The following is a 137738-nucleotide window of genomic DNA, read 5'->3' on the forward strand; positions in this document are numbered from 1 at the left end:
TCACACAAACATAACCCTTGTACCAGCACCCCCACTCCAGGGTGCCCACAGCACTCCCAACCCAGGGTGCCCACATCAACCCACCCCAGGGTGCCCACAGCACCCCACCCCAGAGTGTTCATGTCACTCTCTCCCCCCAGATCTGTGGAGGGTAGGGGGACAACCTTGAGCTTCCTGGCATGACCCTTTACCATCTGAGCCGTCCTCTCACCAGCCTTCCTTCCTTCCCCTTCACTTTTTCCTTCTCCCTCCTTCCCTCCCTCCCCCTTTCCTTTCTCCATATTCCTCCCCTTTATTCGTTCCTTTCTTTCACTAAAACCAGAGTCTCACCAGGGCTGAGAGTTTGCTCAGCAGTTATGAGCACTGGCTGCTCTAGCAGAGGACCCAGGTTCAATCCCCAGCACCCACATGGCAGCTCACAACCTTCTGTGATTCCAGTTCTGGGGGATCCTACACCTTCTCCCGACCTCCGAAGGCACTGCATGAATGTGGTGTACAGACATCCAGGCAATGTGTGTACAGGCAAAACACCCGTGTGCATAAGTAAATCTAAAATAAAATAAACAGAATCTCACGTAGCTGGTCTCTAACTGGTTGTGCAGCCGAAGTAACTTCTGCCTCCTATTCCCAAATGCTAGCACTGCAGGCTCAGGCCTCCATGCCCAGCCCAGAAATCAGAGTGGTGGCCTCTTAACTCACACACACGATTCCAAAAAGGGGTCAGGAAATGTCTTGCCCAGGTGAGGTCCTAATAGGGCTATGCCAACAGAGGGAGGCAAATCCATGGTTTGCTGCCAGCTCAGGAGGTGTCACTGGGTGGCTGCAGTCTTCTGGATGATCCTTGATGCCCCTCTGATCTCCTCTAGGTGGAGCTGTTCCTGCTCCCCAACCCCCCTGCCCATTTGAGAAACCCCCAGCCCTGCCTGAGCTTTGTGCCTGGCCGAGGCACGGCTGGGACATCCTGTGTGACTTCAGGGACTCCTGAGGAGTAGGATGGGTTTGCTGGAGACAAAACCAGTTTAACAGAGCGTTGAGCCTGCCTCTGGCCAGGGTCCCAGTCCGCCTCTTCCCTGGGGAAGGGAGACAGCTGGGGCCTAGCAAGGCAGAGACCTGGGCAGAGTCCTCCCCTCCTGTCAAGTCCAACCCCGAGTGACAGATGCCAAGTCACTGTTTGCCCGCTGTCAGGGGTAAACATTCTTCAGGAGACAATAAAATCCTGGGGGCAAAAGGCAGGCTGCAGGATGCCTTTAACCCTTGGTGGTCCAGCCTGGCGTGGTGGCACACACCTTTAATTCCAGCACTCAGAGGGCAGAGGCAGGAAGATCTTGAGTTCGAGGCCAGCTTGGTCTATGGAGTAAGTTCCAGGACAAACAAGGCTACACAGAAAAAACCCGTCTCTGTGTAACAAAAACCAAAACAAAACAAAAAACCCCAAACCCCTGGTGTTCCGGGTAGTGTTGGCACCCTGTCCCTTCTCCTAGAAGACTGGCCTCAGAAGCTACGGTCTGTGGGGCTAGGTGCTGACCCCTTTGACAAGGGAGGCATGGAGTGAGCCAGCTTCTGGCCCTGGCATCCACAGCTGTGTTACTGTGAGCTAATTGCTCAGTCATGCTGGACCTCTGGTCCACTGTGTACAGAGCGAGAAATGACCCTGGCTTCACGGTGGTTTTGTTGAGGACGCCAATGACAAAAGGCAGTAGGAGTGGCTGGCGCACAGTAGGGATGCTTGATTTGGACAAATAAACCAGGGAAGTGTGGTACCCTGGGCTGCTGAGGAGAATGAGCAGACTGGCTGGGGTCTCCACACGCAGGCAGATGCATGACCAGCTTCCCATACTAGGGTGGCTCTCACACCTACAAAAGGGACTCACAACCCAACGGATGCATCTTGGGGAGTCTTTGGGGGACAGAGACTGCAAACCCTCCATCCTTACAAAGCTACTGTCCCATAAACATACTGAATCGCCCACCGTCTCCCATAGTCCACCATGTGGTTCAGCTTCCTTAGGTGGTTGAGAAACTATAATAGCTCTGGGCCTCTTGCAGGAGAGCCAGACCCCTGGCACACCTGGGCACACCTGGAGGCAAAGCCCTGCTCTTTGACAGAGTAAGTGCAGAGGCTGCCTTCCTCACCTGGGGCCTGTGTGTGGAGACAGGGTGAGGAGGGCACAGTGGCTGGCTAGATTAGCTGCTTTGGCCTGGAGAATGTTCTGCCTCTTCTATGATGTCTACCAAACAGCTACCATTTTTCTCTTAGGCTCAGCTCCATGACACCTCCCTGGGCAAGCTTTCCTTGTAGTCTCCACCCTAAACACCTGTGACCACAGTCACCCTTGCCCGCTGCTGGCCTCTCGGCTGGGTTGTCCATAGCCAGACACTGGAGACCTGGCAGTTATCTTGTATCTTTATTAACCATTCCTAGGGCACTCCTGGCTCCCCAACATAGGATGCAGACATCTCTTGGTACCACGCCAGTCATGGTACAGGATGGGTCGCAGGAGCAGGAAACAGTGATATCGCCATCCTGTGAATTGCCTTGGTTGAATCCTACAGTCCAAGCCTGGGGGTGGGGGTTCTCCACTTGGGAGCAGTCCTAGCTCCCTTGACCCTCCAGGGGCCCTTGTCCTTGAGCAGGGACTCAGAGAGCTCACGTGCATCCTTAGGACTGTCTCTCTGGGGCCTTGGATTCTGGGATGCCAGCAGCCCCTGGATTCAGATTGGGCTGAGCCCAGGCCAGGAAGAGAGTGAGTGTCTGGGACAGGCCTCTGGTCTCTGCGGCTCTCAGACGGGATGTACGAACTGGTAGACCAGGCGCTGAGAGATGTCGGGTTTGCGGATGATCCCCTTCTTGTAATACTGGCGGATGGAGCGACTTAGCTTATCGTAGTTCATGGCCGGCCGGTTCTTGCGCACACCCCACAGCCGGGCCACCTGGGCAGAGTCCTCAATTTTGAAGATCCCTGGGGGAAAGGGGAGTGGGAGGAGAGGAGGATGGGCATGTGGAGGCCGTGAGAAGAAGAGAGATGAGATCAATGAGTCACTTTTGGGGAAAGGACAAGAGCCAGATGCTGGGGCCCTCTTCAGCCCTGGCCCCAAGGACAGGTCGTGGGACTTAGCAAATATCCTCTTTCCTTCCTTCCTTCCTTCTTTCCTTCCTTCCTTCCTTCCTTCCTTCTTTCCTTTCCTTCTTTTTGAGATAGGGTCTCTCTACATGCCTTGGCTGTCCTTGTGTACTGGGATTAAAGGCAAATGCCATCATGCCTGGCATTAGCAAACTATATTTCAATAATTTTTACCTTTTTACTGGCTGAAATTCTAACTTACGCATAATATTAGATCAAATGCAGGTTGCATATCCCTAATCTGAAATTGGGGTCAGAATGACATCAGAGTTTGGAGTTTTAGGGTTTGGGAGTATTTGACAGGCTTTTCTGGCCGGACATCCATGACGGTGTTCTGAAGAGTTTGCATTTGGGGAACATTTAGGAATTTTGTATTAAAGTTCAGACAGAACAGAGCATTAAAGTAAAATTCACTTGATTTTAAACATTTCTATTCTGGACCTAGAACATTTAATATTATATATAGGGCTCACATTGTGTTTCTGATAGACAACATGGGTCTCTAGGTTGAAGCTATGATTTTTCTTGCTATTAATTTTTCACATTCATTTCTTTATTGTTCATATTGTATGAACGTGTGTCATGTGCCCCGGCGTGCCTGTGTGTGATCAGAAGACAATCGGCAGGAATCGCTCCCCTTTCCATCCTGTAGGGACTGAACTCAGGTCTTCAGGCGTGGTGCCTGCCCGCACTGAGCTGTCTCACCGGCCCCCAAACATGATGCTTTATAAAGACTTATTTATTTTTTTATTTTTTAAAGTTCTTTTTTAAGTTTTTATTTATTAATTATGTATACAGCGTTCTGTCTGCACACCAGAAGAGGGCACCAGATCTCATTACAGATGGCTGTGAGCCACCATGTGGTTGCTGGGAATTGAACTCAGGACCTCTAGAAGAACAGTCAGTGCTCTTAACCTCTGAGCCATCTCTCCAGCCCCAAAGATTTATTTTATTACTGCATGTGGTAAGTGTTTTGGTTGTGTGTCTGTAAGCTCATGCCTGGTGCCTGCAGAGGTTGGGGGCGGGACCTTAAAGAGGTGAAGGAATCTTAGTGCCAGTGCCAGTCTGGTGGAGAGGCTGATGAGGATACAAGCAACACCCTAAACCTTGAAATCCTTGGAGCTGCAGGGGTACAGATCTCTGAGTGGCGCTTTTAGCACAGGGTGAAGGCGGAGTCAGACTAGGTCACACCTCTCTCAGCTGGAGCCACGCCCCAACCCCACCTCAATCGCAGCTGCGCCCATGCTCTCCATCCCTGCCAGAGCCCTGTGCCCATCTCTGCCTAGAAGAAGCCCTGCCCCAGCCCTGCCCATGTTTCCAGGAGGAGTTCCACTCCATAGGAACCCCGCCTTTCCTCCCCTCCTAAAGAAGCCATATCCCTGACCCAGCCCCTCCCCCTCTCAGTACTCTGAGCCCCGCCCCCACAGACACGCAGCTCCGCCCTACATAGGCCCCGCCCCTCCCTCCCTTTCTGACCCCTCCCACTATAGACCTTGTAGACCTGTCCCTCTGCCATAAGTCACGCCCCCTTCTAAGCCCTCCCTGCCCTGGTGAGTGTGTGTGTGTGTGTGTGTGTGTGTGTGTGTGTGTGTGTGTGTGTGTGTTTCTGGGAGGGGGTATTGTACCTTTCTCCTTGTTGAGCCAGCGGATGAAGCGGCCGTAGCTGTGGGGCTTGAGCAGCAGCTCTTTGAGGAACTGCCACAGGTGGATGGGTTGCCCGGAGCACGACGAATCCACCTCGCCGTCTGTCCATCCCTCCTCGCTGGTGGAGGCTGGAAGCCAGGGCGGTAGGGTGAGTGGCATGGCCACCATCCGCTTCCCCGGGCAGCCTCCCTCAGCCCCACCAGGCCTTCTTGCGCCTGCCCGGCTCACCGCAGTAGTGAAGGGCCCCGGGCGAGGTCCTCTCCTTCATCCAGGCCGCTGTGGGACAAGTAGGGGAGGTTGGATACCCAGCTGAGGTCCCCCGTGGCTGGGGTCCTACAGCTCCCTGCCTCCCGCCTATCTAGGGTAACTAACACGGGAGTGGGAATGTCGGAGCTGCGACTGCATGGCCTCTGTGTTCAGGGGCTTACCTTTCCTCACTGTGAAACCGGACAGGGACATTCTTTGGAGCTGTGGCCAGGCGGCAGTGCTGAGGGCTGGCCCTCAGCGTTTGCACCAGGCCTTTCTCTCTAGCTACCCACTCGACCACCCCCTCTACCCACTGCTAGGCCATCAGCCAGGGAATCCGCTGGTCAGGCGCCCGGGCTGGGGCAGGCACTGACCATTCACAGAGTCACCTGAGTGGGTCCTGTCCCCCAGTCTCCCAGCCCTCTAAGGGAAGGGGCCTTGACCCAATGAGCAAACGCAGAATCCTCCAAAGTGCCAGAGAGAAAAAAAGAGCAGGCAACAACGCTGTGTGTGTAAACACAGGTGTGCCATCGCTCGTGTGAACGTCAGAGGACAATTTGGGGGAGTCCGTTCTCTCCTAACATGCAGGTGCCAGGGCTCGAGCTCAAGCTGACTGAGCCTGAGTTCAGTCACTACCTCTTTAATAAAAAGAAAGCTAACCTTAAAAAGCTGGGCATGGGATGTGTGCCTGTAATCTCAGCACTAGGGAGGCAAAAAGATCGACCAAGTTCCAGGCCAGCCTGGAGCCAGGAGGGACCTGGCCCGTGCAGCTTCATGTCTTACCTGACTTCCAGATGTCCAGGTGGGCATGCAGCACGTCCCCACCCAAGGGCGCACGTTGGCGGAACTGCTCCTCCGACATGGCACACAGCTCCTTGCCGCCCAGCTCCTGGAAGGCCTTGCCTGCTGGAGGCAGCCGGTACTGGTGCTCCGTCCACAGCAGCCACTTTTGCACGTTACCAGGGCTCCAGTCCCCAGGGTCTGGGCAAGAGACAGCATCTTAGCTGGGGACTGCTGGTGGGCGCCACCCCAAAGGCGGCCGACCATGACATCTGGAGCCTCAAGGAGCTCCATGGCGGCAGACACTCCACCAAATAGGAAGTGAGAAGGAAGAGCCACAGTCCTAACACAAACTTGCTGCCTCTGCAACCCCATCACAAACAGGTGTCTGTCTAGCCCCTCATGGGGCCTCTGGGGAGACACTAGCTCTGAAGGGGACAGTGGCATTCAACCACAGACAGCCAGATACCTCTTGCCTTTTCACAATCTTCTCAAGGGCTGGAGAGATGGCTCAGCCGTTAAAGGCTAGGCTCACAACCAAAAATATAAGAGTTCGGTTCCCAGCACCCACGGCTGTCTCTCCAGCCACCTTATTTTTGGCCGGGCGATGGTGGCGCACGCCTTTAATCCCAGCACTCGGGAGGCAGAGGCAGGCGGATCTCTGTGAGTTCTAGACCAGCCTGGTCTACAGAGCTAGTTTCAGGACAGGCTCCAAAAAGCCACAGAGAAACCCTGTCTCGAAAAAACAAAAACAAAAACAAAACCCCAAAAAACCCACAATCTTCTCAAGGAGAAAACCCACCCAGGAACCCTTTATCCTGGAATTCTAGAGACAAGGAAACAGGGGTGCGTGAGGGGAGGGGTGCGTCCCTTGTCCAACACTTTGCAAACGCGTTTGGGTTCATAGCAGCTGCCCCAACTGGCTATAGATCAGCTAAAGGTGGGGGAACTGATTCACCAGCTATGTGTGTACCCTGGAAAACGGCTCTGGGGGCACATAGCTGGAACCAGACTGGGTCACAGTGGCAGTGAGACCTTCAGGAGAACAGCGCTTCAAGCCAGTGTCCCAGCTGAGTGACCCGCAAGCTAGGCTGCTCCCACTTCATAAGGCCGTTTCTTCCTTGAGGTCAATGCAATTTGTTTCTGTCTCCATTGTTCTGAGAGTACAGCCCTCCCAAGCAGGGATAGGGAAGTGGTACCGTGGGAGAGCCTTCTGGGGCAGGGCTCTCTGGAGTGTGGGAAAATGGAGACAAGGAGATGTGAGTAGGAGCTACCTGGAATGAGGACACCACTTGGGAGCATCAAGCAGATTGGGGTGGTGGAGCAGGAGCTGAGGGGCAAGAGAAGCCCCTACTTCCCATGGGAAAACTAAAGGGTGGAGATCAGGACTTCCTGTCCCTCAGTCATCCAACCTGAAGCACTAGCCATGACACACCCCAGACCAGGCACACACAGAGACACACACGCACAGTCTGTTCCTTGGTACCCCCTCCTCCTCACAGCCCCCCATCAGTTGGCTGGGACCACATTCGGCTATTCAGTTATGCTCCATCAGGCCAGCTCCACACACAGAGGGACCTCTACACCCTGTCAACTGCTCAGAACCCCGGTTCCCATAGGGTGAGTGGCAAGTCAGTCAGTGGGAGACAATCTCAACAGAGGATCAGCAGCCTCATGGGGTTGCTGCCAGTTAAGCCTGCAGTCGGCCAGGGAGGTGCTCAGGATGTTAATCCGTGAGAAAAGCATTCTAGGTTGAAGGACCAGCAGGTGCAAAGGTCCTGGGGTGAGCGTTGTGGAAAAGAAGGGAGACCAAGTGGGTGGAACAGAAAAGGCGGGGCGCTAGACGAAACAGCGCGTGAATGCTCTTTATCCTCTAAGAGGGGGCAGTGTGGGTGGGCATGGCCCTGGCTCCAGCTGCCCAGGGTGATCAGAGTCCCCGGTGGAGGTGGCAGGGAGGGTCTCACCTGCTGTGATGTTGAGTAGCTTGCACGCGGTCTCGATGTCCTTCAGGACTTCGCCCACCACCATGGACTGCACCTGCTCTAGTGAGTGCTCATCCAGGCTGCTCCCAGAGGCCTGGCTGTCAATGACCGGACACTGCTCAGGCTCCTCCAGCGGTTCCTCCCTGGCACTGGCCGCGGGGACCTTGGTTACCCAGCTGCCATCCTCGGGGTACATGTTGAAATAGGAGAGGTAGAAGGCAGACAGGCCCTGCTCAGGCGTGGCCGGTGGGCTGGGGCTCCATTCCCGCTTCTCAGGACCCACTGTTTCCACGGCCGGCTTCTCCACACCTGTCCGCAGTGCCACATCTGGGGACAGCAGCAGGCAACCAGGGGACACGACGCTCAGGCCTGGACTGGCGCTGCCCATGCTGCCACTGAGTCTTGTGGCTGCGTCTGTAGAAGTCAGAGAAGGGAGGTGGGTCTCACGGCTGCCCTGGCTCTGTGGGAGTCACTAAGCTGGTTACAGGACTCAAGGCTCAGCAGGCAGTGGGCTGGGCCTGGAAGAGGCCTGGGGGCTTCTGGGTCACTGGGCAGTGAGTACAGGGCTGGCTGGAAGATGGGACACGGGCAGGTGGAGGGCAGTTTTTCTTAAGGTCTGGCGTAACACAGGCTGGCCTGGACCATCTGGTCCTCCTGCCTCCTGGAACTCCTAAGTGCTAGAATTGCAGCTGTGCTGGGGAGAACCAGGGCACCTGGCTCCATCTCTGGTCACTCTGTAGGGCCCACCATGCAGCTGGCTTTTGCCACTGCAGGGGCAAAGGAAAAGGCCCAGACTGGAAAAACCCTTGGGTTTCTTCAGGACCACAGCTGACCTGTCTGAAAATGCCCCACAACTCAAGAAACAGGTTTCTGTGAGCTGAGATGGATTTCAGCTTCCTCTCCCCAACCGCCTTGCTCATGCCCACCCTCTCCTTGCTCATGCCCACCCTCTCCTTGTTCAGTGCCCACCCCTTGCTCATGCCCAGCCTTTCCCACTCTCCAACACAGCCCTGAAGGCTCCTGCAGAGAGAGAAATCCAACAAAGGAGGAGAGGGTGTTGTTACCTCTGGTTCCAACTCTTCCTTTCAAAGAATCCTTTAAGTGACAAGGAAGAAAAGGTTTGGGTGGGTGGGGTGGGCAGGGGCGGGGGGGTCTGGAGTTTCGGGGGACAGAGGGCAGGCCTGGATTAATTTCAAGTCCTTCTGTGCAAACATGTGTGTGTGCCATGGGCCCTTGGTGTTTACCAAGGCAGTGTCCCCACCCTGGCCTGTGCCCACACCCTATATCCCAGGTGGTAGCCCCACCCCAAGAGAGCCTTCTCCAGTCTCCATCCCTCCTCCTTCACCCCTCAGTGGCCTCCTGCCCAATCCACAGCCCCAGCAGCCCCACGTCTGCCACGTTAGGATAGTCCCTGCCAGCTCCCTGGGCCCTGTGCCCAGTGTAAGCTTTTCCAAGAGACAGAACTCGATGCTCCGTGGCCCTGTTTGCCTGGCCTCAGCCACAGGTGTGGGGGGGGGCGGACAGGTGCTGGGGTCCAGGCACTGTGGCAAGCGGGGCCAGTGCTGACCCAGGTGCTATGTACTGCCACGTTCTTACTTCGTCTGTTGAGTGGGCTTCATAGCCCTGGCACCCACACGCTCCCCTGGGGAGGCAGTCTAAACTTTCTTCTTAGCCTGTGTTACGGGTGGGAGAGTCCTTCTGGACCCTTCCCCAGCAGAGACTCCAGCCTCCTCTCTCTCTCTCGGCATCCCAATCCAGGGCTCCCCTGACCGAACAGTGAACTATGTATGCCACCTAGGAAAGGGTCCCTGAGGCCTGGGGCCTGGTGGCTTGGCTCAATGGCTGGCTGCACCTTTGACTCCTCATGCCTGCAGCTGGGCTGAGGCCTGAGCAAAGGGTGTCACAGAGAATGCTGTCACGCGAGGGTGCCCACACACCCTGTGCTGGATAGTTTTGTCAACTTGACACAAGCTAAAATCATCTCAGAGGAGGGAGCCTCAATTGAGAAAATGCCTTTGTAAGATCAGGCTATAGGCAAGCTTGTAGGTCATTTTCTTAATTAGTATTGATGGGTTAAGGCCCAGCCCACAGCCAGTGGTAACATCCCTGGGCTGGCGGTCCTGGGTTCTATAAGAAAGAAGGCTGAGCTGGGCGGTGGTGGCACACGCCTTTAATGCCAGCACTTATGAGGCAGAGGCAGGCGAATCTCTGGGAGTTCGAAGCCAGCCTGGTCTACAAGAGCTAGTTCTGGGACAGGCACCAAAGCTACAGAGAAACCTTATCTCAAAAAAGAAAGGAAAGAAAGAAAGGAAGGAAGGAAGGAAGGAAGGAAGAAAGAAAGAAAGAAAGAAAGAAAGAAAGAAAGAAAGAAAGAAAGAAAGAAAGAAAGCCGGGCGGTGGTGGCACATGCCTTTAATCCCAGCACTTGGGAGGCAGAGGCAGGCGGATCTCTGTGAGTTCGAGACCAGCCTGGTCTACAAGAGCTAGTTCCAGGACAGGCTCCAAAACCACAGAGAAACCCTGTCTCGAAAAACCAAAAAAAAAAAAAAAGAAAAAAAAAAAGAAAGAAAGAAAGAAGAAAGAAAGGCTGAGTGAGCCATAGGAGAAATCCAGTAAGCAGCTCCTCCATGGCCTCTGCCCTCAGGTTCCTGCCCTGTTTGAGTTCCTGCCCTGATCTCCTTCAGGGGTGAACTATGATGTGGAAGTGTCATTCAGATAAAACCTTTCCTCCCCAGGTCACTTTGGTCATGGTGTCTCATTGCAGCAATAGAAACCCTAGTTAGGATAGCCACCCACAGCCTGGGGACATGGACTGGAATCTCCCCCATAGATGATGGCCAGGCTTAGGAGAGTGTAACCCGCCCATGTGTGGGCTCTGCTCCTTGGACCACAGTTTCTTGAGAGCATCGGCTCTGGCCCTCTCCCTCTTCTGGGATCTCTTGGCCACCTCCTGCTTGGGTCCCTGCATTCTCCAAGGTTCTCCTTCTGCTCCTGGCTGCTCATCCCACGCCACTGCCAGGTTCATTTCCTTCTAATGCCCTTTTATCAGACTTTGCTCAAGCACCTGGCAGGCACAGCTCTGACTGCCGGCCTGGCTCCACAGGTTGGGATGTGGCTGAGCTGGTAGAGTGCTTGTTAGCATGCGTGAAGTCCTGGGTTCTATCTCAGCACCGCACAGATGAAACTCAGAATGCGGAAAGGCGCTGTGTGGCAGCCAGAACCCAGTAAGCATGCTCTCCTCACATCCAGGCTCTGATGAAGCTGGCATTTCTCACCTCGTTCCTTGCAGGGGACATAGTCATGCTATTTCCCCCATGTTGCTGTCCTCTTTCCCAAGATGCCATTTCTTTCTCATCCTGGCTCCCTAGACCCCCACCCCCATGGAGCCCTTCTGGTATTTCCATTTCTAATGTCCCCCCACCCCGTGACTGGCAACTTAGTCCATGACTATATCCTCAAAAACCCATCTGCCTATGGGAATGTGAGGACTTGGGGAAGGCTGAAGCTCAGGTAGTGGCAGGGAGGGACTCAGACCCACGCAGAGGAATCAGGACCTAACCAGAGACCTGCTCTGTAGACCTGAGATCCTAAAACAAGCCTGCGGTCTACCAGCGTGTTGAACACGGGCTACTCTCTGTCCCTCTCAATTGCCCAGGGTTACAGTCTCCCGAGTGATCCCTCCCATCTCCAAACCTCAAGCTGATCTCAGGGGGTAGAGTCTGGATTAAGGCTCAGTGGGTCTGGCTTGCTCTTGCCCCAGAAGCCCTGGCTGCCTCTCCAGACAAAAGAAAGCTTGGTGACAGCTGGTGCAGGCCGAGTCAAGAGGCAGGGTCACACTGGAGGGTTAGCGGGTAGACCTTCATAGCTTGGAGTCCATCCCTAAGTAACTCCTGTCCCCCAGGAAGATAAGTAGGGCACAGAGAAACCAATGGTGGAGACTGAGCACCCCATTCCCTTCGGGGCCACCTTTGCCCCTCGTGTCTTCTGCTCATATTCAATACTCCATCCTCAGGGAATGAAGTTTGTCCAGGAGACCCTCATGAAATGCCTGGTGGCCGTGTGTCAGGAGCCCCTGTCCTCTATGGCCTGTGGGGTTTCTTCTTCTAGACCCAGCCTCCTAGGGATGGTGATGGAGCATGAAAATGCCTTAGGCCACCCCCTGTCCTGAGACCCAGTTTCAGGACCTGGGAAAGTGGCCCTGAGGGACGTGTCAGCCCCTGTCACCCCCTGCTCAGCCTCCGGTGGCCTGACTTTGTGAGGTCTGGCCCCAGTTGCTGGCCACTCCCCAAGTCCTCCCAACCTCTGAACCCCTTAAACAGGCTAGAGACAGGGTATGGAGCGAGACTAGGACCTGACGAAGAGCCCCACAGAGTGGGAGGTCCCCCACGCCTGCACCCCAATACCCACAGGCTTGTCAGCACCATGGAGAGAGCCGGGTCAGTCCAAGCCTTAGGGATCTCAGGCTCGCCACTTTCCTGACCTCCCCCCTGCACGCTCCAGTCTCCCCCTGGCCTGCCACTCCCCTGCCCATCTCTGCCTTTCAAGGCTCTGGCACCCAGCAGCCTTGCCCTTCCTTACATCCCTTGAGGTGGGGGGAATCCTGCGGTGTCCGGAGTGCTGGCTTGGCCTCCCTCCACCAAACAGACCAGCTACTACCCCAGTGTAGTCTGAGGTTGGTTTGGGCTACATAGGACCTTGTCCTTATAAAATGAGAAGTGGGAGGAAGAGAAAGACATAGCTGAGTGTCCCTAATTGTCCCTAGAATTTGTGTTCACAGGTTCTGAGAGGCTCCCATGTGACAGCAGTCACTGTGAGCCTGTTCCTCCTCCTGCTGCCAGCAAGGCCCCAGCTCCCCTGTTCCCACTCCTGCTGCCAGCAAGGCACCAGCCCCCGGAGGGCCTGGGGGAGGCTGGGGCTTGAAGAGTCCACTGACTACCCTGCTGCGCTTTTTGCCTCCTTTACTCAGGGAGCCCTTGGGGCCCTTGGGGCTGCCTTCCTTCTATAGCAGCACAGGCTTCCCACGTCTGAGCCCAGGGACCCTCCTCAGAGGGCAAAATACAGCGGCTCCTCTCTTTCCCACTCCTCCCACAACCAATCAAGACCCAGAATGAACGATCCACGGAGGCTGGGACAGATGAGGAGGTGCGACAGGAAGTGCCCCTAGACTTATGTCCCCTTCTGGTTGGGAGCCCCCTGCTGCCTGAACCCAGCCACTCAGGGTTCCCATCTCAGCCCTGGGGGTAGGGGTGCCTCCCTGGAAGAACCCTGAGAGGCCTCATTGTCTTTTTCTTCTGTGCTGGGAGGCCCCTGTCCCATGGCCCCCGCAGGATACTAGTGAGGTCTCTGGGTGGCCAGGAATGATCAGCAGGAAGGGTGGGAAAGAAGTGGCAGGTTCAGGCTTCACAGTGGCAGCTGGAGCCCAGAGCGTTAAATGTCAGCAAGGGCCCAGGGCAACGGTGCCAAGGTTTGCTTTGAGAAGAGCGGTTCTACCTGCTGAGCTGCCTGCGGGGGCTCGGGGACAGGACGAGGGGAGAGTCCCAGGCCAGAGCTAGGTCCTGCCTCCCGTCCTCCAGCTCTGGCTGTGGAAGCATTTCTTCTGAGACAGCTGTGCTGTGTGTTAAGGCTGTGGGTTGCCTGCTGTGAAGGGGTTGGAGCACTGGCGGAAGGCTTTCCTGGGGATTACCACGGTGGAGCGTGCCTGAATGCTCACCTGGGAACAGGTGAGGGGAGAGACTGGAGAGAGGGAGGAGAGGAAGGATGGATGAGAACAAGGGAAGACTGGCACCCCACTAAGTGAAATGGCAGAGACTTGAGGGTGGAGGAGAGGGAGGTCTGGGCTCCTTGCCCTTCCCCCACTCTGCCCAGGTATGGATAGCTGCTGGCCTCATCTATACCACCTTACTTTCTGGTGGGAGCCACAGCCAGGAATCCCTGCCCATTGTATGCCCCCGCAAGCCTAGGATATAAGCTGGCAAGTCCAGCCAATGTCTAGCCAGCTCCTAAGCAGCTCTCAGACTCCCATTCCAGCATCTCCTTCAGGACATCTCCCTTCGTGGGGAGACTATGGTGTATAACCTTCCTATTCAACAGACAAGGGCTACAAACACTCCGAGGAAGAGAGATGCCCCGTGATCCTTAACCCATCCTTTCTTACTCCACATGCGGGGCCTTGGGCTCCCAGCCAGCTAGAGCTGACCCTTTCTGGGTTCCGCACGGGCCACAGCTAGCCAGCCAGCTTAGCCTCCTGTTCTGGTTCCCTGCAGGCCCTGCTCTTAGCAGCCACTGGACATCCAATGGGTGTAGCCCTTTTGTCTTGGGTCTGGATGGCAGGGGAGTCACGCCTGAGTCACAGGGTCCTGAGCATCTTTGACAGGTAAAACTTGCAGAACACAATATTCAGCAATGGGCACCCACCACACCTGGCATGGGAGAGATGCTGGACCACTTACAGCCAGGCTCCTAGACCCAGTGAGACCATCCTTGCCCTTCCTCGGCCTCCCAGTGCCCGTGTGCTGGGATGGGGTACTCTTCAAGGCAACATCAGACGCTCAGCTTGCTGGAACCATCCGCACGTGCGGTGGGCAGCACCTGCTCGCTTAGCCCTCTTCCTGGGCTGGGGGAAGCTGCAGGGCTGTTTACTTTGTTACTTCAGGGAGCAGCTGGTATGGGGCCCTGCAGCTTTATTGGGGTTGTCTTGAAGCTGTTTGCTTGGGGAGGTGGGGGCAGGAAATGAGCTGAGTCTCCGTCTTGGCCAGGAGGATGGGGTCAGCCATGGAGGCCTGTGACTGGACTGGGGCTGTTGGACACTGCTGGGAGTGGAAGCAAGAGGTCTGGGGCCCATATAGGGGACCCATGCATGCACATGCTCTTACACACACACCCATACCCCCTACACACATAGGCACACCTTGGCCAGTCTCAGGGGTCTCTCTCTCTCTCTCTCTCTCTCTCTCTCTCTCTCTCTCTCTCTCTCTCTCTCACACACACACACACACACACACACACCCCTCGGCCAGCCTCAGGGGTCTCTCTCTCTCTCTCTCTCTCTCTCTCTCACACACACACACACACACACACCCCTCGGCCAGCCTCAGGGGTCTCTCTCTCTCTCTCTCTCTCTCTCTCACACACACACACACACACACACACACCCCTCGGCCAGCCTCAGGGGTCTCTCTCTCTCTCTCTCTCTCTCTCTCTCACACACACACACACACACACACTCCTCGGCCAGCCTCAGGGGTCTCTCTCTCTCTCTCTCTCTCTCACACACACACACACACACACACTCCTCGGCCAGCCTCAGGGGTCTCTCTCTCTCTCTCTCTCTCTCTCACACACACACACACACACACACCCCTTGGCCAGCCTCAGGGGTCTCTCTCTCTCTCTCTCTCTCTCTCTCTCTCTCTCACACACACACACACACACACACACACACCCCTCGGCCAGCCTCTCTCTCTCTCTCTCTCTCTCTCTCTCACACACACACACACACACACACACACCTCGGCCAGCCTCAGGGGTCTCTCTCTCTCTCTCTCTCTCTCTCTCTCTCTCTCTCTCTCTCTCTCTCACATACACACACACACAAGCACACACACACACACACACACACCCCTCGGCCAGCCTCAGGGGCTCAGGCCCTCAACCTTGTCATTCCTACTATGCTCGCCCTCCTCTCCTCACTATAGGAGTCTGACAGTTTAGAAATGAGTGCCTTGGAGCTGGCAAGACGGCTCAGCAAGTAAAGACAGTTGTGACCGAGCCTGGCACAAATGATAAAAGCAAGAACGGACTCCAAGCTGGGCATGGTGGTCCTCAGGAGTCAAGGCAGGTGTAGCTCTACAGGGCTCCAGGAGGCAGGCTTCCCTCTGACCCCACATCAACACCCTACCCCGGTACACACGCACTCTCAAAATAAATGCAATTTATAAACACCTAAACCAGAAGAAATGAGTGCCTTCAGGGTAAGGTTTAACGTGAACTCAAGACCAGCCTGTACTACTCCGGGGCTACAGAAAGCAGCTCAAACCGCAGCCAGTATGGTGGCACATGCCTTCAATCCCAGCACTCCAAGGCAGAGGCAGGTGGATCTGTGAGCTGGAGGTCAGCCTGACCCACATGGTGAGTAAGGCCAGTCTTGGAATAAACACCTCCAAAAAAACTAAAGAGTGAGCACCTCAGAACACCCACCCCCACACTGTTCTTTTCCTTGTATGATCCCTCTGCTTTCTGGGTGCCTAGGTGGTGACCCCCAGACTGCCAGCCTGTGTTACCATGCTCACTCAGTTTGCTGGGCTCTAGTTCATGCCTTGAGCCCCTGTCTGTCCCGTGGCCAGGAAAATACCACTCCTTCTCTCTGGCAGAGCAACGAGGGTGCGGTGACCGGACAGCTGCCTAAGTCGGGGCACAGTTGGTCAGACCCAGGGGTGCCATATACCCGCATCGCCACGTTCCCCTCAAATTGCATAGAATGGGCTCTGTGCTGGGTCCACAGATATGGAAACCCCGGAAAAGGGGGTGCCCCCTAAGCTCTGGTCTGACCCAGCAAGGCAAATGGCAGCATATGGAAGGGACAGGATTGTATTGTAAAGTGTTCCCAATGGAACATGTCTGGAATATGTCTCCAAGCTTGCAAAGTATTCTTCCAGTTCGTGGCAGCCACCAGCCTCCCCCCAGGTGGCAGGAAGCCCTGTGGAAGGGCACACTGCCTCCTACCACACTCACCCGTTAGCCGCCGGCTGTCCACCGAGTTGTCCTCTGCAGCGCAAACCTCGGGAACCAGGAGGAGGCAGTGGGCAGTTCCAACCGCTGCTGCGACTCAGCCAGACATCCGTGGGGCCAGCGGGGCTGTGGCAGAGGTGGCCCTCCGGTAGGCCACCAGGGCCTATCCACCCTTAAGGGGTAGTCTGAGGTCTCAGGCCTGAGGGTCTACAGGCAGGCCCCTGTTGGAGGCTCAGGGCCACCTGTTGGCACCATGGCGAGGCCTAAGCTGGGGTGCCCACGGCGGGGGGGGCAGCAGCGGCCGGGGGTGGGGTGGGAGGTGGAGTGGACAGCAGTCGGAGTGCAGGAATGCACTGGAAGGAAGTCAGAAGTAAGACACGGAGTTGGCCCGCCAGGTTTCCCATTATAAGTAATCCTTCCTTATTTACCTGAACAAATACGCTCCCTGCCTACCTCAGACCGCAGGAAGGCTCCTGGTTAACCCTTGAGGGCCTGGCCTCCTGAGGGAGAGAGGACTCAGGCCCTCACCCACTCCTTTAAATGACCGTTACCAGCAAGCTCGCTTTACAAATACAAGGCACAAAGGGTGCACCCAGTGGGACCAGGATCAGGGCTTGGTGGTCATCCAAGGACCAGGGACAAATTAGCAAGAGGGGTGGCAGTTCAGAACCACTCACTCTTGTGGAGACCACCATAACTGGCCAGGGCCGTCAGGAGAGCTCCCTGGAGGTGGTGCTGCCTGCCTCCCCAGCCCTGGGAGGGTTTACGAGCCCACAGCTGGCAGGAACTATGATACTCCCTGTGCCCCATCGGCCACCCAGTGATGTGAAGGACCGGGAGCAGTCAGCCAGCAGCAGAGTGTTCCCTCTACAGCCCTTGAAGCCGTGCAGAGTGGGAGGTTACAGTCCAGGTCCCCGCTGGCCCGGGTTCCTTCACCTGCTCAAGAAGCCTTACTGGACACTCAGCTTCTTCTTCATGCCACAGGGGGCAGAGCTGAATCATCTTAGAAGGCATCTGTTCTCGTGTCAGCAGAAGGACAGGGTCTTGCTCTGTAGACCAGGCTGGCCTCGAACTCGCCTCTAAGTGCTGGGATTAAAGACAGGTGCCACCATACCTACATTTTTAAATTAAATATTTTAGTTTAGTGTATGTGTGTGCATATATGTATATGCGTGTGCAAATGTGTATGTGTGTACGTGTATATATGTGCATGTACATACATATGTGTGTATGTGCTGTGCCTGCCTGAGTGTCTGTATGTGCACCGTGTGTATGCAATGCCAGTGGGGGTCAGAAGAGGGCACTGGGATTCCTGGAACCGAAGTTACAGGCAGTTGTAAGCTGCCTTGTGGATGTTGGGAACTGAGCCCTGTCCTCGGGCAAGGGCAGCCAGCATCTTAACCACTGAACCACCCCTCCAGGCCCAGTAGTGTCCACTGCTGCTCTGTGACTCATCGTGTGACCCCCCTCAGCATGGCTTCCTTCAGGGGCAGCCTCTCACTTTGACATCCACCGATGTCATCCAGCAGAGGCCTGGCTTCCTGCACAGCCTTGAGTGCAGCTGCTTCCCTTCACTGCCCTTCCCTGAAGAGGACCAGTTAGTCCCTGAGAGGGCAGAGCGGGTGAGGTGGTAATTCACGGCTCGGAAATGGCTGCGACCAAACACTCTTGGCCCAGGGGTCTGTCCCCTATTCCTCACTTGGTCAGGTAGCCCCTTGTCCCTGCTCTCACAGACAATGGTGCTCCCAGCACAGTGCTCTGCCTTAGTGCTCCACTGTGGCACAAACGTGCCTGAGTGGACGGGGGCTAGGGAAAGCTAGTGACCCCCATGGCTGCTCTCCTCCTAGGAGAAACAGACCTAGGTTGTTTTTGATGCTCCAGTTTGAGGGGCAAGGGATAAGAGCCAAGGCTTACTGCGTGTTCCCTCTATCCCTGTCACTGGCTGGTCATTTCTAGCTGGGTGCAGCCACCTGGAGTGACACAGTCTGGTCTCCCTTGCAACTAGCTGTGACCGTGATGCCGGATGGAAGGGGAGGCCAGCTGGGTCCCATCCTTAACTCTAGGGCTGCCTGGGGACTCTTTATCTTGATCCAGCAGTCTGGTGTCAGGGAACCTACTTTGGCTTTGAACCAAGAAACACATGCTGGAGGGTAGGGATGTGGGGAGCAGGGATGTGGGGGGCAGGGATGTGGCTCAGCTGTTCCTTCCTCAGTGTGAATGGGTACTCAGGAGGCAGAGGAGGAGTTCTAGGTCAACCTTGGGTACATAGCCAGTTGGAGGCCAGCCTGGACTACATGAAACCCCTGTAGCTCCGGTCACCAGGAAACAGAATTTGATGATCACCAACACGCCCCAGAATGCTCAGGGCTTCTGTGAGGGGAGCTCACCTGGAGTGCCTCCTCCAGGAAGGCAGTGGTAGGCCCACCTCGCAGGAACACCTAAAATTTCATGTGTAGGGTCACAGCCCCAGTCTCCTGACCAACCCCCCTCAGGACCAGTCTCAGGTCCCTTGCACGCACCCTTGAGCACACCAGGCCTCCCGCCTCCTGCTCTGCTCCTCAAGGCTGGCCACTCTTCAACCTCCTTGGCCACGGCAGCCGATGAACCCAGACCTCGGGAGGCTGAGGAGAGTCATGCCTTCCCTGTTCTACCCCTCGCTGTTCCCGTGTGCGCCTGACTTGGGACTGCTCTTCGTCACCACACCTCGCTCCTTCCTTGACTTTACTGCTGGGAAGACTCCTCATCACCCTTTCCGAGCCTGTGCCCTCAGCCCTCCCGGGCCACAGTCTTTAGTCTTTAATTATCTCTTGGCTTTTCTTTCTTCTTACGCTTCTGTATGTGTTTTCATGAGACATAGGTTCATGTTGTAGCCCAGGCTGGCCTTGATCTTGGCAATCCCCCTACCTGTATTCGCAGCATGCCCACCTCCTGTCTACTCCCTTAGGGCACCATCAAGCCCAGGATGACAAGGTCTGGGGCAGCTGGCTGGTGCACCCTCCCCACCTTGACCCTCTAATCACCTGTCAGTCCAGCAGGGAGCGTTTGAGCTGGGACTTGAGGTCCAGGGTAGGGTACCAGTGACATTGTGCTAAATGGTGGGATGGGGGTGAGTCCCAGAAGGCGAGACTCACCCTGCCTGAACTTAAAGGCTGTGTACACATCTTGGGAAGGACTGTCTGTCTGTCCGTCTGTCAGCGGACAGCTGTCTTCCTGGAATGCTCTCTGTCTTATCTCCTAGAACTCCCGTCCTCTCTGTTTGGTTTTCTGAGGAACTTCAGTCTGTGATAACACCCGAGAAGTCTGGGCCCATTCCAACACCAGAGGGATGGGATTGCCACGTCCTGCAGTCCCAGGCTCTGGCTTCAAGAAGACAGAACTGCTGGAGGCATGGGGCCTCTTCCTTTGAGGTGAGGAGCCTGGTTGTCTCACCTTGATGGGACCACGAGGGAAAGACAGGACGATCAGGAAGCCTCCTTCATGAGACTCAGGAGTTATCCAGTGGATGTGGTGGAAACAGATATCCTGAGCCCAGAGAGGGTGAGGAATAGGCCTCAGAACACACAGTAAGCTTGAAGTCTGAACCCAGAACCCAAACCTTGTGCTCCCACAAGTGCTGACTCAGGTAACTGATACCAACAAGTCTGCACCCTGGGGGTCACCTCCCATGTGGCTCATTCACAGGTGCCAGGCAGAGGTGTACTGGCTTGCCCAGGGTCAGGGCTGAGATGTGGCAGGGACCAGGAATGGTCCAGGAAGTGACCGTTTTCACACCCAGGACATGTCACCTGTGTCCCAGGCATACCTGGCTCCTTGCTTATTCCAGATTAGCATGGGTTCCTCTGTGCCTGACCTAGCAGCCAAAGTCCCTCTGCGTCTGCCTCAGAGGGCACAGACAGTCCCCAGCATTCGGTCTCAGGGCAGCCACCTTTGGACCTCTTCGTTCTGTGAACAGTTAGAAAACGTGACAGTTCCAGTCCTTGTCCTGTCTGGGATCTACTCCCCAGGCCCAGGGTCTTCCCAGCTGTCCTCCCCTGCCTGGAGACCTGGAGACACTCCACGAGGAAGACCATTGTTCCCTGCATCCAGACCCGGCTGCCCACCCCATGTTCACCCTGCAGCTTCTCCCACTTCATCCAATGCCCCTGCCTGCTCACACCCAAGATAGTGCCTAAAGAGGTGCCCCTCAGGGGTCCAGGCAAGTCTGCAGTCAGAGATGAGCTCTAAGGCAAGGGAAGCTTTGGGCTTGGGAGGGGGGACAGACACACAGACAGCATCCACAGCTGCCCCTGGCCTGGTCTTGGTTCTCATGAATCTCTTTATGCCACAGGGCACTGAGCTCCCTCAGGCCAGGCATTGCCCCCAGCCAGGTCTGGATACCCACAGAAAAGAGGATAATGGCTAAGAAGGGATGTTTGTGTCTGCAGTGTGGTAGCCAAGTCAGGGAAGGGATGCGTGGTGGGTAGCCGGTGAGGAGGTGGGAACTGCTGAGTCCCCTTGAGGGTGGTCATCTGAAGGAATGGTTAGCTTCTGCAGGGGTCTTTGAGCATTCGAGTGGAGAAGGGCTGCGGGGCCACACTGTGCAACCTTGAGGCACAGACCACTGCTGTCCCTGGTTGTCCTGGCCAAGCCTGCCACTGACCACATTGGCTGTGAGCCAGCTGCTGCACCGTGGCTCCCAAGCCTGGAGACAAGCACCCTCAATGGTTCCCTTGAAGGACACTGCTGTCACAGGCTTCCTATTCATCTCAGTGGGGAAACTGAGGCACAGACTTTGTGTTGAGAGGTGGGGAGCCAGGCATGGAACAGGGCCAACTCCCAGCCACCACCAGGGCCTCCCTGCTTGGGGCGTGGCATCTGTTTGCTCCTCTTTCCCTGCCCCAGCACCAGGTGGACCCCAGGCCTCCACAGGGGGTGCAGGTGGTAGCCTGCGTCACGCTCTCACCCGGGGAGCTGGCTGCTGCCTTTCCCCTACTGACGCAGAGCCAGCCAGCCTGCTGGGCCTTTCGAAACCACAGGTCCGATAAGAATACAATCAAGCCTGTTTTGCTTCGTTGGAGGGGCTGGGTCACAAGGCCACCGCAGCGGAGGGACTGCGGGTAGCTAAGGTGCTGCTATCAGCAGCCCGGCCCCCCTCACAGCAGCCCCTTTGAAATTTACCCACCTTATCAAAGCCCTAGGCTTCCCCTAAACTCCAGGACAGCTGCCTTTTGTGTGTGTTCTGACTTCTACCTGGGCCCAGGGACTACCGTGTGTGTGTGTGTGTGTGTGTGTGTGTGTGTGTGTGTGTGTGTGAGGGGTGGGGGTGGGGGCGGTTCCTGGGAAAGAGCACCTGGCTGCACACCCCGAGAGGCCCCCAGTCTCATATGCCAACCTGGTCTACCACTACCAGATGTGGTCCCTCTTTCTGATCATCTTCCTTCTCCTCCAATCTCCAGCATCCTGCCCACCCCTCCTCTGGGCAGAATTCCTCCACAGGTGCCAGGTGGGCAGGACAGCTTCCTTCCTCCTCAGGCACTTCCTCAGCCACGGAGACCTGCTTCACGCCCGGTCCCCCAGCCGCGCCTTCTGCAAATGTTTATTGAACATCTACTACGCGCCAAGTCCCGGGGGCCGTGGCAGTGATGAAGGACCCTAGCCTCACTCTCCCCTCCCTCGGAGCTGGCATTCTTGCTGTGGAAACAGGTGACAAACACAGGTATCAGGAGGCACGAGGTGCTGCGGGGGGTGGGGACGGGGACGGAAATAGGACAGGGAAGGAAGACAGGAAGCTCGGAGGACATATTTACACGTGTGGAGTTAGCAGAGGGAGCCTTTGCAGGTGGCGCTGGGATGGAGATCTCTTCCTCCACACACTCAGAACCACAAACACAGGAAGGAACCCAAACTGGGTGTGGGGAACATGCTTGTGTGCCCAGCATTTGGGAGGCACAGGTAGGCAGATTGCCAGTTCAAGGCCAGCCTGAGCTACATAGGGAGTTCCTGCTTTTATCACAAAGTTAAAGGGTTCCAGGATGGAAAATTAGAAACAGGCCTGGATTTAATCCTTAGGATTGTCCAAACAGAACCAGGCAGTGGTCCCTCAGCATACCGAGTTCTTATCTTGATAAGGCCACACGGCACAATGGCAGCAGAGCAAGGGTTGGACCCCAGGAGCCCTGCGGCACACCCAGGACTCTGGCTCCATTCCGCTACCCCACGGCCAGGGCCCTGGGCAGGACAGTCTGGCTGGAGATGGAGGGCTGGGCACGGGGACCGAGCTCAGATGCACTGTGGATGCAGATGCTCACTGCCTGTCCCTGGTGGCCAGGCTTAGGTGGAGCTGACACTGGGGAAAGCTATGGGTGGCACTCTGGCTCTAGAGAGCTCTCAGCAGCACAGGCCCCTGCCCAGTGTCACTGTCCTCCGGGTGGCACAAGACTGCCATCCCAGCACTCAGGAGGTGGAGGCAGAAGGTTCACAAGCTCAAAGTTGCCCTCAGCTACATAGTGAATTTGAGGCCAGCCTGGAGTACATGAGACTCTATCTCTGAAAACAAAAACAAGGCAACACCACACAACGGGGTCTGTGGCAGCAGGAAGAGCCTGGACACGACAGCCTGACATCCTGGGCCAAGCACATTAGAGGCTTCTCCCAGGTCCTCGGGTGTATGCCAGACTACCCCACCCATACTCTTAAGACACACACTCGGGGGGGGGGGTCAGAGACCAAGCTCTTTTGGCGGGGGGGTTTACTATGTGACTAGGGCTTGCATGGAACACAGGATTCTCCTGCCTCAGACTCCGAGTGCTGGGATGATAGGCCTGTGTTACCATGCCAGGCCCTTCTTTAGTGCTCAGTAGCATAAACACGACCGACCCAGTACCAAGGTCACCTTGTGCAACACTCTGTTAACACCCCTGGTGTCCATGCGACTTATGCAGGCGGGCTATAAACCGAGTCGCTGGCTCTGATGATGTGTCTAGAATGCTTGAGGCCACATAAGTGATCTCCTGGACCCCAGAAACGAAGGTGAAAAGTGAGGCCATTTTTGCTGGACTCGTTACACACCTGTAATCAAAGACATCACCTTCTTCCGTGTTCTCTTGAGTCTGTCTGAAGAGCCCAGGCGCTGACACTGTCTCCAAACAGCCCTTCTGGATCATGCCACCCTTTAGACCCTGCTCACCCCGCTCGCTCTATACAGTCTACTTTGGGCCAGGAGCCCATGGAAACAGGCTGTGTCATATTTGCTTGGTGTTTTTGGACTCAAAGAATCACCTATAAAAGGATGGGAAGAATGGATGGGTGGACAGATTGGGTAGCTAGATGGATGTGTAGACTAATGAACAGGTGGATACGTGGATGTGCAGGCTGATGAACGGGTGGATACGTGGATGTGCAGGCTGATGAACAGGTAGGTGGATACGTGGATGTGCAGGCTGATGAACGGGTGGATACGTGGATGTGCAGGCTGATGAACGGGTGGATACGTGGATGTGCAGGCTGATGAACGGGTAGATACGTGGATGTGCAGGCTGATGAACAAGTGGATACGTGGATGTGCAGGCTGATGAACGGGTAGGTGGATACGTGGATGTGCAGACTGATGAACGGGTGGATACGTGGATGTGCAGGCTGATGAACGGGTGGATATGTGGATGTGCAGACTGATGAACGGGTAGGTGGGTACGTGGATGTGCAGACTGATGAACGGGTGGATACGTAGATGTGCAGGCTGATGAACAAGTGGATACGTGGATGTGCAGGCTGATGATCGGGTAGATACGTAGATGTGCAGGCTGATGAACGGGTGGATACGTGGATGTGCAGGCTGATGAACGGGTGGATACGTGGATGTGCAGGCTGATGAATGGGTGGACAGATGGTGCACAGACAGACGGGTGGACGGATGAGTATGTCCATGGGTAGATGGGTACATAGGTGAATCTGTGGATGGATAGGTAGGCTGTAGATGGATTGATGGACAGACAGGCAGACGGAAGAGTCACTGAGTGGGTGGCTGGATGGGGTGAGGATGGTGGATGGGAGGAGAGGTGAGCGGGTGAATGGGCAGACAGATGGACAGATTACTGGATGGGGTGGATGGACAGGTTTTGTCAGTGGGAAAGCGGGAAGCAAGCACTAAAGGCAGGTGTGGGCTTTCCTCTGGACAGGGCTGTGGGACAAGGTTCTCCCTGCAGTTGTGGTGAGACCTGCCCGTGTGGCCAGGGCCACAGGTGTACAGGAAAAGGAGGGTCAGGGCAGGGTGCTTCCGGGTATGGGGTTCTCACCTCTTACCGCACCCTGGGACTCCCCTTACGTGACTCAAGTCCTTTCAGGTGTAGGGTACAGGACACACAGAAGACTGAGTCAGGTCCCTGGGAAGGAAACTTCATCACTAGCTCAAGAGGGGCTGTCGAATGTCTGGTCCTGTGCTCAGGCTCCGAGACAGGCTCAGGAAAGGTTGGCTGGAAGTCACGCATGCTGTCGGGGCCTCATTCATGATTCTGCTGTCCTCTTTCTTAGGGCACCTCCTCTACCTGGCCGAAAGGGGTTGAGGCTTCTCTGGGGATCCGTATTGTGTGTGTGTGTGTGTGTGGGGGTGGACAGGACAGGCCTGCCTCTGAAGGCACTGGCCTAACTGTCCAGTCGAGGGTCTTAGTGGGCGGGGCACTCAGTGAGAAGCTGGTTGGAGGAATACATGTCCCTCCCCTCCCCACAGTTCTGGCCTGCTCCTCCAGGTGGTATGCCGATCCCCAGCTCAAGGAGGGAAAAAAAGGGGAGAGAGAGGTTAGGCGAGAGCCCCAGGTGTGTGGGACCATCAAAAGGGGGGCACTTGTAGTAACTCCCCAGAACTACAGACCACAGAGCTAGAAGGAGCCACCGACGGTCATGCAGGTCGGGAGTGGTGGGGCTGAAATGAGAGTCCAGGCAGCCTGGCTCCAGAACCCTAGGCAAAACCTGATGCTTTGCCGCAGCCGGACCGGGACCCTCCTGTTTGTGCAGCTCAGCACAGAGAACCTCCTGGTTTCTGAGCCTTGGTGACCACACACTGAATAACGATGTCACCAGTTAAATGTGCGGACTCCTGGTCACTGTGGACTGATCCTGTCCTGTACAACCTCACTTTGACACTTGATTCTGTGGGATAGATGAGAAATTGAAGGCCAGAGATGCTTAGCAACCGACCCAGAGACAAGCAGCCAGAAAGTACAGGCAGCCACTCCAAGGTCTGCCTGTCCCTGGGGCTGACCAAGGGGCCACAGGGCCAGAGGGGGCCAGGGAGTTCTGCCCCATCTCTCCTCAGCCTCTGACCGAGCAGCCAGGTTGCTACCCCAGTCCACCAGTGACCCTTGTTCTATTCTGCCCCTGTCAAGGCTCCTGTGTCATGTCAGAGAAGCCTTGTCCTGTCTATTGCACACTTGGCAGCTGCTTCAGGAAGCAGGACCCACCCAGCATCTCAGGTGTCACTGCCCAGCGGGCAAGGAGACCCACACCCGCCAGCTTCCCTATTGCCCGCTCCCTGGCTTACCCATTCAGACCTTCAGAGCTCATGGGAGCCCAAACCAGCACCTGGAACTGTGGGTCACTGGGTAGAGCCCATGAGGATACCGGGATTGTAGGGGTGGTGAGAGCTGAAGGGGGGCAGGAGCCTTGTGGTGTGGGGAGGGGCTCTGACCAGGATAGAGAAGAGGCCACTTACCTGGCCTTGGGTGTAGAGGTAACAGTGCCCACCTTATAAAGGGGGGAGGAACAACATCTTTTGGAGTAGGCACGACTCAGTGCATAGTCCTGGCCAGCCTAGAACCGGATATTGCCCGGTGGTGGTGGCGCACGACTTTAATCCCAGCACTTGGGAGGCAGAGGCAGGTGGATCTCTGTGAGTTCGAGGCCAGCCTGGTCTACAAGAGCTAGTTCCAGGACAGGAACCAAAAGCTACGGAGAAACCCTGTCTCGAAAATCCAAAAAAAAAAAAAATTCATAGAACTGAATATTTACACCAGGCTGGCCTCAGATTCAGAGATCCACTTACCTGTGCCTCCCGAGTGCTGGGATTAAACGTGTTACCACTAATACATAAGCGATAGCGAATGCATAGTGTGACCGTGAGGCTTGGGTTACCTTCCAGGCCATTTTCGAGACATGCAAACTGAGGAGGCAGGAAGGGGAGGCAACATCACAGACAGCAACAGTGCCGATGTGGGTGTAGGCCTGCTTGGCCACATGGTCCCAGGCATGGAAGAAGTCAGCAGCCCATAAGATGCCAGCCAGGGCCAGATGAAGATTCTCTCTGGGCCACCTTCACTGGGGATGGGCTCAGAACCTGGACCAGTGGGTTCAAGACCCGGCTCTTCCTCTGACTTGCTGTGCAATACACTCTAAGTTCCTTGCTCTCAGTGGGCCTCAGCCTGATCTTCTAAAAAAGCCAGGATGGTTCAGACATGGTTGTAGTACCTGAACCTGGGAGGCTGAGGCAGGAGGATCTCGAGAAAGTGTGAGTTCAAGGTTAGCCTGAGCAATAACGTGACCCCACCCCCAAAATAAAAATAAACCAACACACTAATGAGGCACGGGAGTGTAAGGTTGAATTAGACAGTCACCTGCCCTTGCTTGGCTCTCCTGGACATGTCCACAGACCCTTGGCTGCCTCAGCGGACCACCCCAGCAACATCTTGCTTACATCAGCCCTTCACATGTGTATTGGTTTCCACTCTTCCCTGAAAGGAAGATCTGTCACAGACAGGAAGGCTGAGACCCAGAGAGGAAGATCTCTGTCACAGACAGGAAGGCTGAGAGAGACCCAGAGAGGAAGATCTCTGTCACAGACAGGAAGGCTGAGAGAGACCCAGAGAGGAAGATCTCTGTCACAGACAGGAAGGCTGAGGCCCAGAGAGGAAGATCTCTGTCACAGACAGGAAGGCTGAGACCCAGAGAGGAAGATCTCTGTCACAGACAGGAAGGCTGAGACCTAGAGAGGAAGATCTCTGTCACAGACAGGAAGGCTGAGGCCCAGAGAGGAAGATCTCTCTGTCAGAGTCAGGAAAGCTGAGAGAGACCCAGAGAGCAAACAATGGCCATGGCCCCACCCGGGGTAGATGACCATCAAGTCCAACCCACCATGCCTCCAGAGGCGCTCTCTTCAGCCCCTGCTGCCTCTCACCCTGCCTGGGGAAGCCTGACAGATGGGCCCACAGCTGGCTGGAATCCTGAGGCTCCCTGGTACCATTTCCCACAAAGGTTGGCAGTGGTGCCCTGCGTGCCAGCAGCCTTTTCCTCGGCAAGGCTCATCCTAGGTGGACCCTGATCTCACTTCGACCCCATGGGCAGGAGGTGTAGGGTAAGGCCTCTGGCTGCCCTGTGGATGTTCCCCCTTCTGCAGCCATGACAGGGAGAGGACTGAACCGAGGCTTTGGCCTAGGGTATCTGTGAGAAGATGGAGGCCTAGTCTGTAACTGACCGCAGGTTGGCAGGGGTGGGGTGGGGCTGAAGACAGGGCCCTGGTCCAGATGTCCCGTGAGCTGGCACTTTTCACTGCTGCCTCCCCGCCTCTCTGTCCAGGTTAGAAAACTGGGGCTCAGGCTCTCAGGCAAGGCCTTCAAAGGGATACTTGGCTCAGGGAGACCCTGAGCTTGCCAGTGTCCCTGGCTGGCACATGCTCCTCACACACTGTAGAAGGAGTGGGGACCGGCCAGCAGGGTCTGCACTGGGCCTTCTCAAGCAGGCTTTGAGAAAGCTTAGAGGTGAACTGGCCCAAGGCCTGAGGGCTGATGGGAGGTGGGCTAGTGGCTGTCTTCAGAAGAGGAGGCACTCCAGCGTCCCCCGCCCCACCCAGGCCTGACGCATGTCCTGCACCCTCACCTCACACCAGGAGAGCTACCGATGTGGTCTCTACTGGGTGAGGCCTCCTAGGAGGGGCTGTTTGCTCTCAGGGCCCAGGTTCTGAGACGGCTTTATGGTGCCATCTGGGAGATGTAGCCTGGGCGGGCCTGACTGGCGCAAGGCCATTCAGAGGGGGACCTGTGACAGTGAGGACCTGCCCCCCAGCTGTTGCCTGGCCCCAGAAGAGGGAGGGGCTGGGTGAGTGGGGGTCCAGCCCAGAACTCCAGATGACCAGTGACTTGCGCCAGGTCACATTTGCCCAGGTACGGGTGACGTTGGAGCCAGGGGCCCATGGCAAGGGTGGAACAGAAGACTTGGTCCAGCTACTCAAACCTGGGGCAAGGCCTTGACCTCCCTGGGTCTCAGTTTCCTGTACTGTAAAGTGGGAAGAATTGATACCTTCTCTCTGTGTGGGCTCTCACGGAGCCAGAGGCCAAGGGTATTCCTCAGGCCAGCGAGCCTTGGGTTCCACCTGCTTCTATCTCCTCAGTATGGATCAGAGGTCAATGTTGGGTGGTGTCTTCCTTTGTTGTTCTTCAGCCTACTTTTTGAGACAGGGTTACCTTTAACCTGGACCTTAACAGTTCAGTTGAACTGGTTCACCGGTCTCTGCACCCCAGAGGGTCCTCTGCTTCAACAACAAGCGGTCACCTACTGAGCCAGCTCTCCAGCGGATTTTTTTTTTTTGACAGGACCTTATGGAGCTCAGGTTGACCTCACACTCACTACACAATTAAGAATGGCCATGAGCTCCTGACCCTCCCATCTCTATCCTTCCAGTCTGGAATTACCGGCAGGTGCCACCATGCCCAGTTCACATGGTTCTAGGTGAGCACACTACTAACCAAGTCACATGACCACCGAGTCACATGACTAGCTCCCCTCAACTCCCAGAGGTGTTGAATGTGCTTCCTGTCCTCTGAACCCCAGCCTTCGTGGGCTAATTCTGTCTGAGGCACAGCGGGTGAGGCTGAGGGAACTGAGGGGAAGCTGTCACCAGTCCTCCTGTTACTTCCTCACAATGGTGACATCAATGCTCCCACACAATGCAGCCAGACACCCCTTACCTTCAACCCCCCCCCCCCCCCCCAGTCTCAGAGACACCAGGGCAAAGGCAGCAGAGCCCTTAGGAGCACTAAGACAATGAGTCTCAGTCCTGGCAGTGAAAGGGTTACTCGTACCACCTGGCACTGTGGTGCAAGGCTGAGCACCTTCCAGGAGAGCTGGCTGACCCTGAGACTTCCTTCTGCTGCACCTTGGAGTCCGAGGACCCAGAACCCAGGGTCCAACCCTAGAAGGAAAAAGAGTGGGGGAGGGGCACCACCCAGGACCCAGTAGCTGGCCGGAGTCTTCTCAGGACTGGAGCGTCCTTCTCTACTGTCCACAGACCTTCCTCCAGTCTGAGCTAGCCTCCAGGGCTACCTCAGCAGCGCCTGAACCCTACCTTGAAGCTTTCTCCCACAGTTGTCCTTCTGGGTCTGGGCCCTGGGATGGTGGCCTCTCTCAAGAACTCAGCAACCCCCATGGCTCCAGGCCAGATGTCGGATCTCTCCTGCTCATTTCCTTTCGAGCTGTGCCCAGCACATGAGGACATCCTCTCTTGGCGTGGGCCTGTGCGAAGATGTCTCTGTCCACACTTGAACACTGGGGCAAGGCCAGGTGCAGGGCCAGGCGGCTCCCTGCAGGGTCTCAGGATTTGGGGACGGTTGCCCCTCACATCAGAACCCTGGAGTGTCCAGCCAAGCCTGCCCTTCCTCCTACTGGACACCGAGGGCAGGCTTGGCTGGACTCTCACTCACCCTACCTGAGCAACACTGAAGTCGAGAAGGCTCAGGATTTTGCTAGGGGACCTACACCTAGCTGGAGTGTGGGAGAAGGAGGGGATCCTGCAGAGGAAGCAGTGCCCAGACAGGAGGGCAGCGGTGTGGAGTGGTAGGAGGAGCTTCCCTAAATTATTCTGCTCTCACCTTCTTTCTTTCAAGGTGCATTTATTTATTTATTTATTTTCTCAGTGTGTGTGTGTGTGTGTGTGTGTGTGTAAATGGGAGCATGCAGATTTCAGAGGTATTAGATTTCCCTGGAGTCATGGGTCGTTGAGGGCACTGGGAATCAAACTCAGGTCCTTTGCAAGAGCCTCCAGCTCCTCCCCATCTTTCTCATAGGAAGACTTCAGATTCCTCCGAGCCTTCCTGTGTAGTCCTTGGGCAACCAAGACCAGGCCAAGGGGGCAGTACAGGTGTTGTTGGGTGAGGGCTCAGGCAGTCCTCCTAAAAGAAGTTTGAGGTAAGCCTTGAGGTCATCTGTTCCCACGTGACTGACAGTGGTTGACAATGGCTCCACACAGTCTGTGGTACTTTCTCGGTAAGAACCAGGCTGCCCTCTGACCCTTAGTGAGCATGGTTCATTCTCGGGGTGAGGGCAGCTGCAGGACCATCCAGGATATACCGTGTGATGTGGCAGTCTGCAGTCAGAGAGCTTCTAGGTTAAGCCTTGACTGGAGAGATGGCTCAGGGGTTAAGAGCCCTGGCTGCTCTTCCACAGGACCCCGGGTTCAATTCCCAGCACCCACATGGCAGCTCAGAACTGTCTGTAACTCTATTTCCAGGAAATCCAGCACTCACACAGTCATACATGTAGACAAAACACCAAAGCATTAAAAATTAATTTAAAAGAGGTAAAAAATTAAAGTCTCCCCCGATATTACATGAGACATTTACCTTTTCTGAACAGAGACTCCTCTTGTGGGCTCCCCTGGGAAAGCACATTTGGGAGCTGTTGGGGTGCTGGGCCATGTCCACATCTTTCCTTGGGCGATGCTCTCCCGTGTGCACAGGAGAGAGCACAGCAAGCTGGAACAGCAGCTCTGTGTTCTTGATATGTGATGTTAGCGACAAATTTAGCCATCAGAGGTTGTTCTACAAAGCAGAATTCAGAAACGCCTGGATTACAGGGAAACTAAGTGAAACGGTCGGCAATGAAGCCTGTGTGTGATAGGACTGTGGGCGTTTATCCTTCGTATTACTACTGTGATCATGACTATGATTGTTTTGGAGATAGGGTCTCCTGTGGCTCACGTGTAAACTTTTTTTAAAGCTTCTCCAGACAGGGTTTCTCTGTAATAGTCCTAGCTGTCCTAGAACTAGCTCTTGTTAGACTGAGCTGGCCTCGAATTTACAGAGATCCGCCTGTCTCTGCCCCCGAGTGCTGGGATCACAGGTGCACGCCACCACTGCCCGGCTACCGTGGATGGCTTTTAACACCCGATTCTACTGCTTCCACCTCCCAAGAGCTGCGATTACAGGCATGTGCCACCATGCCTGTGCTTACACCTGCTGCCTTAGCTGAACAATGTTGGCTTTTCTCTTCTGCAGTGCTAGGGTCTGAATCTGGGCATCACAGATACTAGGCAAGTGCCTTACCATTACAGTGTGAACTTTGGTGTGGACACGTGTTGACACGAGTGTAAAACTACACTGGTTCCCTTCCGTGCTCTACTCGCTAAGAGCTACAGAGACAGGCAGACAGATGGGGGCCACGGGAACATTCCTGAAGCCAGAGCTCTCTGTGTGTGTATGTTTTTAAATTTTCAGCCTAGTTCCTGTAGTGAGTAGAGCGTGGAACCCTAACCCTGGAGACCTGGTGTCCTTCACTGAAGGACACAGGTGTTGGCTGGAAGCAGGTAGCCACTGCTCCCCTGCCCCTACCCAGGGGTCTCATCCAGCAGCTGCAACTTCTCAAACATGCAAATCCCGCCTGCTCCATGCAAACTAGTCCCAAGAACCTGAGAAGCCAGGCTGCCTCCCCTCAGGGCCCAACTGCCACTGTGATCACTGAGGTCCCCCTCCTCCACAGCAACCGTGGAGCTTGGCTGCAAGATCTGAGTCAGTTGGAGACAGCTTCCTTCCCAAGCAACTGCTGATTCTTCTTCCCTGGGGGCCTTGGCATTCCCCGCTGGCTCTGTTGTCAGGAAGGGAGTCTGGGGGGCAGAGGCTGGCACTGACTGTGACTTTGGGGAACCCTGAATATATAGGAATGTTCATTGCTCCCTGCCATGGTGCTGGAGGCAGGTAAGTTCCGCAGGAACTCTTTCCTGGTCCACTCTTTAGTCTAAGTCCCTACAGGTGCTGACCCCACCCCCACAAAGGTATTTCTAGTCCTCCAGGACCCACGGAGAGAGGAGGGACTGGACAGGAGCTCATCACAGAATTCCTGCTAAATTAGTTGTGGCTCCAAAGCCACCATCTCCTCAGAACTGCTGCAGCCCCAAGCCTTCATCCTGGATACAGGGCCCTGGTAGACAGCGCTCAGCCTTCAGTGGTGGGAGAAAGCAGGCAAGCGTGGGTGGGGATGGCTGCTGCATGGTGCCCTTCTGGCCGTGGCATCCAGGCAGAGCTCGGGATCTGGTACTGCTCCTGTAGACACCTGATACAGATGTGTCAGCCCCTGTATCCCACCCCGGGAAGGGGTGAAGCACAGTGGTCCAACCAGTTCCCACGCAGAGGTGTCCAGTCTGTCATTCCCCATTTTACAGATTAGACACAAGGCTTTGGTGTCAGCACCTGACCCCCAACCCGTCACTCAGCAGCGCTCAGAGTCCTGCTGCCTGCGAGTTGAGAACAGAGGCCCTGGAGGAGTGGGAGCATGGGCTCATGCTTGCAAGGGAGGCCTGGTCAGAGCGGAAGCCAAGGCACATGCCTGGCATGGCACGCCCTGTACTAGGAGGGTGGCCTAATGCTGGACAGCTCACTCTGCTTCCCACCCCTCCACCTGCTGGTAAAGATCTCATTGTTCAGCTCCTGTCCTCTCCTGGGGACTGTGACTGTCTAGTGCCTCAGGGATCTTAGGTGCGTTGATCATTGGGGCAGGTAAGCATGGCCCCATGGGCCCCTCTCACACCGTTTCCAGCCATGGATGGCAGTTCCTAAGAGGGGAGCATCCCTGGACTGTTATGACCTCAGCTGGTCCCACGGTTCAGAGCTGACTTCCCCTTCATAGATGGATATAAATATGCAGGTTCATAGCCATCTATGGCAGTGTTTCTCAACCTGTGGGATACAACCATTTCAGCGGTCACATATCAGATATTGACAGTACTATTTTTGTTGTTATTGTTTTGTTTTGTTTTTCAGGACAGGGTTTCTCTCTGTAGCTCTGGCTGTCCTAGAACTTGCTCTGTAGACCAGGCTGGCCTCAAACTCAGATTCAACTACCTCTGCCTCCTGAGTGCTGGAATTAAAGAAAGGTGTGTATCACTACCACCTGGCTGTTTGTTTTTAAGATAGGGTTTCTCTGTGTAGCCTTGGCTATCCTGGAATTCGCTCTTCAGACCAAGCTGGCCTCAAATTGAGAGATTCACTGGCCTCTGACTCCTGAATGCTAGGACTAAAGGTGTGCACCAGCACCGCCCAGCTGTGTTGCTACTTCATAACTTTGTTGCTACTGTTAAGAATTGTAATGTAGGGGGCTGGAGAGATGGCTCAGTGGTTATGAGCACTTACTGCTCTTCCAGGGGACTTGAGTTCAATTCCTGTTTCTTGAACAGTCTTGTCTGCCCGCTTCCCACTTAGGGACCTAGGGCTGTCATGAGAGCCTTTAGTGCTTGCTCGTTTACTCGCCCAGCTGGTCAAGGCTGGACTCCAGGTGATCTCTGGGAAACGGTTGGGTCACAGAGGCCAGGTGAGGGATGGGCCTTCTCAGGAACAGAGCGGGAGCCCAAGAACAACAGGAACTGGGCAGGGAGGTGGCACAATTGCTTGTTTTGTCAGGAGGGCTGGGTCCCCGACCATTGTAGCTGCCCCCCATCTCCCAGACTCAGCTGAGAGCCCCCTCCCTGTCACCTAGCCCGCGTGGGAATGTCTCAGGCCAGGAGCTACCACTGAACTTAACTCCTCTCTCCCAGGGCCCAGTGACTTCTTGACAGGTTACAGCCCCAAAGATAAACAGATTCTGCCAAGCAAATAACTGTTCAGGAGCAGGGGTGCTGGGGATGATGACCCAGGTGACAGGGTGGGGTCCCTCCCCTGCAGAGGGCAAATAGCTGTCGGCACCTGGGAGGAAGCAGCGTCCTCACCTGTCACGGGTGAAGACACTTGTGGGGGTCCTGGGACAATATCTGAGGTGCTTCCTGGGAACTCTTGCATCAGCTCTTGGCACAGGGGACCAGCTTTTTGTGAGGCCTATCTCCCCCCAAATCTGTGTTTAGAGGTTCCCTGGACACAGCCAGGCAGTTCTCTCCCCCATCCAGAGCTGTGAGACACAGGAGGCCCTTTTCCCTGAGTGTGCTCTCTACAATCAACCCAGGTAGCGATGTTAAGAACTTTTCTTGAGACAGGGTCTCGTGAAGAATGATCTAGAACGTTTGATCCTCCTGCCTCCACTCCCCACGTACTAGGATTATTCCCAGCCAGATTCCAGCTCTGAACTCTGAAGTTAAGACTTGGCAGCATTACATCAGCTCTTGACTGGCCACTGAAACCTTTCTGATTGCCTTGAGTCCCAAGGTCACGAAGCTGGCTCCTTGTTCATTTGCCAACTACCTGCGGGGTGTTCCTAGCTCTCAGGTTTCCAGACCAGCCTGGAAACCTGTGCAGTAGTGAGCAGTGAGGAACACCCAGGAAAGATACCCAGCCACCATGGGAACCAAGTAAGAGGCATGCATCTTCCAATTCCAGGAAGCCAGGAGCTCAGGTGGAATCAGGAAGCGCTCTTGTCCCTGGCTTTTCTTTTTTCCCAAGTGGATGAAGGCCAAGGTGCTGTCTCTAGCATGGCCCTCCGGCTGTGCTCGGCTGTGCCTGCTGGCTGACCAACCCAAGGGTGCTCTGATGGCACACAGAGCATTTGGAATCTACCGTTTTAAGGCTGACTTCTTGTTAATCACTCCTACCTAGTGATTGTCCCTGGGCTGTGGCACTATTTTTGGGAGGTTGTGGAACCCTTAGGAACTGGGGCCAAGCTAGCTGAAACATCTCATTAGGCACGTGCCTTTGAAAGGAACAGGTCTGGCCGTCTGTTTCTGGGTCGGCCAGCACCTGCCATCCTACCACCCACCAGAGACTGAGTGTCCTTGCTCAGGCCTCAAGCCCCCAAAGCCATCACAGTAAGTCCTTCCCGCGTTAGGCACGGGCACGGCTATCCTGCAGTAACTAATACGGATCAGGGTTTGCTTCCCTCTGCAAGTGTGCACTAGAGCTACTGTGGGAAGCACAGGACAACAGGAGCTGAGGGCGCAATAAAACTCACATGCACACACGAGAAAGGTTTTTTTTTTTGTGTTAATTTAATCATACAAATATTCATTTACATGGAAAGGAAAACCTCATCTTCATCTCCTACTAGGCACCACAAGGCCCCACCAGAACCCACCACTGTCCAGGTGGGAGAGGCAGCAGGCTGCTCCCACATTCACCCAAAGAAACAAGGGGTAACAGGGAAAGGGTGGGGACAGCACATTAGTCTGCATTTGTGAGCCCTGGCAACCCTCTCATCCTGTTGGGAGCTCAGGCTAAATTTGGGGGTCTTTACACTCATGTCTACTTCCCACCTTGGCCACCACCTGTGTTGGTGAAAAGTGTCTGGGTTACGGTTACAGCCAGTCTGTACAGGAGGAGAGGAAGCTGTTTTAGTAGAAAAATGCCCCAAATTCAATTGCCCCCATGGCAGAAAGAAAACAGGCATGCACACGTGCACACACCTACACATACACACCTCACTCCACACAGAGATTCTTCCCAAGCCTGCGCTCCACCCCTCATTTCCCCACTGGGCTCAGGCCCTTTACCACCTGAAACCTGGTGTCTGCCTCACCTTGTGGGTGCCAGACCAGGGATCCTGCCAAAAGGCGGCCTAGTGCACATGAAGGCTCTAAGGGGCTGCAGAAAGAGTGAAACCCGGGAAGCCATGGATCAAGGATTGCACCTGCTCTGGCCTTCTGAATGAGCTACCTCTCGTGGATACAGACAGGACTTGGTTGTGGGAAGGAAGCCAGGGTACCTGAGCCATTACATTTTCCAGGTGAGGTTGCTACAAGCGGAAAGGGGCACAAGAAGGGAAGGACACTCTGTGGCAGTGGCCCATAATGTCCTTGCTGGAACACTGAGAAAGGAAGGTACCTAGTAGGGGACAGACGGGGAAGCCAGTGAGGCAGGGTTGAAGCCTCTCATGATTCCAAGAGGGCAGCTGGGGATGCGCTGCTCCAAGGCCAGGAAGCAGAAAGAATGGCTGGGCATGCGTGTGCTTTAGGGTGGCAGTGTCCTTAGGAGACTGTGCCTAAGAAGGCCCTCAGACAAAAGCCCCCTGAGATTTGTGGCTTGGGCACCTGTTAGGGGCTGCCTTTGGCTCAAGGGTCCAAGTGTGCAGAGGAAATAGGGTCCCCGAGAAGCCCCAATTTACTGGAGACCCAGCTGCATTGCCCTTCTCCATGGCCTTCTTCACCTGCCCAGGGACTTCTTCAATGAAACAAAGCTTACTGTTGGCTGCTTTTTTGGGACATGAAAAAGTGAGGGGGGATTTTTGTACAAGCTTTTTTCTTTCACAATCAAGTGTTTAAAATCAAGAGTCTCTGAAGAGAATGAGGAGCAACAAACACCACACACTTGGAACTCAAACATCCAGACAGAGACAGACAGGCAGACCTGCACCCACACCCAGGCTAAAGAACCTCACATCCTGGTCTCCCTGCTCCGCTCACAACCCTGGAGCACGTGGGGGCTGGAGGCAGGCAGGGGACCTGCAGCCACACCAAATCCACATCCCCGGCTCTCTGGCATCACTAACTTAGGGAAGGAGGGGTTAAGAAGAGGGACTTTGCATATTCTTGTATCTTTGGCAGTCAGCTGTTCTAGCCTGGTTTAAGATTCCCATGGAGACATCCATATTTCAACCTGTTTGGAGTTCATGGGACATTAGTGGGCACCGCACCTGCCCAGGGAGCAAATGCCTATACTCTGGCTGGGCTGCAACTTGCCACCCCAAACTAAGCAACCTCTGCCGGAGGAGGTCTTTTTATTTCCGCCTGACTGTGGCCTCTCAGGCAGTGGTCGGCAGCGGGGCTCCCAGCTGGGGCAGTATCATCATTCTGTCGTAGCTCGGACTCCACTAATAGGTCGTGAGAACGTCACAAGGACATGTGGGGGGACACCGGGAGGGGAGCTGTGTGATAAGAGAAGCAGGGCACAGTTCACACTTGATGAGTTACAACCCTGTGTGCATGAAGCACAAGCACACACCCAGAGAGAGCGAGGGAAAGATGGGCCACGGCATTAAGGGCCACACTCCCTCTGCCAAGAGAAACAAGGGAGGAAGCAGTCCCAGCTGTCACAAGTGTGCGAGTGTGCCAGACTGTCCTCCAGGCTTCTGCTGGCCACACAGGAAGTCTGGATTCAGAGAGTGCTGCTGCTAAGAAGCCCCAAGGTCGACAGATACAAATGTCCAGGGTGTAAATCAAGAGGAGACTGAAGAGAGAGGGAAGGTGATATCTCATCGGCAGATGCCGCTAAGAACAATCGAGGTCAGACTGTGCAGCCAGGTGGGGGCGGGCACAGCACGAGCCCAGCAACGCTGACTGGCAGAGTCCCCAGACATGCCACGCCAGCCTCACCACACTGTGAATGGCTTCCAGAGCAAGCACTGCTCTGTAGAGCATGCCGTCCTCCACTTAAAAGAAACACCGGGAAGCGGGGAAGACTAACATGTGCTCAGAACTACAACCTCTCTGTAGGCAAAATAATTTTTGTTTAAAAAGATGGCTTATTTTCCCCCATTTTAAATCTCTTCCCCTTCCCAAATGACCTAACAACTCATTAGACTGACGTCATCACCCAAACCCAAGGTGGCTGCGAGGATTTCTTCTTGGTTGCCAACACCATTCCTGCAGTTCAGCACTCACACATGCATACTGAGCTCACTCAAAACTAGTCTTTCTTCCTCTTCTTCCGTGACTGGGGGGGTGGGTGGGGGTCTGAGCCAGGGGTCCGTGCGATGTGCTTGCTCTGCAATCCAGAGGAACCCCTCACCCTCTCCCCCCAAAGTCAGGCCTTCTGTCTTTTGTTAACTTTTCTTCTTGCTGAGACCCGTTTAAGACTGGCCGAAGGGGTAAGGCCCGTGGAGCCCCTGGAAGAGAGTGAAGACAGTCAGTGATGAAGACACCAGTACCGCCTCATCAGCAAACCCAGCCCCACTCACAGAGCTGTGAGGGTCGCTGCCCTGGCCACACAGCGCCTCAGCAGACCAAGGATCAGGATGAGCCCAGCTGCGAAGTTTCCCACTGAATCCCAGCAGCCTCAGAGAGGAGAGGTGGGAGAGACCTGCTCCTGTGACAGGAAGTTCAGCTGATGCCCACTTTCTTCCAGCCAGGCTGCAAAACTTCCATATGTCCTTACAATGGGTTCTGAAACCTCTCCACTGCAAGATGATGCAGTGGATGAAGACGATGTGGCCACGCCCGAGGACCTGAGTTCAATGCCTGGACTCCCCACGGTCCCACAAGCTGTCATCTGACTCTGACACGTGCACACGCTGTGGCATACACAAAACGAATACAATAAAAACAAGTTCAGCAACTGCTGTTTCCCAGCACCTGCCCCACGCTGACCACCCTTAGGGCTGCTCTCTTCCCATAGCAGCTGCTAAGAGGTGGAGCTCAGAACTGAGCACCAGTGAGCTGTCCCTCCTACCACACTGCAAATGCACAAGCTGCTTACTTTCCTTGTCCTTTGTTTTGCTTAAGACAGGGTCTACTACGTAGCCCAGTATGGACTTGTTCTCCAGACTGATTTATAAGGGTATGTACCTCCATGAGCTTATGCACACCACATGCAAGCAGGAGCCGTTGGAGGCCAGAAGCAGGCGCTGGGTCCCTTGGAACTCAAGTTACAGGTGAGTGCTCGCAAGCAAAGTGTTCTCCTTGCTGAGCCACCTGGCCAGCCCTTGGACTGGAATCCCGATCCCTTCCCTCAGCCTCCCAAATGCTGGAATTTTAGGCCCCATCCCCAAGGCACTTTCTGTGATCTTTGGATAAGTGGTAAAGATTTCCATCTCACCTTCCCTATGTTAAGAACAAAACTCTACTGGGCAGTGGTGGCACACAGCTTTAATCCCAGCATTTAGGAGGCAGAGGCAAGCTAATCTCTGATCTCAAGACCAGTCCGGTTTACAGAGAGTTCCAGAACAGCCAGTGCTACAGAGAAACCTTGTCTTGAAGAAAAAGCAACCGTCCCCACAAAAGAAAGAGGAGGAAGAGCAAACTCCACAGTAAGTCAGCACCAGAACCATGTCTCCCCTTTCCTTGGGTGGACTTGCTCAAAGCAAAGGTCCGCAAGGACAGCTACACCACCGCGGGCTAGCAGCAACAGATCTCCATGGAGACCACTCGAGAACAGGCCATCCCATGAGTGGTCAGAGGGAGCTAACCGGTGCTTGGTATCCACCCAAAGCACCCTAATCTAAACATGACCCACAGTGGGAAGAAATATGGGCGAAGAGCTTTCAAAGGTCAGCGTGCTTTAAACAATTAGGGCCATTCTTTAACAGAACTGTGGCTACAGCGGAGCCAGGATGGCGATTTTATGTCCCAGGGTGGTGCCTGGCCTTAAGGGGTGGTGAACTGGTAACTGAACAAGGACAGGTACTGCTCAGGACACCTGGAATCTCAGATTCCCATAAATCAGACCCTTCTAAAGCTGGTTCTGTTGATCAGTTTGAGGGGACACAAGTGCGGGACCACCCATCAGTCTGTCAATGTTGTGGAGGCTGGGGGTGGGGGGGCTAGTGGAAGACACACAACCCTCCAGTCACCAGTGGTGCTAGATGTGAAGCCCTGGGAGAGAGGGCTGGGTCTGTTCCCCACTCTGCATGCGCATGTGACCCCAGAGGGCACCCCCCCCCACCTGACTCTTCCATTTTCCAGATTCTGGAAGCTGACACAGTGTCGGGCTAAGAAGCTGAAAACCAGTATCCCAAGAAAAATACCATCTGAGGCCAGAGCTACTAAGAATGGAAACATGAAGTAATGATTTTTCTCCCATTGGAAAGTACTGAATAACAGAAGTATGGTATGTCTTTACCTGCTTGACAATATCAGTCTGTGTGTGTGTGCATGCACACACGCATAACCAACAGAGAAGATGGGGAAGAAGGGAAGGCAGACATTGGGCATCAACTATTCACAGGTGCTGCAGTAGCACCAGACAGACACATGAATCTCTAGTACATGAAGAAGAGTTGTTTGGTGTTTAAAAAGACTGTGGGCCCTTGCACCAGTCACGTCTCCATTAGGCAAATGAAGGCTGCAACTATTTGGCAGCCACTGCGGCAGCCCCTGGTGGCTCTGGCTCTGCCAAACACGAGCTCTCAGACTCCATCTCATGGGCTTTGATGGGAGGCTCCCCTGCACTAGCAAGAACACAGAGCTGAAGGCAAGCCGCTTTGACTCAGCACTCCGGGCAGCAGCTACTAGCCCAGAACGACCCACGACCCAGGGAGGTAGCTAGACTGGGAACCAACACAAACACTCACAGGGGAAGGAAGAGCAGGCAGTGCTTGTTTCTGATGAGGAACCTCCCCAGCCCTCTCCACAGTGTGTGCAGCCTTCCCAGGCCCGTGGCTTGTCTAGGAATATGTAATAAGGGAGTATGACTTTCAGACAGCTGTGCGCCCCCCCCCCCCATTTAATAGAAAAGGTGAGATTTATGCACTGGGCAGGGACAGGGATAAAGAAGTGCATTCTCGGAACTGCACCTGTTGTGGGACCCTCAAGACCACCCAGCGTGACTCTAACTGGCTTAATTTATGGTTATCCTTGGCTCTCTAACAACTGAGGTTCTATGTCTTCTGGAAAGAAAAAGCCATGAAATTCTCCTTCCAACAAATAGTAGTGTACCAAAGAGCTGCTATTAACTGGTGCAGAGAGGGGCTTGAGGAACAAGGTCTTTTCCCTCCCAAGTGGTTTTGTTTTTTTTTTCCCAGACAGGGTTTCTCTGTAGCTTTGGAGCCTGTCCTGGAACTAGCTCTTGTAGAACAGGCTGGCCTCGAACTCAGAGATTTGCCTGTCTCTGCCTCCCAAGTGTGGTGGAATTAAAGGCATGAGCTACCACTGCCTGGCTCTTCCTGAGTTTTAACTACCATCACGTGGGATGGATGGATGGATGGATGGAGGGAGGGAGGGAGGGAGGGAGGGAGGGAGGGAGGGAGGGGAGGGAGGAACCAGCTGTTTCAAAACCATGTTGTGACAGAGACTCCCTGCATGCAGGGTTGTATGTGTCATGAGCAGACCACAGACCAAAGGCAACACTACACCAGTGGCAGAGGAAAGTCTGCCAAAGGTTCCAAGAACAGTGTGTTAAACGGCCTGTGGCAGGAGGCCAAACAGGAAGTGCTTCTCCTACCCGAGGCAAGGCTCATCACATAACAGGTTCTGGGGGCCACCGCCAAGCCCAGCCCAGTAGAGGTCTGCAGCACGGCGTCTGGTGACACACCTGCATCTCACCAATCTATCTGGACTGGGATGGATCATGGTGTCTCCACCTCTCCAGCACCAGGGCTCGGCACACCACTGCACCCAGTTTTTATGTGGGTGCTTGGGACATCGGGTTAGTTTCACAAGTCACTGAAGTGTGCATTTTACCCACGGAGCTGCCTCCTGAGCTCCAGCTTTGGCTTGTAGGAAGAGGAGAAGCCAGACTCTTCCTGACCTGTAGAAGTGACAGATCAAGGGATGATGCAACAGAAGATGGTACTGGTGAGTTCAGAACTCAACTCTGACCCAAACAAAAATGAATCCAGTGAGGTATGGAAAGCCACCTTCTCAACCAAGGCTGCCAGGACACCAACCCAGTAAGGAACTTTCTCACTGAATTAGATCTATGCCTGCCACGAAGGAACACTTAGGCCTGCAGTAGCTGAGTGGACTCTTCCCAACCTCAGTCTTCCAAGGCTTTGGAAAGAGCAGCTGCCAAGGTTGTGGGCATCCCAAGCACACATTAGCCAGAGAGCAGGGGGTGAGGTGCTCTAGTCGGCCTGCACGGAACAGAACCAGTCACGCGGAGGGAAGGGATGATTCTGCACCACTCCAGGTGAATGAACAAAGTGACTGCGTCAGGTCCTGGCTGGTCTGTCCATAATGCAACGTTAACTACTGTAAACCACGAACAGTATTCCTAAAATACTTTATTGTGCATAAACAAGTTCACTCTAACTCATCTTTCCTTTCCAAGAACAATGTGAGATCTAGCACGTGGCTGCCGAGGCGCAGCATGGTGGTAGCATGACCTCAGCGGCTGTCCAGGGTCAAGCCCTAGGAATATTTGAGGAAAAGATCTAGTATTTCCGAGCAAGTCGGCAAAGCAAACCCAACATCAACTGTCTCTGACATAGTCTTCACGATGCTGGCCCTGTGGAGCAGAAAGAGTTACTGCTTGCCTGTGAGTGTCTTCTGTGAGGGGCACCTGAAAACACAGGGATCCTGAAACATGGTGGAAAAAAAAAACCCCAAAAAGACAAAAACAAAAATCACTCTTGGCCAAAAGGGGTGTATACTCAGTATCCAAATGTGAAATGCTTCTCCTGAGAAATGTTATGGACTCCCGCAACCAGACTTTGGAATATGTCTACGTACATGATGAACTGGCTGAGAGATGGAACCCAGACTGACCACCATTTATTTATATCTCGTGTGTGGCTTACTCTTGAAGGTAATTTTATGCAGTGTTTGACAATTTTTATACGAAACGATTCCTGATATAGAACTTCCCACGTGAGGAATCCTGTTGGTATTCAGAACTCTCTGGTTTTGCATTTCTGTACTAATAGTCACTAGTAGTCACCAGGAAAGCCACACTAATCGTGCAGCAAATACACTAGAAAGCGCTTTGCTTCTTTTTGTCTCTCCTCTCAGTCCCTTTTCACAGCAACCATTACCGCACTCTGCCCACGGAGCCCATCCCACCTACATCTTGCACTAAAAATGAATAAGGGGACAGCTGTGCTGGGGACTCAGCTCTTGTCTTTTATCTGAGGGAATGGTCAAGAGGAGGCCAAAATTCCTTTCAAGAAGGACATGGACATGTCACCAAGACCTTTTGGGCTCAGTCCTTCCCCCCATATAAAAACTTGCTTAGGGGCTGGAGAGATGGCTCAGCGGTTAAGAGCACTGCCTGCTCTTCCAAAGGTCCTGAGTTCAATTCCCAGCAACCACATGGTGGCTCACAACCATCTGTAATGAGGTCTGGTGCCCTCTTCTGGCCTTCAGGCATACACACAGAAAGAATATTGTATACAGAATAAATAAATAAGTTAAAAAAAAAACTTGCTTAGACAAACCACCACAACACAGAGACTTTCATACACCTGTCTTTATTTTGCTTTATTGTGATTTGGCATAGATAGATAGATAGATAGATAGATAGATAGATAGATAGATAGATAGATTAGATAGATTAGATAGATAGATAGATAGATAGATAGATAGATAGATAGATAGATAGATAGATAGATAGATAGATAGATAGATAGAGATAGGTCGGTCCTGACAGGCTGGGCAATGGTGGCTTGCACCTTTAATCCCAGCACCGCTCAGGAGACAGAGGCAGGTGGCCTGGTCTACAAAGTGAGTTCCAGGACAGCCAGAGCAGCACAGAGAAACCCTGCATGCGGGGATGGGGGAAACCCACACAGGATCATTAGCTGCACGCAAGAAAACCCCCACCCCCATGCACCAATGGCAGCACATAACACTACAAGCCCTCCTCTTTGATTTGCCTTCCCAGTGCTCCTTGTGTGTGGCTTCCAGGTACTGAATACAAACACAGAAGAGTACAAGTTTCACAGGAAGTTCTGCCCTGATCCCAAACTGCACAAAGTGTGAAGGAAGGGCTGGCCATCCAGGACCAGAGAATGTTCGGCATGATGGAATCCAAGACTCTCATGAATGAGAAATGGAATTACATGTTGGGGTATGAGGACAACCAGCGGGGTCAAAATACTCGAGTCCTGCTCACGAGGCTTGCTGATGGCATGGCAGGGCTACTTCAAGCAGGTGGGAACTTCTAAAGGTGCCCCCAAGTTCAAAGATGTCTACATGCTAGCCAAGGGTTAAGTGCAGGAAGCCTGCTTTACGCATGAAGACTATGGTAGCCTTGGGTCATGTCCTCCTGATCCCGTCAAACTGCTTAAAAGGTTAACTCAGTTATGAGAGTGTTCTCTGTCTTTTAAAGGCCTTGTAAACTACTTTTTATTCTTATCTCTATACCAATTTTCCCAATTGGTCTTAACTAACTTTTGTTGCTGCTAAGGAACCTGTCTGTCCACCTAACAACCCAACCTTTCCACATCCGCGCCAGCCTATCCGACCTGTCACCATATAGTTTTGCTCTCTCCTCCACCCCTGCACCCTTCCCCTGCTCATCCACAAACATCCCTCCTCTCTCCTCTGCCCATCCCAGTTCCCACAACAGCTGCTGCCTTCAACCTTCCCCTGATCTAGTTAACTAAGTTGCCACAAGGAGTCAAACTCAAATACTGCAGCTTCAGCACCATTTGAGGGCCAGGGTTAGTTAGGCTCAGCAGGTAGACGGCTTGTGTAGCCTATATAGAGCAGCCTTAAGCGAGAAACCCTGCCCTCATCAACAAACCAAACCACTAAGGGAAGTTCTATAAGCAGGTGGAGGGTTTCTGGCCGAGTTTTACTCCCCCTCAGTAAAGACTCTAGAATGCTTTTGGGATTTATGGTCATGACCTCGGCTAACTGTAAGTATGCTAAAATCCAGGTGAGATGCCAGGGAACCGAGCTCTCTCTGGCATCTCCTAGAGTAAGAGAGAAGGAAACCAATCAGGAGAGGCGCTCACCCAAGGGTCTGACCATGTAGACACCATAAGCTGAAGCTCTAACACCACCTAGACTCTGCCTGCTCCCTCTAGGACTCCACTCAGGTTCCTCTGTCTGTCAACTACTGCCCCTCAAGCCATCATAACTGAGAGAAGTTGATTCTCTTCTTGTCCCAGTCAGCTGTGCTGGTTAAATCTTGCTGTTCCCAAGCAGCACTGTGGGAGCCACTTCACTGTGCTGTGTCTCCTTTTACAGACCTCAAGATCTCCTTTGGAAATTCCCCTCACCCTTTTAAAGCACAACTCACTCAACAGAGCTGGGTGGTTTGGCCAGAGTCCTGAGCTTTCTTGTATGTAGTTTTCCTTGAATTCATTTCAAATTCACTACTTATCAAGACACCACTTTCTTTCTTTTTGGTTTTTTGAGACAGGGTTTCTTTGTGTAGCCCTGACTGTCCTCGAAGTCACAGAGCTCCGCCTGCCTCAGTCTCCCAAGGGCTGGGATTAAAGGTGTGCGCCACCACCCATCAAGACATCAATCACTTTCTTCACTACTGTGAACCGGAGGGTTTTCTCTTCTCCAATGCTCAATGGGCAAAGGCCTTACCTGATCGAGCTGGATGACCAATTCAATTTGCAAGTTGCCCTTTTACATGAGTCATGCATGCACACCCACATTCGTACACAAATAAACAAATGTTCAACAGAAAAAAAACTTGAAAGGTAGAGAAGTTGGAGAGATGGCTTAGCAGTTAAGAACGTTTGCTGTTCTTCCAGGACCAGTGTTCAGGTCCCAGCATCCTCATCAGGTAGCTCACAACTGCCTATAACTCAAGTTTCAGAGAATCTAATACCCTCTTCTGTGTGGGCACCTGCACATGCATGCCATACACATACAGATACACACATACACATCAAAAATAAATAAATTCTGAAAAAATTATTGTAACACATTAAAATAAAATTTTTTGAAAGAAAAGAGAAAAGCTAACAAACACAAAACCAATCTCCCCAAACCCCATTTTCTCTTCTCTGGCTCACATCCCTTCCCATGGCAAGACACACCTGTGCCCAACCAACATCTTTGGAGACAGGGATTAGCAGCGGCTGAGCACGGAGGAGATTCATGACCAAGCAACATCACTATGATTTGTGTAAAGCAGACAGCGAATGTAACTGGTCCTTATGTAACACATCACAAGCAGAAAGCCCGAGTTCCTTGGGCCCCTGAAAGGAGCCACTGCTTCCACCTGGGCACCAGAATTCGTTCTCACACTTTGTACAGCCGGTGGAGTCCAGGCAGAGCAGACTGTGCTACAGAGGACCAGAGCTGAGAACTCAGCTCCTCACCCGTGAGTCACACTTTTGTTCTCTGACTCTTAGAGACCCACCAGAAATTAAAATGCTGAATGCAGAGAAGAGAGTTGTAACAACCAACATGAAATGACTGACGTTTCTGCTACAGGTCTGCCTAGCCTCGGCAGTCTGAAACAATGTGTAGAGCCCAAACACACACACAAAGGAGCTGGGCACCGGTGACACTGGAGGGACAAAGGAGTGTTCCTGGACATACTTCTCAGCCTCAGTCAATCAGCAATGCTACATAACAAAAGGCCTATGCTGTTTGCTTAAATTATTTTAACACGCACACACAGCCCGTGCCAATGCAAACACTGGCAGAGCTGAGGCCTTTACTAGCTCTTCTGAGTTTTCAGGAGACAGAGTCATTGTAACAGCATCAGACCCAGAATCTCCTGTCCAATGCTTTCTGGTACAGAACGTGCTGGGCTGACAGGACATGGGTGGGTACCTTGCTGCCCCATCTTGTTTCCTCCTTGGCCATGGGTTCTGCAGCTCCCACAGGTGGGTGAGGAAGTCTCCACACCTGACTGCCTAAGGAGGACAGCCAATTCTCCTCACCAGCAGTCTAGAAAGTTAGACTCATTTGGGTTCTGACCATGGCCTACTATTACCTGCTGTGGGAGTGTGGCAGGCACTGGTACTACTGTATTATCTCCTGTAACTATTATGGGGTCCTACAGCAGTGTGTATTAGCAAAGAGCACTAAGGGGCCAGAGAGTTGCTTCCGCTGTTAAAAGTACTTGTTGCTCTTGAGAATTGGGAAGCAAGCCTGATTCCTAGCACACACATGTTGGCTCACAACCATCCTTAACACTGGTGCCAGGGGATCCAGTGCTCTTTCTGACCTCTTCAGGTACCAGGTAGACATATGGACTAAACTAAGGCAAAACACTCATACATATAAAATAATAAAGAAGTCTAAAAGAAATGGTAGGAAAAAAGAAAAATCCTCAGAACAGAAGGGAGGGGGCAGGCACCATGGCTGCAGACCTTTAATCCCAGCTGAGGTGTCTGGAGCTGGGTAAGGTGAGGTGGTGGACAGCCTGGAATATACAGCAAGTTCCAGGACAGACAGGCTGCACAGTGACACTTCGTCTCCAACAATAAAAGGCCAAGTATGGTGGGGCACATTTAAAGTCTTGGTGGCCTGGAAGGCTGTGGCAGGACAACTGCTTGAGTCCAGGAGTTCAGGTGTTCACAACCCTTCAAATACAAGTGATAAATCACCACCAAACCAAACCAAGCCAAGAATAAATGTGACAGTTGGGAGGAAGATCATGCAGATTCAAGGCCCTGGACCACAAAGAAAGCCAGAAGAACTTTAGCAACAATGCTCTGGACACTTCTGAGAACAGGGACCTTCTCTCTGTATGATGGGGGATTTTGTCCCCAGAGACATTGGTGCTGTTCTTACATACCAACAGCTGTGAGTTAGCTCGTCGGCTAGAAGATGGCAATCCCTATTAAAAGATTAGACATCATTCATGTGGCACAACACCCAGAGGCAGGGCCCCACCCCATATTCCTCTCAAACTCTATCTAACACGAGGCTGCCTGCCCCTCTATTTGGATGTTTAGAGATCTCCACGCACTCAACTCCTGACTCCATCCCAGCTCTACCACAGCCCTTCATCTCCGCCATGTCCACTCCACCCTTCTAAAATGCTAGGTCATCCTTTACTCCTCTCACACCCCACTTCTACGTCCTCTGTGCCATCGGCTGCCATGGCATACCTGCCTCTATTGTGTCCTGTGTTCTACACAGGGCAAGGTAAGCATATCCCTCAGATCAAAAGCTTCACAGGGGTCCCTAAAGTCCCCAGGATCTGATTCCTGCCTCTGACTTCGCTTCTGCTCACCCCTCACTCCCCTGCAGCACCTACCTTGATCTCATTCCTTGAACCCATAGGGAACATTCCTACCTCAGACCTTGGACTGGTTGTGTCTGTGCCTAAAGTTCTAGGCAGCCTCTGTAGAATGGAGCCTTCCCAAAGCTGCAACCAGCTGCCCTCCTCACTCCGATACTACCTCAGAGGAGAGGGAGACCACAGAGACTTTCGAAGGACTAGCAAGGAATGTAGGACAATTTCTTCTGTGACTTCAACAACTACACCTGTAGTAGAATAGAAACTATAGAGGCTGGAGAGATGGCTCTGGGGTTAAGAGCATTGACTGCTCTTCCAGAAGACCTGGATTCAATTCCACACCCACATGGCAACTTACAACTGTCTGTAACTCCAGTTCTAGGGATGTGATACCCTCACACAGACATGCAGGCAAAACACCAGTGCACTTAAATAAAATTATTTAAAAAAAATAGAAACTTTAATACCAACAAAATCTGAACCCAGGAGACCAAGGAGTTCTTCATGAGAATGTTCAACAGGGCAGTGGCAGCAGCTGCCTGACCCCTCATCTAAAACGCAGCTGGGGAGCTAGGATGTTCTCATAAGCTTGTAGAACTGCTTGGCTACTAAAACTAGACAGAAGTTAGAGGTGCCCTGTAGAATCTCATGAAAGCATCAGTCCAGCTAGTGACAACAACCATCTTTGGTCAAACTGTTAAATGTTGGCTCTAATTGAACTGAGATCTGGACCCCCCAGAGTCACTCCTTATTACCATGTTAAATTTTATTTCTTTTTGAGATCGGGTCTCTCTACAAAGCCCTGAACTTGGCTATGTAGACATGTTGGTCTCAAATGCAGAGATCTTCTTGCCTCTGCCTGCAGAAGGCTTGGGATTAGAGGTATGCATCAATGCTCCAGGCTTACTACGTAAAATCTGTGGCCACTTCAAAGCAGTAAGAAGATCCAGAAGCCATTGCAGCTTTAGCCCAGAGTAAAATGGAGAGTACCGCTCAGCAGAAGAGGTCTGGCCTACTCTGCACACAACCCTGGAAGAGGAAAATTCGTCCAAGATTCAGGAAGGGGGAAAGCCCAAGTCCAGCTTGGGTTACAGAGAGAGCTTGCTTCAAAAATAAAAACAAAAACAAAAAGTTTATTTTACCCCAATCCTTCCAGTATCCTGGGTCTGAGAGAAATTAACTTCTTTATACCTTAATCAACAATATAGCCACAGGGCAGGTAAGCTCATCAGGTAAGGGTGCTTCCTGCCAGGCCTGACAACTTCAGTCTGATTCATGGGTCCCAAACGATTGAAGACAGGACCAACTCTGAAAGGTACACCTCTGACCTCCAGACAAGCACCCTGGGAAATTGTGCACAAGCGCACATGTGCACACACGTGCACACACACACACACACACACACACACACACACACACACGAATGTGGGCAGAAAGGGCAGATGGCACTTGGCATCAGCTGCTGCAGCAAAGTGAAGACACGGGCTGAACTCCACAAATATAATCCATATGTTCTCCTGATTCAGGACTTGGAAGTAATGACAGTGGCTCAGGCTGTGATCCAGTTTGAGGTAGAAGCACACAACAAACACTGGCCTGCTTCTTCCCAGGGACAGTACAAAATACCACAGTCCAAGTACCAAAATCAGTCCCCTGGGCTCAGCCTGCCTGGTGCAAAGGTTCTTGCTGCAGAATGAAGAAGCACCTGCTGTCCACAGCCCACATTTATTCCCACCTGTCCTGAGTCACTACTGTGCCTTATGTTCTGGAAGGCCTCGCAAAACACCTGCAAATCCTGGTAATAAGACGGCCTCTTTGCCTTCCCTTTCTCTACTCTCTTCCCTCTTTCCACACTTTAACAAACTGTTCAAACAGAAGCTCCTTGGCCCTAGATCTGAATCAATGAGTGAGAATGCACTGTCCACAGTATATCCCTGTCTCCCGTGGCTCCCTGGGACACAGGCTCTGTTACTTTCACAGTGAAATAGCTCTCATCCTCACCAGTACACGGGACAAATCAGCCACACCTGAGCTGACAATGAGGCCAGTCACCTCCCGACAAAAGCAAAGACCCAGCTTTAAGAATCTTTGGAGCGGGTCGGCCTACACTCCCCACCTGATTCCCTCTGCAGCTCTCCCAGGAAGGAGTCAGACTTTGTGGGTTGTGGGATACAGCAGGGACACATGTTCTCACTCAAAGCTTCCCTTGGGATTTGGGCACCAAGAGCGTAAGCTTGTTCACAGCAGCCAGGGAAGGACTCCAGGGTGTCCAGTTTCCAAGACCGACAGATGTGCAATTCTGTCGAAATAATAACCTAGTGCTCATGGAGCAGGGGGCCTCCAGAGCTCTTGGCACTTCATCCTCCCAACTTTAAGAAGTTACTCTGCTACAGAGGCAGCAGGAAAAATATCTACAGAGACCGTGCTTCCAAGAGCCTCCAAGAGCATCGTGTTCTTCCCTAGCCTCCATGGCTGGCGGGAATTTCCCTGGGTAATTCCACTCTCTTGCTAAACTCAGTGATCCCAACAGCAGTCCATCAGGCACACTGAAGGTGGTGGGCACCAGGTGAACTGCGGACACTTCCCTACTCTGGAGCCTCAGGATTTTATCCTCCCTTTCTGCTCATCTATTATACACAGTAGGGCTTGTTTCACGCTGCGCTACATTAGAACGTCTTGTCACAAGCCAACGTTGCCTCTTTCCTGCTGACACTCAACACAGTCATTCAGAACAGGGGAAGGAAGCAGAGACCTCGCAGTCACGTGGCACCTAGACTGGGGTTGTAGCTCTGTGATCTGATGGCTATGTGACACTGGCAAGGCATGCAGCCCCTCAGAACTTTTGTTTCTTCACCTACAGGCAAAGTAACTGAGAGTGTCTGGGCTCTTAGGAACAACTCAAAAGTAGCCTTCTCACTTGGCCGAGGACACACTTCACAACTTCAAGCACATCTATATAAATATACTTTATTCTTATGCCTACGCTTTATTAGCGCGTGTGTGCGTGCACATGGGTGCATGTATGTGTACCTGAGTATAATGTCTGTGTGCATGTGTACTAGTGTCCTCTGAGGACAGAAGAGGATGTTGGATCCCTTGGAACTGGAGGTACAGGTGAGTGTGAACTGCCCAATATGGGGCCCTCTGCAAGAGCAGCAAGTGCTCTTAACTTCTGAGCCATCTTCTGCAGTCCTCTTACCTATGCTTTTTATGCCTTTAATCCCAGCTCTTGGGATGGGGAGGCAGGCCAGCCTGATCTACAGAGAGAGTTCTAGGATAGTCAGGGCTAAATAGAGAAACCCTGTCTTAAAAAAATAAAATAAAAAAATTTTTAGAAGAGTAAAATAAAAAAATTACATAGTGTATATGTTGAGGCCGGAGAACAATGTGGAAGTTGGTTCTATCCTATTATGTGGTACCTGGGATGGAACTCACTTGTCAGGCTTGGCAGCAAAGACCTTTAACCACTGAGTGTCTCACTGCCATTCACAGGCTTTAAGTCTCATCACTAAATAGATGTTCACACGTATCCATTTTAGTTTCTCATATATACACATATTTGTGTGTGTGTGTGTATATATACATCTTAATTTATTTTTATATGTATAAGTGTTTTGTCCTGCATGCAGTGCCTACAGAGGCCACAAGAGGGAGTGAGAGCTCCAGGGATTGAAGTTAAGGTAGAAGTAAGCTGCTCGTGGGTGCTGAGAATTGAATCTGGTCTTCTGGAGGAGCAGTCACTGTTCTCAAACCCTGAGCCATCTCTTCACTCCCTTAGTACCGATATTTTCAAAGCTGTCTGTGATTGTTTCTTCCACTCTGCTTCTAAGGAACACACATTGGGAGCACTGGACCTGAGAACTTCAAGCTCTGCACGCTGGTGTCTGTGAGTCCCTCTCCTTCATCCCAGCTCACCAACTCCTGCTGCAAACACTTGCTTCTCCACTGTAAAGTTACATAGCAGACCGCTCTGTGGACTGACGCAAACCTGACCCTGTTGTTCTCCCTACACACGGCAAACAGTGCAGGCACAGACTCCCACTGTATTTCCTAGGCTCTGACTGTGCGCAAGGCAGATGTGTCATTACTCACTGACCACACTGCCTGTGTCCTTCCAAAGGAAGTGGAGTCAACAGACCTAGCTGGACACAGAAAACTTAGCCAGATGCTTCATACTGTTTTCTGAGTAAATTTTTGCTTGTATTAAAAACAACAACAATGGCCCTAATTTCTCTTAAGATTCAAGTTTCACATTATTTATCCATTCTATCCAAGTTTTCCTGGTTCCTGGTTCCATTCCTTACTGGAAAGCTGTTTTATAATGAATATATTTATTTAGTGTGTGTATGATATGGCGGGCATGTGAAAATCAGGAGACAAGTGCAGTAACCTCCTTCCACTATGTGGGTCTCAAGTTTATCAGCACCTTCACTCACTGAGGTGTCTCACTAACTGAGAAGCTGCTTTTATTTGTACTAAAAAAAATAATTACAAAATTTATGTGTAAACCAGGCATGCTAATGCTAGCCTTTAATCCAAGCACTAAGGAGGCAGAGGCAGGCAGATCTCTGAGTTCAAAACCAGCCTGGTCTACAAAGAGTTCTGGGACAGCCAGGACTACACTAAGAAACCCTGTCTCAAAAAGCCACTAAGTGAGTACACAAATGTATGCGTGTGTGTGCACCATGTGCATGGCTGGTGCCTTTGGAGGTCAGAGAAAGTGCTGGATCCTCTGCAAGAGTAGCCCGTGCTCTTAATGACTGAGCCATCTCTTTAGCCCTGAAAAGTTACTTTTCAGTGGGGGGAAGGGAGCGGTAAAATTATGTAAACTCATCAATTAAGTATGTTCAATGTCCTCACCACTGCCTAGCACTTAAAGAGAGCAGGGCCTAGCAGGATCTTAGGCTGGCAGGAGGCTCAACCCTCCACCTGTCTTGTGAATAACCATTAGACCCGTTAAGGAGCATCAATCCCTTAAAGAGAAGATGGTCCACAGCTACAAATGACTTTAGTTCCTTAATCAGGAACATCCTAAGAGCAATCATGCTCAGTACAGGGCCCAGCTGGGCAAACGGCATCCTGCCCTGAAACCAATGGAGTGGCTGAGCTGCTTCGGCCAGCTTTCGACTTCCCCAAACCTCAGCTGCATCATTTCCCCTATAACAAGGTACACTTTACCTGCTGTCACGGGACAGCCTGTGTGTGTGTGGGGGGTCTAATTCAAGAGAGGGGTTGTGACGACTGTATTCTGGGTTCAGGATGTGGCTCAGTGGTAGGGACTTGCCTAGTGTGTTGAGACCTTCTATCCCAGCAAGACATGGAAGGAGGCTTGGTGACTGAGTTCAGTGTTTGTAGATACTGGAAAACATGAAGTTCAAGGCCATCTTCCTCAGATACATTTAGCAAGTTTGAGGCTAATCTAGGCTATCAGACCCTGTCTCAACAATAAAAATGGAAAAGAAAATTTGTTTTAATATTAATGTGTGGAGCCTTCCTTGAACCAGGCATGTAACCCCAGTACTTGGTAGGCACAAACAGGAGGATCCTGCCTCCAAAAATCAGAAAGTGGAATCTTTCCTTATTGTAGGCAAGTCACTGGCCAACTGACTTTTCATATATCCTAGATAGCTAAGATGGCTGCACAAGTCTCTGCAGTGACAATTCTATCGATCAACAAATCAATCCGCATGCCCGAGTGAACAAAGTTGCTCCTGAGACTGATCACACAGCAGGTTGCCCTGACTGCTAACACACACGTGCATTTTAAACCTTGAGGTTGAATGCCAGCATGCAGCACAGGTGAATTTGGGAGTACTGAACATGGAGACCCTAGCAGTCACGGGAAGAGAATGCACACATGGCTGAGCCGTAACAACCCTAACTGAGGGCTCAGACCAAACCAGCAGTCAGGAGCTGCCCTCACCTGACAGTGGGAAGTGGGAGATAATGCTGAACTGGCTAAGAAAAACAGAGAAACACAATAATTAAACACCCAGAACCACCTCTTGACAACCAGAGTCTCTGAAACTGTAGTCAATTCTCTTATTTATCTCCCACATGTGCAAAGTCAAAAAGTGCAACCTTTGAGGCACTCCAGGTTGCAGGGAAGTCATGAGCCAAAGCAAAACTAAAGACATCATCAGCAAGAGGGTATGTGATAGAACAGTCAAAGCCAACATTTTAGGATAAAATAATTGAGTCTGGCTTTTTATTCAGGGGGAAAATCCCACCTAAACCAAGACAACACAGCAAGAGCCTATTGCAGATGGGTGCTGCGATGACGTTCAGCTCAGTACACACCGGCCCTGAAAGCATGGCTAATGATCAGACAGTTTTAAAAATAATAAGGTAAAGAGCCTCTGTTTTGAATACCCAACCAGAGCAGACAGAAGTAAATCACACACGTGGATGAAGCAGCAGCCACAGGACACGCAGGGAAGGAAGGAGAAGGCTTTTGTGTCGATGCTATTGACAGCCACATCTGCTCTGGGCAGTAGTGGTCTAGCATTTTAGGTTTGCCAGGAAGGAGCGTCACGGATCCCAAGGCCCACCACCTGCCCCTTCTCCGAGGGCACCTACCTTACTGTAAGTCACTACTGATAAGTTGTTTGCGTGACTGCTGGGGGACAGATCTACAGAGTTCTGTGACAGTCTATCCTGATCTTGCTCGGTTTGGTCAGGAACAGGAGCCCATGTATTTTTGCTGATCGAGTCGAACTCGGAACCCCCAGGGTCTTTTAAGTTGTTTTCATCTGATTGTCGGTTCTTTTGGGGAGAGGCAAACGGGTTGAAGTTTCCTTCTACCTTGCGATGTGGCTGTGTGTTGAATTCCGTTTCAAAAGATGACAGCTGCTGCGTTACTCCTAACAGTCCACCCACCTCCACACTGAGAATCACCCAGATGACATCTGAAACAGAAAGCAGCTCATATCAATGCCAGGCATACCCGTGGCCCAGGGCAGTCACCACCGAAAACCCAAATACTATCCAAACCACTGAGAAAATGCAGCACCTCGGGCCTTCAATAATGTCAAGGGCAAGCACTGGTACAGTTCTGTGGTAGGACCCGCGAAGCTGTCTGGAGACCACTCCCCAGAGAGCCAGCAGACCAGAAGCTCCAGTCAGATGCTCTCTGTGGTTTCACTTCACAGTGCTTAACTCTGGAAACGCCAGGAAGGCAGAATTCTTAAGAGCTAAAAGTGCTTACTTATTGTTATGACTAGGCTCACAACTTACCTAAACTTACCCCACGTGGGGGGCAATTTAGAATGACCATATGCTGTCCAAAAAGAGAAGCTACAGCAAAATGCATTATAAATAATTAAATAAGGACGTCCATGTAAAGCAATACTAACCAGACACAGGATATCATGCTTTCTGGCAAGTAGAGTGAAGATTCAGAACATCCTGGTTGTTCAGGGTAACCCAATCCATCACCAGCGCTGTTCTTCTGTAGTGTAGGGAGGCGTGACTACACTAACTCTTTAATTTTTTTTTAAAAAAAGATTTATTCATTTGATTTTGTATACATGGATATCTCTTTATATCCATCTGTGCACCATGTGTGCAGTGCAGTCAGAGGCCAGAAGAGGGTGCTAGATTCCCTGACCCTGGAGTTTTAGACAGCAGTGAGCAGTGGTGCTGGAAATACAACCTGTCTCCTCTTCCAGTAGCCAGTGCTCTTAACCGTATGGCACATCTCCAGCCTAAGTTCTTTTTAGAAAAGATGTGCAGGCCGCACATAGTGGTAGACGCCTTCCTTTCTTCACAGGCCAGGGAAAACCTGGACCTAAATAGAGCAATACCAAAAGATACCAGGTCGTAATTTCTGATTTCTTTATTATTAAAGCTAAGGAGTCAAGTATAAAGTAAAGGAGCCGTTCCTTCTGATGCTGAGAACAAACGTGAAAAGGCACACTGCTCCTACACGGCTGCTGAGAGTTAGGAGGGCAATCCCATGCCACAGTTCAGCTATGCGTAACACAGACCTGAAAGGACAGAGGGGCACTGAGCCCATTCCTACTTTCTCACTGGGGCCCCATGAGAAGAACACCTTACAGTGCCACAGTGCCATACTGCCAGAGCCACTTAGTTTCATGGTTTAGGAGCTGTACTGAAAAGTGGCCAGCTCAGAGCTGGGCAAAGGAAGCAGAGCTGCAGTGACACCTGCTGTTCAAGCCTGGAACTGGCAATTTCTTTGCTTTATCTTTAAAAACCATGTGATAAAAGCTAACATAATTATGAGCAACAAGTACTTCAGTACTAGATATTAATATACATGAGACCACAACAGTGTTACACATCAATGACTTACTACATGAGCAAGAGACACATCTGCTTGCACTGGACACACCCTTCAGAAAGGAAGAGTTTAATCTTCTATCCCAGTTAAGGATAGACTAGAGAACAGTGGTTCCCAACCTTCCTAATGCTGCAACCCTATAATACAGTTCTTCAATTTGGGAGGCTGAAGGAGGTGGACTACTGTTTGAAGCTAGTCTTGGCTAGGTAGTAAGAACCAGGGTAGCCAAGATGAAGTCAAATTGAAGAAGGAAGGCCTGGAGAGTTGAAGGCCTGGTGGGTAACAGCGCTTTCTGCTCTTCTAAGAATAAAGTTTAGATGCCAACACCCATGTCAAGCAGCAGTGAGACCAGCTGTAGGAATCTGACACCCTCTTCTGGCTGCCATGAATGCACACTAACACACATGTGAATTTTCTTCATCTAAACTTCTAGGCAGGCGGGGTGGTGTGCACTTACAATACCAGCACTCAGGGAGGATGAGGCAGGTGGTGGCTACAAGTTCAAGGTCAGCCTAAGCTACCACATAAGGTACCAAAATCCCAGAAATACACAGCAAGAGTCTGTCTCAAAACAGAGCAGCAGCAGTCTAGCCTGAGAACACAAGCTAGGCACCAAGGGACAACTTAGCCAGCAAGGCACTTGTACTGCAGACCTGAGTTCCATCTATAGAACCTGTGTGAAAAGCTCGTCTTGTAAGCCAGTGCTGGGAGGGGGAGACAGGCAAACCCCGTGTTGTCTTTTATCTAAATTGTTCTATTTACCAATAAAGACTTGGGAGTCAGTTGTTGGGGTAAAAACCTGCTAGGTCAGAAAAAAAAGGAGAAGCCAACTGGCCTACATTTTGGGCCAGAAATCCAGCAAGATAAGCATCTCCCCTTCCACCCCAAACCAAAAAGGCCTACAAATCTCTAAGTTTCTCCCTATCTCTCTCTCTCTCTCCCAGGTCCTCAGTACTCTCTATGGCTAATTCTTGACGACAAGAGGCTGGCTCCGCCCCCATCCAAGGTTAATTGCATTAACACCATCTTGGAGTTTCATGGTGCCATCAAATATCCCTGGGGTCACTGGCTAGTCAGCCTAATCTAGTTGCTGAGTACCAGGCCAGTGGGAGAACTTGTCTAAAAAGTAATGTGGAAGGGATGGAGAAACAGTTTAGCTGTCAAGACTGCATAAGGTTCTTCCAGAGGACCCGAGTTCCCAGCACCCAAGCCAGGCGACTCACAAGGACTGCACTCCAGTTGCAAGTGATCCTATGTCCTGTTCTGTCTCCACAGACACACAACATACACTCACTCATTTCCTGCCATAGACACACTCTTAAAAACCTACGGTGGAAAGCAGTGAAAAAGCCACCCAACATGAGACTTCTGGCCTCTACACACACACACACACACACACACACACACACACACACACACACACACACTAAACCAGAGGCAAAAAAAATCCTAGCTATAAATTCACATTTCAAAATACAACTATGTTTAATGATAATATAAGAAATCAAGCTGTACTGTGTATCAAGAGCCAAATGTTTACAACTAGTACAAAGCACACAGATAAAAAATGACATTTTATTAATCTTTTCAGACAGCATTATGAGAGAAACTTATATTTAACTCCTGATAAAATGGCTTAAATTTTTTCTTTTAAACGTGCACAGTGTTTTGCCTGCATGTATGTCTTTGTGAGGGTGTGAGATCCTCTGGAACTGGAGTTAACAGACAGTTGTGAGCTGCCATGTGGGTGATGGGAATTGAACCAGGGTCCTCTAGAAGAGAGCCACTGCTCTCAACCACGGAGACATCTCTCTAGTCCCAGGGGCTTAACTTTTTAATTGCCATTTTATACACAATTAAGAAAAGTCGGTTTCAAATTTCCAACTGAATTTCTCAAGAGTGAAGGGGCATACCTAGAGAATCTTGGTATCTTACAGAATTTTCAGCAAAAAGCAATTTAAAATAAAATACTCAAGGGGCTAGAGAGATGGCTCAGAGGTGAAGAAAACACTGGCTGCTCTTCCGAGGTCTTGAGTTTAATTCTCAGTAGCCACAAGGTAGCTCACAACCATCTCTAATAGGATCTAATTCCTTCTTCGGGTATGCATGAAGACAGAGGTTCAAATTCCAGCACCTGCATGGTGACTAAGTCAAGGCAATCCGATGCTCTCCTCTGGTCTCTGTCAGCACTGCATGCAGGTAGTTCACACACATTCAGGACACAAACTACACACAAAACAGTAACTCTTAAAAATGAAATAAGGCCATACTGGTCTACAAGAGTTAGTTCCAGGACAACTAAGACTGTTACACAGAGAAACCCTGTCTCGTAAATAAATAAATATAGAATGAAATAAAAACCTACATGGCAAGCATGAAGACCTGAGTTTGGATTCGGTACCCATGTAAAAGCTGTGTGGGGTGCAGAAGGTAGGGACAGGTGAGTCACTGGGGCTGCTGGCTGACTTGGTAATGAAAGTCAATGAAAGATTCTCTATCTAAAAACATAAAATGGGCTAGGAGAAGTGGTGTATGGCTTCACCTAATTCCAGGATTCCAAAGGCAGAGGCAAGAAGACCTCTGTGACTTCTAGGTCAGCTTGGGATACACAGTGAAAGACCCTGCCTCAAAATATCAAATCATGCTGGGTGGGTAATCCTAGCAGTTGGCAGAGGCAGGTGGATCTCTTTGAGTTCAAGGCCAGCCTGGTCTACAGAGTGAGTTTCAGAACAGCCAGGACAGTTATATAGAAACCTTGTCTGGGGGGTGGGGACTCAAAACAACAACAACAACAACAAAAAACCCAACAAACCAACAAAACCTCATAGGAAACACAACAGAATAAAACACTTGAAATAGACCTCTGTCCATGAAGGCATGTACACCCATGCACTCACACCATAAATGCAGAGAGAGAGAACCCAAATTATCCCTCTGGTTCACAAATTTCTTTTTTTTTTTTGGAGCCTGTCCTGGAACTAGCTCTTGTAGACCAGGCTGGTCTCAACTCAGAGATCCGCCTGCCTCTGCCTCCTAAGTGCTGGTATTAAAGGCGTACGCCACCACTGCCCGGCTCTTTTCTTTTTGAGACAAGGTTTCTCTGTCTGTCCTGAAACTAGCGCTGTAGACTAGGCTGGCCTTGAGCTCAGAGATCCAGCAGCCTGGTTCCTAAATGCCGGATTAAAGGGTGTGGCATCACGGTTCAGCGGTCCAGATTACTGGCATGGAGGGTCTGACTTCTACAGAGCCCCCAAGAGTGTTCTGAATAGTCAGAAGCAAGATGGTTGATGTGAGCCCTGCCTGCCTCAGACCTGATGAAGGCTGAAGATGAGGGCGGCACGGCGGGGGGCTTGAGCTGGCCTTGGGAAGGCTTTTGCTCCCCAGGGACTGCACAGAACAGTGCTGGCCATGCCCACCCTTCTCCCTCTTCAAAGAGAACAAGGAAAACTGTTCTCAATCCACATCACAGTCCTAGCTGGACTAAGGCAAGAACACAATAAACAAAGCAGTAACTCCACCTCCTACCATTCTCTCTCCAAAGAGAACCACATGCCCTCCTAAGGCACCAAAGTCATTGCCAGACTCAGAGGGAAAGACAACAGTGATGCGGGTCCTTAGGAACAGTCCTTTCTTCCCATTCTTACTCCACTGGCTTATCCAAGTCCATCACATTTTTCCAGCTCAGCACTGAGCAGAGACTTGGGGGGCCTGCTCAGTACTGGTGTGCTGCAGGTCTGAGCCATCTGACTGGACCTCTTCTAAAAAGGCTCCACTGCTCACCCACTGCCATCTGCCCCTCCTGGACAGACAACCGATGCACTGACACACACATCTCGGCGAAGAACGGTCATTAACTCTCCTCTCCTCCAGAGGGCACAAAGAACATGCTCTCCAACTTATCATAGCATCTTGACACACCAAAACCCCACTCACATCAAACCCAACTTGTTCCAGCTCACCAAACCAACTATTCCACTTTAGTCTAGAACTGAAGTGCGTCTCCCTGTCACTCTCAAACCATTTGTTAGTGATGTTTGACAGCCAGGCAGTGGTATCACACGTCTTTAATCCCAGCACTCGGGAGGCAGAAGCAGGCGGATCTCTGTGAGTTCGAGGCCAGCCTGGTCTACAAATCAAGTTCCAGGACAGCCAGGGCTGTTATACAGAAAAACTTTGTCTTGGGGAAAACAAAACAAAAAAACCCCACAAACAAATGATATTTGTTTGGCTGAGCCCTTTCTGCCCAGTCTAACTTACATGGTTACCATTTCATAATATCCACTGATTTTCTTCCCGCCTGCTTCCCCACTGGTGGCCACACCACTGTGCCAGTCTGCTAAATTGATGAAGCAACGAGGCCCTGACATCAACCTGGGGCCACAGCTTGTCCTGTTCATTTTGGTGCTGTGTGTTTTACACCTGCAGATGTATACTGAGCATACATCATTGTACAGAATTCACATCCTGCCATTGACTTCCCAAGAATGTCAGAGTGGGAGCAGCACACACAGACCAAAGCCTTTCCCCCACCTTTTTTCAAGACAGGGTTTCTCTGTGTAACATTCCTGCAGTCCTAGAACTTGTACAGCAGGCTGGCCTCAAACTCACTGAGATCCATCAGCCTCCCACGCGCTGGGATTAAAGGCAAGTGTTGCCACCACCCAGCCTTGTGTACACTGGACGCCCTCCTGTGTCTCTTCATAATTACAGAGCTCTTCTAAACAAGACATCTGCTCTGTTTAGGTACTTGGCCCACTTTTAAAAGGGGCTGTTCATCTTCTTATCATTTAAGAGATTGGGAGGTATAAATAACAATGTTTTATCAAACCCACCCTTTACAATGACTTTCTGTCCATCTTTCCAGGACAAAGCCTAGCAGAGCCTGTGAAGGTCGTTGAAGCACCTTCTGACAATCTGCTGGCCTACCTCTATTCAGGCCTGTTGTGATGGAAATCAAGAGGACAGAGCCAGTGAAGTGAAAAAGAAAAGGACCATTTCAAAGGACCACATCAGTGCTGTCCTTCCCTGGATTACTGGTGTGTGTGTATGCTGTGTGTTTCTTCTAACGGGTACTACACTGTCCTGATGACTCCAGCTTTATCTTAGAGTTTGGGTGTCACTCCTATAACATTTTCCTGATGTAGGATTCCCCTCTGTATGCTGTGAATACCATTGGTTAATAGAGAAGCTGTTTTGGGCCTATGATAGGGTAGAGCAGAGCTAGGCGGGGAAAACTAAACTGAGTGCTGGGAGGAAGAAGGTGGAGTGAGTGAAAAGCCATGTGGCCCTGCAGGAACATTACCCGGTAAGCCATGGCCTCGTAGCGATACACAGATTAATATAAATGGGTTAAGTTAATAATATGAGTGAGCCAATAAGAAGCTATAGCTAATGGGCCAAGCAGTGATTTAATTAATATAGTTTCTGTGTGGTTATTTCAGGAGGTGGGGGAAACAAACTAGCAGTCTCTTGCAACATTTTCCTTCCCCTTTGGGGACTTGTTTGGGGCTGCCCATGCTTCCTAGGACTGTGTTTGGCATCTGACATTAACTGTGGAATTTCCCAGCCTTTACTGATTCTGTTTCTTTCTTCGTTTTTTTAAGTTGGTGTTTTGTTTTTTGTTTTATGAGACAGGGCTTCTCTGTGTAGCCCTGGCTGTCCTGGAACTTGTTCTGTAGACCAGTGTGGCCAAAAGAATCACCTGCCTCTGCCTCCCAAGTAACTAGATTAAAGGCATATACTACCTCCACCTAGCTTCTGTTTCTTTTCCACCTTGTGACTGGCACATAGTCCCTTTCTGGTTTTGTTTGTAAAGATGTATTATTAGAGGGGTTGTGGTGACACAAGTGAAACTGAACTGATTTGTCCCTCTGTGCTCTCCATCTGAAAACTTGAGCTGAAAGGATTACAGATATGGCAGCCTTCAGAATGGGAAAGTTGACAACCATGCCTGCAGGTCTGGTGTGTGTGTGTGTGTGTGTGTGTGTGTGTGTATACCTCTGGTCAAAGAAGAGAAACCCAAAAAGCAGCTAGTGAAGCCAAGAACAGATCCCCACATATACTACAACACCTCTCTATGCTAAATATGCTGAAGAACAACCTAGTTATTTACAATGTACCAAATTGCAAACAAGGGTGAAAAGTAACATAACAAATGGGCAGCTAACAAAGCATGACTTGAAATGTTTTGGTGTTACAGAATATTATTTTAAGGGCTAGAGAGATGGCTCCGAGGTTAAGAGTGCTGGCTGTTCTTCCAGAGGTCCTGAGTTCAATTGCAGCAACTATATGGTGGCTCACAACCATCTATAATGAGATTTGGTGCCCTCTTCTGGCTGGCAAGGATACATGCAGGCAGAACACTGAATACATAATAAATATTTTTTAAAGATTATTATTTTTAAGGTGTATTGCTATTGTTTATGCTCTGGAACATTTAATGAAACAAAGATGTGTCTGATTAAATAAATTCACCTATGGACAGGAGGTTGCGTCAGCAACTAGCTGACAGGAAGTGGTAGAGAAGGATTTTTAAGGGGTGTTGGGGTGGATGGGGTGAGGAGAAGCACAAGGGCTTCTGGACAAATGCAGGAAAGGAGCTGAGCTACTACTTGCTTGTTATCCAGCCTTTCTGAGGAGCAGAATTCCACCTCAACCTTTGAGATTAGAGCTTGTTTTTCGTTTGTTTTTCGAGACAGGGTTTCTCTGTAGCCTGTCCTGGAACTAGCTCTTGTAGACCAGGCTGGGCTCAAACTCACAGAGATCCGCCTACCTCTGCCTCCCGAGTACTGGGATTAAAGGTGTGCGCCACCAATGCCTGGCTGAGTCTAGAGTTCTTTGGGGGACAGATTTAGATAAGTTCCCTTAGTAGAGCTAAATAAAGGGTTGGTGTCTGAGGAAACAGAATTCCCTCAACCGCTGCAGATAGCCACTGATTCCAACAGTGGTGGATTAAAGGCAGCAACAATTTAAAAACAGAGGACAACAGCTTGGTCTCTGGCCACAGAGGAATTCAACTGGAGGCCTCTGAACAAGGTAACAGGAACATTTCTAATGTGGGAATTATACAACACATTTTTATATAACCTGTGAGTCAAACAGGAAGCCTCTAGGGAAATTTGAGAATACTTCTGACTTGAATAAGAATGAAAACCCAGTATTTTGAAAGTTGTAGGATGTATCTAACACAGCACTCAGAGGGAACAGTACTAAACAACTACATTATACAGACTTCTCGATTCCAGGACTTACACTTTCTAGAAACTAGCAATGAACAAAATAAACCAAGTAGGAACATGAAGAGTATAAACACATTAAACTACTTGAGCCACACCCTGTAATTCAAATACCTTGGAGCATCAGTATTAAAAGTTAGTATGATTCACAGTGAATTCAAGGCCAACCAGGTTACATATATAAAACCCTATCTGAAAATAAAATCAACAGAGACATCTACAAAACTGAAAACAATATGGAAAAATGAACAAAACCAGCTGCTGACTTTTATAAGGACAATAAAACCGACAAGCTTATCAAGAGAAGGTTAAGAAGGGAAACTGAGTTCCAGTCCAGCCAAAAACAAACCCCCAAACCCAAAACCAACAATTGGTACAGGTGTGTGAATCTTCTGAGAAGCATCTGTTTAGGGCCTATCCTGGGACTCTCAGGCCTCCTACCCCACCACACACTGCAGCCCACAAGGTATGAGGCTTAGCAGCCATTCTTTTCCCATGCCTGGACACTTTATCCAGTCACAGTTCCTGTGGAGGCTCTAGGTATTCTGTGGGTGCTATGTTCCACCATCCTGTATTCCCAAGACCCACAACAGACAATGGTGGACCTGCTTCTTCTCTAGGAATCCATTCTCTCTCATTCATGGCTACAAGGCTGGTTTTTGTTGTTGTTGTTGTTGTTTTTGTTTTTGGTGGTGGTGGAGGTTGTTTTGGTTTGGTTTTTCAAGACAAGGTTTCTCTGTGTAGCTTTGGAGCCTGTCCTAGAACTAGCTGGTAGACCAGGCTGGCCTCAAACTCACAGAGATCCACCTGCCTCTGCCTCCTGAGTGCTGGGATTAAAGGTGTGTGCCACCACCACCTGGTCACACTGAGCTATCTTGACCTCAGAACTGTGCCTTGCACCAAGCAGAAAATGAACTCCGAGAGACTATCCTCCTCACAAAATAAATAAATAAATAAATAAAAAATTGGTAGAATGTATAAGGAGGGGCTCTGTCTTACATATCAAACCATTAGCTGGACACATAGTGAAATGATACCATGTTGAAATTAACAGAATGAGGGCTGGAGAGATGGCTCAGAGGTTAAGAGCATTGCCTGCTCTACCAAAGGTCCTGAGTTCAATTCCCAGCAACCACATGGTGGCTCACAACCATCTATAATGGGGTCTGGTGCCCTCTGCTGGCCTGCAGGCATACACACAGAATATTGTATACATAATAAATAAATATTTTTTTTAAAAAAAGAGGGGGCTGGAGAGATGGCTCAGCGGTTAAGAGCATCGCCTGTTCTTCCAAAGGTCCTGAGTTCAATTCCCAGCAACCACATGGTGGCTCAAAACCATCTGTAAAGAGGTCTGGTGCCCTCTTCTGGCCTTCAGGCATACAGACAGAATATTGTATATATAATAAATAAACAAATAAATAAATTTTTAAAAAAAGAAAAGAAATTAACAGAATGCATTCTTAAGCATGTTTTAAATGACATCTTAAAATTCATTTATTATGTGTGTGTAAGATGCATGCATGCCACGGTGTGCATGTGGAGGTCAGAGGACAACTTGCAGAACAGCTCTCTTTCCATGGAGGATCCAGGAAATGGAACTCAGGTTATTAGGCTTGGTGATAAAGACCTTTACTCAAGGGGCCATCTCACCAGTTCAGAAGAACATTTAAAAAAATCTCAAGTTGGGGCTAGAGAGATGGCTCAGAGGTTAAGAGCACTGGCTGCTCTTCCAGAGGACTAGAGTTCAATTCCCAGCAACCACATGGTGGCTCACAACCATCTGTAAAGCGATCTGGTACCCTCTTCTGACCTGACCTGAAGGCACACATACAGGCAGAACATTATATACAAAATAAATTTTAAAAAATTAAATATAAAAAACCATTTCTAATTTATAAATATAAAAGAGAAATGGAAAGAGGAAAACTGACTTTAAGTGCTACTATAGCAATACTTTAATTACAGTCTTCTAGACCATGTCAACTCCACAAGCAGCCTGACAATGACGTGGGCATGGCCTTCCTGCCGAGGGTCAGAGCTTCATCTTGGCATTCCCTTTGCATAACTTGAAAGCACAAGTTCTTTCAAGACAAAAAGAGAAAAACAGAGCTCAAGATAGCTAAGCCAGGTATGGTGCATACCTCTAATCCCAGCAAAGGCAGGCAGATAGATCTTTATGCCTTTGAGGTCAGCCTGGTCTACATACTGGGTTCCAGGAGAGCCAGGGCTACATAGAAAAGCCCTGTCTCAAAAACTCAAACAAACAAACAAAAAAAAGACAAGCAGGGAATTAACTGATTTCTAACTGAAATCCACGGGAGTATATATGGCTGGTGTCAACACCATGACAGGAAAGACTACCAGCCTTCCCTCAGTGACCCAACTTTAACCTAAAGGATGGCGGGGCTCTCTAACCAATAACGGTTACATTCTAAGTAGGAATTTACACTGTTGTTGCGGGAGCTCCTTCCGCTCCTTCAGCCAATAGCCGCGGAGATACCAGCCCATTGGGGCGTGGTCTCTATCCCTTTAAAAAGGGGGCCACTTCTCTCTCTGGCTTCCCGCTCCGCTTCCGGAGACTAGGTTCCTTTCCTGATTGTACAGAGGGCTGTTGTCTGGGACGGTGATCTGTAAGTTTTTCCCCTTTAAATAAATAACCATTCTATTAATTGTAATTCCAAACTGGTGTGGGATTGTTTGTGACTTACGCCTTCATCTAGCGCCCAACGTTATTAAATGGGCCAAGCAGTGTTTAAAAGAATACAGTTTCCGTGTAATTATTTTGGGTAAAGCTAGCCGGTGGCCGGGAGCTGGGAGGCGGGAAGCGGCCCACTGCGCCTCACTACACACTGCAGACCAAGATCTCATATTAAGTTCAAAAGCCCCATATATTGACTCAGACAACAAACCAAGACTGAAGGCAAAGCAATTCTGACAGCCTCAGGATGACTGTCTGATCTGGGACAAGAATATATAAGGATATTTAGTAGAAATTCCCACTGTAAAATAATTCAACAAAACTTTGTATGGGGCTGGAGAGATGGCTCAGTGGTTAAGAGCACTGCCTGCTCTTCCAGAGGTCCTGAGTTCAATTCCCGGCAACCACATGGTGGCTCACAACCATCTGTAGTGAGGTCTGGTGACCTCTTCTGGCCTGCAGACATACACACAGACAGAATATTGTATACATAATAAATAAATATATAAATAAATAAATATTTAAAAAAAAACTTTGTATGCATTTAAGTTTGAATTCTTCCCACCTATAAGAGTTTCTGAAATGAGGATGCATCATACATTCAATGTGTTCAGTTAGCCCGGATGACAGCTGCCTGTTAGCTTAAGGCTCCTGATTTACATGGTGAGGTCCAGGAGTCCAGGGCTACACAGTAAGACCTGTGTAACAAACAAGCAAACAAAAACCCACAGGTACAAACAGCTTGTAAGTTAAAAGAATCCACCACTACCTTAAATTCAGAACCCTGAACTCTATAGTGTTCCACTAGTGACTCTGCCACAACAGGGGTGACGGTGCTGTTTTCAAATTCCATCATGGGGGACTAGGATGACGACACACTGTTAATCCCAGTATTTGGGAGGCAGCAATAGGAGATTCATCTCTGTGAGTTTGAGACCAGTTTGGTCTAGACAGTGAGCGCCAGGAAAGCTAGGACTACAAAGCAGAATAATCTTGTTTCAAACAACAAAAACAAACAACCCCACAAACTCAAAATATCACAGCCCTTCTACCAAATCCTCTGTGGGTGGGGACTGTGGTGTAGTGGGGCGATCACAAAGGAAATGATGCTTTCAGAATCAGTTGAGGCTGCTCAGCGCAGCAATAGTGAGGCTCTCAAGGATTCAAACTCAGGCACACAAGCATGTGGTTAGTCACTGGTCCCATACAAAAGTCACTGCTTCATATGACTTGCCTTTCCATAGTCATGGAGGTTCAGAACTTATTCATCTGCATCTCCACATCACAGTCACAGAGTTCAGAACATATCCATCTGCATGTCCACATCACAGTCACAGAGTTCAGAACATATCATCTGCATCTCCACACCATAGTCACAGAGTTCAGAACATATCATCTACATTTCTGGATGAAGATTTGTCTGAGAAATGCAGTGATTCTTTTTTTAACTTTAAATATACTTTATTTTTGAGACTGTAATATAACTGCATCCTTTCCTCCCTCCAAAGCCTCCCTTTACTCTCTGAAGAGGACGACCATTTCACACTGCCTCTGACTTAGCAGATCCGACCTGCCTTAACCACTTGGTGACAGCACACCTGGAGGCAGGCTTCCTTCTCTGAATCCGCAAAACCCAACCTCAGAAAAACTTGAAAATTTTAAATTTCATTTATAACTTTAAATGACTCTTCTAAAACACTTTTCACACAGCCTGCATCAGTTTACAGTATTATTTCTACCAAAAACCAAACTATGTGTTTTTAATTCAAGAGTTGCTTCTACCTGATATTGGAAACTGACGTCTGAAGAACAGTAAACAGAATTTTTTAGGGTCTGAAGAGACAGCTCAGAGGTTAAGAACACTGGCTGCTTATACAGAGGACCTGGGTTCAGTCCCCAGCACCACACTCAAGCTCACAACTATCTGTAACTTTAGTTCCATGGAGATATGATGTCTTCTGGCCTCTCAGAGCACCAGGCATACACACAGTACACAAACATGCAAGCAAAACACTCATCTACATAAAAAATAAATTTTAAGGGGTGTGTGTGTGGCCGTGCAGTGGCGCACACCAAGATAAGGGAGGCTGGACTACTTGTGAATTCAGGGCCAGCCTGGTCTACATAGTGAGTTCCAGGAGAGTCAAGGCTACACACTGAGATTCTGTCTCAAAAAAGCAACTGAACCAAAAAGAATGCATGTATTCTTTTTCTAAAAAGAATGAAAATAATTGTACTTATTTAGTGTATGTGTGTGGTGCAGCGTGCACGTGGAGGTCAAAGGACTACTTCTAATAGTTGGTTCCTTCCTTTGCATATGTGTGTCACTTGTGGGTATAAAAATCAGCTCCTGGGTGCAAGCACTTTCCCCACTGAGCCATTCCACTAGCTTAAAATGAAGAATGCTCTAAAGGAGGGCTAACAAGTAAAAAAGGAACCTAGAACAGCTGCCTACACATTAACCCAGCACTAGGATGGTAGCCCACACATAATGCCAGAACTCAGTAGGAAGACTGGAAGAATTTCAAGTTAACCTGAGCTACACAGTGAGAAAAGGGGCAAAAGAGCCAGAAGAGGTGCCAAGTACAACAGTAGGTGGCTGGAGACTGGAGATTCAGACAGCTGTGTAGATGCAGGTTTCTTTCAAACCATGGCCATCTGAATTCCGGGTGAGGGAAGAGAAAGTGGAGGGTCACACCACATGACTAATAGAGAGGTGTTACAGGACGGGAGAACTGGAAGAAGGCATGGTAGTGGCACACACACCAGCACATAAACCACTAAGAGTGGGCCTTTGAGGAGCAGTCTGGTTCATCTCTGTCCTGATGAGCCAAGATATGCACAAGATGGCACCAAAAGCACCGACCATGGAAGAATGGCCTAGCTGTCATGCCTTCCCTACCATGACTCACACTACTGGCACCTCTGAAACAGTGAGAAAAATGCTTATGTCAGAGCAACACAACAAGTCAACACCACAGCCACTGACATTACTAGTTCTCATCTAAAAACAGAGATATTTGTTTTAAACTTCACTAAGCTGCAGCATGTTTGAGGAAAACAAGACAAAACAAACCAAGCATACAGCAGGCGTGGCAACACACACTTGAAACTGCAGTATTTGCAAGGTACGTAGAAGGATTACTACAAGCCAAGGCAAGCCTGGGCTACATCGAGAAATCCTGCTACAAAACAAGAGTGTGTGTTGCTTTTACAGAGGATTTGGGGTTTCCAAGCACCCACAATGACATTCACAACCATCCCAGGGGACCTGACAACTCTTTTTAACCTAAAAGGGCTGTTGCATGCACATGGTATCTATGTCTTACACACACACACACACACACACTCTGGGACAAATACGTATCTTTACACCGGGAGGTGGTGTTGCACTCGGGAGGCAGAGGCAGGCAGATCTCTGTGAATTTGAGACGAGCCTGGTCTACAAGAGCTACTTCCAGGACAGGCTCTAAAGTTATAGAGAAACCCTATCTTGAAAAAAACAAACAAACAAAAAAGTAAATATCTGGTCTGGGAGGTCCTTCTGTCTATGTGTTGCTTTTATTGGTTAATGAATAAAGAATTGTTTTGAGCTTGTGGCAGGAAAGAACAGAATTATGCAGTAAAAACTCGACTAAATGCTGGGAGAAGGAAGCCATGGAGCCTCCACTAGAGTAAGACATGCCAAATCTTTGCCGGTAAGCCACTGCCACGTGGCAATACAAAGGTTAAGAGTGGCCGGGCGGTGGTGGCGCGCGCCTTTAATCCCAGCACTTGGGAGGCAGAGGCAGGCGGATCTCTGTGAGTTCGAGACCAGCCTGGTCTACAGAGCTAGTTCCAGGACAGGCTCCAAAGCCACAGAGAAACCCTGTCTCGAAAAAACAAAACAAAAAAAACAAAGGTTAAGAGTGATGGGTTAAATTAAGATGTAAAAGTTAGCCAATAAGAAGCTAAAGCTAAGCCGGGCGGTGGTGGCGCACGCCTTTAATCCCAGCACTCGGGAGGCAGAGGCAGGTGGATCTCTGTGAGTTCGAGACCAGCCTGGTCTACAAGAGCTAGTTCCAGGACAGGCTCCAAAACCACAGAGAAACCCTGTCTCGAAAAACCAAAAAAAAAAAAAGAAGAAGAAGAAGAAGCTAAAGCTAATGGGTCAAGCAATGATTTAATTAATACAGTTTTTGTGTGATTAGTTCGAGGCTAAGTGGCTGGGATGAACAAGCAGGCTCCTTGCAACAAATATCTTTTTAATCAGGCGGTGGTGGTACCTGCCTTTAATCCCAGTACTCAGGAGGCAGAGGCAGGTGGATCTCTGTGAGTTCGAGGCCATCCTGGTCTACGGAGAGAATTTCAGGACAGTCAGCCTAGACAGAGAAACTCTGTCTCAAAAATCAAAACCAAAACAAAAATTTAACTATCTTTTTAAAAAAGAGTTTAGTGCCAGCCTGGGTTATATGCAGAATTATAATAGCCTGAGACCTGAACTAAAAAAGACAGGATTGAGGGAAGAGATGAAGTTTTATCCCCAACACAGGGAAGAGAAGGAGAAATGGAAAGACAAAATTTAGCAGAGGTGGTACCACATGCCTGTCATCACAGTCTTTGGGAGCTGGGGGAGGAAGGCTCAGAAAGTCATTGGTCACTCTTACCTACATAGGGATCTCAGAATGGCTTTGTGCAAACCATACCCTGTCTCAAAGGTACTGGCCTGGTGGCTCACTACCACCCCTAACTGCAGTTCCTGGGATCCAATGCCCTCTTCTGGTCTCCAAAAGGCACTGCATGAAAACACCTATTCACAGAAATGATATAATATAGGGAGTGACGGGGAAGGGACCAGTGAATTTTCCTGGGGCAGTAGGGAAAGTGGAAAGAGGCATGCAATAAGGACAGTGGTGGTATTAGGCCGTGAGTGTGCGCAGAAATCCGGTGGAAAGAAAGATTTCAAACAAGAACATGAGTGAGGACACAGAAAAGCAACCGCAGGGCATCTTCAGGGACATCTCTGGGGACTGCGGTGGGCGTCGGCCAGGCTGTAAGGTAAGTTTTCATCTTCTGCAAAGGCATTTGGTTGCATTACAGGAGGCCCAGGCAGAGCAATGATGTCATGGAACACGATAAAACATTCTTTCTACCACTAACATCTTTCAGTCTGTAAAAACATCTGTTTCCCTGGGCTGACGAAGAGACCATGACCACCAGGATGACTGATGTAACTCCAAAGGTCCCACTACCTTCCAGGCCAGTCAAGAACTCCCTCAAAGGCACAGAATACAGAGGAACCAGTAAGAATCGGTTTGTAATTAAGAAAGGTGGAGAGAACAAATGTCCGATCCAGGATATTTGATTTATTTCCACAGAATATTGCTGGCGGGAAATTTTTAAATCTGAATCGACAAAATAACCAGGTGTTCTGTCCATAATCAGTTACAACCTGAAGCCCAGAAAACAGGCCCTGGCCACAGAGGTGAATGTGAACATCCTGGGCAGACAACTGGGAGGAGCTGATGCCTCAAGGTGCATGAGGTCAGCAGGCCCAAATGGATCCAGCTCACAAGGCAGTAATTTCGGGGTAAAGATGCAACTAAGCAGAGAAGAGGAGAAACAGGACACTACCTTTCAAGAAACATCTGCAGTGAAGTACCTAAGGACACTAGGGTAAGGCAGTGTACAGACTGATGGCTATGATTAGGCAACTGGTTGGGCAGTTGCTATTAACAACTTACTATGGAGTGCGCACAGGGTTGGAGAGCGACTGGAAAATGTAGAGTATGCATCCCTGTCTAAAAAGTGAGGCAATAAGGGGAGGGCTAAGAGGTGTCAGCAGTAGGTCAAGTCCCTAGAACTGGAAGAACACCCACATTTTGTACACTCTTTGATCTACATCACGATCACGAGGTCATGAGGTGGTCACGAGGCCTGCAGCCAGTATTCTGACAGCACTATGGGATTAAACAGTGAAGTCAGCATCGCCAGTAAATGGTTATTTACAATGCAAGTGTAGCTCATATACTCCACTGAAGTTTAAATTTCTGAGGTAAAAGGAAGTGTACTAGACTGGACCAATGTGTCAATAACCACACGGGTAACGAGAGGCCACAATGCTATTGTTACACATTCATTAGTTCTGTAAGCAACAACGTGAAGCTTGCCAGGTGCTGCCTAATTCATTTGCCCTGGTCTGCATGAGGACATACTCACCTCCATAGTAGAGTCCTGTAGCAGTGCACATCCGCCACTGTCCCTGATACATTCCTGCTCTGCTGGGACTGCACATCTGGACACTGACATCTGCAATCTCTTGGGGTTCTAGAGATCTCACCATCACCATGTTCACATGTCCAAACTGGTCTCCCCCGACATATTTAAGACAAACCCCTGGAGGCCAGGCCTCTGACCCTAAGTTCAAGCAAAAGAAAAAAAAAGAATGTTAGGAAATCAGCAGTCCTGTGCTGGAGTTTCTTAATGAGCTGAGGAAGAGGCCTCTTCACATGCACGTGCACATCTGCCCACACACCGCTGAGCAACACAATGTTTCATACCACTCAGCAAAGAGGACTGAAGGTGGAGGAGCAGGGCAGTGGGCAAAAGGTACTTATGCAAAGCTGAGTGAACTCAATCTGACCTCAGATTCACACAACAGGAGGAGAAATTCAACTCCCTTAAGTTGTCCTTGGCAGCCACAAATGTGCGCGGTTCGCGCGCGCGCGCACACCCACACCCACACCCACACACACTGGGAGTTAAACAACCCTTTCACAGGGGTTGCCTAAGACCATCTGAAATATAAGGTATTTACATTACAATTCAAAACAGTATCAAAATTAGTTATAAAGCAGCAATGAAAATAATTTTATGGTTGAGGTCACCCCAACATGAAGAACTGTATTAAAGGTCTCTGAAAGGAAGGTTGAGGACCACTGGTCTAGAGATCTGCTACTATTGTTTGGTTATCTCATATACATGAACAGGTTTTTCTAGAACAAAAGGATAACTCATATGTGCTTTATGATTTTGGAAATTAAGTTCCATATATGATTAAGGCAGTAATGCTCAATTATCACTGAATATCACATTTAAAATAAACAACAACAAAAAACCCACAACCCTGAATAATAACATCAGAAACATCAAAAGGAGGGGCTGAAGAGATGACCCAAAGGTTAAGAGCATTGCCCAGAGGTCCTGAGTTCAATTCCCAGCAACCACATGGTGGCTCACAGCCATTTTTATCGAGATCAAATGCCTTCTTCTGGCATAAATCCTGCCATCAAGTTGTACATGCTCACATTCTTAAAATAAATAAATAAATCTTGGAGGAAGGGAGGGAGGGAGGGAGGGAGGGAGGGAGGCAGGCAGGCAGGCAGGCAGGCAGGCAGGCCGGCCAAAAGGAAGTCATCCAGTAGCTCTAGAAAGCCTGGACATGGCCATAGCTCTGTGGCTATAGTTGTCTGGAGATGCAAGGAACACGCATATGTCACTGCAGAAGACAAACCCCTTGGAGGTTCCCCAATAATGCTGGTGTGTGGAGGCTGCTCCATGGAGACAGACAGAAGTTCCTTCCTATACCTGACAATGCTAAACTGTGATAAATGAGCCCAGGGAAATATCCTCTCTGTAACCAGACTGAAAAGAAGGGATAAAGTATTTCAACGATCTGAAGAAGAAAAACTCTCTCTCCTCTCCCCCCCCCCCGTGTGTGTGTGTGTGGTCACAGGACAATGCAATCCCAGTTACATGGTGAGACTGTCTCAAGAGGGAGGGAGAGAGGGAACAGTTGTTCTTTTTCAACTTCCTTTCAGACGTCTAGTTTCATTTTCATTTCTATGAAGCACAAAGCTCACAAACAGCTGTGCGCACACTCAAGCCGCTTTCATGTGACAACCACAGCTGAAACAGTCAATAGAGACTGCTGTCAACTGTAGTTAACCCTTGTGGTAAAAACTGAGAAACTGGAAGCTGCTAACAACAACAAAAAAATCTGTCTACTTACATTTTGTGTGTGTGTGTGTGTGTGTGTGTGTGTGTGTGTGTGTGTGCGCGCTCGCGCGTGCAGTGCTAGTGACTGAACCCAGGCCTTGTGCATTCAAGGTGAATTCTACCAGCCAAGCCACATGGGTCTTTCTTACATCTTTTTTAATAATAATTTATTTTTATTTTATGTACATTGATGTTTTGCCTGCAGGTGTGTCTGTGTGAGGGTGTTTGATCCCGTGGAACTGAAGCTACAGACAGGTGTGAGCTGCCATGTAGATGCTGGGAATTGAACCCAAGTTCTCTGGGAAGAAAAGACAGTGCTCTTAACTGCTAAGCCATCTACATAGCTAAATATCAAAGGACTGATTTCCAATTTATGACAGTTAAACCCTCTAGGGAAGTTACTGGACAGCTACATGCAGTTATTACATTATCTCATCCATTGTGTGCTAGTCTAGTACCTAAAACAAGAGGTGCCACGACAACTACTATGGATTTAACTCTCCCAGTAAACAATTTTCTCCAAAAGCAGGCGATGAATGACAGTCAGAGACTATCAATGGCAGGTGCCTCCCTACTTCTACGCCAATGCTGAGGAAGCAGTGCACACCGCGTCCTCTAACAACTCACCCCTTACTCAGTACCCGAGTCAATGGGAAGCATTCAACAACTAGCAAAAGAATGAACTTTTTTTTGTGCAGAGTACCTTGAAGAATAAAATTTCAAGCAATTGCTGTCACACTTTAAGAAGAATTCAGATACAAGAACTGACTTTAGACACAGAAGTGCTGAAAGCCAACAGTACTCAGCCCAACCGTGTTTTAGGTCAAGGTGAAAGGCAGCTTTGGAATTCTGACCTGTTACTTTAAACATCACAGACAACCTCCCCGACTTCCCATATCTGCAGAGCTATCTCCTCCTGAGTTAATGACAGACATCAGTTTTATAGAAAGTAAAATGGCTATTCTGTAACAAATCAAGTTTTGTTGTCTTGAAACACTACCTACCCCCCATCTTTCTGCCTTGCCTGATTCCCTTCCTCTCTCTATCCCTCCCTCTCTCACTTTCTCTTGCTCAGGCTGGCCTGGTATTCAACATCTTCCCATCTTCAGTTTTCCAAGTATTGGGATTAACACCACAGCCAGCTTCCTCAGCCTCTTAAATATAGCCTTGTAGCAGACTGTAGTAGACCACGTCTATAACCCAAACTAAGGAGGCTGAGGCAGGGAGATGGTATACTTGAAGCTAGTCTGCACTATAGAGTAAAACCCTATCTCAAAACAAAGCCCAAATAAATAGCTGGGCAGTAGGCCAAGGCAAGGCTATATATACATTAAGACCTTGTTTCAAAACAAATGAAAAGGTGGCTGGTGAGATGGCCGAGTGGGTAAAAGGTGCCTGTCCCAAGCCTGAAAACCAAGCTCAGTTCCCAGGCCACATAACGAAAGGAGAGAACTGACTCCACGTGTCTTGTGGCATTCGTGCACACCCGTAACACAGAATTAAGTGAAATAAAAGCGTATTATTTGTTGGTGGTGATAGCTCGCGCCTTTGATCCCAATATTCAGAGGCTGAGGTAGGCTGATCTCTTTGAGTTCTTGGCCAGCCTGGTCTACACTGAGAAACTCTGCCTTAAGGTGGGAGGGCATGAACCAACAGAAAACCACATGTATGTTTGACAACATTTTTAGTGTATAATGTTAAGTTTGCCTAATTCTGAGAAGAAACATGAAGGTGAACTAGAGAGATGTCTGTGATTTAAAACAGGTAAATTTCAAGGTGAAATAGAAATTAAGCAAAACAAAAATCAAAACAAAACCCAAAGCAAACCTTGGCTGAGAATTTAAAGAAAAAACAAAAACCAGAAAGCGTGAGCATTTTCCTGTGTCACAAAAGCCTCCAACAGTATACTGCTGTGACCACCGGGAAGCCAGGGCTCACAGAACACACAAAATAGGGATTAGCCAGAGCTGCCCCATCACAATGAACTAAACTACAAAGAACTAAAAAGGAAACCGAGTCCAAAAAAGTAATTTTGAAAAGTCTGCTTGGGTCCCCTAAGTCACTTTATGTCACCTCACATCAAATCACACACTCGCCTCAGCTGAGTGCCACTCTCTGCCTAGCACTCCACAGCTCAGGCTCTCTCTTCACTACTAAGTAAGTTAAAGCATCTTCAGCTGGGAAGCAGAAATCTCCACTAGATGGGATAGAAATAAGAACTCAAAGAAGTTAACAAGCAACAGGTAGTAAGAGACACTGAATCTACCATACCATAACCAGGTCCACTGTCAAAGAACTATGATCAACTTACGCACCAACAAGTCAAAATGTGCTTACTCGGTCACCTTTCAGTGTTCATGCTTGCCTGAGACTGGGTTTCACTATGTAGTTCTGGTTGATCTGGATTTCATTACATAGCCCAGACTGGCCCCAAACTTGCAGCGATCCTCTAGCCTCTGCCCCAGAGTGCTGGGATTATACCTGTGCCACTGTGCTAAATTACAATGTGTCTTATTAAAATGACTCTTCTGAACAAAATCCCACACTCTTCACCCCATTTTTCAAAGTGGTTTTAATACCTCATAGACATCCCAGTGCAATTTCTGAGAGTCCTGTGGCTGCACAGGAATGAACTTCAAGGAGCCAATGACGAGAGTTCTTCTAACTAACCTGCACTAGTCAAGGAGGCACCTTCTCTGGCTGCTGAGGAGGATGAGTATTCATGAGATTGGAAGTGGAAGAACAGAGAACTCCAGGTGGAGACAATACTACATACAAGCCTAGTTTCTAGCAGCAAATGAGTATTAGACTGTGTCTGGATGTAGAAATAGACTAAGCTTCTTTCTATTCTAAGAAGGTTCACTGGTGTCTGGCCGTTGTCAGTGTAAGAAAATACTACATACTGTGTACAAGAAAAAACTCAGAACACTGTAGTCATTCCATTCACATTCTATTTTAAAAAAAAAACAATTAGCATAGAAATTCCCATTATACACTTACCAGAATTCTGGATCCGCCATGTTTTTATAAACTGAGTATCAGGAGGTATAGATTCCCCTTCTCCTATGGTGACGTCTTCAACAAAGGACATAGAGGGCACACTGATATTTGGGCTCTCAAAGTCATAGTAAGCGCCAATTGCTGCTTGTAAGTTCCTATAGATAAAAAGACAAAAGACTTCAGTCTTGTCGAAAGGATATTTAAATGGGCTGTCAAAACAAAGGAAAACCCTTTCTAAGGGTTGACCCCAGAGCCCAAGGCTCTTACCATCCAAGCCTTCACTCATCACTGTTGAGAAACAATGGAAAATCAGGACCAACATGTGATGTGGGATTCCCCTCTTTATACGTTCCTATCTGTGAATATGTTTCATTACCATTGGTTAATAAAGGAGCAGCCTGAAGATCAGAAAGTAAAACATCCTCACTGGTCAGCCTTGTAGACCTCAGGCAGTGGTGACACACACCTTTAATCCCAGCAGTCACAGCCAAAGAAACTGAGTGGAAGTGGTGCACACCTTTAATCCCGGCCCTAGAGGGGAATATAAAATGGGAGGAAACAGCTCCTACACACAGTCTCATTCTGAGACTCCTGGAGGCTGAATGCCATTTTGGACTAAGGTGGAGGTAAGAGCCAATGGCTGGCTGTTTTGCTTTTCTGACCTTCAGGTTGTACCCCAATGTCTGTCTCTGGGTTTTTATTAATCGTGCTACACCATAATACTCATGTGTCACCTTCCCCTGAAGGTACTCCACAGAGGTTATCAGACCACTATTGCTGTGGTGGAATATTACTTTGAACTAGGCAAAGATGTGTAAAATGCCTTTTATTTATTTATTTGAGAGAGTTTATCTGTGTAGCTTTGGAGCCTGTCCTGGAACTAGCTCTGTAAACCAGGGTAGCCTCAAACTCACAGAGATCCACCTGCCTCTGCCTCCTGAGTGCTGGGATTAAAGGCGTGCGCCACCACCTTCTTTCTGGCTTGTGTTACATTTTTCATGCTGCACTTGTTCAATAATGCAAAGATGTGTTGCTGTGCCTGCTTAAGGCGCCTGACTGATCTAATAAAAAGCTAGGCAGTAGAGGAATAGGTGGGATTGGTGGGCAGACAGAATAAGTAGGAGAAATCTAGGCTCAAGATGAGAGAAGAGAACGAAGGAGAAAGAAAGGGAGACGCCCAGGACCGGCTAGCCAGCCAGCTAGAAACAGAGGAAGCAGGAAAGTAGAATATACAGAATGAGAGAAAAGTAAAAAGCCATAGGCAAAATGTAGATGAGAGAAACAGGTTAAATTAAGTTTTAAGTGCTAATGGGACAAGCATAAGATAAGGCTGAGTATTCATAACTAATATTAAGTCTCCATGTCATGATTTGGGTGCTGGTTGGTGGCCCAAAAGCCTGCTACTGCTACAGCTCTAGTCATGCATGTATAGGTGCGGGTGTGTGCATGCCATGGTGCACATGTAGCAATCAGAAAGAGCCTGTGGGAGTCAGTTTTCTCGCTCAACCATGTGATTCCTGGGGATCGGACTCCAGTCATAAGGCTTGGTGGCAAACGTCCCTATCCACTGAGCCATCTGGATGGCCTAGTTCCACTTTTAAAGCACTCTATTGACTTAGTTTTTTGGAAAAGCAATCCATGCATATGATACAAAATCTGCAACATAAAACATGCTACCTCTTCCCTCAACATCTGTATACCAGGACAGTGTTTCTCCCAGTGTCCACATGCACACAATGCAGAGACAGTGTGGGTTCTTTCTTCCCACGGTAGACAGCATCATACACTGCTCTTGCTTTATTACCTTGACGCTGGGTCTTGAAAGTATTTCAGTGATGAGTAGTCTCATGGTCTATTGTAGCTGTAGTCATTAGCCAATCAACTACTAAGTGTTTCTAACCTTCAATTTTCCCACAGTTTAAGCATCTACCACCTTGTAAGCAAGCATATTATTGAACAAATCCCTTTATGTGATACTTCTCAGAGGATGATTTGTATTTTCATTATTGGATACAAACTTCCTTCAATAAAGATGTAGAACAAGGGCTGGAGAGATGGCTCAGCGGTTAAGAGTATTGCCTGCTCTTCCAAAGGTCCTGAGTTCAATTCCCAGCAACCATATGGTGGCTCACAACCATCAGTAATGGGGTCTGGTGCCCTCTTCTGGCCTGCAGGCATACACACAGAATATTGTATACATGATAAATAAATAAATTAATTAAAAAAAAAGATGTAGAACAATGCTCACACTACATGTATGACAGCATCTGCCTCCCTGCTCATTGATGGTCAGTGTTTCTTCACTGTGGTGAACTTCTGCCAACTTGTTAAGTAAAATATCTCACTGACATTTTAAAATGCTTTCCTCTTTGCTGCGTGTGATGGTGCAAGCCTATAAGCACCTGGGAGGATGCGGTAAGAGGATTACAGTTGGAAGCCAGTCTTAGCTAAATATGGAAACTGTTTTTTAAAAAACATTCTTAAAAGAAGTGATCAGCTGGGCAGTGGCAGTCAGAAGGCAGGGGCAGGCAGATCTCTGTGAGGCCAGCCTAGTCTACAAAGCTGGTTCCAGGACAGTCAAGGCTACACAAAGAAACCCAATCTTGGAAAACCAAAGATAAGTAATTAAGTAAATAAATAAATGAGAAAAGACTACTTTTTTACATGTTTAAGAGCTTGGTAGTGTGGGTTGAGGTGCTGGAGAAGGGGGTCAGTGATTAAGAGCACTTCTTGCTCTTAGAGAACTGGGGTTCAATTCCCAGCAACCACATGGCAGCTCATGGTAACTCTAATTCCAAAGGATTTAACACCCTCTTCTGGGGGCTGGAGAGATGGCTCAGGGGTTAAGAGCACTGACTGCTCTTCCAAAGGTCCTGAGTTCAATTCCCAGCAACCACATGATGGCTCACAACCATCTATAATGGGGTCTGATGCCCTCTGCTGGCCTGCAGGCATACACACAGACAGAATATTGTATACACAATAAATAAATATTAAAAAAAAACACCCTCTTCTGACTTCTGAGGGCACTAGGTATGCATGTGATGCACATACAGACATAAGGGCAAAACATTCTTACACATAAAATAATCTTTAAATTTTAATAAGAGCTATTTGTGGGTCTGAAGAGATCAAAGGCACTTCTGGAATGATATTAAGGGATTCTTGTTTATCACCAGTTCTCATAGAAAACAGACCAACCTATAACCCAACTGTGAGGCAGTGAGCTCTTTTTACCATTTACAAAAACAGCAGGAAACAAGCTTGACAGTCCACAACTGCACAACGTACACCTAGGAAAAGCAAATACTTTCTAGCTAGGGCCTCTGTGACTGCTTCTCCAGGTGTTTGCAGCTTCCAGAAAGGTAGGCTATACTTAGAGCAAGCATCATGTGATGGTGGCCATACTAACCAGCTGCATGTCTGTCCTGTGCGTCTGGAGCAGAGTTGGGCCAGGGGCCAGTCTACACCTGCCCACTCTACTGCTGCATACCAGGCAGTTTCCTTTGTAGATAACATGAGCAAAGCCATGAATATGTGACTTGCTAAAGCTGAGGTGGAGCACACAGACTCAGAAGCACACAGCAATCAGTCCTACCCTTACGGGACTGAAGATAAAGTGAAAGAAAATTACACTTAGTTTTCACTTCGCTCATCTGAAACATTTTATATAAGCTGTGTCCTTTGTTTTATAAAGATTGATTTCCTGCCTCACTCTCCTATAAGCGACCTGCATTGTCTTCTGCTATAGAATCCAACTGGGAGGGATAAAGTCTTGCACAGCGAAGACAAACAGCAACTCTCACTGTAGTTTGTGTATCTCACCCTGAGTATGCCATCAGGTCAGGTCTCCCTGAACTGGGGAAGAACAAGCCAGGCCACGCTACTTACTAGGCAGAAGAAACTCCCCTTTGTCAAGCCCCTCCCATGCATCCTAATTCATTGCTCAGCCATACCTGCTTGGTAAAGGTAATTTAGCCAGAAAAAGACCAAAGACCTCATAAAGCTCAAGTGACAGAGGAAATGATTTCCCAGAGACAGGTCACCAAACATGGCTGCACATCTATCTCCTCAGGGTTCCAGTCACAGATTAGTGCCCTGGGCTTGGGCAGATCCAGAGCAAGGCCAGATCAAACTGGAACTGTTCAGTGCCAGCCTGTCTCCAAACAGCATACTCTGCTGTGGCCATGGGAAAGGAAGAGCACTGGCTTCCTCAGTGCTTCCAGACAGAAACAGCCTTCAATAACGATAAATAAAACAGCACAGGGCCCAAGAACAGTTTGAAGGGTCCAACGCTGTACAGATCCTTAACCACATACATCAGATGACTAAAGAGTTACACTGCAATGTCACTATCACAAAAAAGAAAGAAAAAAGAAAAAAAGAAAACTTTTTGTTGTTGTTGTTGTTTTGAGACAGGATCTCACTATATAGCCTTGGCTGTTCTGGAATTCAGTTAAGTAGACCAGGCTGATATCAAACTCAGAGAAACACTTGCCTTAGTCCCAAGCACTGGGATTTAAAAATGTGCTACCATGTCTGACAAAAAAAAAAAAAAAACTTTATAAGTGTTGTGGAATAATCTTTTCGCACACTGTGAAGATCTGTTTAATAAAAAGCTGAGCAGCCAACAGGTAGGCAGGATTTTGGGGACACAGAAGACGCTAGGAACAAGGGAAGAGACACAGAGTCACACAGCCAGATGAAGAAGAAACAGTATGGGCAGTACAGAGTAAAGGTAATAAAGCCATCAGACAAAAAGTAGATTGATAAGAATGGGTTCATATAAGTTGTAAGAGCTGGTCAGTAACAAGCCTAAGCCACTGACCAAGCGTTTATAATTAATAATCTGTGTGTTGTGATTTGGGAGCAGGCAGGAGAGACAAATGTCACAAGGCAAGGTGCTATTTGAAGGCAGATTTTAAAAAACCTTTAAAAAACCATAATATCCCAGCACTTGGGAGGCAGAGGCAGGCGGATCTCTGTAAGTTCGAGGCCATACTGGTCTACAAAGGGAGTTCCAGGACAGGCTCCAAAGCTACAGAGAAACCCTGTCTCGAAAAACCAAAAATAAATAAATAAATAAATATAAAAATAAAAAACCATAATAAACATGAAATAAAAAGGCACCCTGGTCCATAGGGCACGTGGGACCTGTAGGAAATGGAGACAGCATCAGAAGCTAGAAAGGGCCAGCCTTCATTATACATCATGTTCAAGATCAGCCTGGGCTGCATGGACTGTTATGTGAACTCTTACTCTTCTGGCTTTCTGGGGGCCACCACCCAGCTCCCAGGTGAATCACACATGGAGGCTTATTCTTAGTTATGAATGTCCGGCCTTAGTTCGGCTTGTTTCGTGTCAGCTTTTCTAAACCTATATTGACCCAAGTACCTTATGCCTCTGGGCTTTTATCTTTCTCTAGGTCTGTATACCTTCCTTTGCTTCTTTCTCAGTGGCTTGTTGTGTAGCTGGGTGACTAGGTGGCTGGCCCCTGATGTCCTCCTCTCCTTTTTCTCCTGTTACTGCTCCTCATTCTTCGCCTCTTTTCTCCTTTTATCCTCTCTGCCTGCCAGCCCCGCCTATCTGTGCTTCTGCCTTGCTATTGCCCGTTCACTTCTTTATTAGGACTATCAGGTGTTTTAGACAGGCAAAGAATCAGTTTCACAGTTAATCAAATGCAGCATAAACAAAACTGACACATCTGAAAATAATACTACCTGAGACCCTACCCACCTTCCATGAAAAGGGAACTTTAGATCTACTAAAGCAAGCAGAAACATCTAGCCAGACATGGTGTTAATACTTATAGTCACTATACTCAAAAGGTAGGATAACTGTCAGGCGTTTGGGGCCAGCCTGAGCTACTTTAGGCTACTAGCCTGCGGACTAGCTTGAGCCTAGTTCTCAGCATGAGACCCTGATCCCAAAGAAGGACAGAGGGTATGCACAGGACTGGAAAGATGGCTCACTGGGTAAAGGTGTTTTCTGACAGGCCTGACAACTTGAGTTCCATCACCAGAACCTGCACGGTGGGAAGGAGGACTTGACCCCCACCCCAAGTCCTCCTCAGCTTCCACAGGCAGTTATGGCTACCCTGTATCCACACAGGTGCACACAGTAAATGCTGGAGGGAGAAAAGAAAAAAATGTAAAGAATTTTTAAAATATTTGAATTGAGTTGAAGAAACAGTTTAAGGTAGAGTGCTCAATGTGCATGCAGCCCTAGATTTAACTCCCAGCAATAACAAACACCAAACCACTGAGCACCAAACAGATCCATTTCAATGACGTAATCTACAACTCTACAATCACAGAAGTGGCAGTGTCACCATGCTGTCACTGTGCTTTTATCCTTTATCCCCAGTCTGCCCTCTGCCCCCAGAAACACATGCCAAAGCACACTGTAACAGAAATGAAAATTACTCATCAGCAGACCTTCAAACAGAAACCACCCTGGGCTATGTGGCCACACCCCATGCTTGCTTCCACTGGAGCAGATGGGGAGTCTGAGGAGAGAATAGGACAGATGGCAGGAAGATGGAGAAGTGGAGCCCTAGCCGACAATGCCTGGGCGCTAAAGTAGGGATCTCAGAAGGAACCCCTCCACTCTAGACCAGGTTCAGGCTGCTGCTGACCTACAGAACTGTTCAAATGAATTCGCATATGAAGCCACACTGTTATACTAATCTACTGCAGTGCAAACGCTAATGCAAAGTCTGAGTGTGTTGCTGTGTATTCAGGGGCTCCCATCAAAAAGCAAGTAGTAGGACTAACAAAGACTGTATACTACTGACACGAGGCTGCTCTCTGCTGAGTCACTTCCACCACACACCTCTGCTTCCAAGAACTCCTATTTCCATCAAAACTCAATATTTAGACTAACTTCTTGTTTTGCTCCCTGGTTTTGCTTTCCTGAAATGCTTTACAATTGCTGTGCTTATGGTGATACAGTTTCTGGAAATGCTGAGGCACTGCCCCATGGGAGACATGAAAATGTGGAACACTGGGGCTGGAGAGATGGCTCAGCGGTTAAGAGCATCGCCTGCTCTTCCAGAGGTCCTGAGTTCAATTCCCAGCAACCACATGGTGGCTCACAACCATCTGTAATGAGGTCTGGTGCCCTCTTCTGGCCTGCAGGCATACACACAGACAGAACATTGTATACATAATAAATAAATAAATATTTAAAAAAGAAAATGTGGAACGTCCTAAGCACCCTGAGATGGTAGTAGAGAGCATAGCTCACAGTTTCCGTTTCTCATGAAAATCAGACAGTGTAAAATAGAGTTATAAGCCAGGCAATGGTGGCGCACACCTTTAATCCCAGCACTCAGGAGGCAGAAGCAGGTGATCTCTGTGAGTTTGAGGCCAGCCTGGTCTACAAGAGCTAGTTCCAGGATGGCCAGGGCTACACAGTGAAACCCTGTCTTGAAAAACAAAAAAAAAAAAAGTTATGTTAAGGTCAACCCTTAATTAATCAGAGTTTCTGATCCTAAGCCTGTAAAAAAAACCATTTTCTAATAAATATAAAAAACTTTCGGGTTCAGCCGGGCGATGGTGGCACACGCCTTTAATCCCAGCACTCGGGAGGCAGAGGCAGGCGGATCTCTGTGAGTTCGAGACCAGCCTGGTCTACAGAGCTAGTTTCAGGACAGGCTCCAAAGCCACAGAGAAACCCTGTCTCGAAAAAAAAAAAAAAACTTTCGGGTTCGATTTTTTTTTTAGTTGCCAAAAATTAACTGAACACACAGTCCATTCTATAATCTAGTTCTTATTGCTGTACAAATAGGGAATATAGTAAAGGAAGTTTTTGGTGTGGGAAGTCCCTCTGTATACGTGTTGCTTTTATTGATTAATAAATAAAATTGTTACGGCTGGTAGCTTAGTAAAATAGAGCAAGGCAGGAAAACTAAACTGAATGCTGGGAGAAAGAAGGTGGGGTTGAAGAGAAGCCATGGAGCCACCTACAGGAGACAGACACACCAGAACCTTGCCAGTAAGCCACAGCCACGTGGCACTACACAGATTAATAGAAATGGGTTAATTTAAGATGGAAGAGCTAGCCAATAAAAAGCTACAGCGAATAGGCCAAGCAGTGATTTAATTACCAGTTTCTGTGTAATTATTGGTTTATTTTTTGTTTTTTTTTGGGACAGGGTTTCTCTGTAGTTTTGGTGCCTGTCCTAGAACTACCTCTTGTAGACCAGACTGGCTGCGAACTCCACCTGTCTCTGCCTCCCAAGTGCTGGGATTAAAGTTGTGTGCCACCACCGCCCAGCAGATGAACTAAATTCTATAGAGCACTGGTTCTGAACCCTCAATACTGTGAACCCAACTATAAAATTATTTCATTGCTACTTCATGACTGTAATTCTGCTACAGTTATGAGTCATAACATAAATATCTAATATGCAATATATCCAGTTTGCAGTGCTCATGGAGGTCATGATCTACTGCCATAGAGTAATAAATTCAACCCAACCTTTACCAGACACTAACAAATTAGGACACAGGACACCCAACTCTGACCTCTTAACTCCACAGCAACTACATCTTCAAATGATGGAGGAAGGTCATTGGCTAATAAAGGAACTGCCTTGGCCCATTTTATTGGTTAGGACATAGGTAGGTGGAGTAAACAGAACAGAATGCCGGGAGGAAGAGGAAGTGAGCTCAGACTCGACAGCTCTCCTCTCCGGAGCAGACGCCTCAGATAGACGCCATGCTCCCTGCTCCAGGGAAGATGCACGCTATGAAGCTCCGACCCAGGATGGACTTAGGCTAGAATCTTCCTGGTAAGACCGGTGCTATACAGATGATAAGAAATGGGCTAGTCCAGGTGCGAGAGTTAGCCTAGAAGAGGCTAGGTAGAAATGAGCCAAGCAGTGTTTAAATGAATACAGTTTGTGTGTTGTTATTTCAGGGCAAAAGCTAGCCGAGCAGGCGGCTGGGGTGTTAGGGACGCAGCCCCGCCGCCGGTCCATATTACTACACCACAGCAACTACATCTTCAAGTACTAGGCTGAGGATAAATGATAGCTACAAAACAGGTACTTTTAAAAAACTATGTACAAGGGACTGACTGAAGAGATGGCTCAACAGTTGTGAGCACTGGCTGCTTCTGCAGAGGACCCAGGTTCAATTCCCAGCACCCACATGGCAGCTCACAACTGTCTGTAACTCCAGTTTCAGGGGATCTGATACCTTCACACCAATGCACATAAAATAAATAAATTTAATAAAAACTATATACATGCTGGGAGTAGCAGTACAGGTTTTTAATCCTAGCAATCAGGAGGCACAGGCAGGATCTCTATGAATTCGAGGCCAGCCTGGTTTTACATAGCAAGCTACAGACCAGCCAGGACTATATAAAAACTGTCAAAATACAAAAAGCAAAAACAATAAAAAATGCTACATAAAGAACTGGATAGATATCTCAGAAGTTAAGAGCACTTGTTGATTTTGCTAAGGACCCAAGCCCAATTCCCAGTATCCACAGTGTGTTCACCATCATCTGTAACTCCAGTCCCAAAGGCTCTAACACCCTCTTCTAGCTTCCTAGGGCACTGCATGCACATGGTGAACAGACACACATGCAGGCAAAACACCATAGGCAACCACAGGTAATGCCAGTTCCAGGGACCCTATACCTTCCTTCTGTCCTCCACAGCACGGACACACATGTGTACATGTCAACAAACACACAAATCGATAAAAAGCTACACTCTGCCGGGCGGTGGTGGCGCACGCCTTTAATCCCAGCACTCAGGAAGCAGAGGCAGGCGGATCTCTGTGAGTTCGAGACCAGCTTGGTCTACAAGAGCTAGTTCCAGGACAGGCTCCAAAACCACAGAGAAACCCTGTCTCGAAAAACCAAAAAAAAAAAAAAAGCTACACACTGGGGTCAGAATGGGTTAGAAGGTAGACACTTGTTGCCAACGGTGATGGCCTGAGTGTAATACATAAAACACATGTGGTGGAAGGAAAGAAACAGGTTGCACTGATTTCCACATGAGAGCCTTAATGCGCGTGCACACACGTGCACACACACACACACACAATTAAATGGAATAAAACAAAAATGTAAAACCTATATACTGAACCCAGAGAGGCAAACTGGATAAAGTACATGCCAACTCCAACCCTCTCAACCTGGATCCCACAGTAGAAGTACAGAACCAACTTCTGGAAAGTTGTCCCTGACCACCATAGGCACACTGTGGCATGCACCCCACCAATAGTAACATATTTTCCCCTAAAGATAAAAACTGGGGATATTATAACTCAGTGGATTCCATTCTCAGCACTGCAAGTGCAACAAAAAGCAGCCCCTGTACAGGCCTGCTATGCACAGACTTAACACCTTCCCACCCCAGGTAGCACACACTACAGATGACAAGCACCAAGGTTTCAGACACATCATCTGATTTTAGCATTTTCTATGCATTACAGAATAGCCTTTGAAAATTTATTATTATTCCTATTCTTATAATTTTGAGAAATGAACTTAATACTTGAACTCATTTCTGTAACTCAGATAGATAGACTTTAAACTGTGATCCAATTGCCCCAGCTGCACAGATGACCCCTGTAATCCTGCACACACAGGGCTGAAACAAGTGAAGCTATACCACTTTGAGGCCAGTCCAGGATACATAGTAAATTCCACGCCAGCCAAATACAAAAACAAACAAACAAACAAAAAACCCACACAAATGGTAGTAGTTGAAGCCTGTAAAGTCCCATCACTTAAGAGGTGGTGCACACCTTTAATCCCAGCATTTGGGAGGCAGAGGCAGACGGATCTCTTTGTAAGCCTGGTCTACAAAAGCTAGTTCCATACCTAAACACAATAAAAGCAATATACAGGGGGCTGGAGAGATGGCTCAGTGGTTAAGAGCATTGCCTGCTCTTCCTAAGGTACTGAGTTCAATTCCCGGCAACCACATGGTGGCTCACAACCATCTGTAATGAGGTCTGGTGCCCTCTTCTGGCCTGCAGACATACACACAGAATATTGTATACATAATAAATAAATATTAAAAATAAATAAATAAAAGCAATATACAGCAAGCCAACAGCCAACATCAAACTAAATGGAGAAAAACTCCCAGCGATCCGATTGAAATCAGGAGCAAGACAAGGTTGTCCATTCTCTCCATATCTATTCAATATAGTTAGTTCTTGAGGTCCTAGCTAGAGCAATAAGGCACCAAAAGATGATCAAGGGGGTACAAATCAGAAAAGAAGTCAAACTCTCACTATTTGCTGATGATATGATAGTTTACATAAGCGACCCTAAAAATTCTACCAAGGAACTTCTACAACTCATAAACACTTTCAATAATGTAGCAGGATACAAGATTAACTCAAAAAAGTCAGTAGTTCTCCTGTACACAGATGATAAAAGGGCTGGGAAAGAAATCAGAAAAACATCACCCTTCATAATAGCATAAAATATCTCAGAGTAACTCCAACCAAACAAGTGGAAGACTTGTATGACAAGAACTTTAAATCTTTGAAGAAAGAAATTGAAGAAAACACCAGAAAAATAGAAAGATCTCCCAAGCTCTTGGGTAGGTAGAACTAATGTAGTAAAAATAATAGCAATCTTACCAAAAGCAATCTACAGTCAAGGCAATGCCCATAAAAATCCCAGCAAAATTCTCAACTTCATATGGAAAAGCAAAAAATACAAAATAGCCAAAACAATCCTGTATAATCAAAGAACTTCTGGAGGCATCACAATCCCTAACTTCAAACTACAGAGTTACAGTACTGAAAATGGCCTGGTATTGGCATAAAAACAGACAGGACTCCCAAGGTCCCAATGAGGAACAGAAGGAGGGAGAACATGAGCAAAGAAGTCGGGACCACAAGGGGTGCACCCACCCACTGAGACAGTGGAGCTGATCCAGTATACTGGGAGCTCACCAAGGCCAGCTGGACTGTGACTGAAAAAGCATGGGTTAAAACTGGACTCTCTGAACATGGCAAACAATGAGGGCTGATGAGAAGCCAAGGACAATGGCACGGGGTTTTGATCCTATGCAATGTGCTGGCTTTGTGGGAGCCTAGCCAGTTTGGATGTTCACCTTCCTAGATATGGACGGAGGGGGGAGGACCTAGGACTTACCACAGGGCAGGGAACCCTGACTGCTCTTTGGGTGGAGAGGGAGGGGAAGAGGAGTGGAAAGAGGGGAAGAAGGGTGGGAGGAGGGGGAGGGAAATGGGAGGCTGGGAGGAGGTGGAAACTTGTTTTTTTTTCTCCTTTTCTCAATAAAAATAAATAAATAAATAGGGCTGGAGAGATGGCTCAGTGGTTAAGAGCACTGCCTGCTCTACCAAAGGTCCTGAGTTCAATTCCCAGCAACCACATGGTGGCTCACAGCCACCTGTAATGAGATCTGGTGCCCTCTTCTGGCCTGTATACTTAATAAATAAATAAATCTTTAAAAAATAAACAAATAAATAAATAAAGTTACAAGACCAAAAAAAAAAAAAAAAACAGACAGGAGGACCAATGGAACCAAATCAAAGACCCAGATATTAACCCACATACCTTCGAACACCTTATTTTTGACAAAGAAGCAAAAAAATATCAAATAGAAAAGAAAGTATATTTAACAAGTGGTGCTGGCATAACTGGATATCAACATGTAGAAGAATGAAAATAGACCCATATTTATCACCATGCACAAAACTCAAGTCCAAATGGATCAAAGACCTCAACATAAAGCCAGCCACACTGAACCTCACAGAAGTGAGAAGTACATTTGAACGCATTGGCACAGGAGACCACTTCCTAAATAGAATCCCAGCAGCACAGACACTGAGAGAAACAATTAATAAATGGGACCTCCTGAAACTGAAAAGCTTCTGTAAAGCAAAGGACACGGTCAACAAGACAGAATGACAACCTACAGAATGGGAAAAGATCTTCTTCACCAACCCCACCCACAGACAGAGGTCTGATCTCCAAAATATACAAAGAACAAGAAATTTGTCACCAAAAGAACACATAATCCAAAAAAAAAAAAAAAAAGATGGAGTACAGACCTAAACAGAGAACTCTCAACAGAGGAATCTAAAATGGCTGAAAGACACAAACAACTCTGAGATTGCATCTTACACCTGTAAGAATGGCCAAGATCAAAAACACTGATGACAACTTACGCTGAAGAGGTTGTGGGGTGAAGGGAACACTCAAGCACTGCTGGTGGGAGTGCAAACTGGTACAGCCCCTTTGGATGTCAGTGTGGCGATTTCTCAGAAAATTAGGAAACAACCTTTCTCAAGACCCAGCTATACCACTTTTGGGTATATACCCAAAGAATGCTCCCGTACCACAAGGACATGTACTCAACTATGTTCGTAGCAGCACTGTTTGTCAAAGCCAAAACCTAGAAACAATCTAAATGCCTGTCGACCAAAGAATGGATAAGGAAAATGTGGTACATTTACACAGCAAAAAAAAAAAAAAAAAAAAATCTTGAATTTTGCAATCAAATGGATAGAGCTAGAAAACTTTTTTTTTAAGCTTTGGAGCCTGTCCTGGGAACTAGCTCTTGAAGACCAGGCTGGTCTCGAACTCACTGAGATCCGCCTGCCTCTGCCTCCCAAGTGCTGGGATTAAAGGTGTGCGCCACCATTGCCCCGCTGAAAACATCATTTTGAATGAGGTAACCCAGACCCAGAAAGACAATTATCACATGTACTCATTCATAAGTGGTTTTTAAACAAAGAAAAACAGCCCACAAGTCACAATCCCAGAGAACCTAGACAACAATGAGGACCCTAAAGGAGACATACATAGATCTAATCTACATGGGAAATAGAAAAAGACAAGATCTCCCGAGTAATTTGGGAACAACAGGACCTTGGGAGAGGGTTGAAGGGGAGGAGACAAGCAGGGAGGGGAGCAGAGAAAAATGTAGAGCTCAATAAAAAGCAATAATAAAAAAGAGCTAGTTCCAGGACACAGAAACCCTGTCCCAAAAAACAAGCAAACAAACAAAAAAACCCACAAAAAAATTTTCAAAACACAAGTAAGAGAAGAAAGGAGGGAGGGGAGAAGGAATGGAGGATAATTAGAAAAGTTAAAGAGAAGGGAGTGGAGAGGAAAAGGGGGGAAGAAAGGAGGGGCAGAATAAAATAAATAGCAATATAAAAGCTTAATTTCACAGTCAAATGTGGTGATGCCCACCTATAATCTCAGCACTTGGAAGACTAAAGCAAGGAGGATCACTGAATCTGAGGTCAGCCTGAGCTAAGTAAGAGACTTTATCTCAAAAGAACCTATTCACATTTAACCCAGAAAGAGAATAAACTGTACCTCTAGATGATACTGACAGGCAGGGGTAGCACACGCCTATAATTCACTTTAAGCACTTGGGAGGCAGAAGCAGGTGATATCTGAGTTCAAAGCCAGCCTGGTCTACCAAGAGAGTTCCAGGACAGCCAGGGCTACACAGAGAAACATTGTTTTGAAAAGCAAGCAAACAAAAAATCCAGAAGATAAAAGTATACTAGTTTTACTTGAAATTGGCAGGCCAGCGTCATTTGCTTAGGGGCACTGCAGAGCAGTCCAACTCTGGAGTCAGAGCAGCTATCAAGTGCTTTCAGAGAAGAGAGTCATTCAAAGAATCAAAACAATTACAATGTATCAACAACCAGGCAGGCCTTCAAAATCCGAGGAAAAACACAGCCAGCCTTCAAATAGTTGGTCAAGCCAAACGCCTATCAATTATAGGTCAGAGTATGAAAAAAAGTTGATTCAGAAAGCCAAAGTCCCAAATATTGCCACTGCACTACCAAAAAGCTTAAGTTTAAGGTTGTGGAGTCTTTTCCACGACTTTAAGTAACAGAAACGCAACACTAGGCTGAGAACCATGCAAAAGGCTACAGCTCAACTAGGAAAACCAGTTTGGAGCTAAGGCTCTGAAATCCTCTTATTTATTTTTTTAAAAGTCAGGGGCCTCTCTCCCTGGCTGCCCTGGAACTCACTATGTAAACCAGGCTAGCCTTGAACTCAAGAGATCCAGCCACCTCTGCCTCCTGAGTGCTGGAATTAAAGGCATATGCCACAACCCTGCTATAAAATTACTTAAATACTTATTTTTATTTTATATATATGGATGTTTTCCCTATATAGATGTGTATCTGAGTGCCACCAAGCCAGAATAGAGTACCAGATACCCTGGAACTGGGCTTACAGATGGTTGTGAGTCATCATGTGAGGGCTGAGAATCAAATGTGGGTCTTCTGCAAGAATAGCCGATGCTCTTAACCACTGAGCAATCTCTCCAATTCCTTGGAATACTTTTTTTTTAAAGGGAAAAAAAAAGCCGTGGGGGCTGACAAAACACTTGAGAGTATCTGATAATAGGAAAATTACACAGCTGGAAAAAACAAAAATAATTTAATTTGAAAACAAAAACAAAAAAATAACCCAACTAAAACACCTATAAGACCAAGCAAATTGAAAATCAGGAAAATCAGCCGGGCGATGGTGGCGCACGCCTTTAATCCCAGCACTCAGGAGGCAGAGGCAGGCGGATCTCTGTGAGTTCGAGACCAGCCTGGTCTACAGAGCTAGTTCCAGGACAGGCTCCAAAGCCACAGAGAAACCCTGTCTCGAAAAACCAAAAAAAAAAAAAAAAAAAATCAGGAAAATCCCTATCTAAAGTACAACAAAAGACTGCAGAAAAGCTAGTGCTGGGGGTGGTGGTGGGGTGATGAAGCAGGAGGACTAACAAATTTGAGGCCAACCTAGAGTTACATGGTCAGCCCTTTCTTCGGATTGAGGGGGAGGGGAATGTGGGCATGGCGAGTGGGAGGATCTGGAAGACAGAATTTAGAAGCCCCTAAAAGAAGGGCAATCCCAAAACACTCATGGCTGGAATCAACAAGCAGGTAAATGGTCACAGTAGACGCCAGGCTACCCAGACTTACAGGCCTGTCAGCACACACTAGAGGCAAGAGGATTGAGCAAGGTCAAGGCCAGCCAAAGCTGTACAGAGAGACCCTGTTTCAAACAAACAAGCAAACAGTTCAAGTATGGCTTTTTCAAAGTTTTGGGGTTTTTTTGTTTTGTTTTGTTTTTTTAAGTTGGTGGTGACAATCTGGAATGTCTCAATTAACCTAATCTAGAAATCCCTTCCAGGTGTGCCCGCATGATCGTCTCTGACGTGACCGTACACCTGTAAAACAGCACATCAGGCGTTTCACTGTCTAATCACTGAAGTCACAGAATATTGACTTGTTGGGTGTCCAAATAAACACCAACTACTATACAAGTCTTATTTGGAAAAGGGATAAATCTAGAAAACATCATGTTGAGTGAGGCAACCCAGACCCAGAAAGACAAATATCATTATGTACTCACTCATAAGTGGCTTTTAGACATAAAGCCATAAAAATAAAAATAAATAAATAAATAAATGAACAGCCCACAATTCACAATCCCAGAGACCCTAGATAACAAACAGACCCTAAGAGAGACATACATGGAGCTAATCTTCATGGGAAGAAGAAAAAAACAAGATCTCCTGAGTAAATTGGGAGCGTGGGGATCATGGGAGAGAGAAGGGAAAGGAGGAAGAAAGGGAGGGGGAAACAGCCGCCTTGCCTATAAGCAAGGCACTGAACAGTTAACAAAAACAGTTAACATCTTTTACCTGACACAGGCAGGTGAATCTCTGTGAGTTTGAGGCCAGCCTGGTCTACAGAGTGAGAGTCGTCAGGACAGTCAAGGCTGCACAGAGAAACAGTCTTTAAAAAAAACTTAAAAAAAAAAACAACCTAAAATCAAAACAAAACTACAAAAAAATCTATTTTCTGTGTGTTTGCCCTACATGTCTATGTCTGGTGCTCTAGGAGGCCAGAAGAGGGCACCGAATGCTGAGACTAGAATTACAGATGGTTGTGAGCTGTTATGGGTCCTGGGAACTGAACCCAAGATCTCTGCAAGATCAGTGCTTTTAACCACTCCAACTTTCCCTATGTCCAGATTCACAAGACCTTTAAGACCTGTTTCTCACCTTGTCAGTGACAAGAAGTGAGGACGGGTGAGGCTGTCCATAGTAGTAGAAGTACTATGCCACTTTTATAAGAATTTGAGCTACAGGTTTGGGTGTCTACCTGGAAGGGGAGCAGCCCTAAACCAGCCCATAGATACTGAGGGACTCACTGGATTTCATTATTGGCACCTTTGTAATGAACTGTTTGCTGTTTTTTTTTTAACAGCCATTTATAGAACTTTCTAGACTTTGGTTGCTGTTGCTTTGTTTTGAGAAAGGGTTTCTCTGGGTAGTCTTGGCTGTCCAGGTACTCACTCTGTACACCAGGCTGGCCTTGAACTTGGAGCTCTGATCGCCACCACCACTTGGCAGATATTTTTTTAAAAAGTAAGTCTGTACACATTCAGTACAGATACAACAGAGGTTGACGCTTTGATCTGTGTTAGATGAGTTAACAGAAGGCACATGGGACAACAACCATCCCCCAAATAGTTAAAAGTGTAATATAAAAGTAAAAGACTGTCTTATTTTGGAGGATGTTTGCTAGCTGGAGTTTTAAGATTTTAGAAAACTAGAAATTCTCATTGAAAAAGGAAAATGTTGAGGCAACTTGAAGATTCGTAAGAGTGAGTCTATGTGTACACATCTGCACTTAAACCTTCCCAGTGCCAACAATGTAGGCATCACAGGACTACTAGCCTAAGCACACACTTTTACTCTAAACCCTCCTATCACATTGAAGGTCTATGATGTAAGTTTAAAAGGAGAAAAAACTTCAACTAACTAGAGAGGACCATTAGAGAGGACCCAGAAGTTAAGAGCACTGGATGCTCTTGCAGAAGACCTGGGTTCAGTTCTAGCATTCATACGGTAGCTCAACTGCCAGTAGCTCCAGTTTCTGGAGATCTGATGGACTCTTCTGGCCTTCAAAGGTACAGTACCAGGCATGCAGGCAAAACACTTAATATAAACTAATTCATTTTTAAAAAAACTTTTGGGAGTCAGCTCTCCTTCATCTTGTGGGCTCCAGGTTTTCCAAGTCCTCAAGTTTTCAAAGCAAGAATTTATTTGCTGAGCCAACTGGCAAGACCCACTTTTTCCCCGCTTCTCTTGCATTCTTGGAATTGAATGCAGGGCCTCCTGCATTTAGACCAGAGAGCTCAGCTATGTCCTGATCTTTTTGTGGTATAAGAATATATGAAGACCTCTTATAACTTCACAGGAAATACATAAACCCAACTGAAAAGGGTCAGAGGACAAGAAGAGAAATTTCCATAAAGAAAATGTACAAATGGTCAACAAACACATAAAAGTTACAATATTATTAATTGGAAATTGAGAATCCAGATTATAAGAAATGTGCTGGCAAGATGGTTCATTAAGCAAAAAATATATATATTATACATATATATATATATGTACATACATACACATCATAGAGGTGATGTGGGACTCCCCTCTGTATGCTACAAATATGTTTTATTACCATTGGTTATTAAAGAAGCTGCTTTGGCCTATGGCAGGGCAGAATACAGCTAGATAGGAAAACTAAACTGAATGTTGGGAGAAAGAAGGCAAAGTCAGGGAGATGCCATATAGCTGCCAAAGGAGAAAGACGCCTGAACCTTCCCAGTAAGTCACATCCTCATGGTGATACACAGATTAATAGAAATGGGCAAATTTAAGAAATAAGAGCTAAGCCAGGCAGTGGTGGCGCACGCCTTTAATCCCAGCACTCGGGAGGCAGAGGCAGATGGATCTCTGTGAGTTCGAGACCAGCCTGGTCTACAAGAGCTAGTTCCAGGACAGGCTCCAAAAAAAACAAAAAAAAAAGAAAGAAAGAAAGAAAAAGGAAGAAGGAAGAGCTAACTAGGGGCTCAGCGGTTAAGAGCACTGGCTGCTCTTCCAGATGTCCTGAGTTCAATTCCCAGCAACCATAGGGTGGCTCACAACCGTCTGTAATGAGATCTGGTGTCTTCTGGGACATACAGGCAGAGCACTGTATACATAATGAATAAATAAATCTTTAAAAAAAAAGGCTGGCTAGGAATACACTTGAGCCATTTACAAACAAGATTGTAACTAATATCGTTTTGTATGTGATTATTCGGGTCTGGGCAGCCAGAAAACCAAAGCGTAGTCTTTTTTACATATAGGCCCTATTAACTTCAGTTCCATCTAAAAAATTATCATGAATTCTATATACTCACTGTGGCATCCACACCCACATCTGCACTCAGGCATACAATAAAACACTAAAAAAAAAATCATGAAGTATTATTTCACATTGACTAGGATGATTCTGTTTTATTGGTGGAGGCAGGGGCACGTCTTGAGTCAGAGGCCAGAGTGAAATCCAGGACAGTCAGAGCTGTCTTAAAAAAACAAAAACAAAAAAAAAAACAAAAAACTTGTTGAATATGTGGAGAAGCTAGGACAGGTTCTCATTCATCTCTTGTAGAAATGTAAAACCAGTCATAAAAAAGTGTTATCATAAACTAGACTGTTACAACCTAGCAATCCCACTGGAAACTTTCGACAGGTAAGCGAACCAGGTGCTCAGTGACACACTCAAAACAGCACTAGTCACACCAGCCCACCAGCCAGGAGCAAAAGCACCTAGATACCCTCCAGCAAGGTGAGAGCTGTGATATGCATATGCAGTGAAATATTACTCAGGCACAAAACAGGACCAAGTACTGACACAACAAGGTGGCCTGAAAACGGTGTGGTAAATCCAAACAAGAGCTAGACACAGGGCTGGAGAGATGGCTCAGTGGTTAAGAGCATTGCCTGCTCTTCCAAAGGTCCTGAGTTCAATTCCCGGCAACCACATGGTGGCTCACAACCATCTGTAATGAGGTCTGGTGCCCTCTTCCGGCCTGCAGACACACACACAGACAGAATATTGTATACACAATAAATAAATAAATATTAAAAAAAAGAGCTAGACACAAAGGGTGGGATGCAATGAGAGACTCAGTAGTATGTGTGAAGCTCTAGAGGACAGGGAAAGGAAAAGAGAAAGACCGGACAAGCAGAGATGAGAGAAAGGAAGAAAGAAGCCAGACATAAAAGGTCAAGTATTTTATCATCCTATTTATAAACTAGTTCTATCTGAGGTAACAGAACTGAAGGCAGTTGCCAGTAATGGTGGTGGGTGTCTGGACCAGAGGGAGTGGGGGAAACTGCATACAGAGTGCAGCTGCCTCTGAGGTAACTGCTGCAAAGCACTGTAAGCACACTGGGGTGATTTCACCCGTGACCTCAGCAAGCTAAAGGTAGTAAGAGGCAGGGGAGTCAGGTGAGCTTCAGGGTTGTCTCAAAACAAGAGTTAATTTTATGAAAGTGATTTTCCTCACCCTTAGCAACCCACGTACCATATTCTATACCAAAAACAATCAATTTGTCACTTACAACCCCCATCGTCCCTATCCAAACACAACTCTACAACAGGCACACAATCCTGAACTGTGCTCTGAGCCTTTCCTGGTAACTTAGCTGTAGACACAGGAATCTCCAAGTGTCATGCAACTTTCCTCCAATGACTTCAGATAATGAATTTTCTATCAGAGAGAAAATCATAACAGGACCGACAGTTTCCTGCTTTGCTTCTACACTGATGAAAGCATCCGCCCAAAACATACTTTTTTAAAAAAAAAAAAATTTGTTTGTTGTCGCTTTTGTATTTTGGTTTTGTTTTGTTTTTGGTTCTTCCAGACAGGGTTTCTCTGTGTAGCTGTGGAGCCTGTCCGGGAACTTCCTCCATAGACAAGGCTGACCTCTAACTCAGAGATCCACCTGCCTCTGCCTCTCAAGTGCCAGGGTTAAACACCACTGCCACCAGGCAACACACTTGCTTAAATACTGCCTAGTGACAGAGGCTGGAGGATGACTCAGTGGTTAAAGAACTTCTCATTCAAAGGATCTGAGAGTTCAGTTCTCAGCACCCACCTTGCCTGACTCACAACTGCCTGTAACTCCAGATTCAGGAATCCAATGCCTCAACGGGCATCTGCACTCACGTGTACATATGATGACATAGATACCCAAACACGCACAGAACTTAAAAACTTTAAAATATACTCCCTGGTAGTTAGTTTTTGCTGTTAGTAGAAGTTTGGGTTGGTGGTGGATGGGAGCTGGTAAAGAAACTGACTCCGGGACTAATAAAATGGCTTAGTGAGTGAATGCATTTGTGATTAAACCTCACGACCTGAGTTCAATCACCAAGATCCACATCCACCACAGAAGCGAACCCAAATTCCCACAAGCTGTATATGAACTCCACTATTGAGACGGGATGCACACTCCCCCCCGCCGACACACAAAAAAAAATAAAATGAAAAAGTAGTAAAATAAAATAAACATACCTATGCCCACACTGACTTTGATGCCAGTCCTTGCTTATCTGTGACTGGAAGTGAAAGTCCTGGGGTGACACTTCAACAAGAAAGCAATGCACTTTCTCTATGTTCCTTTAACTAAGATGACACTCAGAGCACAAACAGGAGGATCAAGTTCAAGGCCAATCAAGAGCAATGAGAAGAAATTAAGAGGCCCTGCCACTGCTCCAGGGCCCAACCACATGTAATGCCAGCTCCAGGAGACCCAGACCCTTCTGTCCTTAAAGAGCAGGTTAGAGTACACATTAGAACCCACACAATTTTTTAAAAGAAAACCCTATTCATGCAGTGGTGGCGCACACCTTTGATTCCAGCACTCAGGAGGCAGAGGCAGGTGGACCCTGAGTTCAAAGCCAGCCTGGTCTACGGAGTCAATTCCAGGGCAGCCAGGGCTACACAGAGAAACCCTGTCTCGAGAAACAAAAAGCAAACATTCTTTTTGGGACAGGGTGGGGAGTGGAGGGTTGAAGCAAGTCTCAAACAACTGAGGACGACCTAATCTAATCTAATCTACTATCTACTAATCCTTCACCTCCAAGGATTTCAGGTGCGCTCCCACTTAACCTGACTATTTTTAAAGAAGACTGAAATATCAAGTTTTATCTTTACACCAGAGACCAGATCAGAAACTCATTAATATAGGGCTGTGACTGAGAATGGGATTATGATCAGTCATGCTGGGAGAATCTTTTTGGATACTGTGTGTGATCTGCCTAGGTCCTTCCTCACTTGCCTAAGGCACTTTCTGAAAGGCCAATAACTAGGCAGGAGGATAGGTGGGACTTCCAGGCAGAGACACTGTGGTGGATATACCGTACTGAGGGTGGGTAATGAGCCACGTGGCAGAACACAATCTGTGTTAATAAACGGGTTAATTTAAGGTTTGTTGAGTTTGTTGTTTGTTGTTGTTTGTTTTCGAGGCAGAATTTCTTCTGTGTAGCCTTTTTTTTCTTTTTTTGGTTTTTTTCAAGACAGGGTTTCTTTGTAGCTTTGGAGCCTGTCCTGGAACTAGCTCTTAAAGACCAGGCTGGCCTGGATGTCAACCTGTAGAAGAATGAAAATAGATCCATATCTATCACCATGCACAAAACTCAAGTCCAAATGGATTAAAGACCTCAATATCAGTCCGAACACACTGAACCTGATAGAAGAGAAAGTGGGAAGTACTCTACAACACATGGGCACAGGAGACCACTTCCTACGTATAACCCCAGCAGCACAGACATTAAGGGCCTCATTGAATAAATGGGACCTCCTGAGACTGAGAAGCTTCTGTAAAGCAAAGGACACTGTCGCTAAGACACAAAGGCAACCCACTGACTGGGAGAAGATCTTCACCAACCCCGCAACTGACAAAGGTCTGATCTCCAAAATATATAAAGAACTCAAGAAACTAGACCGTAAAAGGCTAGTTTTTTGTAAAAGTCATCATAAACTGCATAGCAAATTGAAGATCAGCCTGGGGTACCCTTCTCAGAGATTAGAAAAATATCTGCTTATTATACCCAAGGTAGATATAGTCAGTGAGCCAAAAAATAACCCACTGCTCCATGAAGACCCTGGTGATAGCCTTCGAGATTTTAACAATAAACTGGACAGCATGAACCTAATAATGGCCAACACTGGAAGCTGGAGAGATGGCTCAAAGGTCCCGAGTTCAATTTCCAGCAACCACACGGTGGCTCACAACCATCTATAGTGGGATCTGATGCCTTCTTCTGGCATAAAGTTGTACATGCAGATAAAGCATTCATCTACATAAATAAATTTAAAAAAAAAAAGACTACCCAACGTGGTCCCCCAACTGTTAGTATGGGAAAAAATATATATGTTCACATATCAGTCCATGTCTGATTCTAAGTTAAGGTCCTCTAAAATAAAGTGCTGCCAGGTGTGGGGTGCACACCTTTAATGCCAGCACTGAGGAGGCAGGTGGATCTTTGTGAGTTAGAAGCCAGGCTGGTCTAGAGTTCTAAGACAGACAGACAGGGCTACATACGAAAATCCTGTCTCAAAACATAAAAACAACAACAAAAACACAAAAAGGTAAATGCTGAGAACTTCACTTGAATACAAAAACAAGAGAATATGTTAGACAATGGGAAGTGAGTTTAGAGATGAATACAGGACAAGTATTCACTTAGCCCAGACTGACAGAACTCACAGAAATCTGCCTGCCTCTGCCTCCTGAGTGCTGGGATTAAGTGTACCATCATACCTGGCTTCCTATAAATTCTTTATTCATAACGCAGTGTCTAGTCTGAAAAAAGTTCCACGGGTAGGAAATTATACTCAACCAACCAAAGCTGTCCTGGCACTCACTCCGTAGACCAGGCTGGCCTGAAACTCAGAGATCTGGCTGCCTCTGCCCCTAAGTGCTGGGATTAAAGATGTGCACCACTACCATCTGGCTAGGGGAGTAGGTTCTTAAATTACTTTTTCTTAGCCACAGTGCCTCACCTGTTCCTCACTTTTCACAAACCCCAAAACAACCTTAGATGGCACATAAAACTAAGTGGGTTTTGTAGTCAGAATAACTGTAATAATAAACACTGGCAGCACTAAAAACTGAGCTGGGCCTGACAACTCACATCTGTAATCCCAGCATGTTTGAGGCTAGCCCGGACTATAGTGGAGGTTCTGCCTCCAACAAACCAAAACCAATAAGTGAACTAAAAACTGACTTCAGTATTTCAATGGTCAATCAGGAGAAACTGGGGAAAATAAAGTTCTTTTCCTAACAAACTGGCCACAACACGCCAAGCTTCCCAGTGTAAATAAAAGAGGAAAAAGAGCTGGGAGGGAGGAAGCAGGCAGGCCAAAGAACTCAACACAAGGCTAGCACTCTCAGAAGCCCCGCTAGAGAGAGATGATCCCTTCTCACTTTGGTCAACGACCTGTCACTCTGTTTCAGTCATCAGCTGATGGTCACAATATTTTGTTGTTTGAGACAGGGTCTCAATGTGCACTGGTTGTCCTGGAACTGGTTATGTAGACCAGGCTGGCTTCAACTCACAGAGATCTGTCGCTCTGTCTCCAGGGTTTGTATATCCACCAAACTCAGCTAGCTGGTGCCCAGAAAGCAAGCTACAATCCTTATATCAGATCTTCAGGACCTAAGGTAAAAGCGGAGGAGGTGATGGCTCGGCAGGTAAAAATGCACACTGCTCTTGCAGAGGGCCTTAGGGGAGTTCCCAGTACCCACTACTAGCAGCTCACAATTCCTCTAACTCCAGCCCAAATGTACCTAATGCCTCTGACTTCCAAAAGAACCTACACACACATGCACATACTAACACATAATTACAAAACTAATAAAGATAAACCTCTAAGTTTTTTTAAGATACAGCAGAACTTGCAAGTGCTTATTTGACTCTAAAGACTGTATCCTGCATTCAATGCCTCCAAGTGTACTAAACCCTAAAAATTCAGCCCCAGACTAATAAAAAAAAAACATACAGTCCACCCACGTTTCTCATCTACACATAAGCATCATGGGATCATGGAGAAGGGGGCTAGGCTAGGGGATAAAAATCTAAGTTTACAACGTCTTTTCAGGCATTGCTTGAGGCACTTAGTGAACATGGAAATAAGTGGGAGTTTGTTTGAGGGATGCCCAAAGAAACAAGATTCCACAAGTCAGGACACCAAATGCCCAACACGGGGCAAAGGGCACGCACTTCCTTGCTTTTCACCCAAATCCCGATTAGTTGCTTCACCTGGGAGCCTTTCAAAGGCAGTCTAATGGTCTCCAGTTCCTCCCTCACCCCAAGTGAACTCAACAATCCCTACCTGGAGACCAGGGCAAAGTCTTATCAGAAACAGCAAGTGCTGCTGTCAGAGCCAAGAAACACGTCGCTACCATACGATAGTCTTCTGCCCCGCTTCAGTCTGTACAAACCAACAAGCCAAAACACTTGGTCCCCAGCCTAAGTTACCGTCCTCCATTTTTCCAATGGCTTGGTCAAAGAAGCCGGTCTTCCCTCTACTCCGGGCGCTCAGCAGGCTTGTCAAAGTTCCCAAGGCCAGCCAACCCCAGCTAGGTTCCCGCCCCCAAGCTCGGCTCCTTTCCACCACTTTCGGAACTTTGCCTAGGTCTTGCCCTGGGTCTGACACTCAGGTCCTCCATGAGATCTCCGGTCTCCCTGGCACGACTCCACTTTTCTCAACGCACTCAGCTGACGGTCACTTGCGTGTGCTCCCCCCGCCCCGAAAAAGTTGTTTTCCCCTTATCTCTCCTCAGACGGACACCACAAGACCCGAGATCTCTCCCGTGCAGAGGCCAGGTTCGACCTCCGCACCTAACACACTCCCTCGAGTTCCCTCACGGTCCTGTCATCCCCAGTTCTCAACACCTATGTAAAAGGAAAATACTCCACAATGCTCGTTTCCTGTGCTTTCCACTCCCAGACCACAGGCTTTTCGTCCCAGGTCCACCAACTTGGCTTCGATCCCACCACTTCTCCCCTCTCTCCACGTCCGTCGGGCCCGAACTCCCCTGCCACCTCCCGGCCTGGGCCCTGCCCAGCCCTGCCCTGTCCCGCCAGCGGGCTCGGGTGTTCCTTCCCTCGGGGCTGGCTCCGCGTGGGGCCGGCTCACCAGTTGGTCATGTCCAGGAAGAAGGCGCAGCCGGCCGGGTTGAGCTGGAAGCCGAGGAGTCGCTGGAACTCGGAGATGAGCACGTCCTTGTCGGTGGTGCCCAGGCAGCTGAACTTCTGCATGAGCTCGGGGTCCAGGTCCACGTCCATGCCCTCCATGGCGGGGGGCCCGGACGCGAAGCTCCCTTCGCCCCGGCCTGCTTCCCCACGGGCGGCCGCCGCGCCCGGGCCCGGGCCCCACCAAGGGCGGCCCGCTGCTGGCCGGCGCCGCGCGCGCTGCTCCCAGGCAGGCCCCAGGCCTCTCACCGCCTCATGGGCTGCGCGCGCCGAGCCGCGCCGCGCCGCACCGCTCGCTCGCTCCCGCTCTCGCTGGCTTCTGAGCTCGAGCTCCCCCCCTCCCACCCCCCCCAGCGCCCGCCTCCTCCGCCGCCGCCGCCGCCGCTCTTCGCAACACAGCCGCCTCCGCCTCCTCACGCGCCGCGCCCAATGCGCACGCGCGGGGGGCCACTCGGGCCCCGCCTCTTCCTCTCCCCTGATGGACGGCCCTTAGTGACGTCATAACCCAGTGACGTCTCTAGCGTGACCTCACCGCAGCGAGGCGGAGCTGGGGGGGGAGGGACGAAGAAAATGGGAAGCCGAAGAGGCGGATCCTGGGCGGGTCTCTGTCCCCGCGCGAGTTCACACGCTGCGTGGGAGGAGTCACGAGCTCGGGATGTCCTGCTGTGACAAGCAACCCCCCCCACTGTGCTGATTGGGAACCAGAAGTCACCTCAGGGACAGAGACTGAGGCAAGGTCAAGGTGCAAAGGGCACCCTAGAGCCAGCTCGTGTTCCTCCGCTCCGACAGGACTTCTTCAAAAAGACCACTTTGCCACAGGGACGCGGCCGTGAATGCTTGGTCCCAGGCCTCTGACTTGAGTTTAGCATGACTGCTTATGTTATGCAACTTTAGCATGGCGTCTCCAGGAAATAAAAGGTGGCCTCATACAAGCATCAGTCACAGGTCCGGATGAACGCCACCCTTGCTGCAAAACCCATCCTTTGCAAATGCAGGTCAAGCCCTGGTATTTCGGCAAATCTAGTTCTGTCTTTAAAATCCAAGACCAAGCATGACTGTATGCTGTATGCAGTGTATCTAACTACCTCTTTGAGGTCCCGTTTGAAGAGGAAGATTACAAAGCTGTAGAGAGACCCATTTGCCCGTTCTATTACCAAGTATTTTTTCAGTACAGCCTGTTGCCAGATACAGCTAGGGATGGAGAAGCGGGTGGGTAAGAAACGACCTGCAACCGGGGCCATGGCTTAATAAATTGTTTGCCTGCAAGTTTGAAGACCTGAGCTCCTGAGATCAACTACTCCGCACCCGCTTATAAGGTCTGGCTGACCGACCGCCAAGGGTGGAGGTGCCAATCTCAGTTGGGTAGCCTCGTCTGCATAATGAGATACTTTCTCCCCTGCCCGCTGAGACAGGGTTTCTCTGTGTAAAATACTTGGTCTGTCCTGGAACTCGCTATGTAGACCAGGCTGACTTCGAACTCACAGAGATCTCTCTGCCTCTGCCTCTGCCTCTGCCTCCCCGAGTGCTGCGATTAAAGGCATGTGCCACCAGCGCCTTTCAGGAGATAATTTCTTTAAAAAAGGGGGGGGGAGTGGCTCGTGGTATGGCAAAGAAAGGAGAATCACAAGCAGCCTACCCAAATCAATGAGTACCAGGTTCGGTGCCACCAAAAATAAATGAATTGCAGATGACACACCCGACAATGATCTCTGGCTTCCACACACTTGTGCACTAGCAAACGTGCATTGCACACACAAACAAATGGTCTTCTACCAGGTGTGGTGGCACTGGCCTGTCATGCCTGCCCTTGGGAGGAGGAGGCGGGAGGGTAGATAGTTTAAGGCCAGAGTCCACTGCCTAGAGAATTATATAGATCAATCGGACTGTGTGAGATACTTTGGGGAGGGGGTGGCTTTGAGTCATGCATGTACAGTTGGGATTAAAATTTTCATTCTGCCAACTATTTGTTACAATAGGACCCATCGAGGAAGTTGATTTGTATAATAAAGTAACAATATATAAGCACAATGCATTGCTCAATAAGATTGACAACTAGTATGGGCATTCAGAATATAACTAATATTGTACAAGGCAGTAGATATGAAGAGATGGCCTCGGAATTAGACGACCAAAGTATGCAGGGATTGTTTTTTCACATGGCCTATCTTCTAGTTCATTTCTCTTACTGACCCTCTATGGGAACATGAGCTATGAGGCTGGGAAGATGGCTTGTCTTCTGTGCAAGCCTGAGGATCTGAGTTCGAATCTCCAGTATTCCCTTCAAGCATGGTGTTTCTGTCTGTAATCACAGCACTGGGGCACAGGGACAGGCACATCCTGAGAGGTAGGTGACAAGCCAGCTTAGCCCCAGAGGCAAACCTCAGTGAGAAAGCCTGTCTTCACCAAGTGAAGCAGAGAGCCATAGAGGAAGACCCTGGACATCAACCTCTGGCCATCACATGCTTAGCTGCAGAGAACTCAGTTTCCTTCCCACCACCGAAAATACCAGCCAGTGAGATGGCAGTGGTTACAGGCACATGCCACCAAGCCTAACAACCTGAATTTAATTCTGACGTGGTGGAAGGAAAACACTGACTCCCACCTACTCATGCACCCACACAAACAAATAAATGTAATATATATTTAATATAGCAAATGTAATATATATGTGTATATGTATTAAAAGCAGGCAACAGTGCAAGAAAGCTTTGTTCAAGTGCTGGCTGTAGAACTTTGGAAGAGAGAACAGGCAAGTTCCTTGATGCTCCTTCTAGGAGCACTGACCGCAGCCCAGCTGTCTGTCCATGGGGTCTGAGGCAGTGAAGGCTTTCAGAAGTGTTGTGCAGCTGTAGGACCTTGCCTGCTCTTTGAAGACTCCTTTGGTTTTTCCCTCCATTCTGATAACTATACACTCACCTGTAGAGAGGGGCTAGAGAGGTGACTCAGTGGTTAAGGATGCTTGATGCTCTTGCAGAGAAACCAAGTTCACTTCCCAGCACCTACTTCAGCTAGCTCACAACTGCCTGGAATTCTTATTTCCAGGGAACCAAATATCCTTTTCTGGATTCTGTAGGCACCCGCATACATGTGTACATGCTAACACATGCACACAAAATAATAAAAATCATCTTAACAAAAACATACATCATTTTTAAATAGTAATTAATCTTTAAAAGGCATGGACTTTTCTCTTGTAACAAACCTGAAAGAGAAGAAAATCAAAATTTAAAAAGACAAAAACAGCCAGGCGGTGGTGGCGCACGCCTTTAATCCCAGCACTTGGGAGGCAGAGGCAGGCGGATCTCTGTGAGTTCGAGACCAGCCTGGTCTACAGAGCTAGTTCCAGGACAGGCTCCAAAACCACAGAGAAACCCTGTCTCGAAAAAAACCAAAATAAATAAATAAATAAAAAATAAAAAAAAGACAAAAACAAAAAAACCCAAGGATTTCCTTATTTCTTATTTATTTATTTATTTGGTTTTTCAAGACAGGGTTTCCCTGTAGCTTTGGAACCTGTCCTGGAACTAGCTCTTGTAGACCAGGCTGGCCTTGAACTCACAGAGATCAGCCTGCCTCTGCCTCTCAAGTGCTGGGATTAAAGGTGTGCGCCACCACCGCCCGGCTTTTCCTTCATTCTTTTCACCAAGAATATCCCAATCTGCCCAAATACCACTGTCCCACTCCTTCTTAGTCAAGGGAAAGCTGGCGAGCAGGAAGGGTTTTAGAAGATCTGTTTAAGGAAATCGTAGTACAGGTATTGTTCACCCGCACACGGGCTGACTCGATCCTCACAACCAAACCGCGTCAGTGTTACCACTATTCCCATCTTCCAATAGGGAAATAAAAGTCAGTGATGTAAAACCTTTGTTCAAAGAGAAATAAATCGAAAAAGCCAGCCGAAGTTCAGAATAAAACAAACTGTGTGTCAATCTCTCTGCTGGGATTACAGGCGTGAATTAGCATACCTAGCTTCTGGGAATTCTTTGTTTTTGAGAAAGGGTTTTTCCACATAGTACTGGAACTCACTACATAGACCAGGTTGGCCTCAAAACTCAAACTCACCTGCTTCTGCCTCCTTAGTGCTGGGATTAAAGGTGTGGGCCACCACCACCTGTCTGGTTTGATTTAGTTTGTTGTTTTTATTTTTGGTTTTGGTTTTGCTTTGTTTTGTTTTTGAGACAAAGTCATTGGTATTTCTGACTCACTGGCCTCTAACTCACTATAGAGAACCTGAAGTTAAGCCAGGTGACATTAAGCCAGCACTCATGAGGCAGAAGCAGGCTGGTCTTTATGAGTTCCCGGACAACCAGGACTACACAGAGAAATTCTATCTTGAAAACCCACAGAAGGGGCAGCTGAAGGTGACTTTGAACTCCTGATCCTCCTACTTCTACCTACTAATTGCCAGTATTACAGGGGTTGCCACGATGACTATTGAAAAGAGACTCTTGTTAAAATTCCTATGTCCAGGAGCCCAGCTGAAGTCAGTATGTCTGGGCTGGAGCTCACCTGGTGACTTTTATCCTGTTCAGGGTTGAAGATTGGCACCGTAAGCAAAGGCAGATGCTGCTGCAAGAGAGTTGGCTCCACAGTTCAACCTGATTAAAGATTAGCAAATCCAACTCTGCTTTCGCTGGTGTGTTTGACTTGCATGTAGCTCACAGAAAGCTGCTGTGGTGTCATGAGGAATAAAACAGGGTGATCAGAAGGAAAACGTGTGTATTTCGGACACTGGCAGTGCATCAGACTCTTCCCACTGGTCTACTCCCGATGTCGCTCCTTCCTCGTGCTTCCTTAGAACAGAAATTACCAAGTTAACACAGGGAATGATGACCTGACATGTCACGTGGTGTAATCCCAGTATTTAAGAGGCAGAAGATCAGGATTTAAGGCCAGCCTTCACTGCTTAGCTAGGTAAAGGGGAGCCTGGGCTACGTGAGACCTAAAGAGTGCCTCCTGCAGTCTCAGCACTCACTCGGGAGGTAAAGGCGGGAAGTCAGGAATATGAGGGCCAGCCTCAGTACCATAGTGAGTTTGAGACCAGCCTGGGTTTCATGAGGCTCTGGCTCAAACAAAACAAACAAACAGTGTTGAGCAACATAAGACTCTATATCAATAAATGAAAACGAAGAGCTGAGAAAATGCACGCTCCAGACTGAGAGAGAGAGAGAGAGAGAGAGAGAGAGAGAGAGAGAGAGAGAGAGAGAGAACGAGGTGGAGAAGTGATAAAAGAGAATGCCAGTCACCGCTTCTGGCCTTCGAGAGCATGCGCAGATACACACCCTTGCATACACACATATGATCATTCACTCATAGGGACACATATAAAAAGAAATACCTTTTTCTATGTTGTGTGAATGTGTGCGTGTGTGTGCACGGTGCATGTGTGGATGTCAGAGGACCACTTTTGAGAGCTGGTTTTCTCCTCGCACTGTGGGATCCGAGGCTTAAACTCAGGTTCTCAGGCGCGCACAGTCATCACTTTCACTCACTGACCCAGCCAGCCAGCCCAATAAATTAATCTTTAAATGGAAAGACAGCAATTTGAAAGGGTAAATGACATAATGTTAACCGTACCTCTTTCTGGGTGGTAAGGGTACAGGAAATATACGTGTTCACTTTGTTTTTTTAATTTGTTTTCACTTACTTACTGTGTGCGTGTGCTCGTGTGCCTGGAACTGGAATTACAGACAGTGGAGTGCCATATGGGTGCTGGAATTGAACCCCGGGTGCTCTGGGAGAGTAGTCAGTGCTCTTAACCACTGAGCCATCTCTCCAACCCTCACTTTTGTTTTTGAGGAAGGGTCTCACTATGTAAGCCAGGCTGGTCTGGATCTCTTTATGTAGACCAAAACTGGTCATAAACTCATATGTAGCCAAAGATGGCCTTCAGGTTTGTCTCCTGCCTCCACTTTCCATAGGCTAGCATTGCAGACACGACCCACACCCGGCTTATAGTATCCTTTTTATTTAAGGTTCGTTTCTCCCAGTTTTTGAGAATTAAATATAGCAGCCCCCACCCTTATTTTATCAAATCATTTTTCTGGTGATAAAAATAGTTTGACCTCTCCAGGGAAATCCCCAAGATCAAAGAAGCACAGCTGGTGTTAGCAGAGCCCGCGTACATCCCCTACAGTCATTCTGGTACTAGGACACCTTTTCCTCCACACAGAGTTCCCCCAGGGGCTTTTCCCTACACGTCTGTTTACTCTGACCTCAAGATCTTTTGGATCCTGAGCAAATCAGCACGAACATTACAGATGGAGATGAAATACACCAACAGCCCCAGGCGTCAACTTGGAAAAAGCCCCAGTGTTTCTCTGCTCTGACATTCTTTCTCTTCTTCTTCTTTTTTTTTTTTTCGAGACAGGGTTTCTCTGTGGTTTTGGAGCCTGTCCTGGAACTAGCTCTTGTAGACCAGGCTGGTCTCGAACTCACAGAGATCCGCCTGCCTCTGCCTCCCAAGTGCTGGGATCAAAGGCGTGCGCCACCACCACCCAGCTCTGACATTCTTTCTAAACTGGAGAAGTCCAGACAGAAAATTATCCAGTGACTGTCACCTCCCTGTCCTTGGAGCCAGAGAGAAAGCTGACTCTCAAGTTCTGTCACAATCTCATTGCCTTGTAGAGCTCTCAAGTTATTCTCAACCGCCAGGCGATGGTGGCGCGCGCCTTTAATCCCAGCACTCGGGAGGCAGAGGTAGGCGGATCTCTGTGAGTTCGAGACCAGCCTGGTCTACAGAGCTAGTTCCAGGACAGGCTCCAAAGCCACAGAGAAACCCTATCTCGAAAAACCAAAAAAAAAAAAAAGTTATTCTCAAACAAAGGAGACCCCTTGGAAGTTCAACTTATTAGTTCTTATTATGTTGGTTTTTTTAAATTATCGATTTAAATTTTACTTTTAAGAATTAATTATTTAGGCCGGGCGGTGGTGGCACACGCCTTTAATCCCAGCACTCGGGAGGCAGAGGCAGGCTGATCTCTGTGAGTTCGAGACCAGCCTGGTCTACAAGAGCTAGTTCCACGACAGGCTCCAAACCCACAGAGAAACCCTGTCTCGAAAAACCAAAAAAAAAAAAAAATTGAAAAAAAGAATTAATTATTTAGGACCGGGCAGTAGTGGCACATGCCTTTAATCCCAGTACTCGGGAAGCAGAGACAGGCTGATCTCTGTGAGTTTGATGCCAGCCTGGCCTACAGAGGTAGTTCCAGTATATCTAGGGTTGTTATACAAAGGAAACCACATCTCAAAAAACAACAAAAAAAATTGTTTATGGTCTAGTGCATGAGGCATCTGCTGCCAAACCTTGATGACCTGAGTTCATTTTCTGGATATAGAAGGAAAAAGGAAAAAAACTGCTTCCTGAAACACATGCGTACTCTGAGCATTTACAAAGTAGAGACTGCACAGCTTTGACCACAAAGGGTTCAGAAATGACAACACTTGTCACTCATTATGATTGGCACCGCAGCAGTGAAGGTGCTCATAGGAAAGGGACTGGATATGGTCTGAGTGTCCAGGAGGTCTGGGGAACAAGTCTATGGTACAGGAGCTCATCAGAGACTAGCCATGTCTGAAGATCAGTTTGCATACTGTGTGTGTGTGTCCCATTGTTTTTCCTTCCCTGACTCAGTATACCCAGTCAAATATGTCTGTGCTCTGCTAGGTACTTCCTGCAGCAACCTTGAGAAAGAACTTCAAGTTTGTTTTTGAACTTTTCTGCTCTGAGGTTTCAGTCTCTCTGCCCTTTTTTTTTTTCCCAGGGGAAGGGGTGGGTTTCAAGACAAGGTTTCTCTGTGTTGCCCTGGCTGTCATGGAACTCACTCCGTAGACCAGTCTAGCGTTGAAGTCAGAGATCTGCCTGCCTCTACCTGCTGAGTGCTGGGATTAAAGGTGCGCACCACCACCACACTGCCTTTTCAAAAATGTTTATTTTGGGCTGGAAGGATGGCTCCATGGTTAGGAGCACTGGCTGCTCTTTCAGAGGACAAGGGTTTAATTCTCAGCTCACAGCTGTCCACATTATAGCTCCAGTTCCAGGGAACCTGTTGCCTTCTTCTAGCCATCAGGAATAACAACCAGGGCTGGATAGATGGCTCAGTGGTTAAGAACACTGACTGCTCTTCCTAGAGGTCCAGAGTTCAAGTCACAGCAACCACATGGTGACTCACAACCATCTATGAGATCTGGTTCTCTCTTCCAGCCTGCAGGAACACTGTATATATAATAAATAAAATTTAAAAAAAAAGAGTAACAACTAAACAAATGGTGTTCGAGACCAGCCTGGTCTACAAAAGCTAGTTCCAGAACAGGCTCCAAAACCACAGAGAAACCCTGTCTCGAAAAACCAAAAAAAAAATAAAATAAAATAAAAAAATGGTGTAACAACACACCTGCAAGCAAAACACCCACTGCATAAAATAAAGATTAATTTTTATTTTATTTATCTATTTATTTATTTCAGTTTTTCAAGGCAGGGTTTCTCTGTAGCTTTGGAGCCTGTCCTGAAACTACTTCTTGTAGACCAGACTGGCCTCTGCCTTCCAAGTGCAGGATTAAAGGTGTGCACCACTGCCACTTGGCTAAGATTAATTTTTAAACATTTATTTTTATTTATTTGTGTGTGTGTGTGTGTGTGTGTGTGTGTGTACTTGTGAGTACAGATATTTAAAGAGTCATAAGAGAGTGTCAGATCCCTGGAGCTGGGCTTATAGGAGGTTGTGAGTTACCTGATGTGGATTCTGGGGACTGAACTCTGGTCCTCTGCATGAGTAGAGCTGTGACAATAGCAGGCTTTCTTTTGGGCCAAGAACCAGCACCCAAATCATGACACGGAGACTTCTTAGTTAAGAATACCAGCCTTACCTTATGCTTGTCCCATTAGCATGTACAACTTAATTTAACCTGATTCTCTCACCTACATTCTGCCTCAGGCTGTTTTCCTGTCTTTCATTCTGTATGTCCTACTCCATACCTGACTGGCTGGCAGGTGACTGCCTGGTCCCGGGCCCTATTTATTCTCTCTGCCACCAGCCCTGCCTATCCCTCTACTGCCTAGCTATTTGCTAGTCAGTTTTTTATTAGACCAATCAGGTTCCTGAGGCAGGCAAGGTAAAACAGCAACACATCTTTACATCATTAAACAAATTCAGCATAAACAAAATATAACACATCTCAACATAGTAAACGTAATATTCCATATCACAGGGGAAGTTAGAACTCTTATGAACCATCTCTTCAGCCACCTTGCCCCCATTTCTTTGAGACAGAGTCTTATGTAGCCCAGGATGGGCTTGAAATCCTTCTGATCCTCCTACCTCTGCATCCCAATTGCTGGGATTACACGTGTACCCTATTGTACCAAGTTTGCGTGGTGCTGGGAATAGAACCCAGAGCTCTGTATGCCAGGCAAGCCCTCCCATGGAGACACTGTCTTGAGACATACTCAACACAGATAAAAGTTGTGAAGAGAAATGGGGAAGTTAGGACAAAACAAAACAAGATGTTTCATGTGCCATGATTCATCAGGTTCCCCAGATCTTAGAGGAAATTCCAAGGGACCCTGAGCTTCTGGTAAAACAAAACCACCTCTGCCAAGCAAAACACTCACAGTACCTGCTGATCTCAGGGTGTGACAGTGTGGTGACCAGGGCAGCTCCTCAGACACTGAGAGACTCAGAGAGAAGAGCTAAGTGATCTCACAGGGTGTGGCAGCACTGGGACAGCTGGGTCACCCCGTGGAGGGCCCAGTGCTACCATCTTCCTCTAGAGTCTCTTTATGTGCAAGTGTCTGTGAGTCATCAGCCGCCAGGGTTTATGGGTGATGCCTACGCCTGAAGACCTGCTTCTGGAGAGTTCTTCTGTTCCCCTTCCCTTCCCCTTCTCCAGCTCCTCTCAGTCTCACTTCTGCTGGATCACGTGAGTTTTCAGAAGATGTTGGTGATGGGCTGGGAGGATGGCTCAGCAGTTAGCATCACTGACTGCTCTTCCAGAAGACCTGGGTTCAATTCCCAGCACCCACATGGCAGCTCACAGCTGGCTGTCACTACAATTCCAGGGGACCTGGCACCCTCTCACAGGTCTATATCATGCAGCAAAACACTAACACACGTCAAAATAAACAATTCTCTTTAAAGAAGAAAAAGATGCTGGCGACAGTGTGACCTGCCACTGCCTTTTGTTAGGAAGAGGATGGGTGGGCTCAAGAAAGAAGCAGACGTGAATTCACCCTTCAGAGGAGAGGGACCTCACGACCGACCGTGGTGGGCAGGGCAGGCAGGGCCTGGAGGTAGGACAGCAGCTTAGCGACAGGCCACAGAAGGAGGCCTTGATGGAAAAGCAGGCTTCTCTGGCTGTGCTGACCACACCTTTAGTCCCAGCACTTTGCAGGGCAGAGGCAGGTGGATCTCTGTTAGTTCTGGGACAGCCAGATTACACAATGAGACCCTGTCTCAGGAACAAACACAAATGAACAGATGAATGAGAAACAGCTGGAGAGCAGCTTCAGGAAGATTGAGATCCTGAAGGACGGGAGAAAAGATGTGATTCCGTCTGGGACACCTAGGGACCGGGTAGGGTTGCACACCAGAGGCTGTGAAGACAGCACAGCGCAGTTCCGTGACTCCATCCCTCGGCTCAGACCTGACCGCGTGGGTAGCAGACCCATGATGGGACACTCACCCTGGTGGCTGGCTTGGGTTTTGGTTGTTTTAAGTTTTAAGTAATAGTTTTATAAAAAAAATCAGTTCAACACATAGCGATTTCTTATATCAAATGCATTTCTGCAGTAACTTTTAAAATTCCTGTTTTTGGTGATTTGAATTATGTTTGGTACTGTTTTTGCCATGTAAATTTAAAAAAATGTTTGCCATCCATATTTTGAAATTGTGATTACATCATTTTCTCCTACCCTTCCCTCCCTCTAAACCAGTGGTTCTCAATGTGTGGCCACTGCCCATTTGGCCAATCTCTACCTCCAAAAATATTTATATTATGATTCATAGGCCAGGTTTTTAATCCCAGCACTCAGGAGGCAGAGGCAGATGGATCTCTGAGTTCAAAGCCAGCCTGGTCTACAGCATGAGTTCCAGGACAGCCAGAGAGAGATACACAGAGCAAGCCTGTCTCGGGGGGAGAGGGGGGAAGAAAGAAAATTTAAAGTCAACCTGTCTCAAAACAAAACATTGTCATAGCAGCCAGGCCTCATGGCACACCCAAGCTCAGGGGTCATTGGAAAATAGGAGGTCGAAAGATTGTTAAAAGCCAGCAGAGCTGGGCGGTGGTGGCGCACGCCTTTAATCTCAGCACTAGGGAGGCAGAGGCAGGTGGATCTCTGTGAGTTTGAGTTCAGGCTGGTCTCAGAGCTAGTTCCAGGACAGATTCCAAAATTACAGAGAAACCCTGTCCCGAAAACAAACAAACAAAAAAAACAAACAAAAAGCCAGAAGAACGGGGACTTTGCTGCCTTGCTGTGAGCTTGTAACTCCTAGGAAGGTCAGAGCCACATCCTTAAAGTCTTGTCAATATGGCCAACACTGGCCGTGGCCCACAGGATGCAGAAAAACCCCCAGGGCCTCAACACCACACAAAGAACTAAAACCAGCTAAGGAATCCTGAGAACAGGAGAAATTGTCTCCCCAGGGAAGAGTATATACCAACACAAACACACAAAGAACATACAGACCAGGTTGGTTGTGCTTACGTATGTAGGGCTATATATGTACATACATGCACGTGACAATGATCAATGCGAAAAGGCCATGGATCTGAAAAGAGAAAATAGGGGTGGTGTTGAAGGGTTTAGAGCAGTGGTTCTCCACCTTTCTAATTCTGCAGCCCTTTAATATCTCATGTTGTGGTGACCCCAACCATAAAGTCATTCTCGTTGCTACCTCATAACTGTAATTTTGCTACCTTATGAATTTTTTTTTGGAGATAGGATTTCTCTTTAGCTATTAAGCCTGTCCTGGAACTTGATCTATAGACCAGGCTGGCCTTGAACTCAGAGATCTACCTGCCTCTCCCTCCCAAGTACTGGGACTAAAGGTGTGCGCCATCATGGCCTGGCACTTTTTTTTTTCAGAAGATCTTTTTCTCCACTCATTTTTTGTTATAGTGTGTGGAAATCATGGCCCCAAGGGGAGTGTGTAGCCTCCCTACCCTCCCTGCAGCCACTCCAGATGTGCACACTACTCACATAACAACTCCAGATGTGCACACTACTCACATAACAACTCCAGATGTGCACACTACTCACATAACAACTCCAGATGTGCACACTACTCACATAACAACTCCAGATGTGCACACTACTCACATAACAACTCCAGATGTGCACACTACTCACATAACAACTCCAGATGTGCATACTACTCACATAACAACTCCAGATGTGCATACTACTCACATAAACAGCACTGCACATGTCGCTTTCATAGCGATTCCCTGGCTACCAATGTAGCCAGCAGGCATAACTCCAGGGCTGCCAGAGTATAAAGCCATGGATTCTGGTTCTTCCAGAGAGACGGGGCTCTTGAGACAGGGCTTCCTGACAACTACCAGCAGAAAAAAGGTCCATAGAGATCACTGGGGTAAGGGTGAAGTGGAACCAGATCAGAAGTTGAAACTGGCATAATAAGGTCTAGAGTCCAAGAGGTCAGAGTCTGTCACCAAATACAGCACAGCTAAGCAGTCTGACACTGACCCTGGGCACAGGCTGCCTGGACTTCCGTCTGACAGAGAAGGGATTTCTGGACCCACCCACCCTGACTTGAGCCGCAGTTCAGGCCATCCGGGGACTTCTTACTCAGAGACCCGGAAACTGCCTTTGCTTCCCCAATGATGGGGCAGACCTTGGGGAAGTGGATTTTGTACTTTAAAACTTCAGGACTGGCAGTGGGCCAGTGCTACTTGCCACTGTGCCTGGTAGTCCCCGTTTGACCCCTTTGATCGCTGAAACCCACAGGCTGGAAGGAAGCACAGACTCTTAAGTTGTTCTCTGATTGTCTCTCTCTCACACACACAGGCACACATACACACCAAATAAATGTAAAAAACAAAAAAGTTTTAGTTGAAGCTGAGTATGCTGAAGCATACTGATAATCCTGGCACTTGAGAAGCAGAAGCAGGAGGATAGCCATGAGTTCTGTACCAACATTCGAAAGACCTCTGGAGCGGGGAGACTCTCATTCAAATCTCAGGATAGCACGACCCCCCAGGAACTCATGAGAGACTGCCCTTGCTGCAATCACACGAAGTTTATTGACAGGACAGGAACCAGTGCACTGGGCCCGAAACTCATTTTCCATGCGGGGTAGAAAGTTCGACCCCAAGTAGCTGGGAGAAGGGGTATTTATTTATTTTTTTTGGTTTTTTCGAGACAGGGTTTCTCTGTGGTTTTGGAGCCTGTCCTGGAACTAGCTCTTGTAGACCAGGCTGGTCTCGAACTCACAGAGATCCACCTGCCTCTGTCTCGCAAGTGCTGGGATTAAAGGCGTGTGCCACCACCGCCCGGCTGAGAGGGGGTTTTTAAGGGAAGAAACCAAGCACCATAATCCAAAGGGGGTAGGGAGGGCGTCATTGGACAATTCCAAAAATACCAGTGATAATCACAAGGTGCTAATTCCCTGTTTCTGAAGATTATAATCTAACTTTATCTTCAGCTAGTTCCTGAAACAGAGTCACTGAACCTGCTAACCTAGATTTTTGGCTCTCCTCTTCCTGCTAGATTTTTGGCTCTATTTTTCCTGCTAGTGGGGTCTGGATTTATCCGGGTCTTTCACAGTGAGTTCCAAGTCATTCATAGCTATGTAGAAATAGACTGCTTGAGCCTTTTTTTTTTCCAGACAGGATTATTGTGTGTTCTTGCTGGATGGCGCACACCTTTAATCCCAGCACCCGAGAGGCTGAGACAGGCTGATCTCTGTGAGTTGAGATCTGGTCTACACAACTGTTTCTAGGACAGTGGGGCTAAACAGAAGCCCTGTGTGGCAGGCTACAGGGCTGGGGAGTCTTCAGCTGAGCTGGAAACGCAGTGCCCTGGTAGAGCGCTGGCCTAGCTTGCCCAAGACCCTGGAGCAGTGGTAGAGCGCTCGCCTCGCCTGCACATGACCCTGGCTCCGTTCCCCAGAGCCACCAGGGAAAAGGCTTCAGCAAAAGGTGGTATTGGCTGACTGCTTCAATAGCTCTCCACCTTATCTTTTATTTTATTTTATTTATTTTTGACTGGTAGCTCTGGGACACGCCTTTAATCCCAGCACTTGGGAGGAAGAAGCAGACCGATCTCTGTGAGTCCGAGTCCAGCCTGGTTTACAGAGTGAGTTCCAGGACAGGCTCCATAGCTACTGAGAAACCCTGTCTCAAAACAAAAACCGTAGTCCAAAGCTAGGCATGGTGGTGCACACCTGTAAGGCCAGCACTGGAAAATCGGGAGTTCATGGACAGGTTTGTCTACATAGAGATAGGAGGCCAGCCTGGGGCACATAGCAAGATGCTGTCTCTAAAAACCAAAAGCAGGGCTACACAGAGAAACCCTGTCTCAACAAACAAACTAAAAACCCAGCACCAACCAACAACTGAAACAGGGCAGGGGCTAGCGAGATGGCTTGGTAGGTAAAAGCTCTTGCTTGCAAACTCGATGACTCTGTGGGTTCACGGTGCAGAAGAGGGCAGACTTCCATGCATTGTCCTCTGACTGCTGCGGGAACGCTTATGGCGTGTGTGCTCACACACTCACTGTGCTTGTGAAATGCGTGCTTGCACACACACTGTGCTGGTTGCTTTGTTTTGTTTTGGTTTTTCGAGGCAGGGCTTCTCTGTGTAGCTTTAGAGCTTGTCCGGGAACTTGCTTTGTAGAGAAGACTGGCCTTGATCTCACTGAGGTCCGCCTGCCTCTGCTTCCCGACTGCTGGGCGCCACCACTGCCTGTCTGCTGGTTAGTTTTTATTCTCAATTTGACACAACCTACAGTCACCTGGTTGACGACTACTTTGTCAACTTTATTCTGTCTGGAATCTGGAATTAACATAAAAAGGCCCGGCATACCTATGAGCGATTTTTGACTAATTAAATCATTTGAAGCAGGAAGATCTTTGTTAATCCACATCTTTTGGGGTAGGAAGACCCACCTCTCACCTGGGCCACAGTCTCTACTGGGAGCCTATTTCAAGGATGTGGAAGAAGGAAGCCTCAATCTTTAACCACTTGCTTGTGCCCTCACTAGCAAGTCCATTCCTTCGTTGGTACTCTAGACTCCCTCGAGATTCCAGTGCAGACTGAAGACTGCCTGAGACATCCGGCCTTGTGGACTGAACAACTGCTGGATTCGTGGATCTTCTGTTGACAGGCAGCCAATGTTGGATTAGCTGGGCCACAGCCTGTAAGTCCTTCTAGCAAATCACACACACACTCACACACACACACACACACACACCCCACTCCTCATTTTGTCTGTTTGTTTGCTTGATTAGTGAATTTCGGCTCTGCCTCCTTTCATGTAGCCCACTAGTCTACCAGAATTTAGAACATGTTCAGATTGCCACTTCCTCGGCAAGTTTCCTACAGTTCATTTCCACCTAGTTTCTTACGTACACATTGTCCATTTCAGTCCTCTACAAACCAACTTTTCTTCATCTGTCTGTCTGTCTGTCTGTCTATCTATCTATCTATCTATCTATCTATCTATCTATCTATCTATCTACCTATCCCTACCTACTGGTTTCCCGAGACAGGGTTTCTCTGTGTAACATCCCTGGCTGTCCTGTAACTCACTTTGTAGACCAGGTTGGCCTCAAACTCACAGAGACTGCCTGTCTCCATCTCCCAAGTGCTGGGTTTAAAGGTGGGCACCGCCACGCCCAGTTTATTTCTATTTTTGAGACAGAGTTTCAAGTAGCTCAGGATGGCCTCGAACTTGCGATATAGCCAAGGATGACTTTGCACTCCTGATCCTCTTTTCCCAGCCTCCCAAGCAGTGGGAGCACAGTCAGCGCCTTGCTGGCTGAAATACTTTTTGCATGCGGAATACTGGGGGTTGAACCGGAAAATATTCACGTTTTATTTTTTTTTTTGCTGTCGGGGAGAGGTTTGGTTTGGTTTTTTTGAGACAGGGTTTCACTGTTTAGCCCTGGCAGTCCTTGAACTCACTCTGTAGACCAGGATGGCCTCGAACTCATAGGGATCCACCTGCTTCTGTCTCCTGAGTGCTAATATTAAAGGCGTGCACCACCACCACCCAGCCTTATTTTACTTTTTTTTTTTTTTGCCAGGGAGGGCACAGATATCACTGTCAAGTATCACAAACTGTGCAATGCGTTTCCCATATTTCAGGAAATTCCAGGGATTGGCATGCTGGAAAGCAATCACTGAGCTTTGCTGTGAGGACTTTCCTTTGTGAGCCCGGAAGCTTTCCTGCCAGGTAACTACCACTGTGCTTACTTCAGATCTTCGCATAATCAGAAGAGTGTTTTGTATCCTCTTACGCCTGGATTTCATCTATCTTCTTCATAGAAGTTCCTTCATGACAGCTGTGCAAGATGCCCAACATTTGTAATCCTAGCATTTGGGAGATGACTGCCAGAGATCAAGAGTTCAAGGCCAGCTTTGACTGCCTAGGAAGCCTGAGGCCAGCCTGGGCTACATGAGACCCTGTCTCAAAGCAAAGTCATCACTCGGTGGGGGTGGTGCACATTTTGAATTCTTGTTGTTGGGAGGCCATTTGTTGGTTCCCGACTACTCAGCCCCAAAATGACCACACAGATACTGTATTAATTAAATCACTGCTTGGCCCATTAGCCCTAGCTTCTTACTGGCTAACTCTTATATGTTAATTTAACCTATTTCTATTAATCTGTGTATCACCACATGGCTGTGTCTCACTGGCTCTGTCTCCGGTGACTCCACGGCATCTCTCTGGCCCCACCATTCTTTCTCCCAGCATTCAGCTTAGTTTTCTCGGCCTTGCTAAATTCTGCTGTGTTATAGGTCCAAAGCAGTTTCTTTATTCATTAATAGTAATCACAGCATACAGAGGAAAATCCCACATCAAATCCTAGCACTTGGGAGGCAGAGGCAAGAGGATTTCTGTGAGTTCAAGGCTTTTCCAAGCCTGCTAGGGCTACATTGTGAAACTCTGAGATTCTGTCTCAACCAAAACCCCACAAAAACAAAACAAAGCAAAAGATCACATTGCCAAACTGTGCATTTAAGATCTTTGCTCCAGTTAGGCGGTGGTGGCACACACCTTTAACCCCAGCACTCAGGAGGCAGAGGCAGCTGGATCTCTGAGTTTGGAGCCATCCTGATGTACAGATCAAGATCCAGAACAGCCAGAGCTACGCAGAAAAACCCTGTCAAAACAAAACCACAAAACAAACAAAGTTCATTCTTCCTGGCAGTGCAGGAATCGAGTTGGATAGGGTGCTTTTGTGGGATCCTTGTTTGCCCTTCCACGGGGACAGGAGGGCCAGTTGTTTCTAGTTTGTGTTACAAGGAAGCTTCCAAGTGTTCTTTGGCGAGTCTTTGTGTAGACTGTTTTTGTTTCTCTCGGGTGGCTTGAGAGTGGATGGCTTTGGCCTTGGATGGCTCTTTTCGCTGTCTGCATAACTGCCCAGTCTTTTCCAAAGAGGCTTTAGTAGTGTTTGCTCCTGTGGACGGACAGGAAGTCCACTTGCTCCATCCTCCTCCCCTCCCCACTTTAAAATCTTTTACATTTACTTTTTAATTTTAAAGATATACTTTAACTTTTTTCATGTGTATCCAAGTGTATGTCTATGAGCTCATTCACGTAGGTACTCATGGAGCCAGAGCCAGCAAAGGATGCTGGATGCCCTGGAATTGAGTTACAGTGTGGACCACCTGGGAACTGACTTGGGTCCTTTGGAAGAGCAATTAGTTCTCTCTAACTAGAGCCATCTCTCCAGCAAGATAAAGAAGATTTTATTTATATGTGTGTATGTGAAGGTCAAAGAATGACTTGTGGCCATGGTTCTCTCTTTCTACCATGTTAGTTTCAGGGACCAAACTTAGATTATCAGACTTTTGGTGCAAAAGCCTTTACCCATTGAGTCACCTTTCTGTTCCATGAGCAAAAACTTTGATTCCCCCCCCATCCCGCCATTTTAGTCAGAGTCTTTCTGTGATTTCCAGGATGTCTTTGAACTTTTTTTGATACAGGGTCTCTCTCTGTGTAATAGCCCTGGCTGTACTGGAACTTGCTCTGTATGTAGACCTCAAATTCAGGGATCTACCTGCCTTGGCTACCCAAGTGCTGGAATTTAATGCATGCTCCCCGACCACTCTAATATATATATACACATATATATTAATATATAATTATATATTAATTTAATATATATAATTTAATATACATATATTTTAATTTAATTTAATCTTGTATGTCAGTATGCACACATGAGTGCCAAGATGTTCCTGCAGCATCAGAAGGCCATGTGTGGGAATCTGTTTTCACTTTCTACATGGTATTTGAACTTCTGGTCCTCCTGCCTCAGGAACGTCCCAGTCACAAAGCACCATTCAGAGGTATATTTTCGAGGCATGTGGAAGGCAGTCTGTCTGAGGCTACCCCTTGGTGCTTTGAAGACCTGACTGAACAAATGCGGCTCTCTAATTGGATCAAAGGCATATGAGGCTACCCTCAGGCTGAGGTTTCAAAGGTTCTCATGCACCCAAACACCCTGGCGTGTTCCACGGAGAGGTTGGCGCTGGGCTCTGGCTATCTGAGCTCATGTCCTGACTTTACCACTTACTAACTTTGCAGCTTCATGCAGATTATGTCACCCTCAACTTCATTATCAGTAAAAATTTCAATCCAATCCCATCAGATAACAATGAAAACGCCTCCTCTAATGCTGACACCAACTAGGTGCTTAATAACTGGTAGTTTCCTGTTTTCCATTCAAGAGCCAAGACAGTTTACCCTGGGGCAAGAGATGGAGTGCCCCGGTGTGCCTGCGTGTGCATATGTGTCCTTCTCGGGTCATGCCGGGCTGTTCCTGTCTTAGCTTTCTACAGGGCACCCCTTGTGTTCGAAGGAACACATCGTGTGCTAATGCGCTAAGCTCAGAGACAATGTCCTGCCCATGCAAAGGGAGGCATCGCGTTAGTGAGTAATAACTCCTCTCCTAACACACTGCTCAGAGCCTACCCGCTAAACCTGTTCTTCTGCCCTGGCTTCCTGCTTTCAAAACCTGTTGCTCTAATAGCTTTAGCTTAATAAGAGGTTCAAAGGACAACACATTCTCCAGGCCCTGGGACTTTGGCCTTTTCTATTCTTAGCTGTAAAATCTTTGTTTACCACGAGGGAGGCAAAACATTCACCGAAGAAATCATGAATTATTATTTCCTTCTCACTTGCCAAGGATAGACAGTGTCTAGTGCCACCTGGTAGCCATCAGGTGAACAAGGTAATTATGGTCCTAGTATTTTTTTTTTGACACAATCTCATGTATCCTGGATTGGCTTTAATATTTTATTTATTTATTTATTCGTTTATTTATGTGTATGACTGTTTTGTCTGCATGTAAGGCTGAAGAAGGTTTCGGGTTCCCTGTAACTAGCTTTTTTTTTTTTTTTTTTTTTCCGAGACAAGGTTTCTCTGTGGTTTTGGAGCCTGTCCTGGAACTAGCTCTTGTAGACCAGGCTGGTCTCGAACTCACAGAGATCCGCCTGCCTCTGCCTCCCGAGTGCTGGGATTACAGGCGTGCGCCACCACCGCCCGGCACCTGTAACTAGCTTTATAGACAGTTTTGAGCTGCTATGTGCGTGCTGAGAAAAGAACCTGGGTTGTTTGGAAGAGCAGCCAGTGCCTTAACTGCTGAGTCATCTCTCCAGTCTCTTTGGCTTTTTGAGACAGTTTCAGGATGTAACTTTCACCTTTGGTTGACCTGGAACTTCCTATGTAAACCAGGCTTTTCAGAAAGTTGAGGCAATCCTCCTGCTTCTGTCCTGAGTGCTGGGATTACAGGAGTGTTACCACACCAGGCATTACACTCTGTAGCTTTAGGATTGGGGAAGAATATGGGAGATTGAGGAAAGGGTCTAGGTCATTAAGGAACTAGTACAGACCCAAGTTACCTGAAGGGGACAGTGGAGATCACTGCCATGACACTGCGGACTGGCCGAGTTTATGACACCTTTTCTCTATTTCTTCTTCTTCTTCTTTTTTTTTTTTTCAAGACAGGGTTTCTCTGTAGCTTTGGAGCCTGTCCTGGAACTAGCTCTTGTAGACCAGGCTGGCCTCGAACTCACAGAGATCCGCCTGCCTCTGCCTCCCAAGTGCTGCGATTAAAGGCGTGCGCCACCATCGCCCGGCCCAATCATGCTTATTAAAGTGAAATCCAGCCTGGAGGGATGGCTCAGCCATTAAAAGGTAGGGTCACAACCAAAAATATAAAGTGAAATCCAAAATCTCTGTCTCATGTCAAAAGAGCCACCTGATATGGGACAGAAGAAAAACAAGTATTTAAGGACTACTATATTGCCACCAATCTCATAATTCTTTGGTTTCACACTTATTCTTTAACAGCATTTCTTAAGCAATAATTTTATAAGATATATATATCTTAAACTTTTTGTTATGATATTAACGATCATATAGAATACTAATTCTAGAAAAAAAGTTTTATCTACCTTTCTGTACATGATTTCAGGTTTGAGTCTCAGTTTTGTGCAATGACCCTTGAGCATGCCTAACAGTGACCTTTGAAGTCTCCTAAAGGAAGGTAGGATCCCACAATGATGATTCCTCCAGGACTATGATAACACCATTAAGCTGAAAAACACCACCTAAAGATTGACTTTGGATTACAAACTGCTCAGACAATTTCAAGGTGGCCAGCTGGGGTGATCCAGCCTCACAGACTGCTCTAGCCAGGACTCGAGACGGCCCTGCACTTCCCATTATGCAGAGACTGGGAGATGACCAATGACACGGCCACCTCTCCCAGGACTTGACAATTAGCCCAAAATTTTCTTTTCAGGATTCCCTGAAGATGCTATGGCTCCCAGACAGCAGGAAGTAAATTTAAGAATATGACGTTCGGGCTGGAGAGATGGCTCAGTGGTTAAGAGCATTGCCTGCTCTTCCAAAGGTCCTGAGTTCAATTCCCAGCAACCACATGGTGGCTCACAACCATCTGGAATGAGGTCTGGTGCCCTCTTCTGGCCTGCAGACATACACACAGACAGAATATTGTATACATAATAAATAAATAAATATTTAAAAAAAAAAAAAAGAATATGACGTTCATATTCCCAAGAGGTGGGGTGGGCAGTTTTTGATTGTTAATGGGTTATGAATATTTGTCATTGTTTAGGGGGGTGGTTATAAGTTGTTATTGGTTACAGTCAGGACGAAAGTTGAACAAAGGATATTAGATTCAGAGTTCTTGTTTTGAAAAGAAAAAAGGGGTATACAGATATGATAGGATAAAAGGGTAGGTTATTGATTCTACTTTAAAAAAGCAACTCTAGTTTTAAATATTTTACGTTGGACTTTTGTATATTGTATACTAAGTTTGTACATTGATAAAAATCTAAGATTAATATTATTAAAACATACTGTACATACATTTCTTTTCTTTTTTTTTTTTTGGTTTTTTCGAGACAGGGTTTCTCTATGGCTTTGGAGCCTGTCCTGGAACTAGCTCTGTAGACCAGGCTGGTCTCGAACTCACAGAGATCCGCCTGCCTCTGCCTCCCAAGTGCTGGGATTAAAGGCGTGCGCCACCACCGCCCGGCTGTACATACATTTCTAATCTTGTTCAAAATACTTAAGCTTATTTAACAATGAAATGCAAATTTCTAGTTCTTCAAAGTTTTTTTTTTTTTTTGGTTTTTCGAGACAGGGTTTCTCTGTGGTTTTGGAGCCTGTCTTGGAACTAGCTCTTGTAGACCAGGCTGGTCTCGAACTCACAGAGATCCGCCAGCCTCTGCCTCCCGAGTGCTGGGATTAAAGGCATGCGCCACCACCGCCCGGCCTTCAAAGTTATTTTTACCAACTGTTTAGGATAATAAGGAATTCCAGGTTAGTAATTAGTCACCTATTACAATTAAACTTGTAGTCATATTAGGTATGTTTTCAAGGTCAAACAGATGTATTTTAGATAGACAGGTCATCTTCAAACACTTCAGAGATCTACAGATATGGCATTTAAGATTTTTTTTTTATTTTGGTTTTTTGAGACAGGGTTTCTCTGTGACTTTTGGAGCCTGTCCTGGAACTAGCTCTTGTAGACCAGGCTGGCCTCGAACTCATGGAGATCCACCTGCCTCTGCCTCCCAAGTGCTGAAATTAAAGGCGTGCACCACCATCTCCTGGCTCATAGGTCCTTTTTTTTTTTTGTTTTTTTGACAATGAGACACATCTTCTCCTGGCAGCAATAATCTACTTCAGAGACGACAATGGGCATTGAAGAAACTCCATGAGGCGTTTACTTTCTTTGTGGCAAAAGTAAGAACTGGGCCAGAAAATGTTCTTGCCTGGACTACTGACAGTTTTCTGTACTAATTGGACAAGCAGGACATAAAAGAGAGTGACTTTCAAATCTTGTCAAGATGAGGTGAGGTAGTCCTTCAAAATCCTTCTTCATAGAAAAATCTGTTGAATATTCTAGCCCTGTAGGCTGAACATGAATGACCCAACATTGCAGAGGAACCTTGGGTGACTGTCCAGGCAGTCAGCTGTTTCTGTCATTTCTCACATTTTTTTGGAAGTTGCTTGCTCGCACTTCCTGCTTACTCAGTTAATAGTATTTCCTTCTCAGGTCTCTGAGGGAGCTGAAGACGAGATAGTTATAGTTTTCCTTGTTTTCAAGACTCAGAAAGGAAATCCACTAACGAAGTGTAAAGTGTGTAAGGTTGAGAGATATCAAAAGATAGTTTTGGATGGTAATGCAAGTTATAACAGAAAGTAAATTAGGCACAAGACTCTGGACTCACCAGGATAGGATAGATATGGAGTATTTTCTCTGAATTTGTCAAATGCAATAGACTAGATATTATTGGTGTAGTTACTGCCTGTATATATTGTACAAAGTTATTGTATATAGTCTTTTTTTATTAGCTATAACCTTTTTTAATTAGACAAAAGGGGAAATATAATGATATTTTGTTTATGCTCTAATAAATACAGCTTGTCTGAAGATCAGAGTAAAAACCTAGCCACACTAATCAGCTGTATAAGCCAGGTAGTGGTGGCATACACCTTTAATCCCTGCAGCCTCCATAGTTAACCATAGAGGCCAGGCATTGGTGGTGCAGGCCTTTAACCCCCGCATTAGAGAGGAATATAAGGCAGGATAAGACAGGAACTCACTCTTTTAATCTGAAGACTTCATAGAGGTAAGATCTTTCTTTTTTTTTTTAATATGAAACAGCAAATTTTAATGAAGGGATATCTTACAACACCAGAGATCCAGTGATGAGCAGGAAATACAAACAAAGAGAGCTGTGGGGCTCAAGCTCGCCAGATTTATATGTAAACATTAGCCCAAGGCGAACACGCCCCCTAATAGGCTGAGCTTATCCCTACACCCCACCATCACGCGTGTGGACAGTGGTGATGTCTGTGGCCTCTGGACCGAAGTACCACTGGCTGCACGATGGGGTGCCCTGGGCCTCTTCCCAGACTTCCTGGTTCATCAAGGCTGCCTCCTTGCTGGCCTGGGAAGAAAGCTCCATGGCCAGACCGAAGAGTAAGATCTTTCTAGTGGCTTGTCTGCTTTGCTTTTCTGATCTTCAGCTTGAACCCCAATATCTGTCTCTGGGTTTTTTATTATTCGTGCTAAAGTGAGACAGTTTTAAAACTGGGAACTCTAGGTTGGATGATGGCACACACCTTTAATCCTAGCACTCGGGAAGCAGGGGCAGGTGGATCTCTGATTTGGAGGCCAGATTGGTCTACAGAGTGAGTTCCAGGACAGCCAAGGCTACACAGAGAAATCCTGTCTTTCAAAACCCAAACCCAAACCAACCAATCAAAGGAACAACAGCAACAACAAAGCCTGCGGTCTACAGCGACATATTTTACGGCCCTGAGTTTTTTCCTGTGTGAGTACCACGTGCATGCCTGTTGCGTGTGGAAGACCGAGGAGGGTGTTGGAGCCCCTGGAACTAGAGTTTCTGAAGATTGTATGCCACTATGTGGGTTCTGGAAATAGAACTCAGGTCCTCTAGAAGAGTAGCTGTGCTCTTAACCAACCTGAGTCATCTCTCCAGCAAGGGATGGTAATGTAACGCAGCTCATATTTGGATTTTAGTCCTTGGAAAAATTATTATTTTTTCAGTGGTGGTCTTCCACGTTTTCTCCGTCTTCTTTAAAGTCGAATTCCCCTCTTCCCTGATTTGTAATGGCATTTCGTTTGTATTTTAATAAATAAAGCTTGCCTGAGTTCAGAGCCACACTGATCAACTTTACAGACCAGGCAGTGCTGACACAAACTTTAATCCCAGTAGCCACGGTAGTTTGCCATAGAAACCGGCGGTAGTGGTGTACGCCTTTAATTCCAGTATTAGGGAGAAATATAAAACGGGAGAAGACAACTCTCACACACAGTCTCATTCTGGGATTCCTGGAGACAGGATCACCATTTTGGACTGAGATAGAAGTAAGAGCCAGTGGCTGGATGTTTTGTTTTACTGACCTTTAGGTTGAACCCCAATTTCTGTCTCTGGGTTTTTATCAGTTGTGCTATATCGCTTCATTTCCCCAAGCATAGGACTTTGATTTGATCTATTTCACTTTCCTGCTAATCAGGTCTCTGAGAATGAGAACGTATACCTGCTTTGTTTCTACCGTTTTCCCAGCACTTCCAACAGAGCAGGGAACACAGAAGAGGATCTGCCTTTTGGAACCGGTTGAAAGAATGAAACACTGTATTTCCGAGAGCGAATAACCAATCAGGAGTAAGTGGGCGCGGATTGACCCTCATAGGCACCCCTAGCACACTTCCTGGCTGTCCTCTGCAAGCCGATCTCCTTTGCGGAAGGCCCGCCCTCGCTCTTCCGTCCGCCGAACGAGTCGGCGCGGACTGTGTGCGTCATTTCCCGGCGGCGCGAAAGCGAGTAGCCAACGGCCTGTGGAGCAACATGCCTAAGTGAGTGCGGGCTGAGGCTGGCGGGTTGCGGTGGTGGGTCGGGGCTTCGTGAGCGCGATGGGCGCTGGTTCGTGTGCTTGGAGGGGAGGGCGAGCGCCCCGGTGAGATCCGGGTGGGAATCGAGGCGCTCTTGTCCCCTTCCGAGTTCTCGGCCCCTCCCCTCGCGGCCCCGATCCTGTCCGAACGCTTTGTTTGACGCCTTAGCATCTGAGTTTGAGGGTGCTTGGCTTGTTTGGACATCTGCTAAGGGTTGTCATATTCTTTTGTCTTTTCAGGTTTTATTGTGACTACTGTGATACGTATCTTACGCATGATTCTGTAAGTGGCACGTCTTTTCGTAGTCTTAAAACGGCTCGTATGCAATATAAGATTTTCTTTCTTTTAATTTATCTAGGTCCATGTATGTGCTTTACAGCCTGCTGGGAATTTTACCACTAATCTTCTTTGAAAGTAACTGGGAAGAGTGTTTTTTATTAACACCTTTGCAGTGTTTGTAATGTGAAGGTAATTGCAGAGTGATAAAGCATTAACAGGCTTGAGGATGAAAACATTTACATATGCATTTGCCTGTAATCTCAGTACTTGAGAGGCTGAACCAGGAAGGTGGTGAATTCCAGGCTAGCCTAGCATACAAACCGAGGCCTTGTCCAGATAACTCTCCCCAAAACCCAGGAGTGTGCTCCTACAGCTCATATATTTGATTATATCATTTTATTGAAAACTATTAGAATCACCAGGCAGTGGTGGCATATGCCTTTTAAACCAGACCTCGGGAGGCAGAAGACAGTGGATCTATGGGAGTTCAAGGCTAGCCTGGTCTACAGAGTGAGTTCCAGTTACACAGAGAAACCCTGTCTCGAAAAACAAACCAATTTTTTTTTTTTTTACTAAAATGGAAAGAAGTGTCTTCATGGTGGAACTGCAGCTCCACTCTCTCTGTGGGAATCTGTTAACTGTATGTCAGCAGCAGTAATGGCTGCAGGCAGCTAATGGAGTGCCGACCAGGGTAGGCTGCCGTGGGTCACTCAGAAGGCCCCAGCAAGGATAACAGCAGCACAGCTAGCTGTGTTTAGTGGCTCATGCCCGTTTCCCATCATTTGAGAGCCGAGATGGAGTCTTGTGAATTTAAGGCTAGGGTGTGAGATCCTGTGTCAAAAAGACAAACCAAACCAAATCCTTTAGCAACAACAAAATTTGGTGTTATGGTTTTAATAGTTTCTCTGAGTGAAGATTATTTATTGGACCTGGCTGGCCTCGAACTTCATATGTAGACCAGGCCATCCAGCTGTTCCTGATCCCTGGGTGCTGGAAGTAAAGGCACGCATTGCTACAACCAGCTTGAAGTTCTGTGTTCTCGTAACAGTGTTGCTTAAGTGATTAAAGCTGCTATTTTCCATTGTAGAGGCCTGAGGGCATTAAAATAGCACTATGATTTAGACCAGTGGCACGTGCACTTTTTCCTAAATAGCAAATTGTGATTTAGATGTGTAAATATGGAACCTTTTTAACATGCAAGTCCATCCTTGTAGAGAAAGCCTTAGATAGTAGGTAAACGAGTACTCCATTTGTTGGGGCAGATGTGGAGCCCAGTGGTAGCTCAGCTGGCTAGAATGCAGAAGCCCTGAGTTCCGTTCTTAGTACTGAGTGGAGTGGAGGAAAGGGTCTGTGTCTGTGCTCCAGTGCTCAAGAGCAAGTGTTTGACTCAGCCACATGTACCTGCCTCCTCGGTAATACATCTAGCAGAGATGTATACTGCAGGGCAGCATTTGTCAAAGCTGCTTCAGCATCTTTGCCAGCCTACCAATGCAGAGGCAAAGCGTTTCAGCTCTCTTATTTGGGGATTTTGTTTCATTGTCTTTTTTGTTTGTTTTTTTGTTTTTGGTTTTTTGAGACAGGGTTTCTCTGTAGCTTTGGAGCCTGTCCTGGAACTCCCTTTGTAGACCAGGCTGGCCTCGAACTCACAGAGATCCTCCTGCCTCTGCCTCCCGAGTGCTGGTATTAAAGGCGTGCGCCACCACCGCCCGGCCTTGTTTCATTGTCTGATGTGAGCTTTTTGTTTGCAGCCATCTGTGAGAAAGACACACTGCAGCGGTCGGAAGCACAAGGAGAACGTGAAAGACTACTACCAGAAATGGATGGAAGAGCAGGCCCAGAGCCTGATTGACAAAACAAGTACGGCCCGGTCTCTGTCTCTGTGATAGAACGGTCCCATTCCTTTTTATCCCATCTCTTTGTTTTCTACAGAAACAACTCTCTCTGTGTGATACATGGGGCTGTTTGCCTAAGTTGAAGGAGCGGAGTGGAAGGTCACTTATGTCCCAGGACTGTAGGAACACCTTAATATTCGTTATTGAGATAATCCATCAGAGAACAGTCACGTGCAGGCTGGTTAGGCTGGGAGGTGGCTAGAGAAGATGGAGTTGCCTCTTGATTTTCCTGTTAATGGCAACAAGATTTTGGAGCACATTTATGTGAACCTATATTTGAAAAGTTGCAATTCACCACTTTTTCTTTTAAAGCTTTATTTATTTTAATGCACATTGCTGTTTTCCCTACGTGTTTATCTGTGACGGTGTCAGTTCCCCTGGAACTGGAGTTGTGGACAGTTGTGAGCTGCTATATCAGTGTTGGGACTTGAACCCACATCCTGGAAGAGCAGCCAGTGTTCTTAACCTCGGAGCTCTCTCCAGCCCCTGCAATCCACAATTTTGAGATTTTTCCCTAATAATTGGAAACCATAAGAGTGGGTTTAAGAGACTTTATTTGGCTTTCATAATTGTAGCTCTGGCAAAAAGAATTAATCAAAGTTGGGTGTCGTGGCTCAGGCCTTTAATTCCAACACTTGGGAAGCAGAGGCTGGCCTCGTCTATAAAGTGAGCTCCATTACAGCCAGGGCTGCACAGAGGAACCCTGTCTGGAAAATGGAAAAGAAAAAGAAGAGCTTGTGATATAGACCAGGCTAGCCATGAACTCACCAGAATCTGCCTGCCTCCTCCTCCTGAGTGCTGGAACTAAAGGCAGTTGTCTCCATGCCTGGCCTCTGCTCTTATCACCCTTGACCTTATTCCCTTGAGACAAGGTCCTTCGTCGAACCTGAAGCTCACCGTTTCAGCTAGGCTGTCTGGCCAGTGAGCTGGAATCTGATTTTGTCTGTTCCTTATACAGGGGTTAGAAGCATACTTGGCTGTGCCTGGCTTTAACTGGATTCCAGGAATTTGAACTTGGGTACTTGTGCCTAAGCAAGAACAGTAATGCACTGAACCATCTCCTCTCTAGCCTTGTTTGGGTATTTTGGAACTGCTGGCAATCCTCTCTTCCTGCCTGGATTAGAGGTGATAATTCCAGTAATGCCCTCATGCTAAGTAGACTTTTGGGGCAGGGAGGCAGACTGTCAGGAACTCGCTTGGTGATGTCTGTAGTTAGGTTGGTAGGAGTTTGCCGCTCGGTCTGCACTCCTTACAGCCTGTTGTCCTGTATAGGATGTGGGCAGTGTTGTCCTAACTGAAAGCCCTACAGGGAAAATCTCTGGAGCGACACAGGCTGTAGTCATGGTCTAGCCTGCACTGCATTGGTAGATGGAATGGATGGACGACGGCCATCTCTGACTTAGGCTTTGGCTTCCTGAGAGTGTGGCTTGTTTGTTTATTTTGGATGGTTTCTTCATTTTGTTTTTCAGGCTTTTTTGTTTTGGTTCTTTGTTTGGAGACAGGATTTCTTTGTGTAGCCTTTGCTGTCCTGGAACGAGCTCTGTAGACCAGGCTAGCTTTGAACTCTTGAGCCTCCTGCCATCACCTCTCCAGTGCTGACCTGATACCTGGTAGGCTTTTGCTACTGTACTATTTTTTTGACTCTAATCGAGTCACATAGGTAATTTCCATTTCCTTTTTTTTTTTTTTTTTTTTTTTTTTGGTGTGTTTTTGTTTTTCGAGACAAGGTTTCTCTATAGCTTTGGTGCCTGTCCTGGAACTAGCTAGCTCTTGTAGACCAGGTTGGCCCAGACTCACAGAGATCCACCTATTTCTGGCCTCCTGAACGCTGTGATTAAAGGTGTGCGCCACCACCGCCCGGCTCGTTCTGTCTTTTTTGTTGTTGTTGTTTTTTGTTTTGTTTCTGACACGGGGTTTCTCTGTAGACCAGACTGGCCTCAAATTCACAGAGTGCTAGGATTAAAGGTGTGTGCCACTGCTGCCTGGACTACATAGTTTCCATTTTCTTCTGTTCTTCCTTTTGCCTCTGTGGTCTAATTGTGGTAGGCTTTTGTTATGATGATACTCTCCTTCAGTGCAGTCTCCTGATTTTAGATATTTGTTTCTTCCTCATCTGGTTCAGTACCTTTGTTTCAGAAGAGGGAAGTAAGGAATGAACATTGTTTTTACTCAGGATAGGAAGAGACTTGTTCTAAAACCTGGCCTTTGGCCACAGATTGTGCATTTTTCAAATAAAACTGATGGCTTGAATTAGTTATAAACTAAATTTTTTAAATGTAAAGACTTACTTCATTTTATTGCCTGTGTTGATCTCAGACTCCTGTGCTCAACTCCTCCAACTGCATCTCTTGAATGCTGGGTTACAGGTGTTCACCAGCAGGCCCGGTAGCGTAGGTATTTTACCTATTGAAGTGAAGAGTACAAATAGCTATTAAATGATTAAATTATAAGAAAGCTTTGAATACCTGAATTAGTAAACTGTTCGTTGCAGTTGTAACAGTTGAGTATCTCAATGGCTTAAAACTGTTGTGCCACGTGTAGTAATTTTAGAATAGAGTTCATTTCAAAGAAGGTGGTTATTTTAGTAAATAAGTTGCTGCATTTAACGCATCATTTTTTGTTTTCTTTATTTTAAGCGGCTGCATTTCAACAAGGAAAGATACCTCCAGCTCCATTCTCTGCTCCTCCTCCTGCAGGGGCCATGATCCCGCCTCCCCCCAGTCTCCGTAAGTTTGGAACTCTGTGTTAAAGTGTGCAACTGCTCAGATTATCCTTTGGTTAGTGTTGAAGGAGCTGTGGGCAGCATTCCTGCCACCCCGCTCCTGGCCGCCTGGCTAGCTTATGCCCCAAAATAACAACACACAAATTGTATTCATTTAAACATTGCTTGGCCCATTAGCTCTAGCTTCTTACTGGCTAATTCTTACATCTTGATTACCCATTTCTTTTAATGTGTGTAGCACCCCAAGGTGCGCTTACCCAGAAGATTCTAGCCTATGTCCATCCTGGGTCGGAGCTTCATCACGTCTGCCTCAGAGAGCAGCAGCTTGGCATCTGAGCTCACTTCCTCTTTCTCCCAGCATTCTGTTCTGTTTACTCCACCCACCTATGTTCTAACCCATCAGGGCCAAGCAGTTTCTTTATTAATTAACCAATGACCTTCCTCCATCAGGTTAGTAGCTTGTCACATAGTTGGCTTCCAGAACTTGTTGACTGACTAGGTATTGACAGAATTTCAGTCTCACAGCTGTTCAGTCCCAATGAAATATGCAGAGGCTTGGATCAATTATAAACTGTTTGGCCATTAGCTCAAGCTTATTAATAGCTAGCTGTTACAACTTAAATTAACCCATAATTCTTGTCTCTGTTTAGTCACATGGCTTGGTACCTTTTCAGTGCAGCGTTCTCATCTTGCTTTCTTCGCCTCTGGCTGATGACTGTGTCTCTGCCTCTCCTCTTCCCAGAGTTCTCCTAGTTTGGTTGCCCTGCCTATACTTCCTACTTGACTACTGACCAATCAGTGTTTTATTAAACCAATACAAGTTACAAATCTTTACAGTGTACAAGAGCATTATCCCACAGCATAGTTCACTAGTTGAGGAAAACAACTTTAACCTTATAATTTCCTCTTGTGTGAGTGTGAAAGTGTGTGTGTGTAGTCTTCACATAGAGACTAGTGGCCGGCCTTGGAGTCACCCACCTTGTGGTTTTGGTGTTTTATTGTATGTGTGTTCTTTGGCATATGTGTGGAGTTCAGAGGAAGGCTTGGAGGGCTGAGTCCTTGTTTGCTCCTTTGTGGATTGAGAAAAAGAGCAGCTTGTGCCCTTACCCGCTCAGCCATCTTCCTGGCCTTTAATTTCCGAGACAGGTTCTCTCTGGGACCTAGGGCTTGACAGTTAGGCAGGTGTGCTGGCCAGTGAGCCCAGGGACTCAGGTGTCTTTGCTTCCTCAGCGCTGGCTCCCAACTGCACAAACCCTGCTTGACTTTTTGTTGTGACTAAACTCAATTGGCCTTTTTTTTTTCTTCATTTTTTTGTTTTCCAAGGATTTTTCTGAGTAGCCTTGGCTGTCCTGGAACTCTCTCTGTAGACTAGGAAGACTTCAAACTCAGATCTGCCTACCTTTGCCTCTGGAGTGCTGGGTTAAAGGCATGAGCTACCAGTGCCCAGCTTTGAACTCAGTTCTTAATGCCTACATGGAAAGTACTTTTTCGACTAAAATTATCTACCCGGCTTTTAGTGGTATAAATTCTAAAATAGTTTTTGAAGTTAATAATTCTTTTTGTTTAGTTTCTGGGAGGCCAAGTCTTTGTTGTTGTTGTTTTGGTTTTTCTTTTTTTCTTTTTTTTGGTTTTTCGAGACAGGGTTTCTCTGTGGCTTTGGAGCCTGTCCTGGAACTAGCTCTGTAGACCAGGCTGGCCCTGAACTCAAAGAGATCCGCCTGTCTCTGCCTCCCGAGTGCTGGGATTAAAGGTACCACCCCACCCCACCGCCCAGCTCTGGTTTTTCTTTTTTGAGACAGGGTTTTTCTGTGTATAACCCTGGCTGTCCTGGAACTCACTTTGTAGACCAGGCTAAACTCAAACTTAGAGACCCCACCTGTTTGTGCTGCCTGGGTGCTGGGATTAAAGGTGTGTACTACACCAGTCTGGCAGTCTTAACGTGTAGCACAGGCTGTAGTGAAGCTCAGTCTTCTCTGCCTCAGCCTCCCAAGCAGGAGGACTGTTAGATGCTTGCCTTAGGGCTAACTTCCAGTTGAAATCTGGGACTTCCCAGGAATGGAGAGCTCAGAAGGAACCTGTGAGATGTGGATAGATACTACTAAACAAAGTAAATTCTGTTTGTTTGTTTGTTTTTTTTTTTCTTCCCGAGCCTGTCCTGGAACTAGCTCTTCTAGACCAAGATGGCCTGGAACTCACAGAGATCTGCCTGCTTCTGCCTCCTCAAGCGCGCGCCACCACTGCCCAACGAAATTAAATTCTTTATTGGTATGAACACAACACGAGAAGACCTAAATAGCTGATAAACTCAGTCTTCCCAATTTCTTTCTTTCCCTCCCTCCCTCCCTTCCTTCCTTTTAAAGATATATTTACTTATTCATTATGTATACAGGGTTTCTCCTGCACATATGCTTGCCGGCCAGAAGAGGGCACCAGATCTCATTACAGAAGGTTGTGGGCCACCATGTGGTTTGCTGGGAACTCAAAACCTCTGGAAGAGCAGCCAATGCTCTTAGCCTCTGAGCTATCTCACCAGCCCTATTTTTTATTTTATTTTTTCCCCAATTTCTAATGTACCTATATAGTCAGATTTTTGTTTTTGCCACAGCTCACAAATGACATGTAGACTTATTAATTATGAAAGCTTGGCCTTAGCTTTGGCCTGTTTCACTAGCTCTTATAACTTAAATTAATCTACTTCTATTAATCTATTTTCTGTCTGGTACCGATATCCTGCTTCCTCCATGTCTCCTTTTGTCTCTCTTGTGGGCCTAGATTCCTCCTCCTCTCTCTCTGCCCAGATGTCCCGCCTATATCTCCTGCCTAGCTAGTTGCTGTTCAGCTTTCTCAGAGACCAATCACAGCAAGCACACCTTCACACATTGTACAAATATCCGACAACATACTTAAGCCCGTGAAAGGTAAGACTTGGATAGTTGACAGTGGAGTGGACCATGAGCCTGTGTTCTTGGGGGGGGGGTCTAGTGCAAGGTCACTGTCCTTTTGCTCCCCTGGGAAGGTTCAGACTGGACTTGGGCTGCGATCTAAACAGTCTTGTATATGTGGGCTGCTCAGAGGAGGCGCTCCCTGAGGTCCCTCAGACACGCGTGAGGGCGGTGCCTGTGCAGCTCCAGAGCACTCGCGCTCCTGCCCTTTCCCTATGATGGGTTCTCTGGTTTTGAGGCCAGTCTACATCTTTTTTACAGCGAGCCTCAGAATAGCAATAGCCAGACATATTTGTAGAATTCTTAAAATGTTACGTGCATGAGTGGTTTGCCTACATGTATTTTAAGTGTACTGTTTGTGTGCCTGGTGCCAGAAGAGACCAGAAGATGGCAATAGAGGCCCTGGAACTTACTCATGTCATGCAGTGGTGGCGCACTCCTTCAACCCCAGCACTCGCAGAGGCAGCTGGATCTCTGAGTTCAGGACAGTCTGGGCTACATAGAGAAACCCTGTATCGAAAATCTTAAAATAAATAAGATCCCTTGGAACTTTAATTAAAGATGATTGTGAGGTGAGCTGCCATGTGGGTGTTAGAAATTGAACCCAGGCGGTGGTGGCGCACGCCTTTAATCCCAGCACTTGGGAGGCAGAGGCAGGCGGATCTCTGTGAGTTCGAAACCAGCCTGGTCTACAAGAGCTAGTTCCAGGGCAGGCTCCAAAGCCACAGAGAAACCCTGTCTCGAAAAACAAAAAAAAAAAACAAAAAAAAAAAAAAGAAAGAAAGAAAAAAAAGAAATTGAACCCAGGACCTCTGGAAGATGGACCAAGTGTCCTTTATGCTTTGTTTTGTTACTGGAAATTGGGTCTCTCTGTATAGCCCTGGTTGCCTTGCAACTTGTTTTTTTTTTTTTTTTAATATTTATTTATTAAGTATACAATATTCTGTCTGCATATATGCCTGCAGGCCAGAAGAGGGCACCAGATCTCATTACAGATGGTTGTGAGCCACCATGTGGTTGCTGGGAATTGAACTCAGGACCTTAGGAAGAG

At 48.1% G+C, this 137738-nt stretch overlaps 3 protein-coding genes and 1 long non-coding RNA gene across 6 annotated transcripts in view; 1 reads left to right on the top strand and 3 right to left on the bottom strand.

The window, feature by feature from the left end:
- Positions 1-2368: 2368 nt before the first annotated feature.
- On the bottom strand, positions 2369-8845 carry Spdef (SAM pointed domain containing ETS transcription factor). Its single transcript, XM_075978778.1, has 6 exons — positions 8839-8845; positions 7757-8188; positions 5796-5993; positions 4995-5042; positions 4748-4894; positions 2369-2960 (listed from the first exon to the last, which is right to left on the bottom strand). Exons 2-6 carry the CDS (start codon positions 8160-8162, stop codon positions 2782-2784), a joined length of 978 nt encoding a protein of 325 aa, XP_075834893.1. The 5' UTR covers positions 8163-8188; positions 8839-8845; the 3' UTR covers positions 2369-2781.
- A 26772-nt stretch (positions 8846-35617) lies between these two features.
- Ilrun (inflammation and lipid regulator with UBA-like and NBR1-like domains) lies at positions 35618-104047 on the bottom strand. Of its 3 annotated transcripts, none has more exons than XM_075979668.1 (5): positions 103649-104047; positions 77618-77772; positions 72839-73036; positions 54982-55310; positions 35618-38467 (listed from the first exon to the last, which is right to left on the bottom strand). In XM_075979668.1, exons 1-5 carry the CDS (start codon positions 103804-103806, stop codon positions 38432-38434), a joined length of 876 nt encoding a protein of 291 aa, XP_075835783.1. In that variant the 5' UTR covers positions 103807-104047; the 3' UTR covers positions 35618-38431. The 3 variants fall into 3 exon arrangements, with proteins under 3 accessions (XP_075835783.1, XP_075835781.1, XP_075835782.1); XM_075979666.1 differs by having other exon boundaries at positions 55207-55310; positions 103649-103949; XM_075979667.1 differs by lacking the exon at positions 54982-55310 and having other exon boundaries at positions 103649-103949.
- Positions 104048-128850: 24803 nt separating this feature from the next.
- Snrpc (small nuclear ribonucleoprotein polypeptide C) overlaps positions 128851-137738 on the top strand; it is a 13123-nt gene continuing 4235 nt past the window's right edge. Inside the window, exons 1-4 of the mRNA XM_075979670.1 lie at positions 128851-128917; positions 129092-129134; positions 130880-130988; positions 133660-133749. Of these exons, the coding sequence (XP_075835785.1) occupies positions 128874-128917; positions 129092-129134; positions 130880-130988; positions 133660-133749 (286 nt within the window). The 5' untranslated portion in view covers positions 128851-128873. The remainder of the gene's footprint in view (positions 128918-129091; positions 129135-130879; positions 130989-133659; positions 133750-137738) is intronic.
- The window catches only part of LOC142854304 (uncharacterized), an 8322-nt gene continuing 2188 nt past the window's right edge, over positions 131605-137738 (bottom strand). The window contains exons 2-3 of the long non-coding RNA XR_012911318.1: positions 133312-133426; positions 131605-131730 (exon numbers count right to left, since the gene is read on the bottom strand). This is a non-coding gene — a long non-coding RNA (uncharacterized LOC142854304). The remainder of the gene's footprint in view (positions 131731-133311; positions 133427-137738) is intronic.

The sequence above is a fragment of the Microtus pennsylvanicus genome, chromosome 7, assembly GCF_037038515.1.
Source record: "Microtus pennsylvanicus isolate mMicPen1 chromosome 7, mMicPen1.hap1, whole genome shotgun sequence".
NCBI lineage: Eukaryota > Metazoa > Chordata > Mammalia > Rodentia > Cricetidae > Microtus > Microtus pennsylvanicus.

Coding starts and splice junctions, on each gene's coding strand:
- Spdef (XM_075978778.1), bottom strand. CDS start 8,162: ATGGGCAGCGCCAGTCCAGGCCTGAGCGTCGTGTCCCCTGGTTGCCTG. Junction 4,895..4,994: donor CGGGGCCCTTCACTACTGCG/GTGAGCCGGGCA, acceptor CCTGGCTTCCAG/CCTCCACCAGCGAGGAGGGA. Junction 2,961..4,747: donor CTGGCTCAACAAGGAGAAAG/GTACAATACCCC, acceptor CCTTTCCCCCAG/GGATCTTCAAAATTGAGGAC.
- Ilrun (XM_075979668.1), bottom strand. CDS start 103,806: ATGGAGGGCATGGACGTGGACCTGGACCCCGAGCTCATGCAGAAGTTC. Junction 55,311..72,838: donor TACAGGACTCTACTATGGAG/GTGAGTATGTCC, acceptor TTTCTGTTTCAG/ATGTCATCTGGGTGATTCTC. Junction 38,468..54,981: donor CAGTAGTGACTTACAGTAAG/GTAGGTGCCCTC, acceptor ACTCTCTTCCAG/GGGCTCCACGGGCCTTACCC.